This window comes from Momordica charantia (genome assembly GCF_013281855.1).
Source record: "Momordica charantia cultivar OHB3-1 chromosome 9 unlocalized genomic scaffold, Mcharantia_2.0 BLBB01000009.1, whole genome shotgun sequence".
In the NCBI taxonomy this organism is placed as follows: Eukaryota; Viridiplantae; Streptophyta; class Magnoliopsida; order Cucurbitales; family Cucurbitaceae; genus Momordica; species Momordica charantia.
Window position 1 is genome coordinate 22,099,098 of NW_028275167.1, and position 121,896 is coordinate 22,220,993.

The following is a 121,896-nucleotide window of genomic DNA, read 5'->3' on the forward strand; positions in this document are numbered from 1 at the left end:
CAACTTTTAAAGTTAAAACAGAATAACAAAAACTAAACTCGGTTTGATAACTATTTTATTTTTTTTATTATTTATTTTAAATTAAACTTGTAAACACTACCCTTAGTTTGTATTTCTTTGTTTTGCATATGTTTTTCAAAATATGAGCCGAAGCTTAAAAAAGTAGTTTTAAAAAATAATTTGTTTTTCTTTTTTTTTTTTTTTTAAATTTGGCTTATAGTTTAAATATGTTTGTAAAGAAAGGAAATAGCGTGGGAAAATCAACATGATTTTTTATCATTGAAAATAAAATATGAAATCATTGTCAAAAAAGACCTAAATTAGTCATTAAATATATATCCGACCTTTTTTCCTTTACCAATTCTCTTATTGATCTTCTCGAACACAGGTAGAGTATTTGATGAAGGTCGAGTTCAACAAGATGCAATTGTTCGACATGCAAGTATAAGGTCTTTATATGCTGATGATAAAGACTATCAAACCATAGGTGCATATATATGTTACATAGAGTGATCAATTCAGTGATTAAATAATTATGTTGTATTTTATCTTTAGTGTTCTGTTTCTAAAAATTTTTCTAATTTTTTTTCTTTTTTATACAATTTCATAAGTAGTTTTTCACCTCTTGATATCTGAGTCCTTAAGCCAAATTTAAAAAGATAATAATAATTTTTCTTTAAAAAACTATACATACATTTTCTTTAAATAATTACAAATCTAAATTTTTAGTTTTTTTTTTCTTCCAAATTTATCATTCTATTACATTTATTACTATATTTTAAAATGTATTTTTAGGATTTAAATTTTAGAGTTTAAGTTTATTAGGGTTTAAATTTTAGAGTTTAAGTTTAGGACTTAGGATTTAGGATTTCATTTATTATTATTTTTTTTTGTTAAAAAGAAAAATTATGTCTAAACCGTTTTATTTTTATTAAAAAGGAGAAATTATTTGTGTTTTAGAGAATTTAGGATTTAGAGTTTAGGGTTTTTATTTGTTTATTCATATATGAATAGGAGTAGTTTTGTAATTTTCACATGGTTCAAGCCTCTATTTTGACAAACCTGTAAATTATTAATTTAAATCATTCATGTAATTAATTAGGTTGTTTAAGAAGTCTATATATACTTATTCCAATATATATATTTTTTTATCAAAATTTTACCTAAACTTTGAAAATATTTTTAAAGACTATATAACAAATAGAAAATTAAAGACAAAAAAGTTCTCAAAGAGAGCCTATATTATTTATATTCATATCATTTATCAAAACTTAAAATTAAACTCTTTTAATTTTTCAATGTTGACAGGTTATTTCCTCAGGAACCCTGAAAGCGGTACAAGAGTAATGGACGTTCGTAATTGCTTAGAACGTCGTCTTGATTTGAACGATGGTGTAATATTTACGGTATACAATTAATATGATTTTAACAAAATTAATTTTTTTTGATTATTTTTTATACTAAAATCAAGATTAATCTGGTCTTCTGTTCATCGATTTCAGATCGGTAACTTTCAAGACTGCACATTCCTTAACGATCAAATAGATTACTTCCTACGAGGTACTAAGTCAATTTCATTTTCGATTTCTCGATTTTCTAAAGTACAACATGTGACACCCTCGTAAATTAATTATTTCTAGGGGCGGAGAAGTTTTATAGAACTTTTAAATTGATTTATTATGATATTAGTTACTATATTAAAAAGATTTGTAGTCGGAATTTGGATTTTTTTTAAATAATGTTTTTTAACAAACAAATGACACAAATAATATAGATTTGAAAGTATTTTTAAAAGTAGGGTAGCTGCGATTTCAGGTAAATCGCATTTAATGACTGCGATTTTAGGGAAAATAGCCGTTTGCAAGCCAAAATCGCAGCCAATGGCTGCGATTTTGTGAAAGTTGCAGTCATTGACCGCGATTTCGGTGTGACACGACTTTTAAGGATGTCACGTGTTGGGACGAAATGGATGTATATAATATATAATGTTCATTTTTAACCCTCCCATCACAGGTTCGATTCCCTCCTCCAGCGTTTTCAACTTTATTTCTTTTCAATCTCTCCTTTTTTTCTTTCAATTTCTCTAAGCCTTTTTTATTTCGTTTTCTCTTTTTAACTCTTGTTTTAACCTTTTTTTTTTTTCAATTTCTCTTTTAACGTTTTTATTTATTTATTTCATTTCTCTTTTTACTTTCTTTTAACTTTTTTTTTTCCTTTCAATTTCTCTTTTAATCTTTTCTATTTCGTTTTCTCTTTTAACTCTTTTTTTTTTTCAGTTTGTACTCGTGCTCCATCGTTTTTGATAGTTTTCTATTCCAATTTTCTTCAATTTTTCTTTTAATTTTTTTTAATTTAATGTTCTCTTTTTACTTTTTTTTTTATTTCATTTTCTCTTTTAACTTCTTTTTATTTTCAATTGTACGTTGTCGTTTCGTACATGTAATTCTTTTTATATAAATTATTGTAATGTTTAATATGATCTAAGATTTATTGAAAAAATATGTTCCAGACGAATGTATATTTTTACTCATAATAAAATAAATTATATTTTATAGGTAAAATAAATTATATTTAATAGGTAAAATAAATAAAACTATATAGAAAAAATAAAATAAAATATTTTATTAGTAAAATAAATAAATAAATAACTTCATAAATATATATATATTTTAAATGAAAATCGTACGCGACTTTCCATAAATAGAAATTGCATATAACGTACGCGACTTCTATACGTACGCAATTTCCTTGTTGACTCATTCTTCAAGGTCCACCTCATCTTGTCATGTTGGCACCTAAATCGTATTCATTTGTATGCGATTTTTGACTTTAACTCTTACCTAACCTATTTTTGTCAATAGTTTGAATATATAACTTAATTTTGTAATTTTTTATTTATACTACATTTATTGTGTTATTACTTTTAAATCTACATTATTTTTGTAATTTGTTTTTTAAATTACATTATTTTTAAACTTTCTCCTCGGAATTTTTTTCCTTTTGGCCGATTTGTGTTTGATATAATTTTAAAATTCCATTCTTTTCTCCCTAATAATAATTTGCTTTCAATTTAAATAATACTTTTATTCAAGAATTCTCATGATCAATCATGTTGAATTAAAAATTTTAAAAACTTATATTTTGTTTTCTTTAATTTTGATAAGCTATTTAAAGTAACGTTTAAAATAAAATCTATAACTGTTTTCAAATAAAGTTCTACAATTGAAAGACATAGGTTAGAATGTACCATGGATACTAATTAATATTGAGAAAACAAAAGCACATTTCATTTAAAAGTTATATAAACTTAGTTGGGACATAAAAAGATTTCATGAAATTTGTATAATATTTTTGTATCGAATGTACATTTCATTTACTCGTTTCCCTTCTATATATTTCATTTTGATGATTTAAATTTTATTATATTGTTGTTCTCCGTGTAGTTCCAATCCATGAACCAACTCCGAAAGAGGTCGTCTCGGTCATATGTCATGAATTAGAGCGGATTTGGAACCTTATATGAAATTCAATGTTTCCCTCGAGGAACATCTAGTGATTAATTTTCTGTTCTCAAGTTTTTATTGTGCTTTTTATTTCAATATAATGTAGGATGCATTTTATAATTACTTGTCATTTCAAACTCATGAATTTATGTTGTCTTAGTTTAAAAGTTTGTGAACAATTTTAGTATTTATCCGTGTTGTTGTTGTTGTTTTTTTTTTTTTGTTTTTGTGATTAGTTATCTATGTGATGTTTATTCATAAAACGAATGCACAAAAAACACATGTTTTTTATAAACAATTTATATAAATCCATGTCAACGATTGTGATAGTTTTTAATGAACAAAGAAATTAATAAATCAATAAACAAAGAAATAAAAGGCCATGAATATACTTTAAACTATAAAATAAAATCAATTAAAAAATATGTAATGTCTTAAAAGAATAAATAGTTTAAATTTTTATAGATAAGCTAAAATTAGAAAGAACTATTAGGAGAACAATATGAAAATTCACAAGTTTCTTTCTCAGTCTGGAAAGAAATTTTGAACCTTTAAAGCAGGAATGTATATATTATCACATCGTCCAAAAAAAAAAATGGTATATACTATCACATCCTCACATCCTTTATAAACAAAAATAATTAAAAAAAAAACAATTTATTTGCACTTCACAACAAAGGATGACTTTGAAAGAAAACAAAATGTTTATCTAATTTTGGATTTGAATCAATTGGAAAAAAGAAAAAAAATTGACATAATAACTATGCAGGAGATCAAGAATTCGAAGGTGTAACTTCTTCTACACGGAACTAATTTGACGAGATGGGGGCGTGATGCCATGATGGTACTAATGGCTTGTATGCTCAAAATAAAAGTCATAAAACACTAATAAAACTCATTTAGTTTTACAAATAAGATGGTCTCTAACTCCCATTATAATAGTAATCTAGTTGTTAAACGAGTTCCTATTCCTAGAAATAGGTTTAGGTTAAAAAAAACTAATAAAACAAATAATATTTTGTTTGTAAAATAAAAAAAATCATATATATATAAACTAAATTAAAAAATATTTTAAGAAAATCGTACATATTCATATATGTGATATTTTTTTTCTATAAAATATATTTTCGTTTGTTGGGTGCTATGTATCCATCTGGATCATCTATACTTTTATTTATATATTTAAAAGGGTTAAATACTAATCAATAAATAATATTTTATTTATAAAATATAGATATAAAAATATTTTAAGAAAATCGCACACGTTGTACACAATTTATGTAAATGGATGTAGTCGATTTCTCATCTTCCAATATCCACCTCATATATGACTTGTCAGTACCTAAAGATCCCATTGGCCCCATTCATAACCATTTTATTTTCGGTATTCGATTTTTGGTTTTTAGTTTTTGAAAAACATGGTTATTTTTGCAAAAATCATTTTGAAATTCAACGTAAATTTTTTAAAAAAATTAAAAACAGATTTGTTTTTCTTTTCAAAATCTCACTTTTTTCTTCGAACTTTTTTTTTATTCTTACATATTTACCTCTAACAAATTTATTTCTCTCTCTAAATTTTTTTTCTCCATAAACATCTATCTAAAAAAATTATTTTTCTTTTTCTCAAATTTTAATATTGTAAATATTTATAATTACTTCTTTCTCTCCCTAAATTTTCCATCTCTATGTTTTTTTCCTAATGGATGACTCTAATTTCTCTCTCTAAAAATTTAATATTTTCTTAAAACTTTGCTCTCTCTAAAATTTCCGTACTTTTATGTTTCTTACTAATCCACTTTTCATGTGAAAATATGTCTCATTTTCTCGTCAATTTTTTCCTTATAACTTTTATTTCTCTTTGTATTTATTTATTTTCTCTCATTTTTGTTTGTATCTCTAAATTTTTTCTCACTATCATTTTTCTTTTTCTTTCTAATTTATTTGTTTTTCTTTAATGTATCTTTCCCTCTTAATTTTACTCTTTTTGTTTAAAATTTTTCTCTTTTTGTCTTTTAACTTTTCTTTCACTATTTTTTTTCTCATAAATCTTTTTCTTTATCTCTCTAAAATTTCTCAAGAAAAGTTTGTTTTTATCTCTCTAAACTTGTATTTTCATGTCTCTACATTAGGAATTACAAAAATTCCTGCAAAGGTCAGCTCCGCGCTTCAAAAATAGGAAGCATGTCCCGATCCAACCCCTGATTTTATTTTTTAAATAAATAATATACATTTTATTGATATATTTACTAAATTGTGAACAAAATATTAAATATTTTTCAAAACTAATTATTTACACTAGTAAATAATAATTCTAAAAATAAGTAATATATCTTTATTACACTTTATTTTTTTAATTCTAAAAATAATTATAATTAATTATAAAACCGGTGAATGAGGTGGAGACGGAGTACTAAAAATTTTTACGAGCACGAGAATGGAAGATGAAATTCTCACTCCCGCCTCACATCATTGTCATTCTACTCTACGTAGAATTTTATCTCTCTAATATATATTTTTAATTTACTAACTTTTTTTAAAAACAGAAAACTAAAAATGGTTACCAAACATGTTTGGTTTTCTGTTTTTTTTTTAAGATAAAAAACAATTATCAAAACTATATGATTTTTCTTTTTTAAAAAACTAAAAACGAAAAAGTAAAAACAGAAAACAGAAAAACCAAAAACTAAAAACATAAATTGTTATCAAACGATCTTAAATATGCAATTTTTTACTTTAACCAATACCTAACATATTTTTCTCAATAGTTTAGATGCCTAATTTAATTTTGTAAGTTTTTTTATTTGAATTACATTTATTTTGTTATTACCGTTAAATCTACGCTATTTTTGTAATTTATTTTTAAAATTACCTTATTCTTAAAATTGCCCCTCCAGCTATCTCCTAAAGACCGTCTCCCCATCAAATATTTATTAAGGATTCCCTTGGAATTGTACTAATTAGTTATATAAGTTTGTTATAAGGATGGTTATGTGTATTAAGGATTCAATTGAAATCAGAGTAATTAGTTTAGATTATATAAGTTTGTTATAAGGATGATTATTTTAACCATGTTAGTTAGTTAGGATAGTGGAGCTCCAGTATAAATACTGTTATAAAAATATGAATGAATATTGAGATATTTATCTTAATTCTTGAGTTGTTTTATGGTATCAGATCTGTCGGGCATTTGTCAGTAGCTTCTTATTCGAATATCTCAAATGGAGTTTCAGTCAATGGAAACTCACAGCTCAATTCTCCAATTTTCCTCTTGTCTAACATCTGCAACTTAGTCATGTTCGCCTCGATTCCACGAACTGAAAATTTCAGGCTCATTCTTTGTTTGGATGGACTTATTCATGGATCTAATCCTTGTTGGGATCGATTCCTTCCATCAGAATAAGAGAAATTTCTATTGAAGGAAGCGCCACCTCTATTGATCCAGTTGTGAATCCTATGTATTTCCAATGGATGGCTCAACATAATACCCTAAAGGAGCCAATGAGTCAACTAGCTACCAATTAAAGAATTGGTTGATAAGCTTGCAACAGTCGCAGTGTTTATCGAAGAATAGGACATCCTACTGTATACTCTCTCAATGGACTTCCACTCGTCGAGGAACTTCATGCTATGTTGAAGTCTGAAGTCAAGTTCATTGAACAACATTCAACCCAAAGCTATACAACATGTCTTTCTTGGCTATCATCTCGATTACAAAGAATACTTATGCTACAATATCTATACCAAGAAGACGATCATTTCTAGACATGTTTTGTTTCATGAGGCAAATTTTCCATTTGCTGCACCTTCTACTACTACAACTGTATCTGCTGAGTATTCTGATATATCAAGAAATATTTTTCCCTTCATTGCCTCTCAGTTTTTATCTGTATCATCCTCTGCGTCTATTGGTTCGTTGAGCACCAGAGGCTATACCTTCTCATTTGACTGATGGTATTAGCTTAGCTACTGATTCTATCTTGCTTGAAGCTAGTTTAAATAATACTTATGATGCTAGTTTAGCTACCAATTAACCCATAACAAAACTGCTTTATTTGGATAGCTCTACCTCTACATCTTTGTTATTTCCACCTACTAGTGTTGATGATGATTTTTTAGTTAGCTGTACTGATGCTACTAATGGTTGTGTTGCTGGTACTTCTTTTCCCAACACTCAGCCAATGCAAACTCGGTCTAAATCGGGTATTTTTAAAAAGAAAGTCCTTACAGCGACTGTTTCTTCTCTCATGCCATTCTACTGTGCCTATGTCTCTCACTGCTGCCTCCAAGGTGCCTGAGTGGTGACAAGCTAAGTTATGAGTTCTTTGCTGTTAAAGGACAAGGTACATGGTCTCTTGTTCCTTCTACTACTGATATGAACATTGTCAGTTGCAAGTGGGTGTTTAGAATGAAGTAAAATCTTGATGGATCTATATCACGTTATAAGGCCCGTCCTGTTGCTAAAGGTTTCAATCAATTGGAAGATGTTGATTTTGATGAGACCTTTAGTCTAGTTGTTAAGAAAACTACCGTCCGTATTATTCTATCGTTGGCTACCTTCTTTAACTGGGATCTTCATCAACTTGACGTAAAAAATACTTTCTTGCATAGTTTTCTTAAAGATGTTTATATGATTCAACCTCCCGGTTTCAAGGAGTTTGCTTGTCCTGATTTTGTTTGTAAATTACATAAGTCTCCTTATGGTTTGAAGTAGGATCTTCGCGCATAGTTTGAGCATTTCACTTCGTGCTTGTTGACTCTTGGTTTCATTGCTTCTATTGCTGACTCATCCTTGTTTATTTGAAAGGATGGCATTTCTTTGACTGACTTACTGTTGTATGTCGACAATATCATTATCACGGGCACTGATGTCTCATATATTGGCTGAGTTAAAATCTGCTCTTGGTGTTGAATTTCAAATAACTGGCATATGTTTTATAACATATTTCCTTGGTCTTTAAGTGCATAAGTGTCCTGGTGGTTTTTATGTTGATCAAGCCAAATACTTGCATGATCTTCTTAATTGGACTGGTATGCTTCATGCAAAATCTTGTATTACACCTATGTCACCGTCATGTGATTTTCATGCTACTACACCATCCATGCCTGATCCATTAATGTATCGCTAACTTGTTGAGTCTCTTCAATATCTAACGTTCACTTGGCCTGACATATCTTTTGTTGTTAATCGAGTTAGTCAGTTCATCCATTGCCCTTCTACTATTAATTATTCAGTTGTCAAACGTATTCTTCGTTATTTGAGTGGGACTCGGCATCTTGGTCTCACATTTGGTGCTAAGAGTTTGGACATACAGGCTTATTGCGATGCTGACTAGGCTGGTGACTCTCTTGATCGTCATTCTACTTCCGGATATATTATCTATCTTGGTGGGTACCCTGTATCTTGGTCTTCTAAGAAACATGTCACTGTTTCTTGTTCTTCCACTGAGGCCAAGTATCGTTCTTTTGCTGTTTCTACTGCTGAGTTGTATTGGGTTCGTCAACTTTTATATGATTTATATATGTTTATCTCTTGTCCACCTACCATCTGGTATGATAATGTTTCTACTTTGTCCTTGGGTCATAATCCCGTTTTTAATGCTCGAATGAAGCACATGGAGAACGACTATCATTTTGTCCGAGAGAAGGTTGTTCGTGGTGATCTGGAAGTTCGGTTTATCTCCTGTATTGATCAGGTTGCTGATCTCTTTACTAAACCTATTTCTAGACCATTATTCTCTCGGTTATCTGCCAAACTGATGGCTTCCGGGATACCCTCAGTTTGAGGGGGTGTATTAAGGATTCCATAGGAATCGTACTAATTAGTTTAGATTATATAAGTTTGTCATAATGATGGTTATGATGGTGGAGCTTCCTGTACAATATAAATACTGCTACAAAAATATGAATGCATACTGAGATATTTCTCTCAGTTTCTGAGCTGATTTAATATTAACACAATTCTTTTTTCTTTTTCTTTTTCTTTTCATAAATTTTATTTAGTTTTTACTTGATTATAAAAAGCCCATTTTAAATTTTGTAGTCACAGATGATTGCTTCCTCTGTGTTAATGATGGAATTGGATTTAGATTCAGATTCAGAACAAGAAAATATTTCCCCTTATCATCATAAAACATTTTTTTTTTGTTTTTTGTACCTTCCCTCCAATATTCTTTGATAACCCAAGAGTTTTCCTCGGTCTCTCTTTATTTGTTCTTTCTCTTTATTTACTTGTTTTTCATCAAAAAAATTATTAATAATCAAAATTAATGTAGGATTTTTACTTTATTATATCAGGACTAGATCAGAATATTTGGATTTGTGGAGCCAAAACAATAGAAGAAGAAGAGGAATGAAATTGGTGCTGTAGATGCCAGCCGACAGCGTCTCAATGCTGTCACATTATAAAAGAAAAAAGAAGTGGCTAGAAACTGAATTCCAAATGAAAGATTTAGGAAACGCTCAGTTTGTTCGGGATTCAAATCATAAGGAACCGAAAGAACAAAACGCTAGCCCTGTCTCAGGCAACTTATATCGATAAAGTGCTTGTCAGTTATTCGATGCAGAATTCCAAGAAAGGTTTACTACCGTTTATACATGAAATTTCTCTGTCTAAGGAACATTGTTTTAAGACACCTCAAGAAATTGAAGATATGAGACGCATTCCCTATGCTTCAGCAGTGGGCAGCCTGATGTATGCCATGTTGTGTACTAGGTTTGATATTTGCTATGTAATAGGGATTGTCAGTAGGTATCAATCCAATCCAGGATATGATCACTGGACTATCGTTAAGGGAATCCTCAAGTATCAAGGAACTATATGCTTGCGTATGACACTGAGAATTTGATCCTTATAGGATACACTGACTCTGACTTCCAAAGTGATAAGGATTCAAGAAAATCCACTTCGGAATCAGTGTTCACTCTTAATGGAGGAGTTGTAGTATGACAGAGCATCAAACAAGAATGCATCGCAGACTCCACAATGGAGACCAAATACGTTGCTAGAGGCGGTATGGCTTAGAAAGTTCTTAACTGATTTGGAGGTTGTTCCAAACATGACTTTGCCCATCACACTTTATTGTGATAATAGTGGTGCAATGACAAATTCTAAAGAACCCTGAAGTTACAAAATAGGCTCACTTAATACGAGAAATAGTGCAACGAGGGGGCGTGATCGTCAGGAAGATTGCTTCGGAGCATAACATTACTGATCCGTTTACAAAGGCTCTTACGGCTAAAGTGTTCGAGGGCCATCTAGATAGTCTAAGCCTACGAGATATGTACAATATAGTCTAGGGTAAGTGGGAGAGACTTGTAAAGGGTATAACGTATGCCCTAGTTTATTGTATTTGTACTTTATTGTACAACTCACTGTTGCTTTTAGCTTTTGTACACCCCACTAGAGTTTGTTGAGTTTTATGCCCTAAACTCGTGGGTTGTAAACATAAAACAAATATTTATTCAATAAAGTTGTTATTGATGTTTCTCTTACAATTGCATTAACCCAAATCCAATAAACTAACATCCGAGGTTATGTCATGTAACTGGAACAATATATAGAAAATATACAGTATATATTTAATATATAACGTATATATTTGATATACAGTGTATATATATACAGTATATATTCGATATACAGGTGGATAATGTTCTAGTAGTAACCTAAAGAGTTTATAGTATATAGATAAGGTTGGGTACCTTATCCTAGTAACACTATGGATACGACCCACTTTGTAATAGTTACAAATGACTTGATCCAGGTCGTTCGTGTGGAGACATGCGAGTAGGGGTATCCTATACAATGAGTTTGTATAAGACCAGACCACGAAATAATTAATCTTTAGCTGTAACATCGTTAGCTAATAGATTAATATTTCAATAGGATGACCGGGTAACTCAATCTCAATCCTGAGTGAGTTATGGACTCCTGTCTGTTAGGGCTCATCCTTTGATTTGTATGAGTGAGAGTGGTCCGAGTCGCCGACTCAATATTCCTACCATTTTGGGGACGAGACGGAGTGGGGAGCTGGGAACATAACTACACAAGATGAAATTCACCCCTTCCCGACTTCAAGGTAAGTAGATGAGTGTTCTCTTAAGTGCTGACTGTGGGACTTGAACAGGGAGCCCACCCTCTCAATGGCTCAAGAGAGACTTCCGGTTATTGGTTGGACCATAATCGGGTTGTTCATTAGAGGACCATTGGTACTTAAGGTACAAGATGTAACACAAAGGTAAAACGGTAATTTGACCCAACTGTGATTACGAACAGTCGTGAAAAATTGACTTACCGTTAATGGTCAAAATCCGTGGACGCAAAATATACTACAGTGAGAAGAGTGCAGTCGTGGGTCTTTAGTGGAGTGACCAACAATTAACGAATGTTGATTAATTTGGTTAATGAGTTTAATCAATTAATCTCGTATCGTTGCAGCTTCAGATCTGTAGGTCTAGTAGGTCCCCTTGCTAGCTCGTAAACGATAGTTAAGAACATTTAGTTTTGAAAAGAATTTGAATTGTTCAAATTGATTAAAGGGAATTAAGATCAACATTGAGAGTTGACCATTTACTGTAAAAAAAAAAAAAAAAAAAATTTCTTTGCTCAGTTTATCACATACAATTTTTGTGATGAATATCCATATTTGCCTACTTACCATAAAAGTATTTTGCTAAGCCTGCTACATCTAATTATGTGGTAAAATTTCAAAATTATCCACCTAGTGTTACCCTGAGAACTTTGAAGGTAATGAAATAATATTATGCTCTTACGATTTACTGCTTCATGAATTGGTACTGTACTTGCACAAAAATTTCACTATTATGACTGCCTTTTACTCATATCTAAAATTTTCTTCAAAAATCTATTCTGTCTTGTTCTTCAAGCCTAATCCTTCGTCTATTCTTTTCTTTTGGGTAAAAAGTGATTCCAAAACCGAAGATAATTATTTCGAGAATTGAAGTTAACAACTTAAGAAATAGTCTCAAGATCTCAGTCTCCTTTAATGAGTTTTGCTTGGGATCAGTTTCATTATATGATACTGAAGCAGCGTCTACAAAGAAGTAATTTTAAACAATGGTCAGGGTTGCAAAAGGCGACTTGTGGTTGACTTCTTTATATGTGATTGCACCATATTTTGTTTGTAAAAAAAAATGGAGTATGTCTGGCAAAAAAAAAATTGTGAAAAAAAAGAAAAATGAAAAAAATTGCAAAAAGGGAAAAAGAAAGAAAAAATATATGAAATGTCTAAGACAATTCTTTAGTTCAATAACTAGGGCAATCAACATAGTCAATAACAGCAGTTTCAAAGGCTTCAAGGTCTTATTTACAAATTTTCAAACTGGAGCAAAGTCGAGCAATGCTACAATGGGGCAAAATTGTAAATGCATTATACAAAATTTTGAAACAAAAGGCGTCTTCAGACTAAGAAAGTCTCATTTCTCTCGCAGAAAATCTTTCAACTTCAAAAAATCCTTCATGCACAAAGTGGGCTATTGGACAATATTCCATAAAGAACTTCACTTTGAAATTGAAGGCTGAAAGGAGAGGTCATTTACATTCAAGAAGCGGATTGCATTCTTGTGAAAAACGTCACTTTGGAGCTAAGGCTAAAAAGACAGTCTTTACATTCAAAGTGGACTACAACAACATTTTCGTAAAGAAAAACGTGTGGCTAGAATGATGATTTCATCAAGTGTTTCTAACTAAGCTCAAAGAAGGAGTGCGATGCATGATATGAACTCTTGGGGAGTTATGCAACCAATTCTCAAGGTTATTTATCCAAAGAAATTGGATCACTTTTACTCTTCTATCATAATCTGTAACCCAAAGCTTCAATAAAAAAAATTCAATCTCTTATTGTTCAAGAGATTTGACAAAATATCTTTGAACTCTTGGTTTCCTTTTCTTTAAAAAGGAAGCTCGCTGACTTTTTTCATCGTGAGGCTTGATGGAAAATCATGATTTCCATCCTCGTTTGTTCATAAAGTCAAATTCATGTTCTTGTATCCAATCTTCTTGTCAATTACAAGGCTGAGGTTATGAAGCAGTTTAATCAAACAAGATGTACAATGCTATGAATTACTTTTTAATAGTTCTCTAAACTAGCACATGAGATACATATACCAAATAATCTCCACCAAACCTGATATGATTGAGAAATTACCCTTATCAGGTGAAGACATTCATTAAAAAAAAAAAGGATAAAAGCAAAAGAAATTGAAAAAGAAAAAAAAGTTGACAGGTTTTCTCCAATGTCGACATTACCTTTTCTCGTTTGATTCTTTGCTAAATATTTGCTCATAAGAGGGATGAGAGTATACAAAAAATAATATCTTTGCAAAATATAGAAAAACTTCTTGTTATCTCAACTATATTTTCACAAATCATGCATTCACATCACTTGCATTCATATTCTTCAAAAAAATAAATAGTTTTCATACATGGTTAGATTATGAAAATTTAAGTATCATGCATTGTGCATTCATAATCACATTCCATTGTCGAAACAAAATTAGTATCATGCATACATGTTGCATTCTAGCTTTCAGTAGGCATATACATTATTGCATCATGCATTGAAGATCAAATTCATTGGTTAAACCGATGAGGTAAGTTCCTTAAAAGCTGAAGTTCAAGCTTTGACTAATGTTGTTTCTTAACTTTCAGGAACTTCTCATTCAAAGGAGTTGGTGGCAGCAGTAGATACATATTCTTACTATGAGCCAACCATCAAGCAAGCTCAGTATGTCAATAATAGAAATTTTGGCTACAAGGGAAATCAGCAACAGAGCTCGCTGCCAACACACTATCATCCAGGGTTGAGGAATCATGAAAATTTTTCTTATGCTAACAACATGAATGTTTTGCAACCTCCACCAGGTTTTACATCTCAGCTAGCTTAAAAGAAATCCTCCCTTGAGGATCTACTTGGGGCTTTCATCAATGAGTCCAGAAGTAGAGCTAGTCGGATTGAAAATCAGGTAGAAGGCATGGAAGTTAAATTGGAAGGGAACACAACTGCCATCAAGAACATGGAGGTTCAGATAGGGCAAATGGCATCCACCTTGAACACTATGCAGAAAGGGAAGTTTCCAAGTTTCACTGAAGTTAACCCACGAAAACATTGCAAAGCCATCACTTTGAGAAGCGGAAAGGAACTTTAGGAGCCTGAAAAGAAGAAAATGGAAGAACCAATCATCACAACTGAGGAACGGAAAAATGAGGAAGAAGTTGTAAAGGAGGTCACTCCTGCTCTACAGGCTGACAAGCCTACTAGTTCTATTAATTCTAGTCCTCCTAACTCTTTACCTTATCCTTAGCGTTTCCAAAAGAGAAAAGATTAATGCTCAATTTGCTAAACTTTTAGAAATTTTTAAGAAGCTTCACATTAATATTCCTTTTCCAGATGCGCTGGAACAAATGCCAAATTATGTGAGGTTTATGAAGGACATTATGACTGGGAAAAGAAAATTGGAGGCTTATGAAACGGTGAATCTCACTGAGGAGTGCAGTGCGATCCTTCAGCGAAAACTACCACGAAATTAAAAGATCCAGGGAGTTTTACTATGTACTATTGGTAGTTCATCATTTAATAAGGTTTTATGTGATTTGGGTGCCAGTGTTAATTTGATGCCCTTGTCTGTTTTCAGGAAACTTGGTCTTGGAGAGGTGCAACCAACTACAATATCTTTGAGGCTAGCTGATCGATCTATCACTTATCCTAGGGGTGTTATTGAAGGTGTTCTAGTCAAAGTTGACAAATTCATTTTTCCTGGAGATTTTATGGTCTTGGACATGGAAAAAGATTCAGAGATTCCTATAATTTTGGGACTACCTTTCCTGGCTACTTGACGTACTCTGATAGACGTGCAATTGGGTAAGTTGACTTTGAGAGTTAATGAGGAGGCCATTGTGTTTGACATATCTCATACCATGAAATATCTCAAGGAGGTAAGTACATGTCACAGGATAGATGTTGTTGATGCCACTGTGACTGAAATTAGATCTTTTGTTTCATTTGTTGATTCCCTTGAAAAATGCATGCTTGGATATGATATTGAGGAATTAGGGGAATTAGATCAGGAGGTTTCTTTTTATCATGATGCTCTTAATCAATTACCAATTATTCATGATAAAAATATTAAAGTTGATGTGTGGTAGAGCTTAATGAAAAAATTGATGAACCTGTGAAAGCTCCTGCGCTTGAATTGAAACAATTACCTGCTGATCTTCGATATGCTTTTCTTAGTGAGCCTTCTACTTTTCCTATTATTATATCTGCTTCTTTGAGCCAAGTAGAAGAGGAAAAATTGTTGAGAATTTTGCGCACTCATAAATCTGCTTTAAGATGGTCTATTACTGATATAAAGGGTATTAGTCCTTCGATAGTTATGCATAAAATTTTAATGGAGGATACTTTTCGACCATCAGTTGAGCATAAGAGGAGACTAAACCCAGCTATGAAGGATGTGGTAAAAGCTGAAGTTCTTAAACTCTTTAAGGCAGGGATTATTTATGTTATATCTGATAGTTCTTGGGTGAGTCCTATGCAGGTTGTGTCAAAGAAAGGAGGGATGACGGTAATAAAAATGAAAAAAATGAATTCATCTCTACTAGGACGGTAAGTGGGTGGCGCGTGTGCATTAACTACAGAAAATTAAATAAGGCCACCAAAAAAGATCACTTTCCTCTCCCTTTTATTGACCAGATGCTTGATAGATTAGCAGGTTATCCTTACTATTGTTTTCTTGATGGTTATTCAGGTTATAATCAGATCGCGATTGCTCTTGAGGACCAAGAGAAGACGACATTCACATGTCCTTATGGTACCTTTGCTTTTAGGCGAATGCATTTGGGTTGTGTAACGCCCCTGCTACATTTCAGCGATGCATGATGGCTATTTTTGCTGATATGGTTGAGGAAATTATGTAGGTTTTTATGGATGATTTTTCTGTTTTTGGTTCTTCATTTGACACTTGCCTCCATAATCTTTCTCGTGTTTTGCAGCATTGTCAAGAAACTAACCTTGTTCTGAATTGGGAAAAATGTCATTTTATGGTCATAGAAGGGATAGTTTTGGGGCATAAGGTTTCTGAGAAGGGATTTTACAGGTGCTTTATTAAATATTTTTCAAAATTTGTAAAACCTTTATGCAATCTTCTTGAAAAAAATGCTCCTTTTCTCTTTACTGATGATTGTTTGCTAGCATTTAATATGTTAAAAGAGAAACAGACTTCTACACCTGTTATTGTAGTTTCTGATTGGAGTCAACCTTTGAAGATTATATGTGATGCTAGTGACTTTGCAGTACGAGCAGGTTTGGACCAGAGACGAGATAAATTTTTCAGAGTAATTTATTATGCAAGCAGGAATCTTGACAGTGCACAACAAAATTACACTACCACAGAAAAGGAGATGCTTTCTGTAGTTTTTACTTTTGATAAATTTAGGCCATATTTGTTAGGCACTCAAGTGACTGTGCATACTGACCATGCAGCTCTTCGATATTTATTTAATAAGAAGGATGCAAAACCTCGCCTGCTTCGATGGATTCTTGTTTTGCAGGAGTTTAATTTTAAGATTACGGATAGGAGAAGTTGTGAAAATGTGGTAGCTGATCACCTGTCGAGAATTGAACAGGACAACCCCAAAACATTCCCCATCACAGAAGATTTTCCTGATGAGAAATTGTATAAGCTAGAGTCTAGTATTCCTTGGTTTGCTGACTTTGTTAATTTTCTAGTAGGAGGAGTATTACCACCAGATCTCAACTTTCATCAAAGAAAATTTTTTTTGCATGATATAAAACATTACCTGTGGGATGTACCTCTACTTTTCAAAATTTGTTCTGACTAAATCATTCGAAGGTGCGTACCAACTGAGGAAATCAATAATATTTTGCATGAATGTCACTCCTCACCTTATGACGATCACTTTGGACCTACTCGTACTGCTGCTAAGGTATTACAATCTGGTTTTTATTGGCCTACCATTTTTAAGGATTGTTATACTTTTGCAAAGACTTATGACACGTGCCAAAGAACAGGTAATATTTCTCGACGTCACGAAATGCCCTTAACTGCTATTTTAGAGGTAGAATTATTTGATGTTTGGGGTATTGATTTCATGGGTCTCTTTTCTTCTTCACATGGGTATCTTTATATTCTATCGGCTGTTGACTATGTTTTTAAAAGGGTTGAAGCTGTGGCCACGAAAAATAATGATGCAGGTGTTGTTTGGCACTCCACGCTCTTTTATTAGTGATGAAGGCTCGCATTTCTATAATAAATTGTTTAATTCGATGCTCACCAGGTATGGAGTTAAACATAAAATTTCTTTAGCTTATCATTCTCAAACTAATGGTCAAGCTGAAACGTCTAACAAGGAAACAAAGCAGATCTTGGAGAAAACAGTAAAAACAAATCGAAAGGATTGGGCTTTGAAGTTGGAATATGCACTATAGGCCTACAGAACAACTTTCAAAACTCCAATTGGTATGTCACCGTATCGGTTGGTTTGGAAAAGCTTGTCACCTTCCAGTGGAATTGGAACACAAAGCCTATTGGGCCATCAAGAAATTAAATTTTGATCTTCAAAAAGCTGGGGAGATGGAAGAAATTAAAGAAATTAAATTTTGCAACTTAATGAGATGGAAGAATTTCGTTGTCAGACTTATGAAAATGCCAAGCTTTACAAAGCAAGAACAACAAAGTGGAATGATAAGATGATTCAGCATCGATCTTTTGAGCCCGGGCAACAAGTTCTTTTATTTAATTCTCGATTACGTTTATTTTCTGGCAAACTAAAATCTCGATGGTCAGGTCCTTTTACCATAAAGTCTGTTTTTCCACATGGCGGCATTGAACTAGAAGCAAGTGATGGAAGATCTTTCAAAATCAATAAACTAATTTAAATAAGTTTTTGAAAATAAAATAAGGATTTTGATATTTTAAAATTTGTTTTAAAATAAAAGGTTTTCCTTTCTAATAAAGAAGAGTTTTTTAAATGAAATAAATATAAACTTAATTTTATTTTAATAAAATATTTTACTTTAAAATTTTGGTTAAAATATGTTGAAAAAAATAGGAGTTTTATAAAATAAATCTTGTTTAAAAAAATTTGGATTCTTTTAAATTTGGATTCAAAGTTTAAATTTGGATTATTTTTATTTAAAATGTAGTTTTTATTTAAAATTATTTTTTTTACAAGGTTTATATTTTTTGTGTTACCTTTGTTTTATTTTTTAATTAAAAAAGAATCTTCTGCTGTAGGATTTTAGAGGAGGAGATAAAAACAGAGTATGTTAGAATAAAATATCATTTAAAATTCTTTTAATGGTTTGGTGGTTATGGTTTTGAAAAAATCTTAACAAAAAATCAGTTTTTTAGCAAATAAGTTTTGTTAAAGTAAATTTGACTTTGTTTTTAAAATTTTTTTTTCTTTTAAATAACTTTGTTAATTTCGAAATAAATAAAAAAAAGATATATTTTTTGTTTTAATTTAACAAAATTCGTAGTTTTTTTTAGTTTTAAAAAATAAATTAAAACTTTTGTTTGTGTAAAAGAATATAATGTTTACATCTTAAGATGTTGGCATAGTGGTAAGATGTTTGTTTTTTAATGTACATGACCTATTGTTTTTACTAACTAATTATTTTAAATAAAAGATTTCATTTAGAGTTTTTTTTTCTTTTTTTTTTAAACAAAATTTAAAAAATTTGTATTTTAAAAAAAAGCTTAGCTCATATCTCAAAGTGGTGGCATATTGGTGTGATGTTTTAGTGTCAACACTCATGTTGTAAGTTCAAGTCTTGATATTCCTTAAAATTAAAATTATTTTGGCCTTCGTGCCACTCATACCTATTAATTCATATCTTATAATAAAATTTGAATTAATATAATATGAGACATTTAAAATAAAATAAAAATATTTCTCTTTTTTTTTGGGCCAAATAAAATAATAGTATAATTTTTGACAAAATGTGGTACCGTTTTCGAACAGGTGTCGTAGGGTGCCAACACCTTCCCTACGCTCAGTCGACTCCCGAACCAACAATCTGTTTTCGCAGACCTTGTTTTTATTTTTAGGTGATCAATCACACCTCTTAGATGATTGGTGACGACTCCAAACCCTTATCTCGAAAGAGACCCTTCAGGAGATGACGTCGGCCGCTCCGCGTCGCGATGACGTTGCGACAGCTTGACGACTCCACTGGGCACCTTTAAGAGTCAAGCCATTAGTTTGTCATTTATTACCCTATTGTAATATGTTTTTGGGTCCATTTTTTGTTTGTTTTTTTTCTTCATTTAATTGTATTATTATTTTATTTTGCATCACCATGCATCTCACACACATTCAAAAGCCTCCTACCCGGGCTTTACCTTTTAGGATTAGATCGGAGACTGAGTAGTGTGATCTTCGTGGAATTTCGGTTCACGTGCAGGCGCATGAAATTCTCCACTCAAGTTGACCATACTGCAAAAGCATATGGAAGATTTGTGGGCCATTATCCTATAGGATGCATTAGTACATAACTTCACACCATATTCATATTGCATTTTATGTGGGTTGTTCCGTCGTTCATGACATATTGCTTTTAATAAAATTAGGGTTGATTTGGAGTTTTAACCATTAGGTTTTAATGAACCACTTAAACAAAAAGAATAAAAAATGATTTACCTTATTTCTTCCTAACTATTTGTTTAAGTTTTGGATAGAAGTGTTGCCTTTCAAAGGGGTTATAAATGTCCCTGTTGTAGGCACATAAACACTTTCAAACTTATTTACTCACTTAGGAGTTAAGCTTTAACCCTAGAATTAAATGTCATGCATATTCATGTCTCTCCCTTGGGTTGAGTTAGAATCTTGCATGCATTTACATACACTAATAATTCCATGAAATATTGCTTTAAAAAACAAATAATGGCATGAAATATGCATCATATCATTAGGGAACTTTGTAGCATATTTAAATACGTTTTTTTTCTTCCCATAAGTAAAGTTAAACTAAAAACCCCTATCATAAACTAAAAGAATATATCTTGCATGCATCATTCTGCATGTCGTCCATAAATTAAATAAAAAAACATCTATCGTTCCCATGCATGCGTCAGTTCACGTGTTGATAATAATTTCAAAAAAAGTTTCCCCTAATTTGTGATCTAACATTTGCATAACATCATCTAGAGAAAAATTAAAGTCATACATTCATTCACGCATCACTCATATGATGTCATCGGTTGAAAAACAAAAAAACAAAAACAAAAAATATTTTTTTAAATGCTCGCGATAAAAAGGAAATTACATGTTTTGAAGTTTCTCAATAATATTTTTAATATAATCTACTTTTATCATTCTTGTTAGTTGAGACTTTAGCAAGAATCAAACAATCATTGTAAGTCACTTGGAGGAAACGGGAAAAATGTAGAAAAATAATCAAAAAAAAAAATGAAAAATGAAAAATTTGTGTGAATGCCTTCAAGGTTCTCAATGAGATATAATTTTACCAAGCTTTATTCTCAGGCTAAACCCTAACTCAAAGCAGCTTTATGTTGGCCTCCGTATTTCTTCTCATGTGCGAACCAGTAAACCACCAAATTTCATACTGGGGAAAGCATGCCTATTGAGGTGAGATACCAAAATTACTCACTCCCTGTAAAACCTTGAGCTTGGCTTGCTTTAAGCCTAATCTACCTTGAGCCTAGCCTACCGATATATGGTAAATATAGTCAACATTGAGAGTTTACCATTTACTGCAAAAAAAAAATCATTTTCTCAGCCCGTCACATACAATTTTTGTAAGGAATATCAGTATTTGCCTACTTACCATAAAGGTCTTTTACCAAACCTGTCACATCTAATTGCGTGGTAAATATCCAAAATTATCCACTTAGTGTTACCCTAAGAACTTTGAAGGTAATAAAATAACATTGGGCTCTTATGATTGACCGCTTCATGAATTTGTACTTGTACTTACTTAAAATTTCCATACTCTGACTTCCTTCTTTCACTTTCTATTGTTCTCCTATCTTAATCCTTCGTCTACTTTCTTCTTTTGAGCAAAAGTGATTCCAAGACCGAGGATAGTGATTTTGAGAATTGGGAAGTTAACGACCTGACAAATAGTCTCAAGATCTCAGTCTCCTTTGATGAGTTTCGTCCGAGAGCAATTTTTACTAGAGCAGTAGTAAAGACATAATTTGGAACAGAAGTATAGGCGACTACACATTTTTATACATGATTGCACCCTATTTTAGTTCAATGACTGGGGCAATCAACAGAAATCTGCAACAATAATTTCAAAGACTTCAAGGTCTTCTTTGCAAATCTCCACACTAGGGCAAATTTGATCATTACTATATTGGGGCAAAAGCCGACATCTGCTACACTGGAGCAAAACTATCATTTGCAAGCTGGGGTAGGGTCATGAGACAAAGGCCATCTTCAAACTGAGGAGATCTCATTTCTCTCGCATGAAATCTTTCAATTTTGAAGGTCCTTCACTGCACAAAGTGGGCTGTTATACAACATTCCATAAAGAACTTCATTTTGAAATTGAAGGCTAAAAGGAACAGTCATTTACATTCAATAAGTAGACTGCAACAATATTACCGTGAAGAACAACACTTCAGAGCTAAGGCTAAAAAGATCTTTACCTTCAAAGTGGACCACAAAAACATTTCCGTGAAGAATAACATGTGGTTAGAAAGATGATTTCATCAAATTTCTCTAGCTAAGCTCAAAGAAGGAGTGAGTTACATGAGATAAACTCTTGGGGAGTTACACAACCAATTCTCAAAGTTATTTGTCCAAAGAAATTGGGTCATTTCTACTCTTCTGTTCATTTGATCCTACTCTAATCTCTCACCAAAGCTCTTAAAAATATATTTCAATCTCTTATTATTCCAGAGATTTGACAAAATATCCATGAATTCTTGGTTTCCTTTTCTTTAAAAAGGAAGCCTACTACCTTTTATTCATTGTCAAGCTTTGTTGCAAAATCATGATTTCTATCCTCCATTACTCCTAATGTTAAATTCATTTTTTTTGTAACCGATCTTTTTCTTGTCAATTATAAGGTTGAGTTTATGAAGCAGTTTAATCAAACAAGATGTACAATGCTATGAGTTACCTTTGATTGTTCTCTAAATTGGCACATGAGATACCTCTACAAAATCATCCCTACCAAACCTAATATGATTGAGAAATTACCTTTATGTGTATATCTTTTATCAGGTTAAGGCATTCATAAAAAAAAGGAACAAAAGAAAAAGAAAAATGAAAAATGAAAAAGAGTTGGCAGGTTTCCTCCATGTTGACATTACCTTTTCTCATTTGATTCTTTGCTAAGTCATTGCTAATAACAAGGATGAGAGTATACAAAAAAGTAATATCTTTGCAAAATATGGAAAAACTTCTTGTTCTCTCAACCATATTTTCACAAATCATGCATTCACATCACTTGCATGCATATTCTTCCAAAAAAAAAAAAATCATATCATGGTTATATTATGAAATTTTAAGTATCATGCATTGTGCATTCATAATCACATTTCATTCTCAAAACAAAAATTAGTATCATGCATACATGTTGCATTCTAGCTTTCAATAAGCATATACATGATGACATCATGCATTAAAGATCAAATTCATTGGTTAAGCTAAATAAAAAACAGATCATATGCTGTCACACCTTTTCAAGTGATAAAAATAAATGCAAAATAAAATGGAGCATTATTCATGACATTGGGGCAATACACAGTTGTAGATGCACCCATCCATCATAAGATAGTCGCATTAGAGGTCGTGCAACAGCTTCCCAGGGAGAGTTAGAGCTAGTTGATAGGCCACACTCAATTGTCAGCGATAGGGTACCCAATCTTCATTAGCTACTTCTGGTAGGAGCTCTTTATACAAGGGGATGCAATTTAATATAAGTACAGTTTTCCACCGCATCCATTCCTATCCCATACTTTATGATCTTTAGGCATTCTAGTCGCTGACTCCTCACGTCGCTACGGGCGTTTCTAGGACCGACCAGCGCCTCACCTGCACAGGTACCTACGTAGTGTAGTATTGGTTTGTTAGGATAAATTGGATTGTCTAACCTCTCACTCGGAAGTCAGAATTTCGCTACGATAAGTACTCCATATTGCCATTGGAAATTCGCATTAGCATGAACACGTGGTGTTAGTCTTATCGTCATGCGTCAAATGCATATCTCATGCATTTAGCAAGTTTAAAAGAAACTCTAAACCCTACGCTTAGGTGGCATATCTTTATTAGAAGAGAAAAGTTTTATCACCTTGGTACTTCCACTGTCTACCGAGCTAACGCCCGTTATGGCCGAGCCAACCAAGATCTCTTTTGGTCTCGTTCCCATTCTTTGTTTGAACTGACCTAAATGTGTCTTGCTTAGCCACATATTTCAACAAACTCGACGACAGCACGCCGTAATTCACACTTACCTTAAAGAGTCGTTGAGGCCTGGTCGAAAGTCTTGTTCGTGCCTATATATTGAAATCATTTGCTTCTATCCAAGTACGCGAACACTGTATTTTCCCTCGAATACAACTTAGATTCTTCCTAACTTGGGCGTCGGAGTATTTTCTTTTGCAGTTCTCCTGCTCAATAGGTTTCAGCTCATCCTCAAGGTCATCCTTTCGTCCGAGCCAAGCTCGCAAGCTTGGTCATTTTTATGATCAAACTTTTATCTTTCGGTTAAATCGAACCCGATCCAAGTCGAGGTCGAAGCCTGTTGTTAAAGCCAGGTCCGTTGCATTTTATCATTCGGTTAAATCGAACCCAATCCAAATCGAGGTCGAAGTCTGTTGTTAAAGCCAGGTCCATTGTATTTTATCATTGGTTAAATCAAACCCGATCCAAGTCGAGGACGAAGCCTGTTGTTAAAGCCAGGTCTGTTGCATTATATTTCGGTTAAATCGAACCCGATCAAAGTCGAGGTCGAAGCCTGTTGTTAAAGCCAGGTCCGTTGCATTTTATCTCCGATTAAATCGAATCCGATCCAAGTCGAGGTCGAAGCCTGTTGTTAAAGCCAGGTCCGTTGCATTTTCTCATTCGGTTAAATCGAACCCGATCCAAGTCGAGGTCGAAGCCTGTTGTTAAAGCCAGGTCAATTGCATTATCATCCGGTTAAATCGAACCCGATCCAAGTCGAGGTCGAAGCCTGTGTTAAAGCCAGGTCCATTGCATTTTATCATTCGATTAAATCGAACCTGATCCAAGTCGAGGTCGAAGCCTGTTGTTAAAGCCAGGTCCATTGTATTATCATTCAGTTAAATCGAACCCGATCCAAACCGAGGTCGAAGCCTGTGTTAAAGCCAGGTCCGTTGCATTTTATCTCCGGTTAAATCGAACCCGATCCAAGTCGAGGTCGAAGTCTGTTGTTAAAGCCAGGTCTGTTGCATTTTCTCATTCGGTTAAATCGAACCCGATCCAAGTCGAGGTCGAAGTCTGTTGTTAAAGCCAGGTCCATTGCATTATCATCCGGTTAAATCGAACCCGATCCAAGTCGAGGTCGAAGTCTGTGTTAAAGCCAGGTCCGTTGCATTTTATCATTCGGTTAAATCGAACCTGATCCAAGTCGAGGTCGAAGCCTGTTGTTAAAGCCAGGTCCATTGCATTATCATTCGGTTAAATCGAACCCGATCCAAGCCGAGGTCGAAGCCTGTGTTAAAGCCAGGTCCGTTGCATTTTATCATTTAGTTAAATCGAACCCGATCCAAGATTGTGGTCGAAGTCTGTGTCAAGCCAGGTCCATCGCACTTATCATGTTGATTAAATCAAGCCCGATCCAAGATCGAGGTTAAAGCCTGTATCAAGTACGAGGTTCTTTGCATGTCGGGATCCCGTCTAGTGTCCAGTTGGGTCCATCTCTATCTTGTCTGAATAAAATTTTTGCCTCCCCAAATACTTTGTCTTTTGCCTTTGTCTACCCTTTTAGTTCTGCAAGGATACACAAAGGGGGGCAAGCTGTAGACACCGTATTTGGTCCGACTTATTTTTACTTTTAATTTTAATTTATATTATTGTATTTTACTTTATTGAGGTTTATTTTAATTAAAGAATGACATAGGTTTACTTTATTATTAGTTTTAATATAAAGTTTAAATTAACTAAAATTAAAATGTTAGATTTATTTAAATGTTAATTTTATTAATAAGAAAATTAAAAAAATGACTTATTTAGATTTTGTTTTATTATTAAAATAAAAATAGATAAATAAAAATGATTTGTTTTTAAGTAAATAATTTTATTTAAAAAAAAATTTTTGTTTTATTTAACAGTTTCTTTTCTCCCTTTGATTTTTTTCCCGGTCAAAACCTAACGTGGCATCTCCTCCTCCTCTTCTTTCCTCCCTTTTCTCTGGCTTTCTTATTTTAGCATATATCACCGTTGTTTTTTTAGTATTTAAGGGGAGGAAGCACACAAGAGGAACACACAGTGCAGAGAGTTAGAAACCCATTACGTCATCACTGTATTTTCTTCTCTCCATCTCTCTTATCCCACCATCACTACTTTTCTCTTGCATACCCATGACCTCCGACGATGCAAGGGAACAACGCGAACGACAGCAGCAACAACCTTCTTCTTCACAGCTTCTTCCAAGCCCGCTGGCACTCCCACGATCTCCTCCCCGGTAGTGCATTTTAAGTAAGTATCAAATACGTTGGAAAAGGAAAGGCTTTGGAAATCATGCTTTTAATTCGAAAAAAATTCTTTTGTTTCTATGAAAAGAATTTTTTTTTTGTTTTTTTAAGAAAAAAAATGTTTTTTTAATTTTTTTTAAAAAGAAAATGTTTTTTAGTAAGGAAAAAAAAATCTTCTAAATTAATTTAAATAAGTTTTTGAAAATAAAATAAGGATTTTGATATTTTAAAATTTGTTTTAAAATAAAAGGTTTTTCTTTTTCTAATAAAGAAGAGTTTTTTAAATGAAATAAATATAAACTTAATTTTATTTTAATAAAATATTTTACTTTAAAATTTTGGTTAAAATACGTCGAAAAAAATAGGAGTTTTATAAAATAAATCTTGTTTAAAAAAAATTTGGATTCTTTTAAATTTGGATTCAAAGTTTAAATTTGGATTACTTTTATTTAAAATGTAGTTTTTATTTAAAATTATTTTTTTTACAAGGTTTATATTTTTTGTGTTACCTTTGTTTTATTTTTTAATTAAAAAAAATCTTCTGCTGCAGGATTTTAAAGGAGGAGATAAAAACGGAGTATTTGAGAATAAAATCTCATTTAAAATTCTTTTAATGGTTTGGTGGTTATGGTTTTGAAAAAATCTTAAGAAAAAATCAGTTTTTTAGCAAATAAGTTTTGTTAAAGTAAATTTGACTTTGTTTTTAAATAAATTTTTTTTCTTTTAAATAATTTTGTTAATTTCGAAATAAATAAAAAAAGATATATTTTTTTTGTTTTAATTTAACAAAATTTGTAGTTTTTTTTAGTTTAAAAAAATAAATTAAAACTTTTGTTTGTGTAAAAGAATATAATGTTTACATCTTAAGATGTTGGCATAGTGGTAAGATGTTTGTTTTTTAATGTACATGACCCAAGTTTGAGTCTTTGAATGCTTCATTTTATCCTTGTTTTTACTAAATAATTATTTTAAATAAAAGATTTCATTTAGAGTTTTTTTTTCTTTTTTTTTAAACAAAATTCAAAAATACAAAATATCTATTTTAAAAAAGAGCATAGCTTAATCTCAAAGTTGTGGCACATTGGTGTGATGTTTTAGTGTCGAAACTCATGTCAAGTTCAAGTCTTGGTGTTCCTTAAAATTAAAATTATTTTTTATTATTTTTTTTGCTAAATAATTATTTCAAAAACTCCAATGACGGGAATTGGAACCTTTCAATATTCTCGAGGTGTCAAAATTTTTCTAATGGCCTTCGTGTCACTCATACCTATTAATTCATATCTTATGATAAAATGTGAATTAATATAATATGAGACATTTAAAATAAAATAAAAACATTTCTCTTTTTTTTTGGACCAAATAAAATAATAGGATAATTTTTGACAAAATGTGGTACCGTTTTCGAACGGGTGTCGTAGGGTGCTAACACCTTCCCTACGCTCAGTCGACTCCCGAACCAACAATCTGTTTTCGCAGACCTTGTTTTTATTTTTAGGTGACCAATCACAACTCTTAGATGATTGGTGGCGATTCCAAACCCTTATCTCGAAAGAGACCCTTCAGGGGATGACGTCGGCCGCTCCGCGTCGCGATGACGATGCGACAATAAATATATTTTACAAAAATAGAATAAAGATAAAAGATTATGTATACTAGTGATGTAGTATGTTAATTATATCATTTCGTTTAGGTACATTAGTGATATATTTTTATCAATGATACAAAAATGATTGATATATCAAGTGATTTACTTTATCAATGGTATATAAATGATATACTTTATATTAAGTATATTAATGATATACTTTATGTAATATATGAGGGAAATAATTTTCATATTTACAAAAAATTATTTTTCTTTATAACAAGTTTACAAGGTTCAGTAGCAAAGCGTATCAAACCTTGAGTGTTTTGAGCCAACTCGAGGGAATGTGACTTGGTAGCAAGACCATCGGACACAAACTCATTCGTTAGCGACACTTGAGAACCAGGACAACATAAGGTTTTCTGTTTAAGCAAACTAGAGGGGCTTGCAAAATAATCTTGGACTCTAAAGTTAAACTTGGTCAAATAGATCAACTTGTGAACTATGCCATCCACATTCGAGTTGAGTCTAATAGCATTGACAAGGTCGATCGATAATATTCGAGGATTAAAATTTCTTTCAATACGTCAATATATCCATGAATTGACAAGTTGGACATCACTGTTAAGGTTCAATCTATATTTTGAAGGTTGTTGTCTTTTATTTTGAAGTTTTACACGATTTTATTCTTGTTTTAATTTGTTCCACAAAATGGTAGGGTGGAAGATTGAATCTTCTATCCAAGAGAAAGGTAATAGGTGTCTTATCATGGTTGTAATTTGACCATTTATATATAATTATTGAAATTTGTAACTGTAATTTAATTTGTATTCTATGTTTAAACTAATTAAACATCAAATAAATGAAACACTGTAATAAAAAGTTTAATTTATAAAATAGGTTTTTTAAAAATACAGTAAAACAGCCCTTAAAAGTATTTTTCACCTTGTTGTGCAAAATAGTCTTTGGTGTACGTTTTGTTATGGGAAAGAAAATATAGAACGCACGTTGCGACAAAAGGGAAGTCACCAAAGATCGTTGGTCCGTGCCAACTCGGACCGACCCATGGTCGACATCGAGCAGTGCTCGGCGCCTAGGTGTTCTCGACCAAAAGGCCGAGAACCCTAATTCGATTCCCCTTGATCCTTGTGTAGCCTAATCCAAAACCTCGCTTGATCTCGACCCTTGATTCGACATTAGATCCACGACGAAACACATGCAGGGCTCAGAAGTCCAGATTTTCTAAAGATACTAAGGTTCGACTTCTGTAAACTCCATGGAGATTAGGATTCAATTTTTGTAAATGGGGAAGTAAGTTAAACCTTAGAGTATGCCCAAACCCCCTACTCTCCTCGTACTTTCTGCACTTGATTTCTTTGATACTAATTTAAGCATCGGAGCCCGTGTGACCAAAGCCACACCGGTTCTAGTGCTACTCTGTTTTGCAAGTCATGTCGATCCCTTTTATACTTAGAAGATTGGTGCAAATTTGGCGAGATCTCATGAGACCAATTTCTGCATCGTTTAAATCCAATTTTTTTACTAAAATTTTATGTTATATTTCATTTTGGCCTTTCCATTTTTGAATAATTTGTTGTAGTTTTTGGACTTTGACTTTACACAAAACAAAATAAAATAAAATAAATACACCATCTTAGTCTTTGACATTAATTTGTAAAAGTTGTTTGTTAGGAAACAAAATGTGACCTATCATTTGTTCATGATGAATGTGAACATAGACATATATTAAATTGTTCACAAACTTTAAAAATAAGACAGTACAATTCATAAAGTTGAAATAATATATGTAATTATAAAATGCACCCTAGACTCTTATTGAAAAATAAAATTAAATAACTAAACATGAATAAGCACTATATAGGTGTTTTATTGAAAATAAACATCGGATTTTATATAAGGTTCCATATCCGCTCACATTCAGAACGCATGATTGAGACGCATTCGTTTGGAGTTACTTCACGATTTAGAACTACAAAAAGAATAAAAAAACAAAATAAAATTTCAATCCTCTAAGACGATAACCAAATAAAGAAGAGAAGTTAGTTAGCCTACAACAATATGATAGAAAACATATGAATTTCATAAAAATTTTAATGTCCTAATTGAATTTTTAAAATTGATAACTTTAAAATAACTTTGTACCTCTTACATAGTCATCCATTTCTTCGTCGAGGCGCCTGTAGTTTTGAAACTTACCGATCTAAAATCCAATAAAGAAAGATTATTCTTAATTTTAGTAAAGAAAAATAGAAGTTCTAGTTTTGTTTAAGTCATATGTACATACCACAAATACTAAATTTTCCGACAAATCAACCAAATTTTCCATATAATAACGGATGTCGAATACTTCTCTATTTCCATGGTCACCAAGCAAACACCCTGGAGAACAATGAAGAAGTTTGCTATTAAGTTTTAGCTAATTACATAAATAAATTAGTCTATTAATTGTACACATACATACGCGAGCAAGCACGTACCTATTATTCTTTTATTTATGGAAAAATAATCATTATTATAATCAAACAAGGGTTGTATGTTGCTTTGCTGCCAAACAATTGCATTTCGTTGAACTATGTGTCCATCAAATACCTGATCTGTGTTGGAGAAGATTAACCGTTAGGATGGATACGAAGAACATGTAAAAAACTACAATAAATTGGAGCCAACGTGAAGATAGTTCAATCGATAAAGCATTTTGCTTTGTTCTTTTGAGATCAAAAGTTCAAGTCGTCATCCTTAGTTACCGTTGTTATACTAAAAAAAACCACGAGAAAAGAAAAACAATATGAATTCAATAGGAATGTGCAATACCCCTCGTTGCAATCCTAGAATTCACTTCGATAATATAAAAAGACAAAAAAAAAGAAAAAGAAAAAAACTTACTTAGTAGATGTGTAAATGAATTGGCATTATTGGTGTTCCATGAAATTTGAGCATGAGGTCTAATTTCAAGATAACCGTCTCTCCTCAAATTAATAATAATCCCTCCTAAGTTTCCAGTCAAGTTGAGATTGCTCTCTAAAATTGTCTGCACTGCCTGCACATCATAAATAAAATAAAAATATAATTAGTTAGTATAATATTGTCATTTTTAATAAAACCCTAAAATAAATTAAAGTTTAAGAAATATATAATTAGGTGATTCACCCACACGTCCATAAGTACAGGCCATAACTTCTGTTGGGTCCGCATTTTGGGGAGGAGTTTCCTGTTGAGTAGGAAGAAATCAGAGAAGGAGCTAGAAATTTTCATAAAGAAGGGCAAAATTTTAATTATGGGAAAATAAGAGATGAAAAAACTAGGGGCGATATTGTCTCTATCCTTACTGCTCCGATCCAGTCCTGAAATAATCGAGTGAAAACCACACATTAAAAAAAAAAATTGATATATTTTAATGCAAAAAATAATAAGAAATTATTTGGTAACGTTTTGTTTCTTGTTTTTGATTTTTTTTTCAATGCTGAGAAACATAAGCACTTGATAACTGTGTGTTAATACTGTTTATCATTAGCAAATTTTGAGAAATATTTCTAAAATTGATTACAAATTTTGGAAACAACAAAATCATTTTTTTTTGTTTCGGGTTATTGTTTCTAACTTTTTTTCCAAACATAGAAAAGAACACCTTATTTTATCATTTTTTTACTTATGAAATGAATAATAAATATTGAAAAATAATGAATGAGAAATGAAAAAAAAAAACAGTTACCAAATGCAATTCTATTTTTATTGAAAAAGCAAAAACAAAAACAAAAAACATGAAACGAAAAATACTAAACAAAAAACAAGAAGATTACCAAACAAGCTCTAAATAAATCGAAATAGAAAATAAACAAGAGATTGGGAGATACAGAATTAGAGAACTCCTCGGTATCATAGAAGACCGGTGGAAAGTTATCAAAAACAAAAAAATGCTTTACGAGGATGTTGCCCTGAATTGTCATCCATCACCAACAGACCGAAAGTGTGAATTTTTAAAATTTTGGGGATTAAAGGATACTTAAAAAGGCTATTTGAGTTGGGGCTATTTATAAATTATAATAAATGAAACTTTTTTTTATTTATTTTAAAAAGGTCGTATAGTTTCAATGAGGAATCACAAAAATCAAGTAACTTTGACCACCAACTACTCCTTCATGCAATTTTGCAACTTCAATGTTTAAAACATGTGCCATTATTCTTATTTTAGGAAAAAAAAATTAAATTAATAACTTTATGAAATCAAATATGAAAAAGAAAAAAAAAATCCTGATTAATATTATTTTGGTAAAACAATGATTTTCCTATTTTGTAGCTTTTTTTTTTAGAAAGGCCTATTTTGTAGCATTTCTATAGGTGTAATTATTTTTTAAAAAAATAGAAGCTACCTATTAAAATGTTCTCTTATTTTCTTTTTTTTTCTCTAGATTTTCATACATTTATTTTAATCTTTCTTTAATTTTTAATAAAAGAATTTTTAATGCACGTCTTTTGCTCGTTTACTTGTTAGGTAGATATCTAAGTCAAAAAATATTATATTTATAACAGGGATCAAATGTCGAGTTTCAAAATTTTGTTTGATTAATGAAAAATTGATGACAAATATTACTAAAATATAACATTTTACTACTTTAGAGAATAATCGAAAACAAAAAAGATTTTTATTCTTATTAGATTTGTGTATTGGAGCAATAATCAACGGCAGAGATTAAAACTTTTCCCATATTACAATAATGTCTTATATTGTAATATAAACGTTAATGAATTATTAATTATTAAAAATGTAAAAGGAAAAAATCACTAATATGAGTATAAATATTATTAATATATGCTTTATAACTTATTTAACAAATATAAAATATTTGTTTATCATTAGTTGAAATAAATTTAAAATTTTTTTAGTTTTCATGATATTTTTGTTAGAATATTGATTGAGATCAATTTTTATTAATAATTTCATAAAATTAAGACCTCTGTCATTTTGTTATTTATATTGACGTGGATATTTTAATTCTTGATTAGGAGGAAATCTTAAAGAGTTATTCGAATGTACTTTAAAAACTAGTTTATAGATTAACTTTTTAAAACTATCCCTCCATTATTTTAATCTAAAAAGTTTTTGGAAAAAATATAATTTTACAAAACAATATATTCAATCAAATTATTACTTAAAAAATAATTAATGCCGATATGAAACTTCCTACTTTTTAGTGTATACATACACACACATATATTGTTTGTTTATATTTTCCAAACATGATTATGTAGGAAGATTTTCTTTTTGACTTTTTAACCGTTTATTAAGAGAAATGTTTGAAATGTGGCTCTTGATGGAAATGTCGAGTTCTCGATTTTACGGAAATATCTATACATGTCGATGTTGACAGATATTTCAGGAAAAATCACGAAAATTATGAAAATTATTAAAAACGGTTTGAATTAGTAAAAATATGAGTAATTTACTTATAAAAATGTCGACGTTGATAACGAATATTTATTGGGCATTGTTTAAATTAGTGAAGAAATTTTTGGTTATGGCTAAATTATGCTATAATAGACTATTTCTAATCTTCAAATTTAAACATATAACTTAATATATTGAAACATGAACGTGGATAGAAATTTCGAGAAATATTATAAAAATCATGAATCAGGGATATGGATAAAAATGGTTTGAATTAATAAATGAGACATTAATTATGACTTAATTGTTTGCTTTAATTCTACAGGATGAGAGTTTAAATGCTTTGTGTTAATTGATTTTGATCTGTATTAGAAAAAATTAGGCTATAGTTGAACAATTTTTAATTATCATTTCTATTAAATATAAGTAAAATTTATATATTAATATGATTGTAACTCAGTTAGACCATAATTGACTATTCTTTTATCATTTATCTAAAATATGAGTAATATTAATAGGTAAATATCAACGTTGATGGATTCGAAAAAAAAAATACGAGAGATAGGTGAATATCGATAAAAATTATTAAAATGTTTTTTTTAATTCAAATAATATTAGAGAGTTATGAAAAATATGCTAATATAAATAAAATTATTGAAATATTACTCTCTTTTTCTTTTCAAAGAATACTTTGTTTTCAAACTTTAAAAATTACCCATTCATAACAAATTATATATAAAAATAAAATAAATTTAAATGTTAAAAAATATAACAATTTTTGAAAGAAAATTAAATTAAAAAAACAAACGAATTAAAAGATTACAAGGTTATGAAACTAAGCAGAAGAATCTCACAGTGGGGAGGGCCAACCTTGAAAATTTGGGGTTTCATATGATTTTAAGGGTGCGTCTGAGTAAAATCACTTTAGCCATTGTCAAAATCAATTCCATTTCTATTTTATTTATCATGTTTGACAAATTAAAAAATTAAATTTAATATTGATTTTTAAGGTATCACTTGGGTGGTGATTTTGGAAAATTAATTCAATAGTAGAAATTTGGACTTCAATGACAATTATAAACTGTCATTAACATAATTTATGACAGTTATTGGATTAAGGCACTAAGGAAGAAGAGAACGTGACATTTATTGAAATATTGTCATCAATACAATTAGAACAACTGTTATAAGTTGTCATGAATTGATGATCCACTACAATTTAAAAATGTCACAAATTACTTATTTATTGATAGTTTATAACTGTCAATGAATGAAGCAGAAATTATACTCTCTAGTGAAAAAAAATGTATTGACGACAATTTATTTTTGTCACGAACAGTATTATTATGATAATTAATATATGTCATGAAAGTATTTTTAATGACAAATTAAAAATGTCATGGAACAGTAAATAATGACATTTTATACATGTCATGAAAAATTGTATAACGATAATTGAAAACTATCATGCATTTACCTAAAATCACGAAAAATTGTAGAATGACAACGTAAAAATGTCATGGAACATTAAATAATGACATTCTATACATGTCACAAAAAATTGTATAACGACAATTTAAAACTATCATGGTATATTTAATAATGACATATTTAAAATCACGAAAAAGTTGTATAATGACAACTTTTGTGTTTTCGACAAGGGTTCATAAATGTCAATAGAAATTCGACAATGACATTTTTTAATCGTGATGAAACGGTTTTCAATTTTTTTTTTGTCATGAAACCTATTTTGTTCACATTTATAAATGTAATTTTTTCATATAAATTTGTTTTGAAATGTTTTAAGAAACCGCTTTCCATAATTGTACCTAATACCTGTCAATTGTGATGTATTTTACATACAAAACCATATATATCTATTAGTACAGCAACCTCATACAAATATAAAGTGTGTATACACATAGTCAATTATATATACATAAATGAAGTATTCATACATAAATTAAACAAATTATATTCAAATGTACATCAACCCCGTACACAAACAAACTATATTTCAAGTAACTGCTAACCCAACAAAATATGGCCCAAAGTCATTATTCACTTCTAAGCTCGCCATGATTCTCTAAGTTCTTCTTGCAAAACCTAAGTAATGGAAAAAACCCTCAAATATGTCAAAACCTAAGTAATGGAAAAAACCCTCAAATATGTCAAAATAGTATCCGTGAAAGGTCAAACTACAAAATATATCCAACATATAATAGTAACATTAACTCGTGCACTCTAACAAGCATGCTATTCATAAATCATAAGATATGAAAGGGATATAATATCTACAACGAATAATTCCACTCTGACCAACATGCTTTTCAAGATCATAGGATATGTTTCAACTCAATAATATAGTCAATAACATGAGGAATGAACAATGATCAATAACCATACCTCAATAGATCGTTACAATAGATGTAGTTGATAACAAGGATATTGCCCAAAAGTATTCGATCAAATCTTTCAAGCAACAAAATTTCAAGCTTCTATATGCAGTGGCTAACAAAACGCAAGATTGTGTGAACGAGGAAGCTAACAAACAACATACCAAATATACTATGGAAAGTATATATGTGAGTATGAACTCTACTAACTCCTTCCAAATCACATCTAATTGCTCTTGTGTGTAAGCTTGCGGTGCTCCTTTCATCTATACATATTTATATCAAAGCCAACACGATGCATCATGAGAATATATATTATTATTCCAAGACGCACACTATGCTATATACATACGCAATCTGAGATTGTTGTTTTACGAGTGTAGACTATGTCACGCATAAACCGCATGACACAGTATCTGCATTCCGCTGCATTGGGTTGTCTTGGGCACTGTGAATACCATATATAAATAATAACATTCAATGAGAAAATTACATATACATCCAGATAAATATTTGAACTCGTTAAATGCTTTATCAATACATGGTTCAATGCAAAGGGTTTTTTCTGCAAATTTTTTACCGCCCTACAGCAAACGACTCATATAAGATATTTTTTCATTATATATACTAAGTAGTCTTCAATATTAAATGAGTATGCATGAACTAAACTTACATGGTGATGACACAAAGAATATCGTCTGTCAACAATTTATCAATGAATCAAGAAAGAATGTCATGTTCTTTGCGGGAGCCATTACTATCTATATCCAATGATCTCTACAAAATCAAGTTAATATTGACTTATTTGCACGTAAACTATAATTATCTATGGCCAAGCAAAACTTACCCAGAATGATAGCAAGACATCAGCAGTTGGTTCAACTCCAATTCCGATATTCGTGTCGTCAATACTTGCACGTGATTTTCTTTCGACAAATTTGTTATGAAAGTGGCCCCAGTATCCAAAAACTTTTACGAACTTGATACATTTTGATTGCCTAACGATCCATGTAAGAACTTACACAAAGACGTTGAATATTTAATAAATAAATATATTGATCAACATAATATACTCTACAACCAATAAAAAAACTTGAAAACAGTTAGCTTACGTTGGGTACACATCAATGCATGGAGTAGTTGTTGGTTCCATAGGAAACAACCTACGTATCCTCGACCATGATAAAACACTTATGTTCATGTCCGAATACATCCTTCGATATTATCATTTGAATTGCCCTTCCAATGTAGTTTATTTCACGTGTTAAACATGCTAGACTAATGGGTATTGTTTGTTTCGGACTTTTACAAGTTGTCAAATTCAATAGTTCCCTTGGTTGTTTTGTTTCCTTCATTACAGAATAAAATGGTTGTTAATAATGGACTATTGAAATCTTACAATCAATTAAGAGATGTTACATTCTCCGCATCAGCTATGACTAGTTCTTGTGGCCATAAGATATGTGAACGTATTTCTTGTGAGAGTATATCATTCCCTGCATGTGATGGAATTAGAAGTTGAGAGTTGTCATCGACAACCACGTCTATGGACACTTTCACATTTCCATCATTTCTCCCCGATTCAAATATAGTCCTCGCTGCAACAACATTATCGATAGACCCAAGTGCCAGACGACAATGAATTCCCTCCTATTTCGAATACAATAAATATAAGCAGTTAACGAAGTACAATTTCTTAGTTCCTTAAACGAGTATTAGTGAACACTTACCTTGAACTCCAAGGTTTCTTCTTTCGCCAATATCTTGAAGTGAATACATAAAGTAAAATCAGTTAACTATTGGTAACTACATTCATTACGTTTCTTATAAATAAATATTAAATATGTTTATTTACCTCATCTATCTTCGACTTCTTTACAACCTTTGCATCATCGTCATGTTTGGATGGAGTACCACGCTTCGATTGAGGAGATTTTTTTTTAGCATTTTTAGATGATGTGGTATGCTTTGGTTGAGGAGATTTTTTTTGGAACGTTTTTAAATGATGTGGTACGTTTTGGTTTAGGAGATTTTTTAGGAGTTTTCTTAGGTACATCGTGCCATGTTTTGATTTTGGAGATCATTTTCACATTTCTTCAATTTATTTTCAAGTTCTTTGATGCGAGCTACCATTCTATTGTATTCTTCGATGTCCACCTTTTTCTCTCCTATTGTGGATACTGAGGGTTTTGTTGGGATTATAAAAGTACTGGCTCTTTGTTATACCCCGACCTACTGCTCTAATAAGTCTGGGTTGATCCTGATTGCCTAGTGCAATGGATAACAAATCCCTACGTATATCTAGATTCTCTTCTTCCACGTCTTGTGTTATCATGAGATCATCCTACAGTTGTAACATCAAAGATAACTTCAAACAATTATTTTTTGTACTAAGACATTAATATAATAGTTACTATGCAATCCACAATTTTTTGAGTCGGTTCATGCACAATCTTCCCGTCACGATTCATTCGTGATGCATCAATTTTCTTTACACAGAATTATATTTAGTTAATAAGTATGACTTACACTACAAGAAATTTAAATTTCGGCAACGAACTAATAGTAGTTTCGACGACGAAAATGGGTAGTCTTAACTTTTAGCGGCGAAGTCGACAAACAATTACATTCGTCACCTAAAGTGCAATCCAGAACCTTAACCAAGGTTCTGGACCACTAAAGGTTAGATTTTCGATGACGAATGTAATTGTTTGTCGTCGAAAGCCTTCCCTTCGACGACGAACAATTACATTCGTTGCCGAAAGTGCAATCCAAAACCTTAACGAAGGTTTTGGACTGCCGAAGATTAGGTTTTTCGCGACGAAATTGACTTTCGTCGCCAAAAGCTAAAACCGAAATTTTAGGTTTTTGGAGACGAAAGTCAATTTCATCGCCAAAAACCTAACATTTGTCCCTCCAATTAGTAACAATTTGGGGTACTTTTGGTGACAACAATTATTTGGTCGCCAAAAGTCTCCCAAAATCAACCCCCCCCATCTCATTTTCTTTTTTCTTAAACCCGCCACTCTCCTTTCTTCGTTCCACCGACAACCGAAACGCCCTCCATTTCTTTCGACCACCGTCCGACGCCTTTTCCCTCTTTCGTTCTTCCGACTGTCGCCCGACGCCCCAACTCCCTCCTATCCTCTCCCGCCAATCCATCGTCCCCTCTATCGTCCCCTCCTTTCACCCACCACCCCAACGCCCCTCCCCCGCCTCCTCTATTCCGCCGCCTTTCCCTTTGAAGTTCTTTTTTTTTATTTAATATTAGCTTTATTTATGTTATTTTGTTTTTTTATAATATTATTTATTTTGGTTATTTTAATATTGGATTTATATATGTTATTTTGTTTTTGTAATCTTGAAAACATGCTTGAGTTATTTGAGAAATTGGTGAATGTTATTTGAGAAATTGTGAAATTGTTTAACATGTTTTGTATAATAGTTGATTTTTTATATGAGTTATTTGAGAAATTGTGAATGAAGTTATTTTAGAAATTTTGAAGGTTGTTAATGTTTTTGCTAATGTTAATAGAGTGAGTTGAGAATTAATTGAGAGATTGTTGTTTAAGCTTGTGTTTTGAAACTTTATTTTCCTAATATAGAGAGATGAAGTTGAGAAATCTTGAGAGTGGACGTGTGGAGGAATTAGAGTTTGTAGGTTGTGTTAGTTTTCTGTTTTAAGAAAGTTTGGAACTTTATTTGAAAGTTTTGGAACTTTTTCTGTATGCCTCTGTGTTCTAAATTTTAGGGATTTTAATTATAACGATTTTTTTAGTTGGTTTGTGTTGATTTCTATTTAGGTGTCCAAATTATTAGTGGATGGACTTTAATGAGTAGTTTCATTGTGATTTAAATGTACATATAATCCTAGTGATATGTGTTCTATGTGATTTTTATTTCAACTAGGTTGGAATTTATAAGCTTCACTTTGAGCTTATTGTGGTCGGTATTGGTTCCTGGCGTTCGTTGTAACTTTGGCTAAAGGTATGTTGTGAGTTAATTTTTAAATGGTTTGATTTTGACTTAGTTTTTTTGGTTGTGAATGTGCTAATGTTGTGAGTATTAATTTAATTTAATTTATTGGTTTGGTAAGTATGAACTATTTTAGTTTGAAGCATATTGGTTTGATTGTGAACTTGTTAATTACGTGTGAGATGTTGAAATGTTGTTTGTTTGATTTAATTTATTGGTTTTGTAAGTATGAAATATTTTGTTTAACAATGTGCTAATTTTATTGTGAATTCATTATTTTGGTTGTGAGTGGGCTGATGTTGCTTTTGATTGATTTAATTTATTAGTTTTGTGTAGTATGAACTATTATGCTTGTGTGCATGATTTTTTAATTAATAGTTACTTAAGCAAATTTAATTTTCAAAATTTAGTTTAGATATGCAAAACATAGATAGATCTAGGTGAGCTTTTAAGTATATCTTAGTTATTTCTTTAATGACAATATCTTAGTCTCTATCTTTCAAACTTTCTTATTTTTTACTACAACATTCATCTTCAAGAGTAATGACCACCCGTATCATTCTTATCACACTTTGAATTTTTGATTTATGGATGTTGTGTTATTATGTTTTCTTGTTAGAATTGTAGGGTTTACCACATGCATGTAGATGATGATGAATTTGAAATTGATGTGCTTTAAAAGCTTAGATTTTAGTTTAGATTTTAAAAATATTTTAAAACAGATATGCAAAACATAGAAATATTTAGGTGAGCCCTCTAAGTATATCTTAATTCTTGTCCGAGTGGCTATATCTTAGGGATATATCTAAGCTCTCAATAATACTTTCAAACTCTCGTACTTTTGACTACAACATTCATCCTCAACAACAATGACCACACCCCTATCATCTTCGTCTCACTTTGAAAACAATTTTTAGATATTTCTATTTTCAAAATATCCTTAGGTTGCTAACAAAAGGAACATAATCTTTTGTTTGGTTCTTTTAGGATTCGACAATGACCATTTATACTGAATTTGAAGTTCTTTGAACAATATTATCATCGAGAATGAATAAGGATTCGATTAAGGTTAGTAGGGGTGTTCAGGGAACCCAACAACCCGACGAACCCAACCCAACCCATGGGTTGAATCTAACATTCGGTTGGGTTGGGTTGGAAAAATCCCAACCCGACCGGGTTGGGTCGGGTCTCGGGTTGGCCCTTGAAAATCTCGGGTCAACCCGACCCAACCCGGGTATATATGTTTTTATATATATATATATGCACCTTGAAAATCTCGTCTGCTGTACCTTCCTCTTATGGTCGTAGAAAACAGAAGCACACTGCACAGTGCACACCATTATTATATATATATATTCTTATAATATAATATTACATATATATTCTTATAATATAATATTACATATATATAAATTATAATAAATTAATAATTCTTATTTTTTAAAACTCAATCTCATCCATCAATCCATTTTGAATAGATCTCAATCATCCAATTCTTTTTAGGGTTTCACTTTCAACTTCTTCCTATTCTTCTCCTTCTCTAACATTTTCATTTCATTTTCCTCTCCCCCATCTCTCTTTACAATCTTCAATCTTCAAGAGTTCAAGCTTAGTTCAATCTCGTCGTCGCCGCCCTTGCTCCCGTCGCCGCCGCTCTTCCTCTTATTGCCGTCGTCCTTGCTCCCGTCTCCGCCGCCCTTGTTCCCGCTGTTTCCTCCTCTCGTCGTTGTCGCTCTTCCTTCTGTCACCGTCGCGTTTGCTCCTATCACCGCTGCACTTGTTCCGCCGCCCTTGTTCCCGTCTGTTTTCATTTCAATCTCTCGGTAAGTTCTCTGTTTTGTTTTGCCGAGTAGTTTTTTTTAATATATAATTATACCCAAACAGATTTGTTAACATAATAAGAATTGTATTTTTGAATAAGAATTGTTGCAGGTTGGCTGTTTGGATTTTTGAATAAATTTAATATTTGAGCTAACTATTTCATTATATATGTCGAAAACAGATTTGTTCGGGTAGTAGATCCATCCGTCGCCGGTGAAGGAAGTCGTCTCCAGTGAGTTAATTAGTTTCTAGCTTACTATTTTATAAATTAATAAATGTTAATTAGTTTTTAGTTTACTTTGTATGCATAGACTAAAGTATGATAAATAGAATGTCTTGTCTACGAAATATGATTGAGTTGAATATTTTCTTTTGTTATTAGTATCTATATATTGTGGTTGTGAATTTGTGATTTTAATGTATAAAGTTTATTGATTGAGTTGAAAGCTTAACTACAACACAATGTGAGTGGGTAATATTTTTATTTAATTATTTTTTGTAGATGGAAAGTAGTAGTGCAAATGGATGTAATAATGAAAGCCCTTCCCCCAATATTGATATTATTTCTGAGACTGGATCTAAACCACCCTTACCTTCCAATCCTAAGAAAAGACCAAGTAGACCAAGTAAATCTTCGATGTGGGAACATTTTACAAAAACGGAGAGGGTAGATAGTGATACAGGATCTAGATGCAAGTGCAATTATTGTGATAAAGATTATGCTTGTGACACTACATCTTGTGGACCTAGCACTTTATGGAAGCACTTAAAAAATCAGTGTAAAAAGTATCCATATAGGGAGGAAGAAAAAGGACAAACTAATTTAACTTTCCAACCTGTTAAAGATGGCAAAACTGGAAGTAATCTCGTGTCTACAATTTTTAGTCAACAAGCATCTAGAATGACATGTGCTAAGATGATAATTATAAATGAGTTACCATTCATATTTGTAAAGAATGAGGGATTCAGATTGTTTTGCAGTGTTTCATGTCCTAAGTTTGAACCTCCATCGAGAATAACTGTTGCTAGAGATGTGTATCAACTCTATCTTGAAGAGAAAAAACAGTTAAAATCTCTTTTAGTCAAAACTTCTCAAAGAGTTTGTCTTACAACTGACTCATGGACTTCACTGCAAAATGTTAACTACATGGTACTCACGGCACACTTTATTGATTCAGAATGGAACTTGCAAAAAAGAATTTTAAACTTCTGTCAAATTGAAAACCATAAGGGGGACACTGTTGGCAAGGTTATTGAAGGTTGCTTATTGGAATGAGGGATTGATAAAATTTTCACCATCACAGTTGATAATGCAAGTTCCAATGATGTGACCATTTCTTATATTAAGAAGAAACTCACAAGTTGGAAAACTCTTATCTTAGATGGAGAATTATTACACATGAGGTGTTGTGCTCACATCATAAACTTAATTGTAAATGATGACCTGAAAGATATGCATGACTCCATTTGTAGTGTTCGTAATGCAGTAAGGTATGTTAGATCATCACCTAAGAGATTGTCAAGATTTAAAGATTGTGTAGAAAAGGAAAAAATCGAGTCTAAAGCTCTTGTTTGTTTAGATCTGGCAACCCGGTGGAATTATACTTATTTGATGCTTGAACATGCTTTGAAATTCGATAAAGCTTTTCAAATATTAGTGGAGGAGGAGTTGGATTTTTCTAATTACTTTAAAGCAGATGAACAAGGAAACAAAAAATTGGGGCCACCAACTTCTGATGATTGGAACAATGTGGATGTCTTTGTAAAGTTTTTGAAGGTATTTTATGAAGTCACTACAAAGATAAGTGGTTCTCTATATGTGACTTCTAATTCTTACTTTCATGAACTTTGTGGCATTCAAGAACTTTTATTGACTTGGAGTTTGAATGAAGGTTCTATTTTATGTTCCATGGCTTTGGGTATGAAGAAAAAGTTTGACAAGTATTGGGGTTCAATTGAGAAAATGAATAAGTTGATATTTATTGCTGTGGTGCTTGATCCTCGCTACAAATTGGATTATGTAGGATTTTGTTTTTCTAATTTCTATGAGGATGCTATAGCTAAGGAGATGCTTGATAATATCAAGACGTATTTGGTTCGTATGCATGATTTCTACAAATCACATGATAATACTCTTAGTCTTGATACTAAAAGTCGTAGTACTGAGCTATCCCAATCAAGTGCTACCATGAATATGGAAATTGGTGGAAATGTTCAAGCGAGTAGTTTTATAATATCAAGATACAAGAAAAGAAGAAAAGAGAAGAGTTCTTTAGAATTGAAGAATGATGTGGATCGATATTTAATTGACCCTTGTGGGGAACTTAATGACAGTTTTGATGTTTTGGCTTGGTGGAAAAATCATGGCTATAAATATCGAGTTCTATAAAAAATTGCACAAGATGTTTTGGCAGTTCCAGTATCTACGGTTGCTTCTGAATCAGCATTCACTACAGGAGGGAGGATTCTTGATTCTTTTAGAAGTTCTTTATCTCCTAAAACGATAGAGGTTTTGATATGCACGCAAAATTGGATTCGTGGCAAATCAGTGTTATTAGATATTCCTCCACAACTCGAAGAATTGGAGACTTGTGATAAAATTGAGACAGGTAACTAATTTATTATCAAATTGTCTTATATTATTTTCAATATATTTTTTAGATTTTATACTTTCTCTTTTTGATCTCTTTTTTATTTTTTTTCGAGAGAGTTCGCACTCCTCCACCAACACCATGCATAAATAAATCTCATGTGATTCTTATGATTTCGATGGTAAGTAAAATAATTAAATATTACATTAATGATAAGTACTTGTCTTTGTTCTTGATATTTCAAAACTAATTGTTATTATTGTATTTGAATTTTCAGGACTAACATATGGAGTCAACGATCAAAATCTTTTAGCTTGTTTCTCGTTGTGTCAATTGTGACTTGTAATAAAGATTTAAGAATCTAATTATTCTGTTTGTTTGAATTTAGACTTTAGTTAAACTTTGGAGTTTGGATGACTACTATAATGTGTAAGCTTTTAATATTGTTGAATTAGGGCTTACTTGTTGGTTTCAATTTGGATTTGGACTTTAGATAAACTTTGGATAATGTAAAATTTTAATATTTATATTAAATTAGGACTTACATGTTGGTTTGTAGGATTTGAATTTGTGCTTAAATTAAGATTTTGATTTTTCTATATTTTTTTTGTCTATGTTATAAACAAAACAGAAGTAAATTAATAATTAAAAAAAAACGACAACCCAACCCGACCCAACCCGAATTTGTTGGGTTGGGTTGGCCATCGTTTTACAACCCGTCGGTTCCCACAAATTCCCAACCCAAAAATTCGGGTTGGTCCCAGAAACACCCCCAACCCAACCCAACCCAACCGGTGAACATCCCTAAAGGTTAGAGATAGATTCTTGCCCGAGTATGTAGGAGTAAAACATTTCATAGAATTGGCAAAACTTCACGTCAACAATACGGGAAAAACAAGATGTCCATGTAGATATTGTATGAATGTAAAGTGGCATTCAATTGATGGAATAGAAAGACACTTGTTTATAAATGGAATATCATGTTCATATACTCAATGGATATACCATGGAGAAGAACCAACCCCTTCAAGTAATTATACAAGACGTGAAACTCCTTCGCACAATGAATTAAGTAGAGAACCCAATGTTATGAATAATGAGGATGGTGAGATGTTTGGACTTCTCAATGATTTACAGTGCCCTATTGTAGAAGAAAATATTGAAGGTGAAGAATTTTATTTTGAGACGCCCCCAAATGAACATGTAAGAGACACGTCTAACAATTTTGAGCAGTTGTTCAATGAAGCATATAGTCAATTGTACCCAGGTTGTACAAAATTTTCATGATTGAATTTTTTAGTAAAGCTGATGCATATCAAGGTCATTAACAATTGGAGTAATAAGTCGTTTGATATGTTACTCGAGTTGTTAAAGGAAGCATTTCTGATAGCTGTATATATATCTAATACATCATACAAGGCTAAAAGGAGACTGCGTGATTTAGGATTTTCATATGAATCCATATATGCCTGCAAGTATGACTGCATATTATTCAGGAAAGAATATTCTGAATGTCAAAGTTGTCTAGTATGTGGTGAGTCTCGTTATAAAAACAGTAATGAGAAAGCTTCACAAGTTTCCCAAAAAGTGTTACGATATTTTACGTTGATAGCAATATTGAAACAATTCTTTTCTTCAAAACATTTTGCTTCTGAAATGAGGTGGCATAAAGAAAAACGAGTTGAGACAGAGGGTGTCTTATGACATCCAACTGACGCTTTGGGGTGGAAGCATCTAGATATCACATTTTCTCGATCTGTTTCAGACCACGAAATATTCGTTTGGGACTAGCTTCATATGAGTTTAATCCGTTTGAGAATATGAATAATTCATACAATATGTGGCCAGTGGTACTTATTCCATACAATTTGCCTCCTTGTAAATGCATGAAGGAAAGTAATTTATTAATGTCATTGCTTATTCTTGGGCTGAAGTCACCTGAAAAAGATATTAACGTTTACTTGCAGCCATTAATTGAATAGTTGAAAGAGTTATGAGATACTGATGTTCGTACTTATGATTGTGCAAGTGGTGAGTAATTTCAACTACACACAACTCTTTTGGGGACTATTAATGATTTTCCAGCATATGGCGAATTGTCCGGATGGAATACGAAGGGATACCAAGCACGTCTCATTTGTAAAGAGGATAATTCATCGTTTCGAATAAGAAACAAAATTTGTTTTATGGGACATTGACGTTATTTTCCTCAAAATCATAGTTGGCTTGAAAGTAGACTGCATGATGGAAAGTTAGAACGACACTCCCCACCAGTGTTAATAGATGGAGATGCGATTCTTCAATAAGTAAATACGCTGAATTTCCAGATTTCTGTAAGAATCCAACCAAACAAAATAATAAAAGAAAGCGAGATTTAAATTGGACGTAAAAAAGTATATTCTTCGAACATCCCGATTGGTTGAAACTTATGTTAAGGCATAAGTTGGACGTGATGCACATTGAGAAGAACATATGCGACAATCTAGTAGGAACTTTGTTAAATATTAATGGGAAAACAAAAGACACGATCAATACGCGTTTGAATTTGGAAGATTTAAAAATTCGGAAAGATTTACACTTACAAAAAGAGGGGAATAAAGTTGTAAAATTTCATGCTATGTATACATTGACTACTACTGAGAGGGTGAAGTTTGACAATTTTTGAAATCAGCTAAGTTTCCAGATGGATTTGTGTCAAACATATCGTGATGTGTGAGCGTAGAGGATGAGAGATTATGGGGGTTGAAACTCACGACTGTCATGTTTTGCTACAACTACGTACTAAAGTTTGTGGATACAACTATCGTTGAGCTATGTAACTTCTTTCATGATATATGTGAAGACAGGACGCATCAGTGATTTGGATCGATTGCAATCAGACATTATAGTCCTACTTTGTAAATTAGAGAGAATATTCTCACCAGCATTTTTTGATGTAATGGTACATCTTGCAGTTCACTTACCAATACGAAGCAAAAATTGTAAAGCCAGTTAGTTATAGTTGGATGTACCTTATCGAGCGAAGTCTCTGAACCTTAAAACAAAATGCACAAAAGAAGAACAGAGCTTTTCCTGAGGGTTCGACAGCCAAATCATTCGTCATGAATGAATCGTTGACTTTCTGCTCATTGTATATGACTGGAATTGAACCGAGATTAATTGAGATGAACGCAATGATGATACTATTGTCGGTGATAAAAATTGTGGACATGTTGACGTGTTCAGGCTAAGTGCACGTCTTCTAGGGGCATCAACTTTGAAAACATTATCTGTCATTGAAAGAAAAATTGTACACTGGTATGTACTGAACAACTGTGCAGAGATAGATCGCTTTAATTTCACACTAGTACATCACACTAATGTTGTTTTTCTCATTTTATGGAATGGTAGTCAACATTTGAGCTCAATTCGAATTCCTGGAGACAGTGTTTTTGCCTTATACAAACGATACAGTACACAATTTCCTGATTGGTTAAAAAAAAATAATACGAATTTTTAGGGTTTGAATGTAGATGAACACAAAACGAAATCGTTAAGTATTTTGTTATGATCTATTACAGGTTTTGACATTACGGGAACAAGGTGAATTAGATGATGTTCTTTAGTGCACGTTCATATAGTGGTTGTATTGTAAACGGATTACGTTTTCATAATATAGAACGAGACAGTTGTCGAACGACACAAAATAGCGGGGTCATAGTATGTGGAGGAGAAGGGGATGACATGAATTTTTATGGTGTCTTGAGTGATGTTTTGGAGTTAGATTATACTAAGGGGAGACTTGTCATACTTTTTAAGTGCAAATAGTTTGACACAGACTCTAAGAAATATATAATTCGAGTTGACTTATATTTTAAATCAATTAATACGTCTAAATATTGGTATGTGGATGACCCATTAATTCTCGCTGGTCAAGCTCAACAACTTTTTTTATTTGGATGACCCCAAATTTGGTAATAATTGGAAAGTTGTGCAAAATATTCTAAATAAACTTGTATGTGATATTCCAGAACAAGAAGATGTTGAAAATGATCAAATTTCGTTATTAAAAGTAAGGCCTAGGATCAGAGTAGATGAATCCACTCAAGATAGTTCATTTTGTCGAGATGATGTTGATCCTATTGTCGTTGATGGTCGAGAACAGTCCAATAGAAGCATAGATGCGAGCAATGTGGATGATTTTATAAATGACGAATTAGACGATGAGGACGCGTCAACTGATAATAGTATAGATGATGTTGATGATGAGTACAATAGCGAATAAGTATTCATCCAAGTATGTCGATTTAAATATATGTTGGATAAATTACGCATCAAATTGATTTATGTTGAGTATGTGTTTTGTCAATATATAATACTTTTGGTTGTTTGCCTAACTTTGCAGAAAAATGAGACCAGACCAAGTAGATCAGTTACAGGCACACGTATAGGGTGCTGATCATCCACTAGCAGACCCGTCCGTTCCAACTTTTCCTCCAGGTACGTCAATTTAAATATATGTAAAATAAATAAGTTATATTTAACTAATTGGTTTACTGTTTGGCAATATACAGAAAGAACAAGCGTGTGAGGATATACCCGATTGATAGAACTAGAAAATCAAGTTCATGCAACGAATATAAAGGTACACATCGAATGTAACTACATAGTGAATAAACCAACTTGTCCTATGGCCACCACATTCTCTATCACGATCGGGGTATACACACACAAACAAATTGACCTAAAAGTTAGCATGTGGAGTAAGGTCGAAGAAAGTCAGAATATGACGATTATAACTCAGCTCAAGGTTTGAGATTAATTACTTAATATATTTTATCCTTTTTTTTATGATGCAGTAGTAATAACATTTCACTTTATTTGATGTTTTTTTGTTGTAGGGTAATTTTGATTTCAATGAATCAAACCCAGTTATGATGAAATTCATCGAGCATGAGATGAAATCGATACATAAGGCGTATAAGGTTAAATTGCACCAATACTACCTAGGTCATCCCACACTTGAGATTGCTCACAACATTCTGCCGTAGCGGTTGTTGGCAAGACCAGACGACTAGAACATACTACGCGCTAGATGAGAGACAAATGGGTGGAAGGTAATTTACGAATATAATTTATACTTCTATTCTATAACTTATATTCAATATCCTCATGTAAGTTTTCTTTTGTTAGCAAAAATATGAGGCCAACAAACGCAACATGGCGAATATGCCATTCAACCATCGTGCGGGGCCGAAGGTGTTTGCTATTATTGCGAAGGAGAATGTACAATGCAATAATAATTTTTTAGTCATATACTTATATTACTTAGGATCGATTATCAACAATTATGTATTATCAAGTGCAGAAAGAGGAAGAGGGAGGTGACAATTTTAGTGAAATCGATCTGTTCAGAGAGACAAGATACTCCGATACTAAAGGTTGGGTTGAAGGCGTGGAGACATCTTACGTAAGTTTACTACTCTTATAACAATTAACTTCAAATTACGCTTCTAATTGTATGTGTAAACATTTTATTGTTTTTTTAAATATGTATGCAGCTAGACATGATGCGTGTTAAAGAAGAATCTATACAAGACGGAGGCGAACCGATGCTAGACCAAGAAGTATTGGAAATAGTTCTTGGTTATCGATTAGGCTACTTTAAAAGTGCTGGTTGGGGCCCAAAACCTAAGGCTCATAGAGGTTCTACTTTAAGTGTAGCATCTTCATAGTGGGAACAAGAGCTGTCTCAAGAAATATATACTCTAAGAGAAGAATTTAAGGACCATATCACGTAGAAAGACAAAGAGTTTGACGAGTGTCTCTCACAAAACAACAAAGAGTTTGAGGATCGTCTCTCTCAGAAAGACAAGGAGTTAGAAGAGCACCTTGCACACAAAGATTCTGAGATTACGGGTCTACGCTTTGAAATGTCAAATTTGAGATCAATGGTGTCGTTCTAGTGGAGCCAGCTCGTCAAAATAGGTATGTCTACATAGAGTGTCGTTAGAATTCAATAGCCATTAATGTGGCTATCCTGCAGTTAAGATAGCCATTTAGAATGTATGTCATGAATGATTTATCAATATTTATGTTTAAAGTATTTTTGGATGATTTTGGTGAATTTGTGAAGTGAATTGGCGAGTGTGCATGTTTTACATAGTAAGAGCAAGTTTTGAGAATTTGAAGTTTGTTTGATTAGTTTCGTCAAAATAGGTACATCCATGTATAGTGTTGTTAGAATTCACTAATTGTAAATGTGGCTATCCTGCAGTTATGATAGTAATTTCAAACGTATGTCATGAATAGTTTAGCTATGTTTATGTATAAAGTATTTTTGGATGATTTTGTTGAATCTGTGAAGTGAATTGGTGAGTGTGGATGTTTTACATAATAAGAGCAAGTTTTGAGAATTTGAAGTTTGAATGATTAGTTTTTGTTGATTTTGAAAGGAAGGGGGGGGGGGTGTGGTATGTACTTTTCCTTTAGTTTGTATAATTTGGATTGAAGTTAATGAGTTATATAGACATGAGAGTGTGTGTATGTTTTGAGACTTAGTGAGACTAAGTTTTGTGAATATGAAGTTTGTTTTAATGAGTTTTTATTGGCTTTGAATATATGAAAGTGTTTTGGGGAGGGGGGAGGGGGGTTATACTTTTCTTTTAGTTTGTGTAATTTTGATTGAAGTTAATGAATTATATAAGCATATTTGTTTTTAGTCATGGAATCCAATTTTTTTATATTTGAAGTATTTTTGGATAACGTTGTTGAATTTGAAGTGAATTGGTGATAGAGTGCGTGTGTATGTTTTTAAGACTTAGTGAGAGTAAGTTTTGTGAATTTGAAATCTGTTTTAATGAGTTTTTGTGAACTTTTAATGCTTAGTTTGAGTTCATGGCATGTGGAGCGAGTACGACAATTTTAGTTCATGGCATGTGGAAAGCTTGAATGTTTAGTTTGAGTTCATGACACGTAGAGTGAATTAGAATATGAAGTTTGTTTTAATGGGAGTGGTGAGTTAACTTTTGATGCTTAATTTGAGTTTAAGGCATGTCGAGTGAGTTAGACAATTTTATGACTTTTAAATTAGTTTTGAGAAATAGATAAATTATTTTGTTAACATAAGTTTATTTGTTATTTATTTTTTCAGGTTCGTTCGATTTTTCTATCCAAAGCTTTTGGAAATTTGATTATATCTCTCATGAACAACTTGATGATATGAGACTTCTTAGAATATGTTTAGGTTGTTGATTTTAGGACTTCTTAGAATAGGTTGTTAAATTTTAAGAAAAATATACTTTTGGTCTTTGACGTTTGGAGTAGTTGTCTATTTGGTCCATGAAGTTTTAAAATGAACACTTTGGTCTCTAAAGTTTGAATTTAGTGTCTATGTAGTCCCTTAAGTTACAAAATAGACACTTTTAATCCTTTAAGTTTGAGAAATAGTTCTAAATGATCCGTAAGTTTGACTAATATCAAATGACTTGACACTTTAATTACTGACTAGGTAAAATATATTAATTTAATAATATATTTATGAATGGTTGGACTTTTATTTTTTTTATTTTATTCAAATTATCTCACTTTCTTCTTCCTCTCCTCCTTCGATAAAACTCACCACTGGCCCACCAACTGCCCGACGACCTTCGCCGGCCATGAAGATAGGACGAAGAAGAATGGAAAGTGGATCTGACTGGAAACCACGAAAACCCAAAATAAAAAAAGACCGGCTAAAATTATTTTTTAGCCCATCCGTCCCGCTTATCTCTGGGAACAGAATAACCCATCTTCTTCTCCTCCAACACTATCACATTTATCCCTTGGTCCGCCAAGAACATCACAAATATCAATCCTATTTCCCACTCAATCGCCTCCATCACCGAGCTCCACCCTAAGTGCATCAGGAACCTACCCACCAACCCGTGGCTCAGTATTTTCAGCTGCGGTGCCCAGCTAGTGCACACCACCACCCGCCCTTGTGTGTCCGCTCCTCGAACCCTTCGAGTAGCCGAATCGGGTCCGGGTCATCCGGCCCACACCGGGTCCTCAACACCCAGAAGAATAGCAGCTTCGACTGCTCCAACCCGAAGGCGATCTCTTCAAGCTCGCATTGGCTCGGTTTGGCTTCGCTCCCGAACGCCACATAGACCACAGAGCCTCTGGCTTGCTTGTCGAGCCACTCCTTTATTGGCCGCCACGCTGGATTGTGGTCCCCAGTGTCATACTCTATCGTGGGGAGTTGATCAACCGGGAGAATCGGTTTCTCGTAGATATCTCCAAGTACTAAAATCCAGTGGCGGTCGAATTCGGGGCATCCTCTAACGAACACTGCATCACCATTTCTTATTCTTTTTGTTTTGGGTTGTTGCGGTTTCCGGCCAGATCCACCTTCCATTCTTCTTCGTCCTATCTTCGTGGCCGGTAAAGGTCGTTGGACAGTTGGTGGGCCAGTGGTGATTTTTATCGAAGGAGGGGAGGAAGAAGAAAGTGAGATAATTTGAATAAAATAAGAAAAAGAAAAAATAAAAGTCCAACCATTCATAAATATATTATTAAAATAATATATTTTACCTAGTCAGCAATTAAAGTGCCACATCATCTAATATTAGTCAAACTTAGGAATCATTTAGAACTATTTCTCAAACTTAAAGGACTAAAAGTGTCTATTTTGAAACTTGAGGGACTACATAGACACAAAATTCAAACTTTAGGGACCAAAAGTGTTCATTTTAAAACTTCAGGGATGAAATAGACACCTACTCTAAACCTCAAGGACCAAAAGTATATTTTTCCCTAAACTTTACTTTGTATTGACTTTTTGTACTCTTCTAAAACCAATGTTTGTTTAATATTATAAATTTTTATATGAAATTTGAAATTCATGGCATTCATGTTGTTAAATCATTGAAGAAAATAATATAAATATTGAAAAAAAAGAGCTTCGACGACGACTATGTTTGTTGCCGAAACATGAATTTAGCGATGAAATCTAGATTTCGTCGCCAAAACCTGCTTTGGCGAAGCATTGGCGACGAACGTGGATTTCGTTGCCGAATGTCGGCTTTGGCGACGACATTGACCTTCGTCGTCGAAGCTGGCTTCGACAACGACATCTTCTCGCGGCGGAGAAATGGCGACGACTAAATTTCGTCGCCAGAAGTTTTCGTGGACGAATTTAGACCTTTTAGCGACGAAATTTGCCATTGCGAAAATCGTAAATTCTTGTAGCGTTAAAAGTTAGAATAAATATATAACGTATCATTTTCTTAGCAATGTTTACATAACCCTTCCGCGTCATGCCATGGTTATACACGTGCTTTTTACGCTTTTCTTTGTCAGTCTCACTTTGTTTCTGCATAAAATGTCAATATATTGACGCAAGAAATTATTTGTGATAGACCATACGTAAATAAAATGCAAATTATATAAATACTTATTCACACCTCAAAGTCTTCATTCCATCTGGATTTCACAAACACTTCCCAATGTTCTTGCAAAATATGTAAATAGTCTTCTAGAGGAGGCTTCATTTTCTCCCGATCGTTTATAAATGGCTTAATGAACTCCTTCGTGAGTCTGTACTTAAAGTTTCTGAAAGCTATCCCAACAACTTGAATAAGATTTTTTTTTCGTTTCCCGATCAACTACAAATCCACCCTATATGGCCAGTAAGAACAGTTTAACATTAATGTTCCTATATTAACCAAGTACAACCAATGTGTAAATACAATGATACTTGGATCAAGTCATAGATTTTCTCATTTGTCTTCGATGGAACTGATTTCCAATTTTTGTATATGATCGGAATATGGTGTCGTACATTTATTCCAATAAAACTCTTCAGTTTCGTCGCAATACATCCTTTTGGTTGCCCTTTCACATTATACTTAATCACCCTCTCGTGGCCTTTACTACTAATTTGAGTAATCTCGTGTAGCTCAGTAGGTCCATGCTTCTTCCTCTTTTTGCTGGTAGAAATTCTCTTTAGAGATATGGAAAAATGCACTAGCAAAAGACTACAATGTGAAAAGAATCGATAATAATACAATAAATATGAAATTCAGTAATCTTACTAATATTACATTAATAAACAGCAAATGTAAACTGAATATGTGAATTCAATATAGTCCAATGTCAACAAAGTGATGCATGCTAACAAAATAAATTAAAATAAGAGCTTCGAGTATATCTGCTTGAACCAATTGCCTACAGAAAATAATAAGACAATAGTTCACACGTATTAGGATTTGATTAACAGAGCAAGAAAAAAAATATATAAAATATTGTATATACATACTAAGTACATAATTAACTATCAACCCCATGTGTCTTCACAATCTTCTCTTGTATATAGTGGGTCATTTTCATCAACTTGAACTGAAAGTATCTCCTTTGAGATTGAAGTATAGTGTAGCGAAGAATCATCAAGATCATCCTCGGAATACGTGTAACGGAAGTCTTTTAGTGGTGGTGTAACAACGATTGACAATTATACATCACTTGGATCTTCTATATAGAAAACTTGTTTAACTTGTGATGCCAATATGAATGAATTTGACGTGTGTCCAATACGATTCAAATCAACTAGTGTAAATCCAAGTTCGTCTGTTCGGACCTCATTATGGTTTTCAACCCAATCACATTTAAATAATAGAATTGTAAATGTATTGTAGCTAATCTCCCATATCTCTTGAATGACCCCATAGAAGGACATGTCTCAAACTATAGGATTCTTATCTTTTGCACTCGACACTTGCATTGTCGTGGCAACTAAACTTACCCCACTATTTTGGACATTTCTAATATTGTCACTTTGTTTTGTGCTATAAGAACATTCATTCATCCTATACCCATCATACATCCTTATTTGGGTTAGGCCGATGAGCCATCAATCGTAAAGTTTTCAAAATGTTTTTATCATCTAGAATTTCACTCATCACCGATTAAAAAAAAAAGACACTTCTAATTATACTACATACCTATCAAGTGTATGAGATTTGTGAACTATGGACATTATTTACCTTATCATGTATCCAGTTGCCAAAGGATTGGGTGTGTTCACTCAGAAGCCACTTTATATTATTTGACCTACTTGGATTTTGCTCTTTCAAGTATTTCACATGTTGTCTGCAATAAATGTTGGTCATTAAAAAAATATTTAATTGAAATATATTTATGAGATTGAAATCTTATTACCTTATATATGGTTCAACTTCCTAAATATTCTCTAGTATATAAATATGAGCTTCTTTTAGATGCTGAACACTTGATTTTAATATATGATCCAGCTGACAAAGGCCTATCACGAAGACTTTCTTCTACATTGTTTAGAGAGCCAAGTCCAACTCCATCTAGTCCAGATAGAAACTCAGTACAAAATTCGATAGCTTCCTCCACTACATATTGTACAATACTTCCTTCAGGCTGATTTCTATTATGCACATAGCCCTCCAATACTTTCATATATCGTTCAAATGGATACATCCACCTTAAATAGACAGGCCCGCAAAGTTTAACTTTTTTCACTAGGTGAATAGTAAGATGCACCATTACATCAAAAAATGAAGGTGGGAAATACTTCTCCAATAGATATAATGTAACCATTACATCATCTTGTAATTTATCAATTTTCGCAACATTCACAGTTTTAAAACATATTCGATTGAAGAATAAATACAACCTAATAATAGTATATCGCACATGCTCAGGTAGAACTGAGCGTAGCGCGATTGGAAGTAGTTGTTGCATCAAAACATGACAATCATGAGATTTCAACTGATTGAGTTTCAAGTCTTCTAAAGATACAAGACTTCGAATGTTCGACGAGTGCCCTTCAAGAACTTTTACATCGTACAAAGTTTTACATAAACGATGTTTCTCCTCTCTTGATAATGTGTGACAAGTAGGAGGTATATAAGTTCTTCACCCTCTCGTTACTGGTGCTAGTTTAGTGCGAATCTTCAACTAAACTAAGTCAAGTATACATTTATTCCGTCTTTACCTTTTCTTGGGATGTCCAATAATGTTCTACACACATTCTTCTCCATACGTATTAACTCCAGATAATGTGACATGCAACTTCTTCCAATATGGGAGCTGGAAGAATGCAAATTTGCTCTTCCAATACCTATTGGCATTTTGGCAACTCAACTTATTGCTGTCTTTTTTACCCCTTGGAAAGTTCATGTCAGTAAGTATTCTGAAAATAGCCTCTCATAACAAAGGTTGCAGAGCATTTGCACGCTCTTGCTTACCATTAAATGTATTTTTTTTTCTATATGGATGATATCTTGGCAAAAATCTTCTATGTTCTATGTACACTTTTTTCCCCATGCACCAACCGCATTGAAGAAGTGTTAGTGCCACATATCGGACAAGCTTTATAACCCTTCACAATGCATCTACACAAATTTCTATATGCTGGAAAGTCAACAAGACAGACTTTAGAATAAACAATTCTTGTTTGTACGCATCATAACATGAACTTCGTCTTCCCATAAAAGTTTCAAGTCATCAATCAACGGAGCTAGATATATATTTATATCGTACCCCGATTGTTTCGGTCCTGAAACCAACATGGTCAACATCAAGGACTTCCTTTTCATGCACAAGTATGGTGAAAGGTTATATATTGTAGTTATCATTGGCCAACAACTATATTTGTTTGTTCCTATCCCCATATGGGTTTACACCATCCGTTGATAAACCCGTAAATTTCTTGATTCCAAACTAAAATCTGGCCAAAGGTGATCTATTAACTTCCAAGAGGGAGAGTCAGTTGGATGCCGCGAAATCCCATCTATTTTCCTACTTGTATTATGCCATGTCAAATTCTTAGCATGATCGGAGCTCCTAAATAGTCTAATGAATCTTTGGAATTATTGGAAAGTACCATATCTGCTTAGCGGGAACTCCTTTCTCCTTTGTTGTATTCTTACTTAATTTCCATCTAGGCAAACTACAATAAGGACATCGGTTCATGACAATCATTAGGACATACATCAATTTTCTCGTAATTCAAACTTAGAGAACACAATGTTTTTTTTTTTGGCATTGTACATGGATTTCGACATTTCATTCATTTTTGGTAGGAGGTCACTGATTACAGATAGTAATTATGAAAAATTCGAATTGCTCCGCCCATCGTACTTTTAAGTTGTATAATTTGACTAGAGCTGACAACTTCGTGAACTTTTTACATCCAGGGTATAATGGTTTCTTAGTATTATCAAACATATTTTCAAACAATTTCGGTACATGTGAAATTCCATCATAAATAGTCTGAACCATGTCAGTCACATCAAACAAATCATTATCATCTTCGTCATTTTGATTGTGTTGGGTGTGTTGCCCTAAACTCGTAGTTTGTATTTATGTAAAAACAAATGTATATTCAATAAATTTGTTGTTGAATTCATAGTATTGCATTGTCCAAAATTCAATAAACTAAACATTCAAGGTTATTATCATATAACCGGGACAGTATATATATTGGGTATATATTTGATATACTCGGTATATATTTGATATACCCCTGATATACTAGGTATATATTTGATATACCCCTGATATACTAGGTATATGTTTAATATACCCCTGATATACGAGTGGATAATGTCTCGTGAATAATCTAAAGGGTCTAGAGTATATGGATAAGGCTGGGTACCTTATTCTGACAACACTATGGATACGACCCACTTTGTAAATGTTACAGACGACTCGATCCAAGTTGTTCGTGTGGAGACATGCAAGTGGAGGTATCCTATACAATGAGTTTGTATAAGACCGAACCGCGAAATAGCCAATCTTTAGATGTAACGCCGTTGACTAACAGATTGCTGTTTCACAGGATGACCAGACAACCCATTCTCAATCCTGAGTGAGTTATGGACTTCTGCCTGTAAGGACTCTTCCTTGGATCTCTATAGGTGAGAGTGGCCCGAGTCGCCGACTCAATATTCCTACCATTTTAGGACGAGACCGAGTGGGAAGCTGGGAACATAACTTCACAAGATGGAATTCACTCCTCCCCGAATTTAGGGAGTAGATGAGTGTTCTCTTAAATGCAGACTCCGGGACTTGAACAAGGGGCCCCACCCTCTCACTGGCCCGAGAGGGACTTCCGGTTACTGGTCGGACTATAACCAGGTTGTTCATTAGAGGAGTAGTGGTATTTAAAGAGTAGGATGTAACTCAGGGGTAAAACGGTAATTTGATCCAGCTTGAATTACGAGCACTCGTGAAAGATTGACTTGTCATTAATGGTCGTATATCCATGGACACGAAAACATTCTGCAGTGAGAAGAGTGCAACTGTGGGTATTTAGTGGAATGACCCGTAGTTAACAAATGTCGATTAACTCGGTCAATAAGTTTGACCGATTAACCTCGCATCGTTGGAGTTTCTGATCTGTAGGTCCATTAGGTCCCCTTGCTAGCTCATAACGGGTAAAATGAGGATCATTTCTTTGGAAAAAATTGAAATGTTCAAATTGCTCAATGGATTATATGTATATTGATACATTATAATATATAGTTAATTCTAATTGAAACTATATATTATGAGAGACATTATTTGAATAAGATTCAAATAAAAATTAATATGAATAGGATTCATATTAAAACTATAGGTTAAAAATAATGTGCATAAGATGTACATTATGACTATAGGTTATACGAGAGAAATGCTATTGAATATGATTATATTTTTGTAATAAATAATTAAGTGTTAATTATTTATTTGATTTATATATATATATTAATTAATTATTAATTAGATTAATAATTAATTAATATTTATTAATTAATATGATTAATTAATTATTATTAATATTAATATTAATTTGATTAATATTAATTAAATTAAATAAAAAAAGAAAAAGCCAAAAAGAAAACTACCTCTCCCCCAATACGTACGAGAGTGGTGATGTGGGTAGTTATCCCAACATCACCTCGTTGAGTTTTTCTTAAGCAAAATTGTTCTGCTTATCAAGAAGTGTGCTCTCTCAATCTCCCTTGCAACTTAGTTCCAAAATTGAATGCTCCCACAAGCGGGATCTCGAGACCCAAGAGGATAGCACGGAAGACTCTTTTGGTGGTGTTTGGGTGGAAATTAACTTGAAGAAGAGTTTTTCAAAGGTAATAACATTTTCTCCCCGTGTTTTCATTTTTGCACTTGTTTGATTTTGTTTCTAAAAAATTCATGAACAATGATCCGCTTCCGCTCCGGGATTCACATCCCTTCATATTGAACTCATCATTCAACCTATCATCATCCGTCCTAGGTGCATATTCTTCACCATGCCAAAACCGTACCCTATAGCTTTGATTAATACCATATTCGTACAAGTGATTTCTAATGATTGCAGCATCCTTAGCATACGATTTCCACATTTCAAGCAAGGACGACGAATAAAATTAGAACCATTCGCATGACGAAACCCAAATTCGATGAATGACTCGACTCCTAAGTCATAATATTCAGACAATGTATTTTTTTTTTCATCCATGATTTAACCATTGTCATGATATTAGGCAACCTATTTATTGATGAAATAAACAATTTATTGGTGATATTAAGGAAAAATAGAAACTAATGGTCGATACTAATTTTAAGGTTTATTCGAAGTACATCAACTATGGACAGTAGGATTAAACTTGTCTAGAAATTGCAAGAGCAGGAGATCATCCCATGAAGGACATTGTAGGGAGTAGCACCCCAAGAAATAAACAACCATGAGCTCATTGAAAGGAGAAGTTTCCTAGAAACAAACAAACTTGCAATCTATTGAGGTGCTAAATGACATTATTGGTCCCTAAAATCAATGTTTAGATATAAATATAGTATTTAACTTGGAGAAATGACGTGAATCTTAACTTATTATGAAATGTCCTAAGATTCTTAATCTTAGAATCTATCATCATATTTAAAACAATACTAAAAAGAATTAAATTTTATATGGGCCACAAAGTTCCAACAACAATTTCAATTGGAATTTATTAGGACCACAAAGTTCCAACAATAATTTAAAGCATCACTCCACATAAACTATATTGCAAAAACATGATACATAAATGGTAACAACTAGAAAATATTGAAAGAAATTAGTTAAAAAAAATAGTCATTACCTCTTAGAAATAATATAAATTACCTCTTAGAAATCAAGTCGTAAAATAATTGATCTGTTTTTCAAGAGAGGAAAGGACCTCTAACACCTATATAGCATTAACAAAAAGGAAAGATTCATCATCAAACTACAACTAGCTACACCCACAAAACTAAGCCCCCATGCAACCTAATCCTTTCTTCAAACAAATCATTTCATTCATCTACCTTGGCTAAAGATATTCAAACTATACTAGTTTTTCTTCTTTTTGTCATAATCTCTTACTTTGATGGTGCCCTATTTGTTGACTCTGGTAAAATATCGATAATATACAGAATGCATATTGATCTTAAAAGAAATCACTTATTACACACTCTCTCTTTTTTGTTGAGAAATCTCTCAAAAATATATTTTATTAGTAAACTTATTTATCACCCCCCAACAATGTGTTTCTAATTCTATTGTCTATCGTTAATGTTATATATATATTTTTTTAAATTTAGATATTTTTAAATTTATTCATAAAATAGAGATAAAAAACGCACATTAAAAATATAGGAATCTCATGTTAGATTGAAACATGGAGATTACAGAGTTATAATTTATTTTATGAATGATGGATAAGAAAACTACTCCAACCCAAAATACCACCGCTTAAGAGAGTAGAACACTCCAACCCACAAACAACCCGATCAATCACCCACACTGAGAGAAACCTTCCACCGTTTAAAAATCATAAAACATAAAGCAGAAAAGCCATGAAGTAGAAAAATCAGAACACCAACTGGACATTTGGAAACTCCAATCAAAGAAACAAACCTAGAACAAGGAAATAGAAGAGCAACGAAGGTGATAATTAGTAGTAGAAGTAGAAAAATAGAGAAACGAATCAGAAGAGAACGAAGAGGAGTTTGACGGCAGATACAACGGCGTGAATTCAACAGCGACAACATCAAGATTTGGAGAACCGACAAAAGTGAATGAAGAGGAGCAACTTTGTGAACACGACGATGGCTTGTACAGTGGGCGGCAGAACGACGGCGGTGGACGGCAGAGCGACAATGTTGGCAGCTTCGAAAGAGAAGGAGATGAGGACGAGAGTTCAATTGGGGGAGAAGAAAAAGGGTATTAGGGATTTTAAAATCCATTCTCCCGATTGATTATTTAAAATTCAAAAGAATGGTACCAAATCTTTAGTTTTGTAATTATAATTATTTTAAAAACAAAAATTTAAAAACTTTTTAATTTGAAAACAAAAGTATATTTTTATAAATAACATATCTCCATACTCTTATATACAACCGTCGGTCAAATTCACTTTTTCCGACTATTTTTCTAAATAGTCGGGAGTCGTAATATTTAAAAAAATAATAATACAATATTGCCCAAAAATTATTAAAATAACTGGGAAAGTCAACTTTTCTCGACTCTTTCTCAAGAGTCGGGAGTTGTAATATTTTAAAAAATAAAAAAGAGTATTACCGATGCTATTTTAGAATGGTCGGCAATATTAATATCTCACGACTATTTCGAAAATAGTCGGGAATTGTAATATTTGAAAAAAATAAAGACAATAGCGCCCAAAAATTTATTAAAATATTGGTGTAAAGTCCACTTATGCAACTTTTTCTAAAAATAGTCGGGAGTGGTAATTTAAAAAAAATTAAGAATAAATTTTGTTCGACTATATAATAAAATAGTCGGGAATACAAACCTCTCCCCACTATTTCAAAAACCGTCGGGAGTCGTAATATATAAAACAAAATTTTACCCGAGTATTAGGCAAAAGCGTCAATAAGAGTAACTTCACCCGGCGTCGAGAATAAAAGCATTGAGAATGTATTCCTTTCCTGATTATTTTAGTCAATAGTCGGTAAAGTCTCGACTATTATTCTTTAGTCAGGAAAAAAGATGTTCGCCCAACGTCGAGAATAAAAGCGTGCGAGGAAGATGATGAACTTTAGGTTTTTGAAAAGAACATCGAAAACATAAGACGAAGAAAGAAATTCGCAAAAGAGCGTTGTTTGATTTAATTTATTTTAATTTTATTTACCTAGAATGAAAAAATGATTACTATATTAATATATATACTTGAACATTTCATAAAATCAACTTATTTTGTTGGTGTTTAGCGTGTCCATAAGTCTCACTAGTGTTGAGTAGGGGTGTAATCGGGTTGGGTCAGGTCGGTTTTTCTCGAAAATCGACCCGAACTGAATTTGTTCTGTTCAGACCAGACCCAAACCGATTGTTTTCGGGTCAAGCTCGACTCGACCCGATTTGAATTCGGTTTTTTTGTCCTTCGTCTTTTCGTTCAAGTCTGCCTAGGGTTTTTTCTACTATTTTTAATGAAACCAAAAATAGGTGGCGGTAGATCAAGCCCAAAATCTCTTTTTCATGAAACCTGTAGTTTTCATCGTACCAAAAACCTCTTCTTCTTCCCCAAGACATTACCAAAAACCTCTTCTTCTTCCCTAAGACATTACCAAAAAACCTCTTTCTTCCTTAAGAAATTTTATTCTTTTTCTTCGTCGGTCTGAAAATCAAAACAAAAAACCAGAACCCCACTTTGTTTTTTTTTCACCTTTTTTTTTCTTTTTTTTTTTTTTTCAAAATAAACGGAGAAAGAGAGATTCATCTGGGTGTTGCTCAAAAACCCCCAAATCAGCGGCAGCAGCCTATGATTCCATCTCCCATCTCAAATCCACCAACTGAAAAGCTCCCAAAGACCTCCAACACAAGCTCGACGCCGCCTCCATCCTCGACAACGACCTTGGGTAGAGAGGGTCGCCGCTGCCTCCATTCTTGACTATGATCTCCGGTAGAGAGGGTCGCCACCAGTGGGTCACTCATAGAAAGAGGGCGATCTAAAGCCGTGTGTCCAGCCGATGGATAGGGTCATCGCCGGTAGAAAGGGTTACCATCGAGGTCCGTTCAAAGAGAGAAAGGAGGGAAGCACGTGTCTGGGTTGTGAGTTGTGGGAGGAGGCGGCGTTGGGTTATGAAGTCGTGAGGGAGAAGGGAGGCGTGGGTTATAACTTATAAATGGAACCTTAACGTCGGTTAAAACCAAACCGAACCGATTAACTTCGGTTCGATTGTCATTTTATTTAAACCAAACCGATCCGAACCTGTTCGATTCAGATCGGTTTTTTGGGTCGGTTCAGTTCCTTTCACCCCTAGTGTTGAGTTCAATTCACACAAGTAACTAAATATGTTATGATTTATATATTAAATTTTTTTTTTTTGATAAAAAGATAGATCTACTAAGGTTTTATTTTTCATTTTATTGAGAAAAATTATGACTTGTTTCTATTTTCTTTCAAAAAGTTCCTATTAATATTGTTAAAAATTTGGGCAAGAATCAAATGAAAAAAAACTAATTTTCAAAACTAAAATTAATTAAAAATTTCTATCTAAAATTCAAAATATTATGTTACAAAAAAATTTAAAGGTTCATAACCTAACTAGTTCCAATTTAAACCCAAATTAATTCTTAAGCATTCGATGCTTGGTGAAACTAGAATTAGCTTATATTATTTTATTTTTATCATCATATTTTAATTTTCATGATGAATTAAATTTATGCAAGGAAATTTGGGTACTAAATAAATAAATATTATTTATTTTAAATAGGAAATATAATTAAATTAATTTTTTATTGTAAAAAGTAATTTTTTTTGTAAAAATATAATTACAGAGAGTTGAAAAAATAATTGAAATCTATTGGGCTCAAACTTAGAACTGAAGATGAAGGGCACAATTAGGTAGGGTAAGTAGACCACAGTACCAAATACCATTTTCTACTTATTTCATGAAGTATTTGGGGAAATTATTAATCATAAATCTATACTTGATAAGGTCGTATCCCGAAAATAATTAATATCATCTGTTGATGCATAAATTTGGCCTCCTGGGATTCCGCCAAGTTCGCACCAATCTTCAAGAATAAAAGGGATCAACAAGATCTGCAAAACAAAATAGCACTAAAGATCGGTGTGGCTCTCGCCACACAGGCTCCGATGTTTAAGTCAGAATCGGAGTAGTTGAGCATAAAGTGTAGAGTGTTGTGAGCATCCCTTTAGGGTTTGGCTTACTTCTCTATTTATAGGAGTTGAATCCTGATCCCTTTGTGGAATTCGAATCCTGATACATCTAGGAAATCTGGTTATCTGAATCTGGGGAGAATCTTGAGGCAATCAGTATATCTTCTGAATCATAAGGCCATCAAGATATCTTCCATTTGAATTCTTTAAATAAAGGGAATCTGAATGGTAGAAAATTATGATTTTCTCATCCATAACAATAGCCCCCACTCTCAAAGTTGAAGATTGTCCGACTTCTACTTTGAGAGTATTTTGTCGCTGTTGGTTTTCATCAAGTCTCTTAATACTTAGAGCACTTGTCGTTGTCCATTGTTGCTTTTTATGGGCTGACTGTTATAGCCTCCATACCCTTTTATCGTAGTTGGCTGTAGTCAAGTCTCTTAGTTTACTCTTGGGTTTCTAACCTACTTGGCTTTTGCTGATGGTTTTATACCCTAAGTCCAGTCAATACCCTTTCGTTGTAGTCGGTTGTCGTTTTATGGGCTGGCTGTCATAGCCCCTGTTCTCTTTTTACTGTAGTTGACTGCAATCAAGTCTCTTAGGCACTGCTGTACGGTTAGTTTTAACCGTCAGATTTTGGCTTGGGATCTAACTTTTAACAGGGTCAGTGGTACTTCCTTAGGGTTTTTAACCTATTTGACTTTTGCCCATGTTTTATACCTCAAGGTTTACTCTCGGGTTTCTAACCCACTTGACTTTCTTTAGGTTTCTAACATATTTGGCTTCTGCTTGTTTTTTACCCCAAGTTGAATCAACACCCTTGGGTTTTTAACCTATTTTAGCTTTTGCCATATGGTTTTCTATCCGTGGGTTTCATTGATTTGTTAGGCCTGCCTGTTTTCTGTTTTAACCTTCTTGGGCATGTACGCATTCCTTCTTCAGCACCTTGGGATTCTTTTCCCTGGTTTCACTGATTGGCTTTTAGCTTATCGGCCTGCTTCTAGGTCTGTCCCTGTTCGAGTTCCTTGATCAGCTATTGATTTACTTACCCATACCCCCACTTGAGGGTTCTCAGAGGGTATCGATTCGAGGTTTGTCGTTTCCTCCTATCTTCAACTTGCTCTGTGCATGGCTGGTTGTCTCCTCAACTCCTTCAATCATTGGAGCTTTACCCTTCCGTGGATTGCCAACAAGCGCTGGTTGTTCCGCCTCATGTTGCTCAAGTTTCTGCAGAAGTAGTGATATACTTCGGTGCATTCCCTCTACATTCTCTTCTAAGGCGGCCATCTTGTCACCCTGTTATTCGGACCTTCGACCAATTTGCCTTTCTGTCTGAGAATTGGTCGACTAGTATTCTCCTGTCCATCATCTGGTCGGTCGGTATCCGTTGGTCCGTGGACTGGTCGGTCGGTATCTCCGAGAACTGGTCAGTCAATCTCTCCTTCGACTGCCTCGGGCGTAGGTGTGCTCCTATCAACTTTCCTCATGTGGCGGCACTCCTCATCAGAATGTTGTGGACTTCTTCCTGAACTCATGTTGACAAATCTGCAATCTCTAGTCATCCCCACAGACGGCACCAATTGTTGATGCATAAATTTGGCCTCCTGGGATTCCGCCAAGTTGGCACCAATCTTCAAGAATAAAAGGGATCACAAGATCTGCAAAACAGAATAGCACTAAAGACCGGTGTGGCTCTCGCCACACAGGCTCTGATGTTTAAGTCAGAATCAGAGTAGTTGAGCATAAAGTGTAGAGTTTTGTGAGCATCCCTTTAGGGTTTGGCTTACTTCCTTATTTATAGGAGTTGAATCATGATCCCTCTACTGATTGTGGAATTCGAATCCTGATACATTTAGGAAATCTAGTTATCTGAATCTGGGGAGAATCTTGAGGCAATCAGTATATCTTCTGAATCATAAGGCCATCAAGATATTTTCCATTTGAATTCCTTAAATAAAGGGAATCTGAATTGTAGAAAATTAGGATTTTCTCATCCATAACATCATCCATAAAACTGTAGTTTTTCCGACTGAAATAAAACGTGCTCAAAATCATTTGTGACACTTTTTGCATGTCATAGATTCTCAAAATGGTCTAGGTAACTGTCATGAAATACTTGAAATTTTTTTATTTTTGTTGACAATTATAAAATGTCACAAAACATGAAAATTTTCGTAGATCACTGTTTTTTCCCACTAAAATCACACCTCCACGATTTCGTGACAGTTTTTAGCTGTTATAAAACTAACAAAATATGAAAAGTTGCGTTTTTTTCCCGCAAAAAACGCGCCCCCATGATTTATGACATTTTTTTTTCCTCCAAACTTTTTTACTGTTCACTAAGTGTCATGGAAGACCATTTTTCTAGTAGTGATTATACTCAGATCTATTTTTTCAAAATTACAAATTCTACCTTCACTCCAACACACCCTAAATCATATCAAATGGTTATTCCAAATTCGTGAAGCAAGGAAATAGAGACGTGAGATTGGTTTTCACCTCTGCACAGTTAAGTATTCTTTAGAGTAGTTATTGAACCTGGATTTTGAAATCATAATTGTTGCCTGCTGCTCGTTATCTTAAAATATTAAAATTTTCGAATTTGTGGTCTATAGGGAAAAGAACAAAATTCCCCCTATACCGACATGTCGGACCTCTCGAAATGCCCTCGACATGTTGACATGTCGTCCCACATTTTAAACTATGTAAAGAGTTTTGTTTTGTTTGTTTGATGGGGTGATAACTATTTTCAGTAAAAAGAAAAAATTACTATTTTTTGAAAAAAAAAGAAAATATGGTTATTTATGTCAGCAACCCTTAAAATTATAGTAAGGCTAAATATGTAATTAGCACAAATATATAAGTTATTTTTTAACTTCATCCTAATTTTTAAATGTTAAAAAAATGGTCAATTTTCTCTGTTTTTAAACAATTTTTTTTTACTGTTCGTATGAATAGAGATTATAAGATTGATGATGTAGAAATTTTAAATTAATATTGTTTCAAATAAAATGGGAAATTTTTAGCATATAAATAAATTTTTAATGGGTGTATTTTCTATAGGTAAGTTGTCACTAGTTTGAGATATTTCAATTTTGTGATAACATATCCTATCCGTTAAATTGAAACTTGAAGTAATTTTAATTCAACTAATAATATATTTTTGGGAAAAATCTTTTTTTAGTCCATAAGTTTTTAGTGTAGTTTCAATTTAATCTCCAAGTCTCAAAATGTTACACTTTTTTCCTTTAATTTTGAATTTAGTTTTTATTTAGTAGCTTAAGTTTCAAAACATTGCATTTTTACAACTAATTACCGAAATAATTGTACAATGCATACAAGCAGTAGAAAGAAAAAGAATTTGAGAAAGATCGGAGAAATAATGAGAAGATAAATGTAAGGGGAAAAAGATATCAATAATCGAGGTAGCCTTGTGGTAAAAGGAAATAAACTCATCCAATAATGAATCTTGTTATGAATTTTTATATATATATATTATAGAATCATTTTTTCTCTTTAAACAACTACTTTAAAGCTTAAATCAAAATTTACATACATGAGGTGATTATGCACAGAAGATACCAAATAATTTCTAGCAATTAATAAGAACGAAATAGAGAGAATTGACACAAGGGTTTATAGTGGTTCAGTAAAAAACGACCTACATCAACTTACAAAATATCATACTCCGCGAGTCTATATTATTATCAATAGAGATCAATACACACACATACAATAGGCATACAAATAGAAACAGAAACGAAAAACTAAATCAGAGAGCCAAGATCTACGATTCAAGAATACTTCAACTCAAATTATTGGAGGAATTTAAGGAGCAACTCAAATACGATGTAAATCTGTCCAAGAACACTAAAGAACAAAAAAGATAAAGAAATACAATCTCGTTAGTATGATCCACGCTGAACCCAAGCCCTTATATGAACAAAATCGTCAAAACCCTCAGAAAGATGTAGTTATGGTGTAACCCGTGGTTGTGCTCTGTCTGAGTGTGCCTGGAGCTTTGGGTAAGAGCAAGCTCTCGTTCTGGTCCGAGAATTGATAGATGAATGACTATTTGAAGGAAGACTCGGTGGTACTTTGTTCGAGTGGAGGATTATTGGGTTTGTAAAGAGTGCAAACAAAATCCCATATTGGTTAGGGAAGAGAGTCATCCATGGTATATAGATGAGGACAATTATCTCCATCGGTACGAGGCTTTTTGGGTAAAACCAAAAGCAAAGTCTAAGGGTTATGCCTAAATCGAACAATATCATGCCACTATATAGATACTTTTGGTATCATTATCTTTAGCAAGTGGTATCTGAGCCATGGTCTAAACCTAGATATGTTGGTGAAATCCTTGGGTGCCGAACAAAGAAGTGGTGAGCCTTAGAAGGCGTAGTCATGCTGTCATCCGTGGTTGTTCTATATCCGGGTGTGTCGAAGCTTTGGATAAGAGCAAGGCTCTCGTTTTGGTTCGAGAGTGGGCGGATGGATGACTATTCGAGGGGAGGCTCGATGGTACCTTTTTTTAGGGGAGTTTTGTTGGGTTTGTAAGGGAGTGCAAACAAAGTCTCCTATTGGCTAGGGAATGAGTGATCCATGGTATATAAGTGAGAACACTTATCTCCATTTGTATGAAGCCTTTTGGGTAAGACCAAAAGTAAAGTCGTGAGGGTTATGTCCAAAGCGAACAATATCATACCATTATGGAATTGCTTGGAGGTACGAGGGTACTATCGTCCTTAATAAGTGATATCAGAATCATGTCATAGATTTAATCGTGTTGGTAGAGTCCTCGGGTGCCGAACAAAGAAGGGGGTATGTCTTGGAAGATGGTAGTCATGGTATAACCGTGGTTGAGCTCTATCGGACAGGTAGTGTGCTCTTGGGAAAAGAGGAGTTGATTTGGATAAGAGTTGGACAGATGGATGACTATTTGAAGGGAGACTCAATGATACTTTGTTATTGGGGAGGATTGTTTGAAATGTGACCAAAGTCCCACATTGACTAAATAAGGGGAAGATCATGGGTATATATATGAAGATAATTATCTCCATTAGTATGAGGTTTTTTTTTTTTTTTTTGTGAAACTAAAAGTAAAGTCGTGAGGGTTATGTCCAAAATGGACAATATCATACAATTGTGGAGATATTTGCAGATTCGAGGGTACACTTGTTCTTAACAAGTGGTATCAAAGTGGAATGTCCCATCTAATTTTTGTAATTAAAAAAAACAAATGGTATCAAAGGCATGGTAAAAAAGAAAAAAAAAAACGTAGCTGTGTGTGAAAAATCTTCTAATGTCTAACAAGAGTGACTGGTGAGCCATTACAGAATTGGATAAGGGTGCGATAGTGGTCGACACCAGATTCCCACAATATGATCCTTAGTTGAGAATCCTTGGGTGCCGAACAAAGAAGCCCAGTGGGCCGCAGAAGATATAGTCATGTTGTGATCCATGGTTGAACTCTATTAGAAGCGGACAAACAGTGTGCTCTGAATAAAAGAAGGTTGCCTGGATATGAGTTAGACGAATGAATGACTACTTGAGGGGAGACTTAGTGGTAATTTTTCCGAGGGGAGGATTGTAGAAATATGAATGACTATTTAAGCAAGATACAAGTGATACTTTATTTGAGGGGAGAATTGTCGAGGTTGCAAGGAGTGCAAATGATAAGCCTTGAGTTAAAGACTAAAAAGTGTAGGTTGTTATGCTTATTTGAGGTCTATTGAGATTGCAAACGTATGTTCATGCATATAAATTAGTGAAAATGCACATATTTCTATGTTTAAAGACTCAGACACTTAGACTTAGGTGGATGCAGGTTAAATGATGCAATTATGTTAGTTTTGTAGGGAAAATCAGGATTGTTGATCAAAATGTGTTGCCGCACTGTCCTCCTAAAGTTCCAGTTTATCAGTAAAAATATGCTAGCTACATTTTGTTTCCTAGTGCACTCAAGATGCACTAGACAAATTTTCTGCCGCAATCGATAAAACGTGTATTTCAACTTATTTTGGTCGAGCAGCTGGTCCAAGATTTTGTCTAACATTCCAAATATCTCTCCAAAAAAGTTGGTTAACAACTTCCTATGAATTTCTCAACAAGTTGTAACCTCCAATCTTATAAATACAAGCTTCCAAGTGATATCTCAACACACTTCCAGTTTTTGTTCTTTCTTTCTAAGTTTTTATAAACTTTAGTTTTCGTTTCTACCCTGGGAGCTTTGTTTAGTTCCTTATTACTCCTTTAATTGTTCATCGTTTCTTTTAATGCAATTCGATTTGTTCTAATTTTTGTAATCATTTTCTAAGTTTAATGAAAATGAATTCTTCTGTTATTTTCTCTTATGATTTTGTTTTTATCCATGAGGAGCTAAATTACCCTTTCAACCCTCCTATGAACATCTTAGTTTCATATATTTTTAAATTACATCTATCAGTAAACACGATATTTTACGCTCCTCTTACTTATCTTGATTGATCTAATCCATCCAGTTGATTTACTTGTTGGCCATTCGTTTAAATCACATTAGTTTGAATTTAATTATGAAAATGTTAGAATCAAACGGAGTTCGTCAAGGTAAAATGGGAAGTTACTGAGAAATAAGAACTAAAACAAGATCATAGACATAGGCTCTCTCACCCGTTAAACGAAAGTTGAAGTTTGCATTATTTAAGATTATAGTGCTTCATAGACTTATGAAACTACTAGTCTAAGATTCTAAACAAATCAAAGCAGTATGGAATAAGAGTTGAACCAGTTTACATTAAACGAGCGAAAATGCGCGTGGTGCATGTGGTAGGTGTAATTCATATTTTTAAAACTAAATAGTAGTACGAGGTTGACATTTTAAATTTTTTTCCCTCGTGTTTTTAAACTATGTTCCTAACAATTTCAACTATTTTTATCCTAAATTCGATTGCTCATTCAAGCGGTTTGTAAATTTATTTAAAAAGAAAACTAGTCCTTGTGGAAAAAAAACTTGTAATACTTCCATATTATTATTTGTAGAGGTGTCACAGCAAACAAAGTCCCACATTGGTTAGGAAAGGGATTGATCAATGGTATATAAGTGAGGACATTTATCTCTATTGGTATGAAGCCTCTTGGATGAAATGAAAAACAAAGTCAAAAAACCACGAACTAACTGTGGAGACTAATTTTATAAGTTTATTAACTAAATCTAAACATCTCAAACAAGGACTAAACTAGAATAAGTTCAAAAGTACATGTACATATGATATTTTAATCTTAAAAGATATCTAACTCTAACCTAAAAGAATTAGGTCAACATGAATTTAGTTATTTTAATCTCAATTGTCGCCGTTGAACCTTAGACCAAATTACTATAGTCCTCCCTCCCCCAACTTCTCTCTCCATTGGATCGACTGCTTCAAGGTTTGTTCGTAATCATGACTATATGCTTTTTTTTTCTCCATCAAATCGTTGTTTTGTTTACTACTCTACATTTGTGATCAACTGGTGTTTATCACTTCATCTAGCCGGAGCATGATAGTTTTGGCCAATCATAGTTTACCAATGTTCTTTTTTGTGTTTTGTTTTGTGACATTCTAAACGCAATTCTTTCACCATGTGGTGGTTGTTGATAATGAGTTATAGACGATAGGATTTGTTAAATTACTAGACATTTGATTACAATTTGATTAGCCATCCAAAATGGTGACTTATGTTCTAGGGAGATAATTCGTCGTGGGGACAGATGAAAGAGCCCTTAAATATCTACTGGCACATAGGGTAATGCAATCATGTGTTTGTTTGTATAAGAAACCGAACTTTTCACTGAGACAAATGAAATTAGAAAATAATACACGGGCATACAAAAGCAAAAGCCCTGAAGGAGAACCCCTACCCAAAGAAAGGATTTCCAATCCAAAAGAATAGAATCTAGCTTAGAGACATAGCCCCATAAATAGACATTAAATCTAATGAGATCCCAAACAAACTTCTTATCTCTTTCCACCCCGTGAATATTCTGTTGTTTCTCTCCAAAAAAATCTCCCACAAAATTGCAAAGAAACAAGCCTACCACCAAAAAAAAAAAAAAACTCCCTTTCTTACGGAAAGGAGGAAACAAAAGCACTTCATCCACTGTAGCCTCCCTGTCAAACCCAAAAAATCTCGAAGATCTCAAAGAACCGACTCCAAATAATCTGAGAAAACTGACGATGCCATAAGGTATTATCAATATCCTATGAATCCTGCTTGCAAAGAACACACATTGCGGCCCCAAACAGGAAGAAGAACGCCTCTGAAGTCGTCCAGGGTATTGACTTTTCCAAGTAAGACCTGCCACACGAAAAACTTAATCTTCTTCAGAATTTTCACTTTCCAAAGTGAGGCAAACACTAGGGCAGTGGATGGAGAATTGAGAGAGCACAAAAGTTTAAAAAAGGAGCTACAAGAGAAGCCCTTAGACGGACTGCGGGACCAAGCACGAAAATCCTTCCTATCACGAAAGAGATGAGCATAAAATAGCAAATGGAGCAACTCAACCGCTTATCGATACTCTCTGTGAGTCAAAGACCGATTGAAGCCTAAGGAAATAGCTCATCCCCCCAAAACCTAGCACCAAAGCCACCTAATGCAACCTCCTATCCAATAAGAGAAAAAGATGAGGAAATAAAGAACGAATAAGTTTTTCTCCCACCCAAAGGTCCTCCCAAAAATAAGTGTCATGACAATCCCCAACACATAAGACAAGAATTGGGAAAAGAAAGGAAAACCTGAGGAAATAGCCTTCCAAGTACTGTTACTAGCACAAATCTTAAGCCCTCCATCTGATACCCAGTTAAAAGGGTGTAGCCCATACTTACGATAATCCTCCGTCACAAAGTCCTAGGTTCTTGGAAGAACCGCCACAACCATTTAGCCAAAAGCGCATCGGTTTTGTGTCTCAAGTTCCCGATACCAAGACCTCCTGCCTCTAACAACTTGGAAACAATCCCCCAACTAATTAAGTGAACTTCACCCCTCTTATCCACCCACTCCCAAAAAAAAATCTCTCATTATTTTTTCCAAAAAATTACACACAGTACAGGGCTTTGAAAAGAGAGAAGTAATACGTCGAATCCCACTTAAAGCCTAGACAAACACTTCTGAATCTTCTCCAACACCGAGGCCCAGAAAGCAAGAGTCTTAGAATTCTGCCCTAGTGGAAGACCCAAATAAGAAGTCAGGAACATACCCACTTCGCAACATACTAAGTAGCCCAATAAAGAATCTTAGAGGACTCACAATTAATACTCAAAATCGACCTCTTACCTCGATTGATCTTGAGCCCCAAGATAGCCTCGAAAAAAGATAACAAATTGTTCATCTATACTATATTTAAATGGGACTATGGAGGAGAATATTTACCTCCCATTTTGCCCCCAACTTTTAAATACATACCTATTTTGTCCTTCAATTTTCTACGAGAGACACGACTATTCGAGTTAAAGTGTCTGTTGAGATAACAAGTCCAAAAAAAGTTGTGACCATTTGATGAAACAAGGAGTTTAATCCAAAAGAGTTGTAACTGTTCGAGTGAAAAGGTGTGTTGAGAGAAGTTAATCCGATGAAAAGTACAACTGTTTAATGAAGAGATGCATCTATCCACGTATAGGTGCCATAACAAATAATCTATAAAATGAAAGATTATGTCTTTTTCTTTTATGACCTAAAACTCATTTCCAAAATATTAATGAAGATTTTTCTTATCTTCATGAGTGAAAACTGAACCATGTCAAAAGAAAATTTGAGAATCCAGAAACATATTTAATCGATTAAGAGGTAGAGTAACAAAATTATGTACTCGTATTATCTTCAACTTTTATTTTTTTTAGATTATTTTAATATTTTTATGTGGATTACTAAGTTATATATTCATGATACCTTCGTGTTTTAATATTTAGTTAATGTTGTTTTCAAGTTTGATTTAATATTTAGTTAATGTTCTTTCACGTTTGATTTATATTTTAGTATTAGTTTTCTTATTTATCTTAATAACTTTTTGATTGCTGTTGTTCTTATTTTATTTTTCTTGGTCATGTGATCTTTATCCCACATTTTTCAATGATTTCAATTTCAATGATTTCATGGCAGTATATAGTATTCAGTTTCTTTCTCAAATTTCAATTCTTTAATTTTGGTTCATTCCTCCTTATTACATAATATACAAAAGATAAAAGAATGAGTAAATAATTTAAGAAAATACACAAAAAGATTATTGTTGTATTCTTTTAAAAAACATTGACAACAAATAAGAATTGTCCGGTTCAAATGAATTTTGCATTGAAATTATGTTTTCATAGATAGTAATGAATCATTGTGGGCAGAGAGAGCAATATAAAGTTCTCACTTTGAAAACATTTTAAAAAAATAATTATTGTAATTAATAATTAATAAATTTAAGATGAAAGAGACAGATCCTCATTCATATAGTTTGATAAGATTATATTTTTTTTCTTATTTACTATTTTGCTTTAATTTATTTTTACGTCATAAACTTCAATTTTTGTATTGTGTCTATTTTATTTTTAGTTTTTTAATATCAAAACATTATTTCTTTAACTACATAATATTACCTTAATATATTTAATTATACCATCCATTTTTTAAATGGTCTAATAGTTTTGTATCCATATTTAGATTAAGAAAGTTGTTAAAAATTGTGCCAATAGGTATAGATTGTATTTTTTAATTATTATTATATTTAAATGGTGTAGTATAATTTATATTTATCTTTTTAAAAATAGAAAAAATATATTTGATTTTTCAATTTTAGAAATTAGCTTAAGAGTAAAAATAAGTAATTTTATTTGTTCCAATCATTTAATATTTAATTATAATTTTGACAATTTAACAAATTATTTCACTACTGTTCGAATTTTTAGTTACATAATTTGATTTAATTTATTATGTCTCAATTAACAATAGACTTGATTATCAAAAATTGATAACCACATTATCAATTTTATAGTATATTCAATGTTTTTTATACCTCTTATTTTATTGTTTTAGTTTGAAGACTGTACATTTTTTTATTGAAAATGTCAGCAAATAATAATATATTTTATTTGAAACAAAATATTAATATCATTTAAAAGTTCGTTGAGTTGTTATTTTATATGTTAAATTGGTAGAAATATTATATTAAATATATTTTATTTGAAACAAAATATTAATATCATTTAAAAGTTCGTTGAGTTGTTATTTTATATGTTAAATTGGTAGAAATATTATATTAAATATATTTTATTTGAAACAAAATATTAATACATTTAAAAGTTCTATTGAGTTGTTATTCTATATATTAAAGTGTTAGAAATATTATATTAAAATGTTTATAATCACGTGCAATGCACGTGATACTAACTAGTATTCCTAAAAGAGGCTTCTAAATTAAGTATCGACTTAGATCAAAAGGAAACACTTTAGTTTTTGAGGTATGGAAAAGAGTTTTAAATGTTCCCTGAGTTAAGTTGAACTTTTAACTAACAAAAAAAAAATGAGGTCATGAGTTAAGACTTGGATGAACCACTTTGTAACTTGGCATTTGAGCTTGATTCACCAGAGTAAAATGTTAATTACTAAGGGTAAAATTGTAAAAAGAAACAATAATAGCTGTGTATGAAGAAAACATACCATTTCTCTATCCAAAAAACCATCCATATCCCTTCTTTATCATTTTGGATGCCCATGCGTTTATTGATCCTTGGATATCAACTCTCTGGGAATATGTGATTAATTACTACATTTTTAATGGCTTCTTAGAGAGGATTTGGAATGGCTTTTACAACAGTTTTTAACTAATTCAGAGTATTTATCAAGGTTTTCAATTAGAAATATATGTACAATGATGCATATAATATATCAAGGTATATATATAAAACTTATATATATATAATTAGAATTAGTGTATGTGACATACTTGAGTCACCCAACAAAAGTTATTGATCTCAAAGGTATTTCGTGATAATTAATAACAAAAATGATCGAGTTTTATTCTTTTAGATTGGAGGACACATTATTATTCTTGTAGATTGAAGTATATTTCTGTATAGTTAAGACTTGGACTCCGGGTTTTTTTCGTATGCACTTATTTGTTTGTTTATTCTTTTTCACGTTTTTCCTAAAAGTTAAGATTTTCATCAAAACTATTAGATATATTGTAGTTTATAATTAAGCAAGAATTGTAATTCAAAAATTATTGATACGAAAGAACATTTGGAACTCAATTAAAAGTCATTCCATAAATACTTTCTGAAGTTGAATATTCCAAATAACAAATCATCTTAAAGCAACATTTTTTTTAACGGAAACAAATTTTCATCGATGAAATGAAAAATTACACGAGTATCAACAAATTACAAAGGACATGAAAACCAGTACGCAGCCTTGGAAAAATAAAAATATATATATACTAACCTACAAAAATCATAAAATAGATGCCATTACCAAAACTTTGCATATAACAAATGCCTAGATTGCAAAAGTTTAACATCTACTTCACTTCTACAAGACAAACCTATATGCTTGCATCTCCAAAAACAATCAATTAAAGGACAAATTAGGCGACAAGTGTATAATCCAGAAATCGTTGATAAGCTTGCAGTGTCATGTGTGTAATATCAAGGTAAGTGTAGTCCTCAAGCGGCAGTCCGATTGGCAAGAACTTGAAGTTTCTTAATCATACTGGCTTAGAAGTCTCAAGTTCCACCATTCTAGTGAGCTTAATACCAAAACCTCTAGATATCTTTCCAATCCAGGCCTTGGGGCAGGTGCGGGTGCGCTTGAGTGTAAAAATGTTATTACCAATTCACCAAATTCCATATTTTTTAGCCAAGCTCTCGTATATCATACGTAGACAAACTCTAGCGCTTAGGTGATGTCCAGAAACTGCAAGAAAGAATAATTCAAGGAAACCATATGATTACCTATTAATTTATGTTTAGAGAAAAATGGAGCCAATGTAGATGCATCTAAGTTGTATGCAAATTTCACATATTTTTTGTTTTTTCTATCTTCGCGCCTCATGATAGCTCTAGAGGAGCATTGCACCTTAGTGAACCTCACACTTTTATTTGATGATGTTATATTTAATTTTATTGTAACATAATAAACAAGTAGTCTTCAATCATCATTTGAAACTCTTTTTGTTATTTAAAAAAACAAATAGAAGAGTTTCCTCTTTTTTTTTTTTTTTTTTTTTTTTTTTGAGGAATGAACAATCCAACATTCCCCACTATGATACAGTCCACTTGCACATTTTAAATGGCTTCTTGGAATGCAATATTAGAAAATGGGAGGAAAGATATGTATAAAAAAAATTCATGACAATTAATGATCTAAATAACTTTGCAAGGGCTAACCTGATATCACTTCATCTATGCCCTCAACATCAATTTTATCATGACCCATTGCACCAATCTGAATAGATATAAGCGTTTAGTGTTCACAGAAAATGATAAGACTTGAAATAACACTTAATACATAATTCGAACGATTCGAGAGCGTTTACAGTATCGAATTACCACAAACACAAAATTGACATCATTGCTGAAAGTTGTGAAATAATCCCGTGGTTCAACCACCTTTGTTGAACTTGAGGTAAGACCTAGATTAATGCCAACATATATAGGTTACGACATTTTCATAAAATAATCAGTCCTTCGAAAAAAGAGTTGCTCACCGATCTTCACACAATTGATAGGTAAGTACTGGGTTATAGGATTCTTGACCAGTTGCAAAAGCTTTCCACGTTTGCCTTTGGCTTTAGTGCTAAACTTTTGCAATAATTGAGCTGCAATGGTGATGTGCAAGAAATTTTATTATATATCCTACAAATGAATTAAATTCATGTTTAAGATGATAACAGAGCAGAGGTTTGTTCGAACCTTTGTGTGATCATTTCCTCCCCATTTATATTCATTTCCACTTGCTGGGCCTTGTGCAAATTTCCAAGCCCACAAGTGAAGGGGGTATTATATATCCTATAAATTTATTAAATTTACATTGAACCATTAATTTAAGCTTTTGGGTTGATTGGTGGTTCAATCAAGTCTAAGAAATTTAAAGAAAAATATCACGAGAATAATATAATTAACCTAACTAGGTATTTTGTTAGGTAAGCAATACTAACACATCATGTCGCAAAACTCGTCCAATGATTCCGGAATACGAGTACGTGGATCGACTCTAATGAGAATCCCTCCATCAGTTTTGATGAACACAGCCTCTACTATTCCAGCCATACAAATTCGAGAATGCATGATGTGAACAAGAGCCTGACCATAAAGAAAAACTTAGAACACTTGGGGATTATGAAGATGAACAAAAGTGAGAGATTGAAAAATAAAAATCTAAGCAAGGGCAAAGCAATAAAAGAATAAAAAGTAGACAAAGCCAAAATTCTAGGGTTAGTTTTCAGGGAGAAAAATTACTGTATTTTTCAACATATTATACATAAATTTTATTTAGTTCTCTTTAATATTGTAATACAATTTCAGCTACATCACAGTGAACTTGAGAGAAATTAGGCAAGTCATTCAACTGCACGAGGAAACTAATAATTTCATCAACGATTTATGGTTGCATCAAGAGAATGAGTACTTCAATTGCTTTATTGAATGGCGCATAATCCTTTTCAATTAATTCTAAATCATTTTGCAAAAAGATGATTAGATCATTCAAGAAATTTGCACTCAGGTTGCCTACATATGATAGAGGAAGTTTCACCAAGTTCCATATGAGGAGATGAATGTCATCCTTTACATTGTTATCCAACCAAAGGAACTTTCTGTAAATTCGCTCTAATGAGGCAGTGATCTTGGTTGATATTTGGAAAAGAGATAAAAAGTAAATAGTAAGGATAGCAAAGGGCTGCTTGAGTAAGGGTGGGTCTACCTCATTTGGATGTGTGGGAGTGGTTCCAATTATGAAGTCTTTTCTTGTATCATAAGATTGCTGTTGGTTGGGTCTAATTAATCGTTTATCTTGCGCCAAATCAGGGATCTCATCTTCCTCGCTCAAAGAATCCAACTCGATTCTTTTATGAAATAGTGGATTTCGATTGAATTCTTGTTGAATGAATTTTGGTTCTTGCAATCTTTTTGGTTGAATATACTGTTAGGTCTTAAATAATTTTAAAGCCATGTTCTCTTTTGTTGTTCTTCTTGGCCAAATCTTGGTTCATTTTGTTGCAAGTTTAAACCTTTCAGTTACTCTGTAATTGTACCTAGGATTTGTCGCATCTCACCTACATTCCTATAAATGTCACCTACACTCCTATAAATGTCAACGAAAACTTCAACCAACAGCAAGCATTTGGTTGTGGTTCGTGGTGAGAGGGGGTTGATTTGATCCGCCTCTTTTTCGATAAGTGATGAGTCTCCCATGGTGGTGAGAAGTTGACATGAACCAAGATACTTTAATTATGCCACAATGACTTCAAGAAAGATGTTGAGATTTTATCCTACATTTTGTCCAAGTTCTCAACAATATGAAGTTGCATTTAATGATTCAAGTGCAACTCAAGCTTTATTTAAGATTAGTTAAGCATCAATTGTGGAACTTAAGTTAAGCTACTTCAAGTGGAGCTTCATTAAATCTTGGGTGGTTAAAATATCTTGGTCGGGTGATTACAACTAAAGTTCAAGCTACTTCAAGTGGATCTTCAGTAAATCTTGGGTGGTTAAAAACTCTTGGTTGGGTGATTAGAAACTCCCATTCTCGGATTTATGGTGCCTTGATGTATTTTCAGTTTTAAAACTTTCCATTTACATTTTAGGTTATGGACTTAAGTGTTACACTCCTTCAATTGACCACAGGTTACTTTAGGGTTAATTTTCAAGGCTATATATAGCCATGTATGTCCGTTCTTAAAATCAGAATTTCAATGGTAAGAAAAAGAGCATTTGTTGCGGAATAATTTAGATAAGAGCTAATATATGTGCAATATTGTGATAGTTTGAATGAGACATAATCTATCTTGCTTGTGGAGTGGTTCGAATCGCAAACAAGGAACAAGTTTACAAAGTAATTTGTTTTTACTTTCCTTGGGTGGATTCCATAATCGTTTCAGGATTTTTGGAATTGAGTTCTATGGATCTTGTTTGTTAACGAGGTTTTTGGATCCAATTTTTCAAAGGTTTCTTAACATTTCTCTTACCCACCATTTGAGCTCAAAGATCTTAGTGCTCTAACACCGATTTGGTGTAGCCAAATTAAGAGATAATTATATTAATAAAGATCCAATCACATGAGGGAGTACACTGCCCCTTTTACAGAAGAGGGCTACTGACATTTAACAAAAATAGCCGTAGGCATGGTTAACAGCAAACCGACCAACTAATAAACTAATAAAACCAACAGCCGGGTAGTTACATCAAGTGACCTATTTATCATAGCATAAAACTTTTTGGTTTAAATATGCAAGTATGCAGCATCAAAAGTTTGATTGATCAATACAAAAGACAAGGACATCACTTCAGCAATACTTGAAAGGCATTGAACATTCAATTGATGGAGATCACACATGTAAAACTTGAAGGCCAATGGCCCACCAATGGGTACCAAGAAAACAAAACATTTCTATTTAACGATGACCATGGTCCATTTTGATTTTAAAATGTTGTCTTGGAAGAAATCAGAGTATGTGTATGAATACATACACTGCATTTAGCATGTTTATGTTTCCTCAATTAATTGAGTTAAAATTAGATACTAACCTCATGAAGTATATCAGGTCTATACCTGTACGGATCCATTCTCTTCTTTCGTAAGAAGTCAGCATGTTTTTCTTGATTCAGAATCTGATAGCACTGGAACCAGAAACATATGCATAATTATAAGTTAGAACTTATAGGAAAACAAGCACCATATATATATATGATAAGTAGAAGAACTAGCATCAACCATTGTTTAACTCAGAATCTGTGAATTACTAGCTAATAAAAAGTCAGGCTAAAAGAACAGAATAAGCCAAAAAAATGAACTAAACAAAAAACACTAGAAAGTATAAAAAGAGATGCAATGCAGCAAAGAGAGTTTTTACCTTCCCAACAAGGGCAAGTGTCAGAGAAGCCTTGTCAAGTACAAAAATAACTCTAGATTTCATGTTCTGATTTGAAGGAACCATTGGGATACCAGGAAGTTCACTAAGAACATCCATACAGTGCCCTTCAACTTCGTCAATATTATGATGCCCATCTCTCACCTTCCTTTTCCTCGAACAAGGCTGTAAGATTTGTGTTCCCATTCTTCTCCTTTTAAGCCTAAATGGAACATACGTAAACAACTAACGATTGGTCTTCATTAGTAAATCAATTTTTTAGTTAAGAGCTATAAACTGACAAGCATTACTATAGAAGTGATTTTTTTTTGTATTTTTTTGTTGAGTAAGAAACAATTTAATTGATGTATGAAATTACAGAAGTCCATGGAAGGGTTACAAAAAGCCCATTGATGGGTTGCATAAAGCACTTCCAATTAAACAAGAGGGAAGCATAGCTATAGTAATGAAAAATAGGAGAGGATTTACACCAAGAGATGGCTTTATACACTATAGCATAAAAAAAAAACGTTCAAAAGTGATTTTGACAAGGACAAAAGTGATTTTAATCCTGTCAAAATCACTTCTAAATATTTTCTAATATTTGGCCACATCTTTAGAATATCGTGATATATATGAATTTGGAAAAACATGACATACATGTATGCCATATGAATTTGAAAAGTGTTTTTATTTAGTTAAAAAAAAAAATCTTTACTATTTTGAAAGTAATATAAAACTCAGCTATTTTTGTTTTTTAACAACAAAAGGGTGAAAATATAGATTTTTGTTTGGAAAAAAATCAAACCATACCTATGAGCTTTGTAGGTTGAGTCAATTAAAAGTTAAAACCCTAAACTAATAATTTCATCAATTAAAACTAGCAATGTAACTAGGTTGGGTCAATTTTTAGGCAAAACTCAAAAGAGGAAAAACCAAATAGGTTCGATTTAGCGGAGAAGGAAATTGAACCAAATTGCTTGGTTCTGGTCAACTCGGTTCATGGTTGGTTTTTCTTCTTCTTCCTTCCTTCTTCCTCCCTTGATACAAGAAAAACTTAAACAAATAATATCTAGGCGTTTACTATTTACCACCACTAAAAGAATTGACAGTTAAGAGAGATAAATGCATAAAGATAAATGAATAAAGGAGAAGAGAGGAATTATATTTTTTTAATTAAATAGTTGTCAATTTTTTAATTGTAGTAGATAGAAAGATACAATGCCAAAACAAGCATAAGCAGTAATTAAGTAATTGACATATGTCTCCAACCAAAAGGTCGTGAGTTAAAAAAAAAATAGAAAGATCCAGGTGATGATAGATTGTTAACGTAAAATTTGACTGTCAAAAAAATTTACCCATATGAAGATTTGTATACAAAGTGATGTATTTAATCACAAGATTAGATTATCTACAAATTTAACTATGCAACAAGTAACAACTATGGACACATACCCCCAAAAGCCAAACCTAGGAAAAGAGAGGGAATTAGATATCTGAGCATTGAGACTCGAACTCTACTTTTCTTTAACCCCTCAAAATTCCAACTCCTCCCCACTTTTGATTCACAGATAGAATTTGTTTATGGTTAAACAAAGTTTTCAACAACTCAAAACCCTTTTTGATTCAACAGAACAGAAAGTAGAATCTAAAAAGTGGTAAATTCTTCAGAAATTGAAATGGTACCGCTACCTGAGACAGGACGGAAAATTTCGCCTGCTGGTTATACAACTTGTCGGAGTTGCCGGTGCGAGAGAGAGAGAAGTGGCAGTGTGCTGTGGGCGGCCTGTAGAAACGGCCAGAACTGAAGCTGCGTACCAAACAAAACCCTCGGTTTTTTGGGTTAATATGAGAACCGAACCGAAAACCTCTATCCGTTTCGGTTCGGACCGAACTCCTGGGGCGTTTTTCCTTTTTTATCGGGTTGGTTCCTTACACCCCTAATTAAAACCGTAAACTTATTTTAAGTGGCTCAATTTATATCTTTCATTAAATTGTGTTAGGAATTGATAGTTAAATTTTGCGGGTGTGATTATTGATAGTGTTTTTTACTTTTTTTTTTTCCTCCCAAGTTAAAACAGAAAATTGTTGAAAGAAGACTTAAAAAATGGCGAAAGGTGACTTAGCATAATTTAATTTGTTAAGGCATACATTAAAAGGTTGGGAGCTTAAATCCCAAGATTTGAATATGAAAAAGTCATGTCAAGTGCAACTATGGTATGACGACCCTTTCCAGATAAACAATAGAGTTGAAATTACTTTTCTTACCCATATTTTTTAGCTTTCTTTCTTTAGCGTCTCTCTTAACAAAATTGTTTTCTTAAAACAAAAACTTCAAACTTCTCTCGAAACTTTTTTCTTGTTTGATGACAATCCCTACATTGAGACCAAGTTTGTTAGCTTAGATCTAACGAGTATGGAGGGGGTCGAGTAAATTGAACAGTGCATAAATCTTGGTAATGCTGCGTTGTCAGAGAACATAAAGAGGTGGATTGGTTCAAGTTAAATTTTCGAATCGAGTCAATTTCTTGCACCCTTGCCTTTTTGTAGTTCCAAATCGTGAAACAACTCTAATTGAGTCCATCTCAATCTTGCATTATGAATTGAAACGACTGAGTCTATCTCCATTTTTGTAGTTTAAAATAATTAAACATGTTGGAGGTGATTTTTCAGCTAGACACATGGCATATCTTGATTGGAGGAAAAAGACATACGTAGCCTCGAGATGATAAGGCCAAGTTTTGCCACCTCAATATTGGGGTCCATTGCCGAGCCGATGCCTGTTATAGTCGAACCAACCCTCTTAAACTTAGGTCCTGTTTCCTTTCGTAGATCGAACTGACATGAAGGTACACTCAGTTTAGCTTAGAACTCTAACAGACTCGCGGTTATCTTAATGAGTCGTTGAGGCCTTATCGGAAACATTGTCAGGGAATTCGCCTATAAATAGAACTCATTTGTCTCCATTTAAAGTAGCGAACACTATATTACTCTCTGAATACAACTTGGATTCTTTCTGACTTGGGCGTCAGATTGTTTTCTATTTTGCAGGTCTCTTGTCCAGCTCTCTCCAGCTCGTCCTCTGGGTCATCTTCCAGTCCGAGCGGAGGTTCACGGGCTTGGTCATTTTTGTGATCAAACATTTGGTACCGTCTGTGGGAAACTACTATTTCTCTAAGTCATTTCCTCTCAAAGCTGAATTGACCAATAACAATCCCAACTCGTTCTCAACTGTCACACACTCCTACTCTGGGTCGTGATCATGACAAACGTTTGTCGAACCTATACCCGTCGGACCTATTCTTGGGTCGTCGGGACTTCGAGGCATCGAGTCCCAGTGCACCAAGTGGGTGTAGATCGTCCCATTGCAAACCACCCCCAGTAGGGGGTCAACGGGAAGGAGGCTGAACCAACACCCCTCTGATTGATCCTCAGCAGCCTTAAAACCCATTGGCACCTGAGAATAGGGAGGACCAGTTTCCTCCTCTACAGGCTCAGTAGGTACTTCCACCCCATGCCCAGCTGATCTGAGACTGGGGAAGAACCCGCACACGTTTCGAGAATAGTGTCGACCCAACTATTATTACCAACACCATCGCTGATATTGCGAAGGATTGCCTTGCTGCTATGGAGCAAGGCGAAGGGGAGTCTACCTCTTCAATCCTTCGTGACCCAAGTAAGGGGAAGGGCCAGCCGACTTTTGCATCCTCACAACAGTGATAGATACAAGTGCAAGTATACACTATATCTGTCGATTGTAGTAAGAAACAAGTTCCAATCCACAGGGACTTAGGGAAATATTCTAAATTATATTTGAAGATACCGAAAATTACAAAAATAATAAAATATAGATGTTGGTGTTCACAGTAAAAGAAAATATCATAAACAAATCTAGCAGTAAACACACTTTAAAATGTTGACAACAGAGAGAAGCTTCAGAACAGAACGACGAAATGAAGGATAAACATATATGAAAAAGCAGGGGAGACATATATGCTTTCACTCAATCTCAATCTATACTCTAGCACGAAATCATTCATTAATGCTCAACTCGACATGGTTCCCTTCCGAGACACCCAAACATGGATACCTACAAACTTCCATTGTTAAATACCCAAGCAATAAACACAAGTTTTAAGCATGATTAGGGGACCTTATTCCTGAGCATCAACGACCCTACTAGAAAAAAGTAGCTAATCACAAATAGAGCAAGTCAGCTACCCGTAAGCCCTCCCGGGTCATACAACGCTAACATACTAAACAAGGTGGCCAACAATATTCAGTAAGATTTAAGAAATAAACACAGCTCTATTTAATAACAAACGGAAATCAGCTAGACTTTCACTTGTTCATTAGTTACAGCACATAAATCTCCCCCTAAAATGGGGTTTAGCTCATGAGAGAGGGAGAAAATGAAATAGGTAAAGAAATGTTACAACCCATTTAAAGAAAAGAGAAGAAAATTGAAGATGGAGACGACAGCTTGCAGCAGCAGCCGAATATCCTTCTTTGTCGTCAGCTCTCCTCCGAAAATGGTGAGATTCTTCTCCCTTGTCTTTTCTAACACCAAAGAGTGTTCTCTATTGGGATCTGTGTGTGTCGGCTAGGATATATTGCCCCTTTCATATCGGGTCCCAGTTTTAGGGCACCCAACTGGTGATTGTACGGACATGGTAATTTATCCCGCGTTTGGGACAGCTACTACGATGTAAATCCCTACTCCAACGATTATTTTCTCCAACTCTTTTCTGCTCTACCTTGTACATACTTCATCTACTTTTTTCTAGGTTCAACTTTCTTCATGTCTTGTCTTCTTTTTCCAAACCTGTGGATACAAGCCATTAACAAGAGAATTCATCACAATATTAAGCCAAAGCATTCATGAAACGGGACTTTAGCTTGGAATTCAATTCCTAATATTATTCGTGAGGTTTAAGAGCTAAAATAGACACACTTTGACATTTCTTTGTACAAAATTACCCAATTATTTACTAGAATAACTCTCTTTTGGAGAGTTATCACACCCCCAAACTTAAAATCTTGCTTGTTGATAACTCTCCAACAGAGAGTTATTCTAGTGTTTATTTGGGTGATTTTATATAAAAATATGATAAAGTGTGTCGGTTTTAGCTCTTAAACATCATGAAAAATCTTATAAACCAAACTTCGAGCTAAAGTCCCAGGTCTTGAATGCTTTAGCTAAAAAGTGCGTTAAACTCTCTTATTTCTAGCTTAAATATACAGGTTTGGAAAAAGAAAACAAAAAATCAAGAGAGTGCTGAGCCCATAGAAGAGTGAATGAAGCATTAGCAAGACAGAGCAGACGAAGGCAGGAGCGATGTGACGTGGGAGCATGGAATTACTGAACAGTAACAATCCAGTAATGGGAATTTACCATGTTCGTACAAACTTCAGCTGGATGCCTTAAAAACGGGACATGTTGCCCTAGCCGACACATACAGATCCCAAAAGAGACATGTTTTTTAGAGTTGAAACGACAAGGAGGAGGAATCTCTCCATTTTAGGGGCAGAAAGCTGACGACAGAAAGGGATATTTGACTGCTGCATCGAGCTGTCATCTTCTTCCTCGGTTTTATGCTATTTCCTTGAAATGGGTTGCCTTCTTCCTTTACCCATTGTATTTTCTTCTTTCTTCATGAGCTAAACCTCATTTTAGGGGAGATTTACATGTTGTAACTGATGAACGGTTGAACCTCTAGCTGCTTCATTTGTTTTTAAATAGAGTTGTTGCTATTTCTTAATCTTACCTAACATTGTTGGCCACTCTGTTTTGTATGCTAGCTTCTGTATTGACGCGGAAGGGCTTACGGATTGCCGACTTGCTCTATTTGTGATTAGTACTTTTCTATAGTAATATGTGGATGCTTAGGAATGGGGTCCCTAATCATGCCTATAACTTGTTTATATTGCTTGGAAACTTAGTAACGGGAGTTGTGGGTATCCATGTTTGGGTGTCTCGGGAGGTAACCAAGTCGAGTTGGGCACTAATGAATGTTTGTAAGCTAGAGGGTAGGTTGAGAAGTCTGTGAAAGCATGCTAAATCTCCCCCACTTTTCCATATCTGTTAACCCCCATTTTTCGTTATTCTGTGCTGTAACCTCTTCCTGTTATCAGCTTTGTGAGGTGTGTCTTCTACTGAGATCATTTACTGCTTGTTTATTATATTTCGTTTAGTTACAACTCAAACACCGATATTTTATTGTTTTTACATTTTGATATCTACGAATATAGTTTGGAATATAACCGAAAGTCTTTGTGGATTCGACCTCGTTTCCTGCTACAATCGACAATTTTGTGTATACTTGCACATGTTGTCAACATGGTTGTGTGGAAGCAACACTAGTCCCCAAGCAAGAGCATGCATTTCACCCCTATACACAAAATAAAATCATTAGCAGCTTGCATTTCAAACATCCAGACCTGTGCCTCAACCCTTTACTTTAATCAGCAAGCTAAAGCTTACATACTCTGCTATAATACTTCAGCTGGAGCAAGAAAAGAAAGCAGCTTAATTTTGTTCATATTATGGAAGATGCTATTTTCTGCCCAGTTCTAACTTCCTTCTATTTCCCAACCTCAAGCTTAACTTCTCCTAGTGATTTCTTTCTCAAGCTCCTGTCACTAGCCTAAACCTTTAACCTTTGCACTACAAATTTGGGCTTCTTTAACCTGGGCTACTAGCCCTTTCTAATCCTGCAACCTCTTTTTGCTATGGATGTGGGTTATTAGCCCATCTTTTATTGATGTGTGTATGTGTGCGCGCGCGCTTTTTTATACGGCTAAATTACAGTGACTATATACAAATTGGCTTCTAAAGGTATAAGAACTGAAAGTTCACTCCCCAAACTTAAAAGAATGCATTGTCCTCAAGGCAACCAAGGACATCTAGAATATAATGTTTCAGCACGCCCCCAAACCTAAAACAAAACTATGATAAGAAGTAGAAGAGGGCTCGCTAAGAGGATAAGTACAAGAGTAGGGATGGCTAATGCTAAAATCTAAGGGGATTGACAAGAGGTCCAGGCTAGCTATACAAAGATAAAGTTGTCTTTGGATAAATTACCATTGAAATTCCTCTATAAGGTAAGCACTATTTGGGGTTAGTACTACTAGAGGGATGCTAGGGCATGGGAAGGCAAGCATGAACTAGAGGGTGACTAAAAGAAAGCTAGCAAACATTTAAATGCTCCAGTATCAACATAAACGATTGTGCACTAGCAGGCTTTAGCATCAAGACTATACACAAAGGGTAGGGCAAGGGCAGATGTTGAGGACACAAGATTGCTAACACTTCCTTTTCATTAATTGCAACTGATTAAAAGAAAATGAAACTACCCTATGTAAAGGCGGAAATTAAATGCAGAAATTTAAAATGCAACACTACAGAAAAATGAGTTTCAGAGACACCTAAGACATGTCGCTGAAAGTCCAATTTTGTCGCTAAAAGTTTCAGCGATGAATCTCAGTTCGTCGCTTAGGATGTCACAGATAACTCGTCGTTTAAAGTTTCAGCGATAGGACAGGGTGTCGCTGAAACTGAGTTTCAGTGACATCTTCTCTTGTCGCTGAAAATACTTTTCAGCGACTTCTGATGTATTATGTCGCGGAAAATGCTTTTCAGCGACAAGAGCAAATGTCGCTGAAACTTGGTTTTTAGCGACATCTACTCTTGTCGCTGAAAATAATTTTCAACGACAACCTCAGATGTCGCTATATATGGTTTTCAGCGACAAGAGCAGATGTCACTGAAAACCAGTTCCAGAATAGGCAAAATCCAGTTTTCTTTCCAATTTTGCCTTCAATTTTGTTCAATTTCTATCCTTCAAAACGACACATATATAAAACGCCGCTGAAAAGTATTTTTAATATTAAAAAAAACATAAGGTAGATTCTCCAAATGTGTAACATCCTATTATAACAAAAAATACTTTGTAGCTACAAACAACAATTTGTCTTATAAGTAATTCAATTACATATAAGAAAAGAAAACATGTTTTGTGTACGAAGTTGTTCTTCTGAATGATTCAGCACAGCCGCTTTTGATGACATAGTTTATCCTGTAAAAAATTAACAACATAACTTATTTAACATGAAAATATAATTAAAAGAGTTTTTTGACCTACTAAACAAACATATATATATTTATTATATCCACACCAACTTACTAAATAATGAAAAACGTTGTGAACAACACTAAACCAATCAACAAAAAGTAAGCTATTAGAACTCCAAAATCATAGTTTATAATCCAAACAACTATTAAATCATTTGTAAAACAAACAAAATTGCAACACTACAAGAAGAATAGTCATGTTATAATATCAACACTATAAACAACCAAAAATGCTCATAACTTCATAAAATACTAATAAACTCATTTGTAGATATATATATATACAACACAAGTGATGACGACCATAACTGCAAGATCATCACAACATTTCAACTACATCAAAACTAATATTTATAAGTATATGCATCAAACGATCGTTGTTATGCTTCTATTAACATCATAATTAACATCATAAACAACTCAAATGCTCTTAACACTTGAATTTACTAACAAACCTATATTAGACATAATATAAGGTATGACTACCATAACTGCAGGATAGCCACAACACTTAGCTACGTCAAAACCAGTATTTTATAAGTACATGCATCAAATATGTAGCTACACTTCTATTAATATCATGAACAACTCAAATGCTCCTAACATGTGAATATACTAACAAATTCATATCGATATAACATAAGTCTTGACTACTATAACTGCAGGATAGTCACAACACTTCAAAGCACATAAAGTCCAATATCTATTATAAAGTATCATCTATTTAAATATTCATCTACTATGGACAATATGTATGAGTACCTTTTTATGCATCATTCGACGGTTGAGAATTAGCTCGTTGTGACGATCCTTCTCCAACATTGCTTAGCCTGTTTACAGTTTCTTGTAACTGACTCAATTGAGCCATTGCTGATTCAAGCAGGCTTTGTTGCGTCTCTACAATGGATTGCAATTGAGCGATTTGATTTCTTGACTCTCTATTTCTTTGAGAACTTCGTTCATTCTGAGTCGTCACTGTTGGTGGTCCCCATCCAAGTGCACCTCGCCTGCCTAGTACTTGAATACTGATTTATCGAGCTGAAGGAGGTTCTGCATCTTCTTCCACTGGTGCATTTCTCAATTCAACCATTTGTTCCTACAAGGTCCATAAATAATATTAGTACATGTCAAATAATACAAAAATACAAAAGGTAGTTTTACGTACATGTTTTTGACCAGCCACCAGGCTCACCCACTCGTCGTTCATCCTTTTGTGTGTTACTTCGAACAGTTCAATGTCATCTACCTCTCGTCCCTCTTTGTTTTTCTACATAATTCAAACAAGATTATGAGTAGTGAAATATTTTTGAAGTTATAACAAGAAAAGATATACATACAATGTTTTCTCTGTGACGTAAAAATGCTATCGTTCCTGCTGTATGACCGTACGGTACAAACGCTCGAGGTCTAGTGTTTGTTTCAGAAATTTTTTGACAAATATATAATAGTTAGTAGCAAAATACTTAGAATAAAACTAATTCATATCTACAATACATACCTTAAACTTCTCTGTTTCCCAACGATCGCATAAGCGATGCTAATCTTCATCTCGTGCAACATCTTTGTGTTTGTGATGTCGTGCTTCTTCTGGGGAATATTGCATGTAATGCTTATGCAACCTGTACCGGAAATCTCTATGCCAACCACTCATCTCATGCTCTAGATAACGCTAAACAATTGGATCATTGAGATCGAGAATGAATTGGTTCTAACAATAAACAACAAAAAGACGACGTGTTAATGATAATCACAATATAAAAACATTTTAAAAAGTGTCACTAAATGAAACTTACGCTAAGTCTATTTATGATACTGTTTTTGTCTTCTTGGTTGACATCTGACCAATGTTCACAATTCAGAGGAACGATTGATCGCACCCATACCCCAATTTGAGAGACCAATTTCGAACTATGGCTACAAACTGGCTTGCCATCTTCTTCTTCGATATTAATTTCTATCAGACCATGATTTTGGACATGTTCATCAACATTCAGCTCTCTAGTATTGCATCTACCTTTTCTTTTAGTCGTGCCAGAACCTACACGAAAGATATCATATATTTATATATTTAAGTTTAACTTGGAATAAAAAAAGATTTCTATTTAAATATCATACTCTGTGCTGTTTGATTAGCCTCTCATGGTTGAGTGCTTTCTATTCTATTGACATTGCTTGTGTAACTCCGTCGGTTTCCTGGTCCAAGATTTGAAGACGACATCCTGTAACATAATAATGGACAAAATCAAACTGTAATTAATAATAGGTCGAAATAGAAAAATAGTGTAAATATAAGACGAAATATTACATGCATACTTATCGACTTACAAATAAGTTTATATGTCACTATCGCTCTCTTCATCGTCTAATAACATATTGGAATCTGTGCTTCCAGAATCATCACTATAATACTCAAAATCAAACTCTTCTTCATCACTGGTTGTTTTCTCGTCACTATCTATATATATTGCATCATCAATAGGCATTGGCTCAACATCTTCTCTATTGAAGGTTTGTGAATCTAAGTTATCACAAATTGTGGGTAACATGTACGAATACTTTCATCCGCCACTACTTCTTCCGTTTTATTATTTTCAGCCTCCGGGATATCCCACACATGTCTTGGTTGAATTAGTTGAACAATCTTCCATTCTTGACCAAGTTTGTAATCATCTAAGTAGAACACTTGGGCAGCTTGACTTGCAAGTATTAATGGCTCGTCTTTGTATCATCTATAACGAGTATTAATCGATGAATAACCATCAGATACATTAATTCTACCCTTTCTTGAACTTGTAACGTACCATTCACATTTCAAAAGAATCACTGACTTCAGATGAATGTATTGTAGCCTAATTACTTCATGCAACACGCCATAAAAATTTATTTGTCCAGTTTCATCATCTTCAGGCACCATCACGCCACTATTTTGTGTAACTCGACGACTATCACGCTCTTTTGAATGGAATCGAATTCCATTGGCTATACACCTAGTGTAAGATCGAACATAGTCGTTCGGACCAATTGCTAGGGCATATAATGCATCAAAAATCCCTTTTTCGCGATACAATACTTGAGCCTAAGTCAAAGAGTTTAATTTATAGTTAAAATAATGGAGAGAATAGAGTTGTCATTATAAAAAGTACCAACTTACTTTTTTTTTAAACCAAGTAGGAAATTCTAATTGTTGTCTCTTGTGTAAATCACCATGACTGTTTGATTGGAGAAGACTCATATGCTCCCTAAACATGAAACATATCTTAATTTCATCATAATGTTAAAATCTAGTATTAGAGTTGTACTAGAATAGATACATACTCAAGGTAAGGTGCCACTTCATCACAATTGTTTAGTATATATCAATGTGCTTTTTCTAAACCATCAGAAGTCAAGCGTTTAAATTGGCTACCACCCAATAGTCGTACACGTCCAGGAAAAACCGATAGCTCATTATTGTTCTCCACATCCTCGACGTTATCATAATTACGCTCACTCGTATTGAATCTTGTTTCAATCCCATGTAAATACATAGAACAAAAAGTTAAAGATTCATTTATGATGTAAGCTTCTGCAATTGAACCTTCAGGTCGAGCTTTGTTTCTAACATATTGCTTCAAATATCGCAGACTCCTAATACAAAAATTGTGAAGAATAACTCAGGACTTCAAATCAATCATAGGAAAAAAAAGGGAACGAACAAAGAATGATACATCTTCATACCTTTCAATTGGGTACATCCAACTATAACCCACTGGACCAACGATCGTTGTTTCCCACGACAAATGAACAGCTAAGTGAACCATAACGTCAAAGAATGCTGGTGGAAAGATCTTTTCCAATTTACACAGGATGAACACTATGTCAGTCTGCATTCTTTCTAATTCTGATATGCGCAGAGTTTTTGCACATAAATCATGAAAGAAGTTTGACAATTCTGATATAGTTGTAGCAATGTCCTTGGGTATATATGGCCGAATACCAATTGGAAGAAGTCTTTGTAATAAAATGTGACAATCATGACTTTTCAGACCGGTGATTTTGCCCTCGTTCGCGTTCACACACCGTGATATATTCGAAGCAAAACCATCTGGAAACTTTAAAGATTTTAAAAATGTACAGAAGCTAACTTTTTCACTCGCAGTTAATGTGAACGATGCATGAGGCTTCACACGCCTACCTCCAATTTCTTATATATGAAGTTCTTTTCTAATTTTCAAGTTTGCTAAATCCTCACGAGCTTTAATGGTATCTTTAGTCTTCCCATCAATATTCAATATAGTACCAACCAAATTATCACAAATGTTTTTCTCAATATGCATCACATCAAGTTTATGACGTAACATATGATTTTTCCAATATGGAATATCAAAGAAGATACTTCTTTTACTCCAATTGTGCTTGTTAGCTAATCGCTTACGTTTGTTATCAGATACTATTGTAGGATGCTTGCTCAACGTAGGGAAACTCAATGAATTCAATTGATTTATAATATCTTGTCCAGTTAACATCTTTGGGGCTAATCTAAATTCTTGTTTCCCATCGTGTTGCCTACTCCTACGCCATGTATGTGTTTGAGGTAAATATAGAAGATGTCCCATGAAACAAATTTTGTTTTTCAATCTCATTGAACTTGAATCATCGTTGCAAACTGGACATGCCTTATATCCTTTCGTCCTCCAACCAGACAAATCACCGTAAGCTGGAAAATCATTAATCGTCCACAACAGAGCTGCATGAAGCTGGAAGAAAGATCCACTAAAACTATCATAGATGTGAATACCATTCACCCACAACTCATTCAACTCATCTATCAAGGGTTGTAAATAAACATCAGTTTCTTTACCAGGAGACCTTGGCCCAGGGATGAGTAGAGATAGAAAAATAGATGATTCTTTCATGCACTTCCAAGGAGGCAAATTATATGGAATGAGCATAACTGGCCATATACTGTATGATAAACTCATATTTCCGAAAGGGTTAAAACCATCTGAAGAAAGCGCCAATCTCACATTACGAGCATCTGCAACAAAAAGATGGTACTTTCTATCAAAGTGTTTCCAACCCTCAGCATCAGAAGGATGTCGAAGTATTCCTTCAGTTTCACACCTTTTATCTTTATGCCACCTCATATCCTCAGCAGTATGTTTTGAAACATATAATCTCTGTAGCCTTCCCTTCAATGGAAAATATCTCAGAACCTTGTGGGGAATTTTTTTTCCTTTTGATTTATTCAGTTTGTACCTCAACTCTCCACACTGAGGACAATTGTCAAGAGATGCATATTCTTTCCTAAATAAAACACAATCATACTTACACACGTGAATTGATTCGTATCCCATCCCTAGATCACGTAATTTTTTCTTAGCCTCATAATTTGATTTAGAAAGCTTTAGACCATCTGGAAATGCATCGTTCAATAATTGGAGTAACATATCAAATGATTTTATCACTCCAATGATTAAGAACTTTAGTATGCATAAGCTTCACTAAAAAATTAAACGATGTATACTTCGAGCATCCTGGATACAACTCTTCATTAACATCGCGAAACATTTCAGAAAATATATTATTAGTCTCCTGCTGTTCACTGGAATCTCCGGGAATGTCTTCAAACACTGGACCATTTAAATCATTCATCATTTGGAGCATCTCATTATCATTAATCACAGTTGTCACTTGATACATACGATTCCCACCATCTGGTCTATTATTTATAATCGAATCTGAAAATGTTGCTCCAAGAAACCTTGATCCAGGTCTTAAGAATGAAGAAAGATCTACCTTTTCTCCATGAAATGTCCATCTACTATATGTTGGAGACATACCATATTTGAATAAATGACGCTCTACATCATTCAAATTATTCCTTAGGACATTTAAACAATTCGAACAAGGAAATCTTGTTTTTCCTTCTTCATCCAAATAATTCTTAGCAACTTCAATAAAATTGATAACGCCATTAGAATATTGACTACATCTCCGATCTTTCAAAGTTATCCAAGTACGATCCATAGCAATGTTTTCTATAAGAACATATAACTTATAGTTAATTACCTAACTCTAAATTTGATTTAACTAAAACTAATGTGAATTATAACTAAAAATAGTATCGAGACATATCGTCACAACAAAAACTACATAGTCAAAGCATCAAATCAAACAAAAACTAAATTTTATGCCAACTTCAACTTATAAACTTCATAATAAAAAACTCATAAACTTCAACTTCTGAATTCATATCGAACACAAACTTCAAAATTCATCATCAAACTAAGTTATATGTTAAAATCTAACACTTCAAAATTCAATTGCCTTATATACAAAGTTATACAGAGATGAAGTCCACATCAAACATCAAACATCAAATTCGTATCAAATCCAAGCAGAGAAGGGCATATGGGTATAAAATCACTAATCAGCAACTGGAATTAATCATCAACATCGGTCCCCAAATATCTCCAAAGTCGAGAATCACTCACCTCTGATTCTGTAGGTCTTTGTCGTAGAATAGTGCGGAGGAACTAAGACTTGAGGGTAATACGTCTAATACCTAAATTATGGATTTCAACCCTGAAACAAGTACAAAAAGATGTCAAAGAATATCTACAAGACAAAGGATAATGAAAAATTCAGGTGTCGTGCAGAAACTTCTATTAAACAAATATATATTAGAAAGAAAAAAAGAAAAAATAACATGTGCAAAAATGTCCATTTCCCAAGACGTTCAAGGTTAATGCTGTAAGTATTTGAAGAGATTGGTATAATGTATAACAATGTGATCGGTGATTTTGCAGGAAAAAGAATGTACTCGGTGTAATTAAGAACTCTAGATGAGTATATCAACTTGTCTTTTCAAATTGAACTATCGCAGTTACAGTTATAAGTACAACTTCTAAATGAATATAGAAAATATTTACCTACGAAAAAGTTACTATGATAAAGAAAGAAAATAAGAAATCCTTTTTTGGAACAATCTAACAAAGAAAACACACAAGAAAACAATGATGTCTACAATTTAGAACATGTAAGGAAAAGTCTCATTATCATAAAACTCAATCCAAACAATATCACCCACCCCACAACATTTTCAAATGAACAAAAGGATTAAGAATTATAAGGTTGAAAGAATAACTATTCGCTAATTGTGCTCAGAGACGGCCAAGAAAAAAAGTCTTCAAGAATAATGCAAGAACTTTCTAGTTCACTTACAAAAGAAGGATCATTGTCAATCTCAAAAATTTCATTTTCAATATCCAAATATATGGAATAACAACTGCTATTACTATCCCTAACTAAAAAAGTGTCATCAGATACGAAATTTCGAAAGCCGACTAAATCATCTACAGTACTGTAACTAGAATTGTCACTATCACTATGATTAGGAAAGGCATGATCTAGCCCAACGTCCTCAATTGAAGACACCACAAAAAAGAATCTTGACTTCTCACAAATCCCCCATTATAATTCCGGAAAGTACAGAAATTGAAGCCCAGAAGTCGAAAATACCCACTCTTAACGAAAGGGAAAAAATATCAACAAACGAAACAAATGGCTCAGCAAACCATCCCAAATTACAAAAAGGAAACTCAAGCTTTGATTATTCAAGCCAAGACATCCAAATTCCGTAAAACAGAAAGAAACCCATAATGAATTATAATCAGGAAATGTCATACCCAGTCCTTAGAGAAGAAATAATGGGCGGTGACGTCGGGCAGCGATGGAGGGAGGCGACGGAGGGCGGAAGAAGCTCAGCGGTGACGAAGGGCAGCGACGGAGGGCTTTTGAAGCTTGGTGGCGATGGAGGCCGGCGACGGAGGCCGGCGACAGAGGGGAGGGGAGAAAGAAATTGGCGGCTGCGACGGAGGGGAGAAGAAAAAATTGAAGGCGAGAGTTTGTAAAATCGCGAATTGGGGGTTTGTAAAATTCTGGGATTTTCAGCGACACATTCAACTTACGTGTCACTGAAAATCCCTTTAGCGATGCTGTCAACTTACGGCGTCGCTGAAAGTACATTTTCTGCGACATCTGCTTGACGACGTCGCTGAAAATGCACTTTTAGCGACATGTTCTTGACGAAGTCGCTGAAATGGTTTCAGCGACGGGGAAAATGTCGCTGAAAATTACTTTTAGAGACATTTTGGTCCCTGCGTCGCTGAAAATGATATTCTGCGACATCGTCTGTTGACAATGTCGCTGAAATTATGTTTTAGTTACATTATGGCATATACGTCGCTAAAAATTTGTCTCTGAAAGCTCCGTTTCTTGTAGTGCAAGAAATGCAAAACTAAACTAAGAATTAAACATAATGAGGGGGGGGGGTGTTAGAGCAAAAATGAAGTACATTTTCTTGAGCTTCCTTCTATGCTCTCATCTTCCTCTGTAGAATCGCCCGTGGGCTGATCTTCCTCTTCAGAGATGCTGGATTGCTCCAGCAAATTCTTCAATCCAGCATGGGTGACAACAGATGTTGATGGGGCTTCCGCTTTCAAATGTTCCAGTGCAGTAATGATGTGGGCTTCCATTTTCTTTACTTGGTGGGCAAATACAGATTGGATGTCTTCTATACGTGTCAATGTTTTTGGATCTTCGTGAACTGGGCCATCATTTCATTGATGGTTGTCGTCAGTAAAACTCTACACATGGTCGAGTCTTGGAGCATCAAACGCTCCAGCGTATGCTTGTCGATCACCAGCTTATCCTTTATGATTTCCTCGTCATCAAGAACAGGAACGTCTCGGCGCAGACATAACTTGGCGATGAGGTTGGGAAAGAAAAGGCGGCTTGTCTTCTTTGAAGCGCATTGAGCGATTTCTTTATGGATGAGCTGCCCTACATCGATTGTTCTTCCTTCCAGAATGTACGCCAGCAGCAGGACTCTATCCTTTGTAACAGACGAGTAATGTGTGGTGGGCATGACCTGACTTTTAACAAAGTAGTGCCATATGTTGGCCTCTGTCGTGAGCTGGCTTGACTTAAGAGAGCGGGCGCCTTTTTCTGTGACCTGTCAAGAGTCGCCTTTAACCCCTACCAATTGTAGGGCATGGTCAAGCTCACGAATGAACGACTGCTGGACTTGCTCGTTAAACTCAGCTTGCGGGTTGTTGGGAAGCTTCAAGATCTTGTTGATTCACTTCGGCGACCAGTCTACCTCCACATCTCACACAACTGTGTGGCCCACTTGGTCTGAGATTAAAGTTCGAGTAAAATTCTCAAACTAAGTCTGTCAGCACAGGAATGGGGGGCGCACATAAATGCTCCCACTTCATCAGTCTTGTGCCTTCCTTGATGAATGACGACATCTCCTCTGGCTTAAACCTTTTTTCCAAATAAAGGTCCCTCGCCTTGATGGCCATGTAGTTGGATTTTGCTGCTTGTTCCACAAAACGTCGAAAAGGTCGCTTGGTGTGGTAGCACCACGTTTATCTTCTTGGAAGCACTAGCGGACGGTGGAACCTACAAAATAGAAGAAAAACCACTTCGTCGTTTACCCTCAGGTGGGGAGGCGGTCTTTACCGACTTCTTTTTCGAATGTAGGGGCTGAGAGGTGTTTGAGCCCTTCTGTTTCTTCGCAGGGCTGGGGCTAGGCAAGGAGGAGCAAGGACGCTTACTTTTTTGAGTTCGTGAGGCTGGGCCATAGGCGGAGGCTTTTTTGGGCGCCACTGGCGGGTGGATTTCTTCGACTACGATGGGGGAGAAGGAGGTAGAGATAGGGGTTGGGTTGGCTGGTTGGTTGTGAGAGTTGTTTGGGTGGGAGATGGGGTGAATGTTTGGGAGAGCAGGTGATTTAGTGGTCGGAGCGGCGGGAGGATCGACCGATTTTGTAGGGCTGGGGATTGGAAGGTTTTTGATGGGAGAGGGATGTTCGACTGGGGCTGGAAGGAGATTAGAGCTGGGGTTAGGGAGACTTACCTTAGGGCTAGCACAGACAGAGGAGGTGGCGACAACTCTGAATCAACGGGGATATGCTCGGAGTTGGTAATAGTACACAGCACCGGACACCACTCGCCCGAAGCCTCAGGTGGCGGAATCGTATCACGCTTTTCTTGAAACTCTTCGCTCAATCTCTCGCTGTCGGAGAGCTGCATTGCCAGAGCCCGCTTCCTGTTTGCCTTATGCTTAATCCGAGGCATGGCGAGGTCTAGGGTTTTCTTTGAGCACATCGGAGAGAGAAGGGACTAGGGATTTTGAAGGGTGCAGGGGAGACGGTTACATAGTAGAAGTGGGAGGAAGATGTTGGGACGTGGGCTTTAAAAGGAAAACTGTTCTCATCAATTAAGGGATAAATCCCTTCCCACGATTTTATTTCCCAAATTTTAAAAATCCCTCCTTGAATCATTAACTCCCAAAATCTTTTCCAATCCTATTTCTCTTCTCCAAAATTATAATAATTAGTAACCTTTCTCCACCATTGAATTTAGCCGATTTTGGCTTTAATGGCAGCCTGCATGTTAGTCACGCTTTAACGCTCCCACTTGCCCTCTTTCTCTTTCTTAGTCTGCGACATCACTCTCATCATTACTATTGTCCATCTTTTTTTGCAAACCACTCTCTACTTGATTTGAACCATTTCCCCTTGCAAAATAAAATTAAACTAAATTAAATTACAAGATCTAAAAACAAACAAACTAAATATTAAAAAACACGAAATTAAAATGTTGGAGCAATAAAATAATTTGACAATGCATCCTGCTCCGCTTATTCCTTTTTTATAACACTCAGTCTACTGCGAAGTGGTGAACTTCGGCATCTCTCACCACGTTCTCGCCATAAAAATGCTTCAGTCTTTGACTATTAACTGTGAATTCTCTTCCTAAATCAATCTCTTGCACTTTAATCGCTCCATCAGGAAATACATGCAAAACCAAAAATGGTCCTCACCATCTGGACTTGAGCTTTCCTGGAAAGAGTTTTAATCTCGAGTTATAAAGTAACACTTGTTGTCCTTTTTCAAAATGCCTTGGTTGGATTCTTGCATCATGTCATCGCTTTGGCCTTTCCTTATATATTTTGGCATTTGTTGCGTCCACACAACCGTGTTGACAACATGTACAAATGTACACAAAATTGCCGATTGTAGCACGAAACGAGGTTGAATCCACAGGGACTTTGGATAATATTATAAACTATATTTGCAGATACCAAAATGTAAAAACAATAAAATATCGGTGTTTATGTTGTAACTAAACGAAATATAATAAACAAAGCGATAAATGATCTCAATAGCATACACACTTCGAAAAGCTGATAACAGGAAGAGGTTACAACACATAACAACGAAAATATGGGGTTAACAGATATGGAAAAGTGGAAGAGATTTACTGTGCTTTCACTGACTTCTCAACCTACCTTCTAGCATGACAACATTCATTAGTGCTCAACTCGACATGGTTCTCTTCCGAGACACCCTAACATGGATACCCACAACTCCCGTTGCTAAGTTTCCAAGCAATACAAACAAGTTCTAAGCATGATTAGTGGACCCCATTCTTAAGCATCCACAAATTACTATAAAAAAGTACTAATCACAAATAGAGCAAGTCGGCAATCCGTAAGCCCTCCCGGATCAATACAGAACAGAGTGACCAACAATGTTAGGTAAGATTTAAGAAATAAGAATAGCTCCATTAAAAAACAAATGAAACAGCTAGAGGTCAGTTGTTCATCCGTTACAACATGCAAATCTCCGTCAAAATGGGGTTTAGCTCATGGAGGAAGAAGAAAATACAATGAGCAAAGAAGACAACCTATTTCAAGGAAATAGCAGAAAACCGAGAAAAAAAGATGACAACTCGATGCAGTAGTCGAATATCCCCCTCTATCGTCAGCTTTCTCCCCCGAAAATGGAGAGATTCATCCTCCTTGTCGCTTCAGCTCTAAAAAACGTGTCTCCCTTGGTATCTGTGTGTGTCAGCTAGGGTAACATGTCCATTTTATATCGGGTCCCATTTTTAGGGCACCCGACTGAAGTTTGTACGGACATGGTAAATTTTCGTGTCTGGGCTGTTACTGCGCAATAATTCTATGCTCCCACGTCGCGTCGCTCCAGCCTTCGTCTGCTCTGTTTTACTAATGCTTCATCCACTATTCTCTGGGCTTAGCACTCACTCTCTTCATGCTTTGTCTTCTTTTTCCAAACCTATGCATTTAAGCCAGAAATAAGAGAGTTTAACGCACTTTTTAGCTAAAGTATTCAAAACCTGAGACTTTAGCTCGTAGTTTGGTTTATAAGATTTTTCATGATGTTTAAGAGCTAAAACCGACACACTTTGACATATTTTTGTATAACATCACCCAAATAAACACTAGAATAACTCTCTTTTGGAGAGTTATCACACCTCAAACTTAAAATCTTGCTTGTCCCCAAGCAAGAGCATGCAATTCACTTCTGCTCACAAAAGAGGAACGTTAGAAACCTACACTTCAAACATCCAGCCCTATGCCTCACCCTTTCAGTTTGATAAAAAATGTTAGAACTGACATACTCTGCTAAGTACTTCAGCTGGAGCAAAGAAATGAAGGCAGCCTAAGTTTGTTCACACTCTGGAAGACGCTATTTTCTACCCATCTCTAGCTTCCTTCTACTTCCCAACCTCAAGTTTACTTCTAGAGATTCCTTCCTCAAGCCCCTTTCACTAGCCAAGACCTTTAACCCTTGTACCACCAACTTGAGCTTCTTTAACCATGGGCTACTAGCCCTTCCTAATCCTGCAGCCTCTTTATGCTCTGGATGCGGGCTACTAGCCCCTCCTTTATTGATGATTTTTTTTAGGGTTGAATTACAGGATTAGAAAGATTCATGGCTGTATACAAATACTAATAAAGGTATAAGAACTGAAAGTTCACTCCCCAAACTTAAAAGGTTGCATTGTCCTCAATGCAGCTAAAGACATCTAAAATGTAATGCTCTAGCACACCCTCAAACTTAACTTGCGACTAATATGAGATTGAGAGGAATGGTCGCTAAATGTATGCGTACAGGAGTAGTGGGCTATTGCTACCAACTAAGGGGATCTTAAAGGAAAAGGTTCATGCTAGCTATACAAAGACAAGGGTTGGTTGTGGATAAATAGCCATTGAAATTCCCCCATATGGTAAGCACTACCTGGGGCCCGTACTACTAGAGGGATGCTAGGGCATGGGTAGACAAACATGAACCAGAGGGAGAACAAAAGAAAACTAACCCTCAATAAAATGCTCAAGCATCAACAGGAAAACTACGTACTAACAAGCTCTAGCATTAAGACTATAAACAATGGGCAGGACAATAGACAGATGTTGAGAACACATGAATTCTAACTTCTTTCTATTAAATTTAGTAGGTGGATCACATGTTGACTAGAATAAAATAAAGTAAAAAAAAAAACTACTTGACATAAAAATTGTAGAGACTAAGGTTGGAGAGAATCCAATGTTATGTATTCTCATTACTAAAGTCTATATATATAGACAAATATACAAGGTTGACCTAATCCTATAAGGAGAAGGTAAATGACAAATTAATATTAATACAAGAATATAAAATATACTAATATATACTCTAACACTCCCTCTCAAGTTGGTGCATATATGTTAATCATGCCCAACTTGTTAGACAAATAATCTATTCGTGCTCCATTCAATGCTTTAGTAAAGATATCTCCTAGCTGATCTCTAGTCTTCACATACCCTGTCGCCACCAATCTTTGCTGTATTTTCTCACGTACATAATGACAATCAACTTCAATGTGTTTGGTTTGTTCATGAAATATTGGATTATATGCAATATGAAGAGCTGCTTGATTATCACACAAAAGTTTTATTGGAGTGGTGATGCCAAATCCCAATTCAGTTAGAAGCTGATGTATCCATACTAATTCACACACCGACTGTGCCATAGCTCTATATTCTGATTCAGCACTCGAATGCGATATCACATTTTGTTTCTTACTTTTCCAAGAAACTAAATTACCTCCGACAAATACACAATATCCTGAGGTTGATCTTCTATCTTCCTTAGAACCTGCCCAATCAACATCTGACAAACATTCAATATTAAGATGATCATGATCTTTATATAACAAGCCACGTCCAGGAGTACCTTTCAAATAACATAGAATATGTTCCAATGCGATCCAATGGTCAGTCGTAGGAGAACTCATAAACTAACTCATAATACTGACTGGATAAGCTATGTCTGGCCTCGTAACCGTAAGATAATTCAGCTCCCTTAATAATCTCCTATACTTCTCGGGATCTTTCAACAACTCTCCTTCCTTTGTAAGTTGTAAATTATGTATCATTGGGGTACTACGCGGCTTAGCAGCTAACTTTCTTGTTTCAGTTAACAAGTCAAGTACATACTTTCTTTGTGACAAAATGATCCCCTTCTTGCTCCTTGTTACTTCAATTCCTAAGAAATATTTCAACATTCCTAAATCTTTAGTATGAAATTGACAATGAAGAAAAGACTTGAGTGATAGGATACCTAATGAATCATTACGAGTAATCACAATATCATCAACATTTACAACTAGTAAGATAACACCAGACTCAGATCTTTTAGAAAAAACAGAATGATCTGACTTACTCTTCTTCATTCCAAAATTCTCAATCACCTGACTGAATTTTCCAAACCATGCTCACGGACTTTGTTTCAACCCATATAAGGATTTACGAAGGCGACATACCTTTCCATTCTCCCCCTGAGCAACAAAACCTGGTGGTTGCTCTATATAAACTTCTTTTTGAAGGTCACCATGGAGGAATGCATTTTTAATATCAAGCTGATGCAAGGGCCAATGGTGAATAGATGACAATGAAATGAATAACCTGACAGAAGCCAATTTAGCAACCGGAGAAAAAGTATTAGAATAATCAATTCCGTAAGTCTGCGTATATCCTTTAGCAACAAGGCGAGCTTTCAAACGGGCAATTAATCCATCCGGATGAACTTTAACAGCAAACACCCATTTACAACCGATAAGTTTCTTTCCTGCAGGAAGAGACACTAAATCCCAAGTACCATTGTCATCTAAGGCAGTCATCTCCTCCAACATAGCAGCCCGACAACCAGGATGAGACAAAGCTTCATGAACAGTTTTAGGAATAGATACAGATTCTAGGGATGCAATAAACGAACAAGTAGATTATGATAAATGGTTATATGAAACAAAAGAAGTAACAGGATAAGTACACTTACGCTTACCTTTTCGAAGGGCAATAGGAAGGTCATCACTCGTTCCTGGACCACAGGCAAAAAAGCTGCTGGTATAGGGCATGAGTCCGTAGGAGGTTGCCGACAAGAATAAACTTGAGTAATAATGGGGAGAGAAGGATCAGGCGCAGAGGGAGATGTATTGCTAGGAAGTTCTTCAGTAGAAGTAGAGACAATAGAATAGACAAGAAAGGTATCATCTTCCTGTGACTGCTCCCCCTGACTGGTACTCAAAGACGATGAAAAAGGAGTATTTTCAAAAAACGTAACTTTAAGAGAGACAAGATATCTATTGAGATCAGGACAATAACATCGATACCCTTTTTGAACACGAGAGTAACCGAGGAAAATGCATTTCAATGACTTAGGGTCTAATTTGGTGAGCTAGAGGCGAACATCCCGAATGAAACAAGTGCAACCAAATATTTTAGGTTTAATAAGAAATAAAGGTTGTGTAGGACACAGAGTACGATAAGGTATTCCACCCTTAAGAACTGACGAAGGCATGCGATTAATCAAGAAGCAAGCCGTCGAAACAGCATCAGCCCAAAAGTATTTTGGAACATGCATTTGAAACATTAAGGCTCTTGCTGTTTCGAGAAGATGTCTATTTTTCCTTTCTGCAACTCCATTTTGAGATAGAGTATCAACACACGAGGATTGATGAATAATACCATGTTCACTTAAATAGGAGCCAAGAGCACTAGAAAAATATTCCTTAGCATTATCACTCCGTAGAACTTTAAGAGAGCCACCACATTGAGTTTGAATTTCAGCATGAAAGTTACGAAAATGAGAAAGTAACTCAGAACGATGTTTCATCAAATATAACCAAGTTACACGAGAGAAATCAACGACAAAAGCAACAAAATACCGAAATCCATTTTTGGACTCAATAGGACAAGGACCCCAAACATCACAATGAACTAATTCAAAAAGAGCATTAGCTCGTGTATGGACTCTAGGATAGGAACTGAGACGATGAAACTTAGCAAATTGACATGACTCACAATCTAAAGAATGCAAACTATGAAATTGAGGACGGAGACTCTTTAACTCGGAGAGAGATGGATGACCCAAACGACAATGTTCTTCGAAACGAGTTGGCACTCGAGTCGCTGTAGGTATTTGTGTATCAGACGTGTAGAGGTCATCAGATTCATGTCCTTTACCAATAGTCTTCTTCGTTGTAAGATCCTGAAATAAGCAATAACTAGGAAAGAATAAGACACAACAATTGAGATCACGAGTAAGTTTACTGACAGAGATCAAATTAAAAGAAAATTGTGGCAAATTTAAAACATAGGTCAATGAAAGAGTTTTGGAGAGATGAACTGTGCCAGAGCCAAGAACAGGAGAACTGGTGCCATCCGCTATTGTAACATCAGGTAAAGATGTAGATGGTGAAAATGTAGCAAATAAATTGGGGTTACTTGACATATGATTTGTAGCACCAGAGTCAATGACCCATTTTGACGCGGAGGAAATAAGACATTTATTGGTATTACCTGAATTAGCAATGATAGTGATTGGATTAGAGGATGATGCCATCAATGACTCTTGATACTGTTGGAATTTAGCAAACTCTTCCGCAGAAATCGTTACCATTAATTTCTTCTCAATCATAACTTCAACAATATGGACACAAACAAAAACTGCACTGAAACTGACTAAACCAAATCTGAAGAAGGAACGGAAATCGAACCAAACCAATTGAAGAGAGCTAAGTGAACCAAACCAATTGAACTAAAACAAACGAACCAGACCAGAATCGGTATAAATCAACCAAACCGAACCGAAATGTGACGAACCAGACCGAACCGAACTTGAATTGGATGAACCAAACCGGTTGAACTGGACCGCTTGAACCGGATCAAGTGTTTTCTGAAACCAGAAACCCTAAGTGCTACCCCACGACAACTAGAGGGGCGAAGGCGATTGGCAGTGACGGAAGCGCACGGCGACTGGCGACGATGAAGGTGCGAAGAACAGCGAGACGAAACCCACGAATAGCAATTGGAAAACAGCAGCGTTGGCGAATCAGCAAACAGCTGCGGTGGTGGTCGGTGGCGACCGGCGGCGACGGTGGTCGGCGGTAGTGGTGGCCAGCAGTGGTGGCGGTGGTGGTCGGCGGTGATCGGCGGCGGCGGCGATCGTAGTCAGTTGTGTTGGATAGCAATAAACAAAACCCTAAGGGACAAAACCCTAATGGGCACAAAACCGCAATGGGCATAAAATTTTTAGAAGAAACCTAGAGCTCTGATACCGTGTAGAGACTAAGGTTGGAGAGAATCCAATGTTATGTATTCTCATTATTAAAGTCTATATATATAGACAAATATACAAGGTTGACCTAATCCTATAAGGAGAAGGTAAATGACAAATTAATATTAATACAAGAATATAAAATATACTAATATATACTCTAACAAAAATAAAGTCAGAAATGAAATGCGAGAATTTAAAAAGGGATAAATTTAAAACCTAAGCTAAAAATTTAAAAACATTGGGTTGGGGGGCGGTTCGGTTGTTAAATAAAAAAGGAAGGGCACTTCCATTTGCAGATCAGGCAGAGCTTCCTTCATTGCTATCCTCTTCTTTTGAAAAGTCGTCCATAGGCTGATATTCCTCTTCAAAACTGCCAGATTGCTCCAGTAGAACTTTCAAGCCAGCAGGTGGTGCAGTTGATGTAGACAGAGGTGCCGCTTTCAAACACTCTAGCGCCGCCAAGATGCCAGCATCCCTTTTCTTTGCTTGATTGGCAAAGGCCGACAGTGCCTCTTCCATACGCGTTAATTGCTTTTGGATCTTTGCGACTTGGGCCATCATTTCATTGATATGGTCATGGTAGGCAGAGTATGCTTGTGCGTGTAGGATCTTGGAGCATCAGACCCTCCAACGTATGTTTGTCAATCACCAGCTTATCTTTAAGAGGCTCCTCGTCGTCAAGGACTGGAACCTCTCTGCGGAGGCAAAGTTTGGTGATGAGACTGGGGAAGAAAAGGCGACCGGTTCTCTTGGAAGCACATTGGGCAATCTCCCTGTGAATGAGCAATCCGACGTCTATTGAGCGCCCCTCTAAAATGCAGGCTAACAAAAGAACTCTGTCCTTTGTAACAGACGAATCATGAGTTGTGGGCATGACTTGGCTCTTGACAAAGTAGTGCCAGACGTTGGCTTCTACCGTGAGTTGACCAGACTTGAGCGAGCGGGCGCCTTTATCTGTGACTTACCAGATAAAGTGGGATGCTAGAGCGAGCGCCTTCTCTTGGAAGCACATTGGACAATCTCCTACCAGTTGCAGGGCATGGTCAAGCTCGCGTATAGAGGGCTGTTGGACGAGCTCATTGAAATCAACGTGCAGGTTGCTTGGGAGCATGAGGATTTTGTTGATCTGCTCTAGCATCCAATCCACCTCAACATCCCTCACGACTGTGTGACCCACCCTATCGACATCAAAGTTCGAGTAGAACTTCAGAACAAGTTCTATCAGCACTAGCATAGGGGGTGCACAGAAATGCTCCCACTTTAGCTTCACTGCTCCCTCCTTAACGAATTGGGGTATATCCGCCTCAATGAAGCTCTTCTCCAGGTAAAGATCTCTGCCTTTGATGACTCTGTAGTTAGCCCGCGCCGCTGGGTCCACAAACTTCTGAAATGTTGCCTGGTGTGAAGGCACGATGTTGATGCATTTGGTGGAGCTCGGCGTTGGTGGTACCTGCAAAACAGAGGGCACATTACTACGCCACTTCCCCTCAGATGGGGAGGTAGACTTTACCGACTTCGATTTAGCGGGTGAGGGCGAAGGTGCTTTTACGGTTTTTTGCTTTTTGGCTGGGCTAGGGCTAGGTATGGAGGATGATGGGCGTTTATTTTTGCCGGTATGCGAGGCAGCGCTGGGGGCGGAAGGCGAAGCTGTCGATTTAGTAGGGTTGACCGACGAGAGTTTTTCAACAGACGGATGAGGGTTTTCAGTTTGGTCTTGTTGGAAAGGTGTGTTGGGGTCTGGAGCACTTACTTGAGAACTGGCGATTGGCGGAGGCGGTGGCGGGAGTTTCGAATCAGCGGGAGTGTGCTCCGAACTAGTTGGAGTTTGCTGGACAGGGCTCCATTCGTCCGATGCTTCTGGCAGCGGAATCGTCTCCTTGGCCTCCTGGAACTCATCGCTAGAGCCTTCGCTCGCAGAGACCTCCAGCTTGTACGCATTCTTCCGGTTGGCCTTGTGCTTGATTCTAGGCATGTCGATGTTAGGGTTTTTGGTTTGCAAGGAGAGAGGAAGGGATTTTTGGGGAAGTTATGGAGCAGAATGAGGGAGGAGGGTGTGGGGAACGTGGGTCTTAAAAAGGAAAAGAAATGGGATTTGCATTGATTCCCCACGATTTCCCTTTTTTCTTTTTTCAATTTGAAAAGCCCTCCCAAAATCATAAATATCCCCTAAATCGTGATAAATATTTTATCTTCCCAAATTCATGATAATTACTTACCTCTTTCATCAAAATGATGTTGCTGCATTTGCCCTAAATGCAAACATGCATGCCTGCCACGCTTCAACGCTCCCACCTGCTCCCTTTCTCTACCTTCGTCAGCCACGTCATTTTATCATTACTGCTGCCAACCTTTTTTTGTAAACTGCTCTAAGCCTGATTTCAACCTTATCCCCTTGCAAAATAAAGAAAAAGAAAAGTTAACCAAATTGACTTGCAAGAATTAAAGAAAAACAAATCAACTATTTAAAACTCAAAGTTAAAATGCAGAAGCATGAAAATAATTTGGCATTGAATCCTGCTCCATTATTCCTTCGTTAATTTCTCAGTTTGTGGTGAAGTGGCGGGCTCCTGCATTTCTCACCACGTTCTCGCTATAGAGATGCTTTAACCTCTGCCCGTTCACTGTAAATTCTCTTACTGAATCAATTTCTTGTACCTTGATAGCTCCATGAGGGTATACATGTGAGACTAAAAATGGACCTGACCCTCTAGACTTGAGCTTTCTTGGGAAGAGATTCAACCTTGAGTTGTAAAGCAACACTTTCTGGCCTTTTTCAAACTACCTTGGCTGGATTCTTGCGTCATGCCATCGCTTTGTCTTTTCCTTATATATTTTGGCACTTTCATATACGTCTCTTCGAAACTCCTCAAGCTTTAGCAATTGCAAGCGACGTACGTCTCCTACTACCATATGGTTCAGATTTAGCTTCTTGATTACCCAGAACGCTTTATGCTCCAACTCTAATGGGATGTGGCATGGTTTTCCAAAAACCAATTTGTACGGAGAAGTACCTAGAGGCATTTTAAATGTTGTACGGTAAGCCCATAAAGCATCATCCAGCTTCATTGCCCAGTCCCTTCTATTCGTGCTGACTACTTTCTCCAAAATGCTTTTGATTTCTCTATTAGATATCTCCGCTTGCCCATTTGATTGGGGGTGGTAAGTTGTAGATACTTTATATCTAATGTTGTACTTAGCAAGGAGTGATGCCACAACTTTGTTGATTAAGTGGGAGCCTTTGTCACTTATCACGGCTCTCGGTGTGCCAAACCTTGTAAATTTATACTTGTGTAAAAACATGGCGACCACCTTTGCATCACTGCTGGAGCATGCTACTGCCTCGACCCATTTTGATACGTAGTCAATCGCTAACAGAATGAAGAGATGTCCATTTGATGGAGAGAAGGGTCCCATAAAATCCATGCCCGAGACATCGAAGAGTTCCACCTCTAAGATATATGTGAGAGGCATTTCAGACCAAGTGACATCCGTTGAAGGCAAATGTCCATGAATACTTCGACCACTGATTCCACCAACTTAGAGAAGATTGCCATCATGCACCTCTGAACGGTTATTAGGGCATTGCAAAGCCCGAATGACATTCGTCTGAAGGCAAATGTCCCATAAGGACATGTAAATGTGGTCTTCTGCTGGTCTTGGGGGCTATTGTAATCTGGTTATGCCCATTGTAGCTGTCTAAAAAATAATAATATTCCTAGCCTGCCAGCCTATCTAGCATTGGATCGATGAAGGGAAGAGGAAAATTGTCATTCTTTGTGGCTTTGTTCAGCTTGCGGTAGTCCATCATATGGGCTCCTGTCATTGTCCTAGGGGGATCAACTCGTTTTTTACATTTTTCACTACAGTCATGCCTCCTTTTTTAGGCATGCTGCACAGGGCTTACCCACTCACTATCTGAAATAGGGTAGATAATGTCTGCATCTAACCACTTGATGATCTTCTTATTCACTACTTCCTTCATTGCCAGATTAAGTCAACGCTGGAGCTCGATAGAGTTCTTGCTTGCTTCCTCCAACACGATCTTATGCATACAAAAGTCGGGGCTTATTCCCCTTATATCTGCAATGGTCCACCTAATTGCTCTCAGCATACTCAGCAACATCTGCTCTTTCTCTTGGGGCAGGCCCGCTGCAATAATGATCGACAATTTCTTTGACGAACCTAAGTAGGCATACTTCAAATGTTGCGGTAGTGCCTTAAGCTCCAGGACTGGTGGTTCTTCTATAGATGGCTTCAGCAGTTTGTACTCACGGGTTCAAGATCTAAAGATGTATACATGTGCTTGACTGACCTGTCACCGTTGTTCATACTTTTCAGGTAAATAACATCTGGGTCTTCTTCTATATCATCAACATCACTTCTAGAGTCAACATTTTCTAGATGCTCTAGCATTGCTTCTTCTTCCAACTCTTCTATTAATGCTTTATCTAGAATTTTAAGCACTGAGCATTCTTCTGATTCAGCAAGGAACCTCATTGAGTCATACACTGAAAACTTCACTTCTTGATCTTGAACGCGTATTGTTAGCTCTCCTTTGTGGAAATCTACAAGTGCTCTTCCAGTAGCAAGGAATGGTCTTCCAAGGATGATGGGGACCTCTTTATCTGCATAATAATCCAAAATAATAAAGTCAGCAGGGAAAATAAATTTATCTACTTGTACTAGAATGTCTCCAATTTTCCTTTCTAGATGCGTGATAAACCGATCCGCTAGCTGCAAAGTGACTATGGTGGGCCTTGCTTCTCCTATTCGCAGCTTGTTATATATAAATAAAGACATGAGGTTGATGCTGGCTTCGAGATCACACAGTGCATGCCCTATCTTCTGTCCTCCAACAGAAACGGGTATGGTAAAGCTCCCAAGTTCTTCATCTTTGCTGGAATCTTGCTTGTGAGGATAGTGTCGTAGGCCATGGTCATTGCCACAATTACATATTCTCCCAGCTTTCTCTTCTTTGTGAGTATCTCCTTAAGGAACCTCACATAATTTGGTATTTGTTCTAGAGCTTCCACCAATGGTATGTTCACATGAAGTTGCTTCAGCACATCTAAGAATTTCTTAAACTGAAGGTTTTGCTCTTTCTTCTGCAACCGCTTAAGGTATGATGGTACTGGTCTGTACTCAGTTGGAGCATCGTCATGCTCCGCTTGCTTCCTTTTCTCGGCCACTCTAGTATGTGACGATCCTGTATTAGATGCTCTAGCATTCACTGGGTTGACTTCCTCACTGGCATTATTCTAAACTTCCTTCGATTGCTCAATAATATGTGCTGGAGGGGTAGGTGAAACTATTTCTGCCAGCTCATTGTCCTTTGTTGGGTGAGATTCTTCTTGTTCCTCTTGAGTAGGCTCGCTCTATGCTCCTGGAGCATTCAGGTGCACAGGAGGTAATACTTTCCCACTTCGCAGTGTGAGAGCCTTACATTGCTCCTTGCAGTCCCCGCTTTGGCAATTCAGTGTCACAAGGTAATGCTCCTTAGGGTCTACTTTTCAAATCTATCGCGAGTTGGCCTACATGCTGTTGGGTGTGTTGCCCTAAACTCGTAGTTTGTATTTATGTAAAAAAAATGTATATTCAATAAAGTTTTATTCAATAAATTTGTTGTTGAATTCATAGCATTGCATTGTCCAAAATCCAATAAACTAAACATCCGAGGTTATTTTAGTGTAACCGGGACAGTATATGTACTGGGTATATATTTGATATACTGGGTATAATTGATATACCCCTGATATACGAGGTATATATTTGATATACCCTGATATACAAGTGGATAATGTCCCGTGAATAACCTAAAGGGTCTATAGTATATGGATAAGGCTAGGTACCTTATCCTGACAACATTATGGATACGACCCACTCTGTAAAGGTTACAGACGACTCGATCCAGGTCGTTCGTGTGGAGACATGAGAGTGGGGGTATCCTATACAATGAGTTTGTATAAGACCGGACCGCGAAATAGGCAATCTTTCGATGTAACACCGTTAACTAATAGATTGCTATTTCTTAGGATGACCAGGCAACTCATTCTCAATCCTGAGTGAGTTATGGACTCCTGCCCGTGAGGACTCGTCCTTTGATCTGTATGGGTGAGAGTGGCCCAAGTTGCCGACTCAATATTCCTACCATTTTGGGGACGAGACCGAGTGGGGAGCTGGGAACATAACTTCACAAGATGAAATTCACTCCTCCCCGACTTTAGGGGAGTAGATGAGTGTTCTTTTAAATGCTGACTCTGAGACTTGAATAAGGGGCCCCACCCTCTCATTGGCCCGAGAGGAACTTCCGGTTATTGGTCAGACCATAACCGGTTGTTCATTAGAGGAGCAGTAGTATTTAAGGAGTAAGATGTAACTCAGGGGTAAAATGGTAATTTGATCCAACTTGAGTTACGAGCACTCGTGAAGGATTGACTTGTCATTAATGGTCGTATATCCATAGGACACAAAAACATTCTGCAGTGAGAAGAGTGCAACCACGGGTCTTTAGTGGAGTGACCCGTAGTTAACGAATGTTGATTAACTCAGTCAATGAGTTTGATCGATTAATCTCGTATCGTTGGAGCTTCTGATCTGTAGGTTTATTAGGTCTCCTTGCTAGCTCATAACAGGTAAAACGAGGATCAAGTTTTTTGGAAGAATTTGAATTGTTCAAATTTCTTAAGGGATTATATGTATATTGATACATTATAATATATAGTTAATTATAAATTAAAACTATATATTATGAGAGAAATTATTTGAATGAGATTCAAATGAAATTAATATGAATAAGATTCATATTAAAACTATAGGTTAAAAATAATGTGCATAAGATGTACATTAGAACTATAGGTTATACGAGAGAAATGCTATAGAATATGATTCTATTCATGTGATAAATAATTAAGGGTTAATTATTTATTTGATATATATATATATATATTAATTAATTATTAATTAGATTAATAATTAATTAACATTTATTAATTAATATGATTAATTAATAAATTAATTTTATATATATTAATTATTATATATATATTAATTATTAATATTTAACTCCCCTGCAAAATTGCAGGGGAGTGGGCAGTTAAGTGACGTGGGGTAACTCCCCACGTCACTGCTTTTATTGGTTCTTTTGCAGTTCTGCAAAACACAGAACAAGATAGAACAAAAGCACAAGAACTTTCCATCCTCTCTCGATTTACCAAAAACTCTCTCAAACTCTCCCTCTCATTCCAAAGAATTGCTCCCACAAGCACGATCTCGAGATCCAAGAGGGTAGCAAGGAAGATCGTTTGGTGGTGTTCATTGGGAAATCGTTGAAGAAACGTTCTTCAAAGGTAAAGTTTTCCCCTGTTTTATTTCTTTGCACATTTAGATTTTGTTTCCCAAATATCACGAACAACGGTCCGCTTCCGCTTTGGGATTCACATCCCTTCAATTGGTATCAGAGCCAGGTTGTTGTTCTGATTTTTTGGGAGCAAAATCGGTGTTTTTGGTGGGTGTTTTCATATTTTCGAAATATGGGTTTGCGGGTTGGAAAATTTCCGATTTTTGGCATGTAGATTGCGATTTAAGTCTTGATTTGATCATGTAAGGGCCCGGTGTTTTGGGCATTGTGTTTCTGTATTGTTTCTGTAAGTCCGGGTTGCTCGAAAGTCGTTCGTGGCGTCGGATTTGGCGAAAATTTGCAGAAAACAGCGAAGAAGACGAAGTCGTTCGTGGCGTCGGATTTGGCGTCGGATTTGGCGTCGGACTTGTATGAATGCATGTTTTATTTTCATGATTAATATAAGTGTTGTATTAATTAGATGAAAATAAAGTTGCATTGAGCATGACATTACTTTGGTTAATATAATTGTTATATTAGTGTATGCTTACCATGCATGTTTATAGTTTTAATTTCTTAAATTTTATAAGAGTTATAAAATGTGATGGAAAGAAATTAAAATCTATAATAAAGAATTGCATGCAAACGTAGGGTCTAAGTTAATGAATTTTAAACCCGAATTTTAAAGGGGTTTAAAATTAATTAGACCTTAGGTTATATCTTCTAATATGATTATGGGGTAGTCTTTTATTTTATTTTAACTAGGTTTAAAATGAAATGATAAAAGACTAAATATAAAATATTGCCTATAAGGGAACCCTGTCTAAGGAAGGTTCTGTCTAGGTTGAGTTATTTAAGCTGACAGTAAGGGAACACCTCTACCTGGGAACCGACCTGGGGGTTGAATTAGTCAATATTTTATATACATGCAATAATGTCGTTAGTTTATTAAAGTGTTTAATGAACTAAAACATTATTGTACAACAACCAATATAATAGTTATATTGAGCCGACTAAAAATTCACTTAGTTAATTTCATTTAACCGGAATTTATCTAAGTAATATACTCTAGTCTTAGAATACTAAGTGGGAGCTAAAGAGAATATGTAATATACAGCGTATATATGTGATATACAAAGTATATATAACATACTTTTCTTTCTCTATCACGTTCTCCTTTATATTCACGCTGTGAGTTCCATGCTCGGCCTCGTGTCGCCCTGGGCGCGGCCTCCCTACGGAAGGTGTTTGCATGGTTCAATATCGAGGTGAATGGAGATAGTATTCATAATAAATGGGAGAAGGACGTGTGACAACATATCTTGCGGTCTCCGCCGTTGGTTTGCACTGTGAGGTTTCATACATAACCTGCGTGTTGTCCTGGAGTGACCATCCTTACGGAGGGTTCATTGTATAGAATCAAAACCAAGGCAAACTCCAGAAATGGATAAGGGTCTCTTAGGTTTTGTTCCAATATTTTCCTTCCCTACGGCGGGATTATTGGAGTGGATCTCTGAGGTCCGAAAATGATGGGTCACACTTACGGGGAGTTGTTAAGTTAGTTAGCAATTTCCTGACCAAATAAACGATGACTAAAGTTTATAGGAATAAGAGTTATTCTGGTGTAAAATTTAGTTGAGAAAGTCTCAATTCAGTGAAGTGGTACCTGTCTGCCCTACGGTAGCTGTTGCTCTAAATCACTGAAGCGTCATTGCAAAACAATTTTTTTAGGGTGCTTAATTACTTTTGCTAAAATTTGATTGGGTTTAAAGGCTAATGCATGAAACTGATATGTGTTGTTTTTACTTTCAGCATGTCTGCTTCCATTATTGCACTCTTAGACGCTCCAAAACTTAACGGCGAGAATTACAAACAATGGAAATCGAATCTAAACACTATTCTCGTGATAGATGATCTTAGGTTCGTCTTGCAAGAGGATTGTCTTCAAGCTCCTGCGCCTAATGCCACTGTGGCAGTGCGCAACGCCTATGACAGGTGGGTCAAGGCCAATGACAAAGCCAAGGTCTACATCCTGGCGAGCATATCTGATGTGCTTGCCAAGAAGCACGAGGACACGGTCACCGCTAAGGAGATCATGGACTCGCTGTAGAGTATGTTTGGACAACCGTCCTCACAGGCTCGACATGAAGCCCTTATGTTCGTTTACAACTCCCGCATGAATGAGGGTTTCTCAGTGCGAGAACACATTCTCAACCTGATGGTCCACTTCAACGTGGCTGAGTCGAACGGGGCCGTCATAGACGAGCAGAGTCAGGTCAGCTTCATTATGGAATCTCTTCCGAAGAGTTTTCTGCCATTCCGCAACAATGCAGTTATGAATAAGCTTCAGTATACTCTTACCACGCTCTTAAACGAGCTGCAGACCTACCAGTCTCTTATGAACAGTAAGGGACAAGAAGGGGAGGCAAACGTTACCACCTCAAAAAGGTTCAACCGAGGTTCGTCCTCTGGAACCAAGTTTGCGCCCTCTTCTTTTGGAAGTAAGACTTTTAAGAAGAAGAAGGCTGCTGGTAAGGGGTCTAAACCTGACTTCGCTGCTGCCGCTACCAAGAAAGGCAAGGCCAAGGTTGCAGAGAAAGGAAAGTGTTTCCACTGCAATATGGACGGGCATTGGAAGCGCAACTGCCCAAAGTACTTGGCCGAAAAGAAGAAAGCCAACGAAGGTAAATATGATTTACTTGTTTTGGAAACATGTTTAGTGGAGAACGATGACTCCGCCTAGATATTGGATTCAGGAGCCACTAATCACGTTTGTTCTTCATTTCAGGGAATTAGTTCCTGGAGGCAGCTTGACGCCGGAGAGATGACTCTCAAGGTCGGAACAGGAAAGGTCGTCTCAGCTGTGGCGGTAGGGGAGCTCAAGTTGTTTACAAACAAGAATATGTATATATTATTAGATAATGTGTACGTGGTTCCTAAAATTAAAAGGAACTTAATTTCAGTTTCTTGTTTGTTAGAACATATGTATTCCATTTCATTTCAATTGAATGAAGCGTTCATTTCGAGAAATTGTGTTAATATTTGTTCTGCTTTGCTTGAAAACAACTTGTATGTGCTAAGACCAACCATAACTAAAACAGTTTTAAATACTGAGTTGTTTAAAAATGCTAGTACTCAAAATAAAAGGCAAAAAATTTCTCAAAAAGAAAATACCTATCTTTGGCACTTAAGATTAGGTCACATTAATCTCAATAGGATTGGGAGGTTAGTTAAGAATGACACTCTAAGTGAGTTAGAAGAGGATTATTTACCACCATGTGAGTCTTGTCTTGAAGGCAAGATGACTAAAAGACCTTTTACTGGAAAGGGTTATAGAACCAAAAAGCCCTTAGAACTTATACATTCAGACCTTTGTGGTCCGATGAATGTTAAAGCTCGAGGAGGGTATGAATACTTCATCTCTTTTATAGATGATTATTCAAGGTATGGTTATTTATACCTAATGCAACATAAGTCTGAAGCCCTTGAAAAGTTCAAGGAGTACAAGACTGAAGTTGAAAATCAATTAGGTAAAACCATTAAAACACTTCGATTAGATCGAGGTGGAGAGTATATGGACTGGAGATTCCAGGACTATATGATAGAACATGGAATTACGTCCCAACTCTCAGCCCCTGGTACACCTCAACAAAACGGTGTATCAGAAAGGAGAAACAGAACCCTGTTGGACATGGTTCAATCAATGATGATCTATGCTCAGTTGCCTAACTCGTTTTGGGGTTACGCAGTGGAGACTGCAGTTTATTTTTTGAACGTAGTTCCATCAAAAAGTGTTTCTGAAACACCCTTTGAGCTATGGAAGGGTCGTAAAGCTAGTTTATGTCACTTCCGCATTTGGGGATGCCCGACACACGTGCTCATGACTAACCCAAAGAAACTGGAACCTCGTTCAAAAGTATGCCTATTCGTAGGTTACCCTAAAGAGACGAGAGGTGGTCTATTCTTCGATCCTCAAGAAAACAGGGTGTTTGTATCGCAAATGCTACTTTTTTGGAAGAAGACCATGTTCGAGATCATAAACCACGAAGTAAGATAGTGATTAACGGGATTTCCGAAGAGGCTACAAACACGTCAACAAGAGTTGTTGATCAAACTGGCACTACAACAAGAGTTGTTGATGAAGCCAGTACATCACGTTAGTCACATCCAGCTCAAGTGTTGAGGGTGCCTCGACGTAGTGGGAGGATTGTGTCACAACCTGACCGCTACGTGGGTTTAACTGAAACTCAAGTTGTCATACCTGATGACGGCGTCGATGATCCATTGACCTACAAAAAGGCAATGGAAGATACTGACAAGGACAAATGGGTCAAAGCAATGGAACTGGAAATGGAGTCGATGTACTTCAATTCCGTTTGGGAACTTGTAGATCAGCCTGACGGGGTAAAACCTATAGGATGCAAATGGATCTATAAGCGAAAACGAGACGCCGAAGGAAAAGTACAGACTTTTAAGGCGAGACTTGTGGCAAAAGGCTACACACAAAAGGAAGGGGTGGACTATGAAGAAACCTTCTCCCCTGTAGCTATGCTTAAGTCCAGTAGAATACTTTTGTCCATTGCCACATATTATGACTATGAGATATGGCAAATGGACGTCAAGACTGCTTTTCTGAATGGCAATCTTGAAGAAAGTATTTATATGTCTCAACCCTAAGGGTTCATAGCTCAAGGTCAAGAGCAAAAGGTTTGCAAGTTTAAACGGTCCATATACGGACTGAAACAAGCATCTCGATCTTGGAACATAAGGTTCGATACTGCGATCAAATCTTATGGTTTTGACCAAAACGTTGATGAGCCTTGTGTATACAAGAAGGTTGTCAACAACACTGTAACCTTCTTAGTGTTGTACAAGGATGATATCCTACTCATTGGGAATGATGTAGGATACCTCACTGACATAAAGAAGTGGCTAGCGACTGAGTTCCAAATAAAAGATTTGGGAGAAGCTCAGTATGTTCTTGGCATCCAAATTCTAAGGGATCGCAAGAACAGAACGTTAGCCCTGTCTCAAGCAACTTATATCGACAAGATGCTTGTTCGATATTCAATGCAGAATTCCAAGAAAGGTTTATTACCCTTCAAGCATGGAATTCATCTGTCTAAGGAACAATGTCCTAAGACACCTCAAGAAGTTGAGGATATGAGACGTATACCCTATGCTTCAGCAGTGGGCAGTCTGATGTACGCTATGCTGTGCACGAGGCCTGACATTTGCTATGCGGTAGGGATGGTCAGTAGGTACCAATCCAACCCAGGATATGATCACTGGACTGCTGTTAAGGGAATCCTCAAGTATCTTAGGAGAACGAGGGACTACAAACTCGTGTATGGCGTTAAGGATTTGATCCTTACAGGATACACTGACTCTGACTTCCAAACAGACAAGGATTCAAGGAAATTCACGTCGGGGTCAGTATTCACTCTTAACGGAGGAGCGGTAGTTTGGCGAAGCATCAAACAAGGATGCATCGCAGACTCCACCATGTAGGCTGAGTATGTTGCAGCTTGTGAAGCAGCAAAAGAGGTGGTTTGGCTTAGAAAGTTCTTGACAGATTTGGAAGTCGTTCCAAACATGAACTTGCCCATCACACTTTATTGTGATAACAGTGGTGCTGTGGCAAATTCTAAAGAACCTCGAAGCCACAAGAGAGGCAAACACATTGAAAGGAAGTACCACCTTATACGAGAGATAGTGCAACGAAGAGATGTGATCATCACAAAGATCGCTTTGGAGCACAATTAATTCAATTGCTAAATACCCAAGCAATAAACATCATTCATTAATGCTCAACTCGACATGGTTCCTTTCCGAAACACCCAAACATTGATACCCACAACTCCAGTTGCTAAATACCCAAGCAATAAACACAAGTTCTAAGCAGGATTAGAGGACCTCATTCCTGAGTATCCACGATCCTATTAGAAAAAAGTAGCTAATAAAAAATAGAGCAAGTCAGCTACCCGTAAGCCCTCCTAGGTCATACAGACGCTAGCATACAAAACAAGGTGGCCAACAATGTTTAGTAAGTTTTAAGAAATAAATACAACTCTATTTAATAACAAATGGAAATTAGCTAGAGTTTCGGTTGTTCATCAGTTACAGCAAGCAAATCTCTCCTAAAATGGGGTTTAGCTCATGGGGGATAGAGAAAATGAAGTGGGTAAAAAAATGTTACAACCCATTTAGAGAAAAGAGAAGAAAACCAAAGATGGAGACAACAGCTTACAGCAGTAGTTGAATATCCTTCTCTGTGTTTAGCTCTCCTCGAAAAATGGTGAGATTATTCTCCCTTGTCTTTTCCAACACCAAATGATGTTCTCTATTGGGAGCTGGTGATTGTACGAGCATGGTAATTTATCTCACGTCTGGGACAGTTACTGCATTGTAAATTCATGCTCCAGCGATTGTTTGTTCTACCTTGAACATGCTTCATCCACTCTTTTCTGGGCTTCATGGTGAACTAGAGAGGGATCGAGGCCAATCCTAATAAGATCCGAGCTATGCTTGAGATGGAGCCGTCAACGAACTTGAAGCAGCTTCAGCACTTTAACACTTGAACCGGTTTGTTTCAAGGTGAACCGATAAATGCCTCACATTCTTCAAAGTGTTGAGGAAGAGGGAGAAGTTTGAGTGGACAGCCGAGCGTCAAGAAGCATTTGATCAGCTCAAGCAATACCTCGACTCGGCACCGCTACTAGCTAAACTGTTACAAGGCGACAAGTTGTTGCTGTACCTGGCTATGTCAGAGAAGGCTGTCAGTTCGGCTCTCATTAAGGTAGACAATGGTTAGCAACACCAAGTGTATTACACGAGCAAGTCGTTGACTGATGCCGAGGTGAGGTATTCATGTATAGAAAAGCTGGCCCAAGCCCTCATGACATCGGCTCAGCATCTACGACCATATTTCCAAGCGCATCACATCACAGTGCTGACAAACTTCTCCTTGAGATAGGTTTTCCACAAGCTAGGAACCTCAGGTCGGCTCATGAAGTAGACGTTGGAACTTAGCGAATACACATCGGCTTTGAGCCTAAAACCACCATGAAAGGTCAAGCCGCTGCTGACTTTGTTGTCGAGCTTACCCCTTATAAGCCTGAGGCCGACGATCGAGATCAGCGGACACTATACGTCAACGATTCCTCCAACAACAAGGGTTGTAGGGCCGAAATGCTCTTACTTGACCCAAGAGAGCTCCACTTTGAGTATGCACTCAGGTTCAGCTACCAACAATGGAGCAGAGTATGAGGCGTTCATTGCAGGACTCAAAGTTGCGAGAGGAATAGAGGTGAACCACCTCCTCATCCTCAGTGACTCGCAACTCATAGTCAACCAGATTAATGAGGAGTATTAAGCAAAGAACAGCAGGATGGAGCGCTACCTCAACAAAGTTAAAGAACTACTCAGTCAGTTCAAAAAGTACGTGATTTGGCAAGTGCCGAGGTCAGACAACTCTAACACCGATAACGTCGATGCATTAGCTCGGCTTGCTTCAGCATATGAAACTGATCTACGTCGGTCTGTCCCAGTAGAAGTCCTGAATGATCCATCCATTGATCGAGAATATGTGATGGACATCCAACCTACCTCCCCTATATAGATGGACCTCGTTAAAGACTACCTCAATGGAAGGGTCCCTGAAGATCGAGACGAGGCGAGGAAGCTGGGGCGTAGAGCCGCCCACTATGTGATGCAAGAGGGCAAGTTGTACAAACGAGGCTTCTCTTTTCCTCTCCTAAGATGCCTCGACCCAAACAAAGCAAATTATGTTATGAGAGAAATCCGTGAGAGTGTCTGTGGAAACCATTCC

At 35.0% G+C, this 121,896-nt stretch overlaps 4 protein-coding genes and 2 long non-coding RNA genes across 6 annotated transcripts; 2 read left to right on the top strand and 4 right to left on the bottom strand.

Moving 5' to 3' along the window:
- The first annotated feature begins 6,660 nt into the window (after window positions 1–6,660).
- Window positions 6,661–9,442, top strand: LOC148209204 (uncharacterized). The gene is made up of 2 exons (XR_015787319.1): window positions 6,661–7,843; window positions 8,816–9,442. It is a non-coding gene; the product is annotated as an uncharacterized LOC148209204 (long non-coding RNA).
- Window positions 9,443–14,687: 5,245 nt separating this feature from the next.
- LOC148209205 (uncharacterized) lies at window positions 14,688–17,968 on the top strand. The gene is made up of 8 exons (XM_088117448.1): window positions 14,688–14,781; window positions 14,912–14,994; window positions 15,103–15,244; window positions 15,371–15,591; window positions 15,669–16,085; window positions 16,269–16,331; window positions 16,438–17,222; window positions 17,818–17,968. The coding sequence occupies exons 1-8, from the start codon at window positions 14,688–14,690 to the stop codon at window positions 17,966–17,968; spliced, it is 1,956 nt and encodes a 651-aa protein (XP_087973574.1).
- A 37,168-nt stretch (window positions 17,969–55,136) lies between these two features.
- Window positions 55,137–65,365, bottom strand: LOC148209206 (uncharacterized). The gene is made up of 2 exons (XM_088117449.1): window positions 65,196–65,365; window positions 55,137–55,848 (listed from the first exon to the last, which is right to left on the bottom strand). Exons 1-2 carry the CDS (start codon window positions 65,363–65,365, stop codon window positions 55,137–55,139), a joined length of 882 nt encoding a protein of 293 aa, XP_087973575.1.
- Window positions 65,366–76,375: 11,010 nt separating this feature from the next.
- LOC111018323 (uncharacterized) lies at window positions 76,376–83,053 on the bottom strand. The gene is made up of 9 exons (XM_088116861.1): window positions 82,830–83,053; window positions 82,110–82,177; window positions 81,141–81,360; window positions 80,815–80,907; window positions 78,228–78,372; window positions 77,778–77,888; window positions 77,620–77,702; window positions 77,458–77,515; window positions 76,376–76,984 (listed from the first exon to the last, which is right to left on the bottom strand). The coding sequence occupies exons 2-9, from the start codon at window positions 82,139–82,141 to the stop codon at window positions 76,905–76,907; spliced, it is 822 nt and encodes a 273-aa protein (XP_087972987.1). The 5' UTR covers window positions 82,142–82,177; window positions 82,830–83,053; the 3' UTR covers window positions 76,376–76,904.
- A 6,005-nt stretch (window positions 83,054–89,058) lies between these two features.
- On the bottom strand, window positions 89,059–90,771 carry LOC148209207 (uncharacterized). Its single transcript, XR_015787363.1, has 3 exons — window positions 90,437–90,771; window positions 90,034–90,367; window positions 89,059–89,215 (listed from the first exon to the last, which is right to left on the bottom strand). It is a non-coding gene; the product is annotated as an uncharacterized LOC148209207 (long non-coding RNA).
- An 18,736-nt stretch (window positions 90,772–109,507) lies between these two features.
- LOC148209208 (uncharacterized) lies at window positions 109,508–120,860 on the bottom strand. The gene is made up of 4 exons (XM_088117450.1): window positions 120,766–120,860; window positions 111,639–111,976; window positions 111,042–111,354; window positions 109,508–110,252 (listed from the first exon to the last, which is right to left on the bottom strand). Exons 1-4 carry the CDS (start codon window positions 120,858–120,860, stop codon window positions 109,508–109,510), a joined length of 1,491 nt encoding a protein of 496 aa, XP_087973576.1.
- Window positions 120,861–121,896: the final 1,036 nt, after the last annotated feature.

Bases quoted from the DNA above. Each gene is read 5' to 3' on its own strand.
- LOC148209205 (XM_088117448.1), top strand. From the start codon at position 14,688: ATGGAAGAACCAATCATCACAACTGAGGAACGGAAAAATGAGGAAGAA. The intron at 16,332-16,437 runs GTACCTTTGCTT...GAAATTATGTAG, and splicing joins GACATTCACATGTCCTTATG to GTTTTTATGGATGATTTTTC. The intron at 17,223-17,817 runs GTTTGCTGACTT...GATGCTCACCAG, and splicing joins CTAGAGTCTAGTATTCCTTG to GTATGGAGTTAAACATAAAA.
- LOC148209206 (XM_088117449.1), bottom strand. From the start codon at position 65,365: ATGGCCGCCTTAGAAGAGAATGTAGAGGGAATGCACCGAAGTATATCA. The intron at 55,849-65,195 runs GTTGAAGATAGG...GAGAGGGTGAAG, and splicing joins ACCAGCCATGCACAGAGCAA to AACTTATATACCTCCTACTT.
- LOC111018323 (XM_088116861.1), bottom strand. From the start codon at position 82,141: ATGAACCGAGTTGACCAGAACCAAGCAATTTG. The intron at 77,703-77,777 runs GTGAGCAACTCT...GCATTAATCTAG, and splicing joins TATCAATTGTGTGAAGATCG to GTCTTACCTCAAGTTCAACA. The intron at 76,985-77,457 runs GTTAGCCCTTGC...TCTTTCTTGCAG, and splicing joins CATAGATGAAGTGATATCAG to TTTCTGGACATCACCTAAGC.
- LOC148209208 (XM_088117450.1), bottom strand. From the start codon at position 120,860: ATGAGAGCCGAACTGACAGCCTTCTCTGACATAGCCAGGTACAGCAAC. The intron at 111,977-120,765 runs GTATTGCTTGAG...GAATAATGCCAG, and splicing joins AGTAGCGGTGCCGAGTCGAG to TGAGGAAGTCAACCCAGTGA. The intron at 110,253-111,041 runs GTCAGTCAAGCA...TGGTGGAATCAG, and splicing joins AGTATGAACAACGGTGACAG to TGGTCGAAGTATTCATGGAC.